Source organism: Peromyscus eremicus, chromosome 8b (genome assembly GCF_949786415.1).
Source record: "Peromyscus eremicus chromosome 8b, PerEre_H2_v1, whole genome shotgun sequence".
NCBI classification, from domain to species: Eukaryota; Metazoa; Chordata; class Mammalia; order Rodentia; family Cricetidae; genus Peromyscus; species Peromyscus eremicus.
The window spans coordinates 36196194-36340372 of record NC_081424.1 but is presented as its reverse complement, the minus strand read 5'-3'; the positions used below and the strand labels follow the sequence as shown (position 1 = coordinate 36340372).

The following is a 144179-nucleotide window of genomic DNA, read 5'->3' as shown; positions in this document are numbered from 1 at the left end:
TGCTTTTATTAAGAGTATTACAGTTTATTTTAATAGCATTCTTCCATTGGCTATCTTTTCTGAATTTTTGTAGGTAACCTTTGAAGTTTTTCTTAGTTACTGTTCTGTTGCTGTGAAGAGACATCATCACCAAAGCAGCTTATAAAAAAAAGAATTTAATTGGGGCCTTGCTTAGAGTTTCAGAGGGTGAGTCTACGGCCATCACGGTGCAAAGCATGGCAGCAGGTAGGCAGTGCTGAGTGCAGTATCTGAGAGTTCATAGCTGATCCACAAGTTACAGGCAGGGGGAGAGAGAGAAGAGAGAGAGAGAGAGAGAGAGAGAGAGAGAGAGAGAGAGAGAGAGAGAGAGAGAGAGAGAGAGGCTGGGCACGGGCTTTTGAAACCTCAAATTTCACCAACAGTGACACACCTCTCCTACAAGGCCACACTTGCTAATCCTTCCTAAACAGTCCACCAACTAGGAAGCAGACGTTCAAATATGTGAGACTATTAGGGCCAGTCTCATTCAAACCACCATCAAGTTGATCTTTACACTAGCGTTATTTCTAGAATTGGATGTGTCATGCCTTATTTCTCCTCACACAAATTCAATAATTTCCATATATACATTGCCTGATAAGTTAATAATAATATAATAATAAAATCACATTACAGGGTGGAGATTAAGCCCAATGGGGGAGCACTTGCCAAGCATGCATGAGGCCCTGGGCTCAATCTATAGCACTGAAAAAAAAAAAAAACAACGTGGTACAAGATTACACTAAACATCAAAATCTATATAGTTCACAAAAATATGCTTGCAATTTTTAAAATCAGTTTAAACTTAGCAATTTACATCTCTTCCAGAAATTTGGTATACTATGTTTTTAAAACATTTCTAAAGCCAGGTGATGGTGGCACATACCTTTAATCCCAGCACTCGGGAGGCAGAGGCAGGCAGATCTCTGAGTTCAAGGCCAGCCTGGGCTACAGAGTAAGTTCTAGGAAAGGCTCCAAAGCTACACAGAGAAATCCTGTCTCAAACAACAACAACAACAAAAAAAAAAACATTTCTAGATCATAAAGTGTAACAAAAATGTATACTTAAAGAAACTTTTAAAATAATTATTATTGGTCATTATATATATCTCTTTCATTTCTACATGACTTAAAATTCTTAAAAATTCCTTCATCTTTTATTTCAAGTAAACAGTGAAACAGGATTGGATCTGATGACATTCACATTCACCACATTCCCAGCCAACACCCATCACCAATCACGGATGTTTATCCCAAGCCCCACCCTACTTTCCTACATCTTCCCCTTCCCTGGATTCTTGCCTGTATCAATCGTTCAAGGTCCCTCAGGAGCTCCTTACATCATACTTCAAGCCATCCATGTTAGAAGTATTTTTTTTCTCTTGTTAATGTTACTAGTTCCTGCCTATAATCCATCTTGTATTTATGTGTTATATGACAACATTAATTATCTTTCATCTACGAGTTAATAACTTATATTAGTTTGAACAATTTTTTTGCTGTATTATACCCATTAGCCAATAAAAAATTAGATTAACTAATTCCACCTGTCCCTCCTAAATTTGTTCTTCCAAATCACCAGTTTTGGGGGATATGTGTGACGAGAACTCATGTTTTCGTACCCAGCATTTAAACACATCCTTACATAGGTCATTGTTAGTCCCTGTAACTATGCCTCCACCTACTAGACACCTACTGAACATCAGTACTCCTGAAATATTTTCCAGTGGGCTGAAATCAGAAAGAATGTACACATTTGCTTTGCTCTCCATCCTGCAACTCCCTGTTGCTTCATCCGTTTAATGATGTTGTTCCAGTCCACTGCGGGTGATCAGGGCTTTGGGGCTTCACTTTGGTTTTGCTTCATATTCAGCAGCAGGAGAGACCCGTGAGAAAATTCAAGTGAGAGAGGAGTCAATCGTCAAGATGAAGCTGAAGAATGGGGTGGAGATGTGCCTCTAGCCCGTCCACCCTCAGAGCGGCCTTGGAGTCTTGAAGCCCAGGGTAGTGCCTGAGAACACTCCCTGGACCAGTGAACTAGGTCAGGCTTACCCAAGCACCACACAATCACACGTCACCTTAGCATTTCCGCCAGAATTAGACTCTACCATGCACTTTTTATCCAGTTGTCCATTCAACAAAGACTTAAGGAGGACTTGTTGTATTCTGGGACCCAGGGACCCAAACCTCTTTGTCCAAGGTCTGATCAGATTCTAGAGTGGAATGTTCTATGATGGTTGGAAGTCTGGATATGCAATTCAAATTCTTCTGAATCTGTCTGGATTCAAGCAGATTTGCCTTCTCTATACACAAGAATTTGGGCAAAAGATTCAACTTTTTTCTTTGCTTCAATTCAGGTTTTCTTAAAAATAGAGTTCAATGAATTAAATATTACATGAAGAGCCGCATTCAGAGCATTGAATAATAGCTGCTATCTCTGATCTACATTTTTAACAAAGTCATTTCTTTAGCTTATCCTCAGCAAAGCTATATGATATGTTTGTTTCGATGTGTGGAGTACATTTTGAAAATATATGCACAATAATTTCATTTGAAAGTGGCCTACCTAAAGTCATTTTGGCATCTACAATGTATGTGACACATTTGAGAAGCAAAATCACCATCCTTCCTTCTAGTACTAGCAAGCAATCTGTGCTGCTATAGAATGGAGTGTGGGGCTTCATTTTTCCTTTATATGCTCTCCCCCCTCCACCTTATAATAACAGCCATTCAATGCTTGATTACTGCAGTGTTTTGTACCTAGGAAACCGCCTGTACCCATTTCTTACTATGCAGATCAAAGCTACACAGGACATGTGTCATCTGGGACATCAATCGAGACAATAAATCAGTGACTGGAAAGGTGACAACACGTTTAATCATATGAAAGTTGGCTATCCCCTCTCCAGAACATTTGAGAGTGTTTCAGCTTTTAGACCAGGGTGGAGGTGGGATATTTGCATATGCATGATGAAATATCTTGGGGATAGAACCCAAGTCAAGACATGAATTTGTTTATGCTTCCTATGCACTTTGTACACATAGCCCGAAGGCCATAAAATATTATGTCTTCAGTGCACCTGCGTTTTGGCGGTAACCAATCCTGTAAGATCTAGTGTGGAATTTTCCACTTGTGACATAATGTGGGAGCTGAAACATTTTGGATATTGGAGTATTTCAAATCTTGGATGCTCTGTCTGTATTGCTTAAGGACTTTGAAAATTGAAGACAAGAGCAAATCCTAGTGAAGCTGCCCATGGAAGCTCCATGTTCACACCCCCAAGACACAGGCTGTAAACCCTTGCACACTGGGGAGCCTGGGCCAGGGATTTTTTTTTTTTTTTTGACCCTTGGTGAACTTGAATAAAGGCCAGGGCTTTCCAAACACTCTTCCATCCGTGAGTACACACACATATTTTCTTTCACTGTGAGTTACTGTCTACCATTTAGAGTCAAATGGCAATCACACAAGTGTGTGTGGAATCTGTAGTGAATGGGTTTTCTAGTGGCTAGGCTGTGGCTGGCCCTCAGTGTGATTCAGAAATTCCCTGTACATGCAACTGCTGCTTCAACCCTCACTAGAGGCTGCCACCCTCCTTCCTCACCTCACCCATCCTTATAGCTCACAGCCTGAATGGTGAACGTATCTGGGTGTAGCCAAAAGACCTGTGTTGTGGACTCAGCTCTGTCAGCTACCAGCTAATCCTGTAACAATGAACAAGTGTCACTTTCTTGGCCTTTTTTTTTCTTCCTATAAAATGAAGAGTGTTTTATGGGATTTTTAAGATCCCTTCCAAAGCTAATATTCAAGCAAACGGATTCTAAACTCCTCTCAGTGACAGCAGCCCTTCAATATTTAAATGAAGCTGTCACATCATTTCTCCTCTGCAAATGTTCCCTTCCCTTCCGAGTATCCCTGTCACTTCTGGTTTCCAGATCCCTCTCTTCTCTGGCCATTCTCCTCTGGAAGTAGGCCAGTTCATAAGCTCGGTTCAGATAAGGGGCACAGTGGAGCCTGCCTGGGACTTCTTCCAGGGCACCTGACCACTGCCAGAAGCAAGACTGGCAGACTCAATTAGAACATCTGGTCACCTCCCTTGTCCCCACAACCCTGTGGCACAACCACCAGCTTCACAGATCTAATGAGTTAGATTTAAAATATGAGCTTTTAAGAAAAGGTGATAAAAGTACCTGAGATGATGTTTCCAAGACTTTATAACTTAGGTAAAGAGAAACAATAAGAAAATTCATTGAAATACATACTCTGGTGCCCCTCAGTTCCCAAAGAAGGACTTGTTCTGAAGGGATGAAGGGAAGAAAAGGAGAAGAAACTGAGCCATCACCCACCAGGCTAAACAGCCAGAGATGTTGCTGCCACCGTGTGGCAGTTGCTAAATTCTGTCTGTGCATGGACAGAAGGACGGCCCTCTAATGCCTGAGAATAAGATTTTCATTTTGGGGTCCCTTGCTCCCATGACTCCTTTCCTCCGAACCTCTATGATATTAGAAGGATACATTCTTTAGAGGAACCACTGACATTGGCTATCCATCCACATGGGAGCAAGGGCAAACCAGTGCTCAGCCATACCAGGGTGTGGGACAGTTGCGCCGCTCCCTCTAAATCCCCCTTCCCCCAACTCTTACCTTCAGCCAGCCTGAGTGTATCAAACTTTCTCATTCCTTTGCCCCTACCTGAAAGACAAAATAAATATTTAAGAGTGATCGTTACCCAAACTGGAGAGGATACAGCCTTCCAGAGACAATGGCAAAAATGAAAAGGAAGAGAAATACTGGAAAGATACTTCGGGGTGGAGACAGAAAAGAATAAAACCAGAGCTTGTGACACACCACCCTGTGCCCCTCACAACCCTCACACCGCCCTTCCTGCTTCTTTTCACCCTTAAGTCTCCAGAATGTTGTCACTGCACAAGAGGATGAAGCGTGAGGCAGGGAAAGAATGAGATAGAATGGCCTCGAGACAAAACAATCTCCAGCGATACTTTGTAAGTATGCACACAGTACGGGGGTGTTATGTAAAGGAAACTGCAATGCCCCTATCCTCTCGAAATAACCCCATCCTTATAATAACATGCCTCATTATAATAACCTGTTTCTGTCTCTTCCTTTGGGCTATTCTTCAAGAACATATTACTGTTTAAAGCATGAGGCATGGGTCTACATGCAGTGTACATACATGGTGCATCGATGCCATTACATTTTCAGAGAAGGCATCAGAAAAGAAATCCAAGTATGTTCTTTAGGAGCATGATAATGGGGGGGAGGGAGCCACCAAGGTTGAGAAGCCCTACCATAATAACAAGCACCTTAGAGTCAGGGACAGATTCACACACTATCCCACATGCCAAGCAGAGAGGCTGTATGTAATGGAGATTGACAACAGGACAGAAGAAGAGAAAGGAACAATTGCATCCATGTGTGCATGTAGGGCTGCAAACAAGGGCAGATGTGCAATGTGCTTAAACAATAAACAGCAATGGCTGACTTAGTTGGGGTGCCTCAGATAATGAAGTTCTAACCTGATCTCCCCCAGAAAGTCACCCCAAGATAGAAGACACCTTGTTGGAGTCCCCGTCACTCCCACCCCCTGGCTGCCACAGGCTCCTCTTCTCTCATGCGCCTGGCCTGAATACACACCTTTCCAAAGGGTAAATACATCTGACACTTGTGTGTTCAACTGGCCCAGAGGTAAGAAGGTAGGGTGACCCCTGAGCCACAGACACTGCCCAGGGCTGGGGAAGAGGGGTCGAGAGACAGAGTTCCAGCCAATCATAGAGGCCATTTAATTGCCAGCTCAGAGAGCAGTTTTATTAGGAGTAGCAGGCTTCTCCATGACTCCCATCGTATTTTGCTACAACTTGATAAAGCTTGATGTAACTTTTAAATGCATTGTCTTTCTCATACTAGCCATTAATTTAGACACATTAACTATGACTGTCTCATCATGCCATATGCACACGTATGTTCTAGTCCCTTGTTTAAACAATGTGAAAGAAGACAGATATGTAATATTGAGGCTCAGGAACCAATACTTCAAAGTCTGATGCATCAACGTGCTAAGAACTTTGAACAAAAATAACAGCCTCACAACTAAGGTCTCTCTGATCTTCTTCCACGCCCCGAATCCCTTTTTCCCTCAAATGTTGACACCAGCTATCTCCAGTGATCCCCTCTTTGGGCAGATCCTCCAAAGGGTTAAGTGGTCAGAAAAGCTAGAGGTAGACACCACATCAGGGCACAGGAAAACTTCATCACAGACTGAGGTCTGTTCTCGGGGTTCATTCATAGACCCTAAAAAAAAAATCTTCCCTTGTCCTCCAAGACTGTTTCCATCCTCCGCTTCTCCTCTAGAAAGAGGGCATTTCATCTTCCAGCTGTCACTAAGTTGTTGGACATACACTTACCTGTGAGGTGGCCATGTTTATAATTAACTGACGTACCTCTTCTCTGAATCTGTGTACTGCCTGCTCATTTCAGGGGACTCCATTTCCAAACTTTTGAGGGCCAGGGGGATAGAGGGAGTGTTTCCTTTATCCCTATGATAAATACATGAGTGCATAGATATGTAGACAGACAGACAGATAGACGAGGGAGAAGGGAGGAAGAGAGGGATGGATGGAGGGAGGGGGAGAGAGGGTTTTGGGGGGGGACATAAATAGGATATCAGAAAAGGAATATAGATGTGAGAACAGGGCTTCCACTTTAATTTTTCTGAGTTAAATGGGTGATGCTGGGTAAATACTTTCTTCTCTTCAAATCTTTATGTTCTCAGTTATGAAATAAAGAGTTTGTTAAAGTCCCATTCATCATATTCTGTGTCTTGGAGAGTCTTGCCATTTTTGGCGTAGTGCAGGGGGCGAGTATTTGAATATGTCTGGCAAATATTTTGTGTCTTCTTTGTAATTTTTCCTAAAGGTTTGAGCTGATCTGAGCTGTCGATTATAGTGCTGTTTTGATAGGAAGCTGCAATCCATTTAACCACGATCCATCATATCACAAATCCCCATGAGAGAGAATTTGTGCCAACAGCAGCAGCGTGTTACATCCAGTTGCAAATAATCACCCTGTCTTTGAGGTAGATAAGTGGGTGGATGGACAAACAGAAAGAAAGAGGGATGAACAAACATGATCTTTGCTGTCTAGTATTAGGTATAATTCACTGGGGGCACCACGGAAATTAAGCGGCAGGTGCATGTCTTTCAGCAATTATAGGATTGGACATTGTCCCAGTTCTAAGAACAGGTGCCTAGTGAGGTCTGTAGCTTGAGTCCACACAGGCAGGGCCTCTGTTTGCCATCTTTCCAGAGGGCTCAGCAGCATTTGTACTAGACTCTGCTCCCTTTCCGCTGACACATCGGAACCAGGATACTGCCCTTGCAAGAGAGCCAAGACCTTTAGAGCTACAATGACAAGAAAAATCCCTGGCGATAGATATGTTTCTCTGGTCCCTTTTCCCTCACAGATCTGGGAATTTACAGAGAGTTCCTAACAAGTCGGAGTCTATTTTCTTCTTTAAAGTATTTCATGTAAACACAATAAGTAAACAAATACTTGGGCACACCACCATGTATACTCCAGACCACTTTCAAAGTGGGTCAATTTTGAGAATCTTAAGAGCAGGGACGGATTATCAATGTTCCCACACAGACATTTTCATCTCGGGATTTTTATCAAAGCCACTTTCTGTTAATTCTATGAAATAGTTGTGCTGTTTGGTTATTCCTGGTTCATACAGGAAACCCCAACCACCAAAGCTCGTGTTAGGGTCCCAGGATAAGACACTCCAGGCACTAGCTTCTTGGTGGCCCCTCAGCTCAACCGAAGCCCTCAGCTGTCAACACCACCTTGTGACTGTCACTTTAGCAGCCACTTCCTGCGGCTGCCATCTGGCTGATTAGAAGGGCTAAAGGCCTCTGGAGACAGCCCTCAGGGCATCTCTCCAACCCTTTAGGAAGCAGAAGGAAACAAGGGATTCTAATTAGAGACCCAGAGACCACTAATAAATAGTTGGAGCAGCCTTCAAGAGAAGAGCACAAGGATCTGAGCGACTGGAGGTCCTCCTGTATCATTTCCCACGTCTCTACCAGCATCTCCATGCTGGCCTATTCTTGTCTACCTTTCTTCACTTCTTTGTTTTATTTAATTGTGAATTTGAGTGTCCAGCCAATGGTCCCATAACAAAGAATTAGAATTTCTGCTCTTATATCAGGCCTTTGTATCTATTACATTAGTATCTATCAGGCACCAGGCATGGAGCTAAATGCTGGGAATTCAAAGACGGCAGCAGTATAAAACCTTCTCTTAAAAGGACTTCCAGCGTAGATGATTCTGTGTCTTGTACCATCTCTACCCATTTCCCTCTCGTGTCCCTTCATCTCTGTTTACTTGTTTTTGCTCAGTGTAGCCATTGGTTAAGAATTTAGGCTCTGAGTCCAGAGCTAAACTTCATTTGATTCTAGCTTTACCTTCCACATTCTGCATTTCTTACCTTCATTCACATATCAAGGTACTTAATCAAAGTCCAACAACCTTTCCGATGTCTTAAAATGAGTAGATTCCATCCATCAGTCTGGCTGCATGCACTAAACCACTATGTTGTATTGCTTTCCCAAACTGCACAAGGCTTCTTCACTTAAAAATATAACACAGAGGTGGGCCATAGGTCCATGGTACAGCACATGACTAGAATGCTTGAGTTCAGTCCCCAGAACTGGAAAAAACAATGTTAAATACATAATTTTTTATGTACTCAATATATATCTATATAATTATTTAAATAATTTAATAACTCTAGTAGTATTCTATCAATATCTGTTCACATAAATGTAAGTGTATATATATATATACAAATAAATACAGTTCTCAATTATTGTCTTTATAGATTCAACCAACTCCCTGATTTACTTTGTTTTTTTTTTCCCTCTCTTACTGTTGTAAACAACACTGACCATCATTCTTACAAACATAGGAATATCTATGACCAGGATTTTCTCAGGGTTAATCTTTTTAAGGTGAACTCCAGATCAAAGTCCCTTCCCTCTTTAATACTCTAGTACAGTGCTTCTCAACCTGTGGGTTGCGACTCCTTTGGGGGTCAAATGACCCTTTCACAGGGATCGGCTAAGACCACCCCAAAACAGATGTTTATATTATGATTCATAACAGTAGCAAAATGACAGCTATGAAGTAGCAATGGAAATAATTATATGGTTGGAGGTCACTACAGCACGAGGAACTGTATTAAAGGGACGCAGCGTTAGGAAGGTTGAGGACCAGTGCTATAGTGGCTGACATTAAGGTGCCCAGGAGGCTTCCAGTCAGCACGCACCTCTGGTCCCTCGGACCTTTACCAACACTAATTTCTTCGTGTCAGTTTTGAGAAATGAAAACTTTTCAAATATATACTTATACTTATTACTATACGAACATTTCTTTATTAATTAACTCCCACTTGTAATTTAATTCTTTGGAAAATGGCTTTTCCCTGATGTTTAATGGTGCATTTGAATTTTTCTTGTCGACTGTAATGTCTTTCTTACGCATTAGCACTAACCTTTTGTCTGACACAGGTTGAAATATTTTCCTCAACTTTTAACAGTGAGGGGTTTGCCACCTTAAAATTCACATATGTGTCCACGTATAGATGAGCCATCAACTCCCAGAGAATGAACTGATTCACTCTCTTTGCTTCTGGTCCTTCTAAAAAGTCATTTTTAAAGCTAGGATTTCCACACAACTCTCATGCATGTGTAAGAAACAGCTGGCATGAATAAAGGAAATATTTTGTAAGCAAACTGTATAAGAATATTACTGTTGAAGGACCTCAACTTTTTGAACCATAATCTTATAGTAAGACTGAAGACGGGGGGGGGGGGGGGGGGGGGGGGGGGGGGGGGGGGGACGACAAACTGATGAATGATTCACAAATGAGCTAAGGTAGCACAGGGCAACTGAATGGTGTCCCGCAGTCCCACCATTATAACTGATCAAACAGAACCGAACCACAACCATCTGGCTTCCGTATGAACTCCACAGCAGGCAATTTCTCTGAAAACCAAGATTGTGGGTAACCTAACTGTGGAGGTCTGTGTCATTAATCTGAGCATGCTAGAGGTGGAGACCAGAAGATCAGAAATTCAAAGTCATCCTTGGCTAAAAACCAAGTTCCAGCCCCTCGTGGTAGATACATGAGACCCTGTCTAAAGAAACAAAAATTAGATCTCTCCAATCCCGCATCCCCAGGCTTATCACCGCTGTCTCAAATACCTAGTATGGCAGCTTTGGACACTTTGACGATGTTGTCAGGATGGTGGCATCTCACTTTTTTAGCTCAGGAGAGCTAATGTGCCCCTCCTACCGCAAAACGAAAATGCCTGGCTACCGGATCAAAATCGAGTGAGAAATGGGGGCTTTTTCTTTTCCCACAGTTTTTTTTCCCCCAACTCTTTCCCTCCTTCCTAGTGTTTTTTATTTGCTAGTTCATGTCACGATGCCAGGGGCATAGGAATACTTGCAGGGTGAGAGAAGTTGGCATGCTCCGGAGGTGGGTGGGAGGGTGGGGTGAGGACGGTGGGTGGGATCTCTGGAGGACCGGAAAATGAGAAGTGGCCGCCGAGGCTCCAAGCCCCCAGCTATCCCATTCCTACCTCACTTAAAGCACACAAGTTGAAAAATGGCTCAGAATTGCAAGGCAGCTTCTGACATTGGGCTGGGAGCCCCTTTGGGGGCACAGATCGTGGCAGGCAGGACCGGTCCTGGCCTCCCGGAACTCAAGTCTGCGCGCACTGTGCCATAATTAACGCCGCCCCGCAGGCCACCAGCCGCAACCCCCACCACCCGCGACCCCCACCACCCTCAGCCACCAAGCTGGTAGAGATAAACAGAGGCACAGGGAAGACAGAGCCCTGACGCCCTTCCGTATGAGGTCGGCTCTGGCCCAGAACACAGGCACTTAATTACCCGCCCTCTAGGGCTGCTTTTTGATACTATTCCTAGAACCAATTAGCCTGAACCTTTCATTTAAATGCAACTTGAAAATGCACAAACAAATGACTATGGCACTGTATTTTAACAGTTTAAACAGCTTCGTTTGTTCAGCTAAAGGCGGATGAATAGCTTTCCAGAAATACACAGAAGGGCACTTCGGGCCTGATGAACGCCTAACAATGACAGCTGCGAAGTCACAAAGGAAGTACCACTTAGGTGGCATTTGCTAATGAGTTGTCTTTGGGAGGAGAAAGAAACAAGTTGTTAGAATGATGAGAATGCCTAAGTAAAAATCTTCTCCCAACCACTTTATGAATTAAGGACTCCCTCTTAATTCCCCCTTCAGGATATGACCTGCTTGGGACCAACCAGGTGATTGCGCTGAATGAGAGCCCAGCCCCCCTCTTTTTTAAACAGCTACCGTCTACCCAGGAACATCCCATGGTTGTGTCATATCACACAATACATTATCGAGAGAGAGAGAGAGAGAGAGAGAGAGAGAGAGAGAGAGAGAGAGAGAGAGAGAGTTTGCTTAAAAGCTACAGTGAGCAGAATTTCAGCAAAAATCCAATAAACAGTTTATTTCAGCGAACACAGTTAAAGGTTATGCTAAAAACTGAGAAACTCATTTTCATTTTTTTTTTCTCCCAATTTTGACAACACGTATTCAGAATTAGTTAGCAATTCGGTTCCGTGAACTTCGAATCAAGCGAAGATTTTAAATTTTAATCTTGTTTCTCTTCCATTCTCATTTAGAGATGGTTTTTAAATATTAGCTTAATTGATTTTCCAGCTGGAGTCTAACCCTAACCAGGGTGATTTTTGAATTACATCCCTAACCTTGTCAATCCAAAAGCAAACATTTCCCTGAATTAATCCAGACCTGTCAATTTGCAAGTGAGTAGACGGATCAGAAACATAGCCTGCTTCTGCGTGACTCCGGAAACGATCATAAACATTGCCCTAGAAACCAGGTCCCACGCAAACGAAAGGCCAGAAGAAGTTTTAGTGAAGAAAGATCCTATTTCCAGTTGAGAGAGAACCGGGGCTGAATTATTGCAGCTCAAAGGACGTTTTAACTTAATTTGGGCTGCGGAAGCAACATCCGCATATAAATCTGTGCTAATGACAGAAACCAGGGACACAAAAGCCACCTGCACAGCCTCGATCATGAGTCCTCCTTCCAAACTGTCCCCTCTTTATCTTCTGATCCGGACTTCCTCGGTGAACGCCATTCTGGTCTTCATCTTGGTTCCTTTCTTCATTAAATCCAATGTTCTGCCTCTCAGTCAAACATGCATTGTTCTGTCGGGCTGGTTTTCTGCACGCAAGTCATTATCGTTGGGTTCTGAGTCTTACGCTGGTGGCATGTGCCAGTGGCCAGTGAATGACACCAACAGGCCAGACACAAAAGTGAATGAATTATTTGTGTCCTTCAGTTCTCGATTTTTCTACTTGACCCTGCTACCTTCTCCCTACTCACTGACCTCTCTACACCCTGTTCTCATCCTCCTCCACCCCAGCCTTCAGAGCAGTCTTACCCTCTTCTCATTAAAGTCCACCACTCCCTGCTCCAGGGCTCCTTGTATATCATTATGGAAATTGGTTCACAGATCCTTAAAGTCTATATAAGTTGCTTGTTTTGGTTTGGTTTTTTGGTAAAACCATTGAGCTGAAGAAGACCCTGTGACCCTGATAAGCCAGAGATTATCCAGAGAACACAGCAGCTCTCTATGCCCATCCCTTATTTTCTAAGATCCTTCACCACAAAGAAAAGGAAGCACTCACCTCACCTACTGTTACTGGGGAATTCTACCCTCTTTTCTGTGGGTTCTTGGTCTCCTTGATAAAGCAATCTAAAGACTGACTCAGAAGGGAGCTCAAGGGTCATTTTGTTAGACTTTGAAAGAAAAAACAACAGGGCAGATAAGTTCCAAATCCCCACACTACCAGGAAGAAGGAGCTAGAGAAGAGGAGAAGTCCTTGACTTTTAAGTAAGTAGAGATAGAAGGCCTGGAGAGGGGTTACCTTCAGAGAAACAGTGAGGACTCCCAGAATGTTGGGGGAAATATTGTCAGACTTTTGGCTGGTATCTGAAAAAGAGATAGAAAAAAGAAAGTTGTGGTTTTTAGTCAGGATTCAGAAAAGCAGATCGACTTGGCTGCACTGTTGAGAGGAAGTTCTGTAGGCAACTGCATGGGCGAGGGGCTTCTGGGAGGGGTAAGTATGTTATCTCATTAAGGGGGGATAATTATTCCTCCCTTTGCCGCACCATGTCTTCAGGTGAATCCGATTTTCTGTGGGGTGATCTTCCACCCAGGTGATTGTTAGGTCTACATGGATTAATTCTAAGAGAGGAGTGTGTATTATGAGATGTTCTTGCCTCAGTAGTTTATCAGAATGGTGTATCTCCACCAAGGGCCAGAAATGGAACTCAGATTCCATTCTTTTGACAGTTAACAGGGTTCAGCAGAGCCCTGATACCTTCACCTTTTCATCTGGTATTTTAATTCCTAAAGAGAGGTGATTGTGAAGTTGTTCTTTCAGATATTTTTGGAGAAACAGAGATGGGGTCCAAAGCTAACTACGAAGGAAGGTCCATCCTCAATGGTCTCCAAAGCTGCTAATTTTCATTTAGTGACTTTAGATTACCAGGTCCTAACATTTAAGCCTCAGGACTTAAAACCCTTAGAGCCATCCAGGATGATAGTAATTTAAAATCTTGGGTTTGCTACCAAATGGGGGTTAACCTTCATAGAGCAAAGGAACCTGAGTTTTCAAAAGGAAAGGTCTTTTTTTGTGTGTGCAGTCATCAAGCCAAGAGGCCAGGAAAGAAGAGGGAAGGAAGAGAAACTGAGGGAGAGAGACACAGACAGACAAACAGACACACACACACACACACACACACACACACACACACACATACACATGAGTGGGACACCGAAATTTGCCTTCCGTATCAGCTGGGAATGAAGTTTATTGGAAAGAAAGGGGGTAAAGTTGCTTGTTGGTGAGATGTTCAGAAACCAGAATTTTCTGGTTCTTTTGCCCAGGTGTAAACAGTCACACCTCTTTACAGGTCACCTGTTTCTTTGGGTGGATTTTGAGCTTGTAACGTCAAAACATCGTTGACCATTGAAATGATTTCTGCGCATTTCTGTCCTTGAAAAGCAGATTTCAAACAATCCGAGAATGGATTATCGTAGCTTTTCCCAAAGAAAACTTGAGAAGTTTGCTATTTAAGGAGGGTGTGTCTAGGTGTGTCCAGGCCTAACCTGACTTCAGAGTGTTGGTGTTGAGATGTTGAGTGGGTCACTACTTTTCAAACCAAGTGACATCCAATCCTTCATGTAGATCATATGACTCTGTTAGGATGTATACTTGTGGGTCACTTAATGGCAGGGATACATTCTGAAAAATGCAACGTTTGACAATTTTGTCTTTATGCTAACCATAGAGATGCTACAGGCACAGAGCTGAGTCCAGAGGGCATCCACTCAGATCTCTAGGTTCTTGTCCCATTCAAAGAACTGGACCAGGCACAAATGGATGGGGATAGATGTAGAAAGAGTTTGTTAAGGAAGAGAGAGGCACTCTAGAAAACGCAAGTGGACTAGAGAGCTGGAAAAGGCACAAGGGCCATGACTTGTAGCCTTTCATAGGCCATTTAAACAGTACTCACTTTCTCCTGTGATGGCATTCACTGGGTTTTTCTTGTGCATGCTCTGTTTTTATTTGTTTGAACATTTGGTTTTAGATTTACTTATTTTATTTTATTTATGTAAATGTTTTGCCTGCATCTATGTATGTGAATCACATGTGTGTCTGGTACCAGCAGAGGTCAGAAGAGCATGTCAGATCCCTTGGAACTGAAGTATCTTCAAAGATGTGGTTCTATGTGTTTGTGGACGCTATTCTCACAGGAAGCCTAGCACTTACCTCCCTAAACTTTGTTAAGAGCCTTACTTCATTTCTTCTTACTTACTACTGAGTTCTTCTTTTATTTAGTTTCTCTGAGCCTCAGGATCCCCATTCATAAAACAGGAAAAATAATACCACTTGACAGCATTTCAAGGGGAAGTTGAAGTAGAGAGATGGCGGGGGGGGGGGGAGCATTTGGCAAAGTGCTCGTCTATGGCCGCTGTTTAATACAGGTTGTGGATGTGTTCGGCCCAAGGAAAGTATCTCTAAACCTCCTAATGAGGACTCCTTGCCTCTCTCTCTCTCTCTCTCTCTCTCTCTCTCTCTCTCTCTCTCTCTCTCTCTCTCTCTCATACAAACACACACATACACACACACAGCCAGTTGACTGACTGTGAACACAGTCTACAGGGGAGAAAAAGCATTATCTTATCTTCACCCATGACAAGGTTCATAGCCGACACCCCTAGCACAAGACAGATTTATAAAAGGGGAGCATGCAAATCTGCTTAAGTGATGCTTTACGTGGCACTAAAGCCCTCAGAAATGAAGCCCAAAGACCCCAAGGCAAACTGTGGGTTGCTGTAGTTGGGTTTAATAAGTGATGAACAGTCATGGAGAAGTATGACTGGCCAGAAAGGAAGATGGCCCAATGGTGATAAATGGGGAGGGTAAGCAGCTCAGCTCCTTAGGGGCTTCTGTGTGTGGTCAGGACTCCTCTGGGATGGGGGTCCAGCAGTCTACTTTCAGGTGAGGAAAGTCAGAGGATTCCCTCATGGCCACTTTTCAAGAAAGGCAGGGGAAGGTGGGGGTAACCTTGCTTCCACAGCTTTCTCAATTGCAAGGTATCATAATGGGGCTGTCGTGCTCTGAAGGCCTCAACCTTGCTCCCTATCTCCTGCTGGCCTCTCTCTTCCACTTACACTGACTCATGCCCTCTTTCTGCTCAAGCCTGTTGCTCCATCTCAAAACAAATGCTAAAGGGCAAGCTCTGTCCTTTACTGTATTTGTACATATAAGGACTCATATATATGTATATATGAGTAAATGAATATATGTATATATAATATATATATATATATATATTCCCAAATAGATTCTTATTGGGGTTTGGTATTAATTATTTTTAGTAGTTGCACAGGTAGAGAGTTTCATGTGAAAACACATGCAGAAAGTATGCTCTGGTCATACCCCCTCTATTACCCTCTCCTTTCCTCCTTCTACATTCATGATAGTTCCCCTTTTATTTTCATGTCCTCTCCCCATCCCCCAGATTACACACATGGTAGAAAATGTGTGACGCTCATCCTGCTAAGTCTGGCTTATTAACTTACTATGATGATCTCTAGATCTACCTGTCTTTCTCAAATGGCATAATCCCATTCTTCATGGCTACATACAATTCCATTTTGCATAAAACTCCTGGTCAATTATTTCTGAGCCTCCAGATCCCCATTCATAAAATGGGGAGGATAATAAGACTCGACAGCATTTCAAGGGAATTTTTCCTTTTTCATGGATGGACTCTAGGGTGATTCCACAACTTGGCTATTGTGTTGCAATCAACGTTGGTGTGCTGGTTATACTCAGCTGACTTTGGTTTCTTCTCTTCTTTTCTTTTTCTTCTTCTTTTTTTTTTCTTTTTGAGGCAAATCTCAGAAATGTACAGCCGTTCTATTTTTAGCTTGGTGAGGAACCTCCACACAGAGTTCCCTAATGGCTATACTAATTTACATCCCCACCAACAGGGTAGAAATATAGACATTCTAACGGGGATGAGATGGAATCTCAATGTAGTTCTGCATTTTTAATTTGCATTTCCCTAAAGGCTAAAGATACTGAATAATTTTTCATGTATTTCTATGGCCATTTGCGTGTCTTCATTTGAAAATATACTACCACTTAAAGATGTAGCAATATAACCTAACAGCATGGCCTCCCAAAGAGTGTTATGAATGGAAATGCAAAATAATGCCTCGGAATGCTGGGATCAGACTTGAGTGAGATACTTAGATACATGTGTTTAGGGAAGATTTAATCATCTTCTCTTTCACTCTCCAGCTGACTGTTAGGATCCACCTGTAGGACCTGGGTCTACCCTCAAGTTTCCAGTCACCAAGTACTGGGTGAAGATGGCTGGAGACAACATGCCAGGAAGAAGAGAAAGACGAGAAGAGGAAATTCAAGGCCACACCCTTCCAATCCTAGCATTAACATTAAAAGGACATATTTGATTCCCCCCACCCCATCCCATCCCTGGCTGCTGTTGCTTTCTGGCTTCACAATACCAAATAGATTTGCCTTTGTTTTGTAGAGTCATGAGGTATTAAGTGTTCACTCAACTTGTAACTGTCCTGAAAGGAAGAAGACATTATAAGGACACATACTTGTGTCCCTAACATTGACCACCAGATTTTTGACACAGTGGTCCCCAAGGAATTAGAATTACCTCTAGAGTCTTTTTTTTTTTTTTTTTTTTTTGGTTTTTCGGGACAGGGTTTAGCTTTGCGCCTTTCCTGGAACTCACTCTGTAGCCCAGGCTGGCCTTGAACTCATAGAGATCCACCTGGTTCTGCCTCCCGAGTGCTGGGATTAAAGGCGTGCGCCACCGCCACCCGGCACCTCTAGAGTCTTATGCCAGAAGAAGGAAAAGGGCTTTAGCTAAAGCCTACCGACCAAGAAGAACTTGTCTCCCAAGAAGAGGTTTCACAGTGCTGACAACTTATCAGACTATGGAAGAGAGTCTGTAGCCAGGTTGCCAGTGATGGATGAGACCACACCTTGACCAGAACTGCCTAGTTATGCATACCTCTGGGCCTCTATTCAAACCTAAACCTTACATCAGGACCCTGAAGATAAACTTGGGGTCCTTGTTTGCTCCTCCCCCAACATGACCAGGTGTACAGAGAATGACAACTGCTTGTGCTCAGCTCACTCTCTTGTTTTTTTTCAGCCCAGGACACCCATCCAGGGGAAATGGTGACATCCACAGTTAAGGTGGATCTTTCTATCTCAAATAGCCTCATCTTGATGATCTTCAGAAAACATAAATAGGCTCTCACAGGTATGCCCAGAGACGTGTCTCCTAGGTGATCCTGGATCCCATCATGTTGACAGTCAATGCTAATCATCACATACAGCATTATAAAAAGCAATTTCACTGCCCTAAAAATCCTCTATGCTCCACTTATTTACTTCTGCTCTTTAGCCACTGATAATCACTTTTTATGTGTCTCCACAATTTTGCCTTTTCCAGAATATCATATGGTAGAAATCATATAGATGGACTTCTTTCAATCAGTAGCAGATACTTTAACTTCTTCCGCTTGTTTTTTGTGGCTTATATCTGGAAACTCCATAGCTTATTTATCAACTGACCTTCTGAAGGATTCCTTAGTTCAAGCTTGAGCAGTTATGAATAGATATGCTATATACATCCTGCACAGGCTTTTGTATGGACGTAAGTAATCAACTTGATTGAACGATGTATTAGTTAATTTTCTATCACCGTGGCAAAGCATCATGGCCAAGGCAACTTTCAGAAGGAAGGGTTTATGTGGTACTTAAGGTTCCAGAGGGATAAGAGTCCATGACCATCATGGTAGGGAGCCATGGCAGGCAGGAGGCAGGCATGGCAGCAGGAACAGCTGAGAGATTGCATCTTGAACCACAAACAGGAAACAGAGAAAGAGTCAACTTGGAATGGTATGCGACTTTTGAAACCTTAGAGCCCTCCCCCAGTGACATACCTTCTCTAACAAGGCCATACCTCCTAAATCTCCCCAAACGCTGCCCCAAACTGGGGACCAAGTGTCCAAATGCTTGGACTAGGGGGGCAGCTCATCCAGACCACCACAGGCAACTCCTAAGGGCTATTGGCTGCTGCTACTCATGGCAGGAGTATGTTTAATATTCTAAGAAACCACCGAACTGCCTTCCAAAATGGCTGTGCTATTCTGTGCGTTTGTTGATGCTGAAATGCTGCCAGGGCTGCAGATTCGGGCCATTCTGTTAGGTGTGGCTTCTCACTACTGTTCTATTTACATTCCCCTGGTAACGTGGAATGTGGAGACTTCTTCATAGGTTTGTTTTCCTTTTGTAAGTTTTCTTTACAGTAGTGTCTCTGAAGGCCTTTGGCCCATGTTTTTGAAAAGTGTTTGTTTGTTTGTTTGTTTGTTTGTTTTGTTTTTGTTTTTTAATCATTGAGTCTTGAGGGTCTTTTATGATTTGGAATGACCAGCCTTTAGGAGATATGAGGTATTTTCTTCAATATTTTCTTCAAGTCAGTGGCCTGTCTTTTCATTCTTAAATTTGTCCTTTGGAAAGGGGAAAAATTAATTTTAGTGATGTTCAGTTTATTATTTCTTTCACAAATTGTGTCTTTGATGTTTCATCTGAAAGGTCATTGTTAAATGCTTTAGATTTTCTTCTGTGTTATTATCTAGCATTTTTATGGGTTTACATTGTGTGTAGGTCTGTGATCCACTTTTGTTTATGCTTTTTGAAGTGGGTAAGGCTTATGTCAGATTCATTGTTTTGCAAGTCGATGTTAATATGTTGAAAAGTCTCTTTTCTCTGTTGTATTGCCTTTTCCCCTTTTTGAAAATCAATGGACTATGTTTTTCTTGGTCCATTTCTGAACTTGATACTCATTCCCATTGATATATTTATTGACTCAAATTTTTCAATCCCATTGTCTGATTACAATAGCTTTATATTAAAATTTTTGTTTGCTTGACTGTTTTTGAGGCATGGCCTCATACAAGCCAGGTTGGCCTTGAATTTGCTGTGTAGCCAAGGTTAACCTTGACCTTCTGATCTTCCTGCCTCTCACTCCTGAATGCTGGAATTGCAAGCGTGTTCTACCACACTCAGTTTTATGCAGCACTAGGGTCTAATCCAGAGCTCATGCACCCGAGGCAAGCACACTTTCAACTGCACTACACCCCAAATCCTCCACTGACCTCTTTGTTGACTCATTTACCAATATCAATTAACTAATTACTGACTTTACAGGAAGATACTTTTGTTTTGTTTGTTTGCTTATTTTATTCAAGTCAGGGCCTCATGTATTCTAGAATAGCCTTGATTTTGCTGTGTAGCCAAGAATCCTTCCGCCTCTATTGCCCACCTTGAGTACACTACAGACATATGCCACCCTGTCCAGTTTAACATGGTGAAATCCTCAGGCTTCATGCAAGCGAGGCGAGCGATCTACCAACTGAGCTCCAGCTCCAGCCCTTCAGTAAATTTTAAAGTAGTAACAGTTTTCTTTGCCTTCAATGTTGTGTTGACTCTCCTGCGTTCTGGGTTTTTTGACACCCATGAAGTAAATAACTTACTAGGTTTCCTGAAAATCTTTTTCTCCATGTCTTCCATGAATGTATAGTGCTGTAGTTATTTTTTTCCCCAATAAATGACTCAGTCAATGATCTCCCTTTCAGAAAAAGACCTTGTCCAGATCAACACAATGCAAGATTATCATGCTAAAACTCTGGATAAATAGAATAGTCCTAAAAAAAGGTCCTCTTCAGCCAGTAATAGGGAGTCAACCCCATCACCTCCCAATCTCAGAAACCCAGTCTACTAGAGAGTATTTTCATTTCACAGGACTCAAACTCACTGGTGAGCCCAATATGCAAAAGTCCCATTAATAGGTGCCATGTAAACATCGATGCCAAAGTAGGGTAAGAGGATATCAGAGGGAAGCCGAAGCTGGGCGGCCCCTTTGCAGAGAGGAAGGAGTGTAGAGGTGAGTTGGGAATTGACATGGAAGCCTGTGCCACTAAGGGACTCGACTGTGGCTTTGCAATTCCAGCTTCATTTCTTCTGTTTTCAATTGTCTCAGCAGCAACAGCAGCTCATAGCTGAGCGCTTGGTTACAGCTGAGGAATTAATGTCTGTGTTTACCAGTTCAAAAGATGTGTAGGGAAAAAAAAATAGACCTTGCTTATTAACTGTGAAAGGAAAGCTGCTCAAATAATTATCCTTGCATTCCCATTTTATTAGGAAAGCACTGAAAATGGAGGAAGTCTGACTAAATAGTACCTGCAAGAGATGTTCTCTCACCTAGGCAATGGGAGTCTTTATTATTGTGAGGTAGCTGCTTCAGAGACTGACTTCCACAAAAGGCACAAAATTGCCTCCCTGTTGCACGCTCCCCCCCTCCCGCCGCCCCGTACCATTTTTAACTCAGTGACTTCCCAGCCTCACATAGTCATGGAAGAGATATTCTTTTCCTTATAAATTAAGTGGGTCTAGACTTTGATGTAGAATAGCGATGAAGAGAGTTATTAATAAAGGTAAGATTAAGCTTAATCATTCACCTTTGAATTTTTAGCCTCTGGTTTATGTTAGTCCTTCTAAAGGGAAACAGATGGGGTCAAACACATCACAAGCAGCATTGACTTATGCCGCTTCAAAGGGAGAAACGTCTTTGTTGCAATGGGATTGTTGGAGCCCCATTTGGCTTCCATTTCCCGCTAATGGACACTCTGTTTTCCATTTTACAATTGGGATTCTTTTTTCCTGTTTTACAGTTGGGATTCAAATTCCATATTTCACTTTGATGCATTTACAAGAAAGATTCAAATTGTCGGTTGTCTCCTTTAAGGTCTCATTCTATGCCTTTCTTCGAGGTGCTTAATAAAGGATTTTTCAAATCAATAACTGTGTCCTATCCGCAGTGGTTTATTGGTGGTGGAGAGGGAGGTTGGAACAAGGTGAAGAGGATGAATTGTTCCTGAGATGAGAAAGCTCCCAGGCATATGTAATAAGTTTGAGACAAGTTAGGAAAAAGCGGGCTGGGAGGAGTCTGGAGCTGTGGGTGGCAGCCTCAAGAGGCTGCTCATAACCTGACATGTTTCAGATCTTCTGACACGGTCATGCAAGCAACAGAAACGTATATGGTTTTTAGTCTCCCAGGTAGCAGAGAAATGATGGATGTGGGAGGACTGGGGGAAAAGATGAGTTTCTCAGTTTTTTTATTTAAATTACTTTCGAGCTGGTTCTAGAATGTGGCACAGCTGATAAACTGCTCAGTTCACAGGCACTCACGTCTCCTGGCTCCTCCACAGCACAGCCCAAGTTTCCAAAGGACTTGTTCTAACCGAATCTCAGCTCAGCTCCCTCAGATTGTATGTGTGGAAGGACCGGTCTGTGTTGTCATGGTGTTCATGGCCTCAGAAGAACATAGTCCGTGCCTCTAGCAAGAAAGCCAGACAAATATGCACAAAAGGGGAGATACTCAGGAGGTCTACTGATGGACAAAACACAATGTGCCAGGCCCCTACCCTGGCTGGGACCGCATACAGAGGGTGACAGACGCCTTCTCAAAGGAGATGACAGCTCACATTCCATGGAAAGGTGGACAGAAGTAGTTCCGGGAAAGGGAAGACATGGCCAATAGTCTCAGCTGCCTGTTTCCCAGATGTAAGATTATGCTATAGCAAAGGGGGGTTTGGAAAAGAGAGGTCGTCACAGAGCTCCACCGAGGCTGTTCAAGAAAGAGTCTGGATTTCATTCTGGAATGGGTGGGATGTCATCGTTGGCACAGTAAAGGGGAATCATTCCGGGTTTGTACTAACAGAAGCACTGCTGTGAATAGCCTATGTTGCTACTTCCTCCCTGAGGGACTCCAGTCAGGGCTAGCTGGCTGGGACAAAAAGCACCATGGAACTCCTGTATACGGAGAACAAAAGAATGAACGCATAAGCCTCTGGAGATATTTATAAGAAAGGAGGAAGCCAGAGGAGCTGGTGAGCTGGATGGAGTCAATGAACGAAATCCAAGGCACTGACATTGATGGTACAATTTGGGGCTCAAAATAGGGGTGCCAAAGGAGGAGGGAAAAGTGGGGCCAGAGGCACGTGTGGGCACAGTTGGGTGGGATGCATTTCATCAGTGGAAATATCCCTTGGACAACCGATACAGAAAAGCAGAATTCAGTTAGAAAGCAGGGTAGAAAGATACATTTGGGTGCTACTGGGGGGTGTGGAAGTCATCAGTGAGGAGACATGGAGGCCCTCCCAGCATGTAAGGGGCTGTAGAAAAGAGATGAAAGAGAGCAGGCAGATGAGCAAAATGAAAACCCCAAGAGCCCTGTAGATCCTAGATTCTAGCCCTAGTGAAGAACCCCGGGGAGAATCCAGAGTTCAGAGACTAATGGGTCTGGGAACTCAGAAGGGCACAGGGAAGGAGACTCTGGTTAAGGGAGCCCAGCGCTGGAGACAACTCAAAGTGTGTGTGCGTGCGCGTGCGTGTGCGTGTGTGCATGCGTGCGTGCGTGCGTGCGGGCGTGTGTGTGTGTGTGTGTGTGTGTGTGTGTGTGTGTGTGTAAGAGAGAGACAGAGAGAGGGAGAAGTGAATTTTGAGTGTGCCATGCCATTTCTTGCCTAGAGAAAGGTTTTACCGAGCATTCACAAGTTAGAATCCCCAATTTTGAAAAAGAAAATTACTGCATAATACATACACATTCATCTGTACATATACACGTATTTTTAATGTTCTTTTACTTCCTGTTCAGTAGGAACTCTGGGTCTAATCTAATTCTCAGGTAAAATAGCGAATACTAGTGTACGTGGTCCAGGAGCTGATGTTCCTGGTGTCTGTGGTCTAGGAGCCGACACTCACAGTGGAGATGGTCTGGGGATCAATACTCCAGGCACACTTCCATGCATCAGAGTCTTCACTGGAGTTTGTTCCTTTGTTCTCCAGAAATCCCACCTCACGGACATTTTTGCACTGCCTCTATTCAAGCTTCAGGGAAACTGAGTCAGAAATGTCCTCTAGCCTGTCCAAAGCCTCCTGCTGGTATCTACACAGCTGGAATGTGGGTGTAGGAATTAGTGGCGGATACTGGGACTAGAACCAGGGCCTTGCGCATGATAGGCGTGTGTTCTACCATTGAGTCACACAAACCTATTCCTTCCAAGTTTGTCTGAGGCTAAAAGGACCGATGCCCCGGGGTGACCGAAGGCTTTGCTGTGATGACTTCTCTTTAGAGATCTGTTTCCCCATCAGTGGAATGTCAAGGCTGGGCTGGGAGGCCTCACTCTCAGATGCGTTTGGTATAATTTGCAGTTAAGACCCAAGTGGCCGACTGCAGAAGCCAGCCATTGACAGGCAGACCATGCAAAAATCCATCTATTTGAATTCCTGCCCTTCTAACTCCCATCTATACACATGAGCACACAATCCTATTCTTTCCAAACTCTATTTAAGTCTAGGAGGAAGTGGGTTGATTTTAGCGCCATAAGTGGCTGGCTCAGCATGTTGAAGTCTTTACGCTCAGCACAACACCTTCCCTTGGCGGTTTCAGAAGAGTTCACCCATTAGAGGGTTTTAGAAATTGTTTTCTTTGTATCAGGCTTCTTAGAATATTTAAATTTAAATTTGTCTGGGCATGGCATGGTGGCATACACTTGTAATTTCAGAGCTTGGGGTGCTAAGGCATAAGTTCAAGGGCACCTTGCGCTCCATAGTGAGTTATAGGAAAGCCTGGGCTACACGGTAAGAAGATGTTTTGGTGGTGGTGTTTAAAAATAAAAAAACCCTCTGGGTTTAATTCCCAGCACAGCATAAAACAAGCATAGTATCAGAAGTCTTAATTCCAAAGTGAGTTCGAGGACAGCCTGGGCTATATGAGACCCTGTCTCAAAAAGTAAACAAATGAATAATTTACCTTGTAACTTTCTTCTGCTCTGCAGTGTGTAATAGTGAACACATCTGAGCATGTTGCTGGTAAGTTGTCGTGAGATTAACACACCCAGGTTACCAGCACCTAAGTGACTGAATCCTTTGGAGGATTTTTTGTTCTTTGTTCTCACGGTTATAAAGCTTACTTGGTAATTCAACTCTCTACCTCAGAGTGAATTTAGAAGGGCTAGCTAATTATAGCTTTAAATGTAAAAACACTTTGACAAACTTGAAGTAGGTAGAGAGCTTCTTAAATTGATTATAATGTCACATGGTTCCTACTGAAATTATTTCACCTGGGAGAATGTCAAACTGTCCTTATTAGCAGATCACAGAAGAGATGTGTTTGAAATTCAACTTAACAGAGACTTGTGAATTTTTAAACTAGTGACAGCTTGTTACCTGAAATATTCCTGTTTAGATTCTCGGAGTCAACCCTCTTCCCCTTTCCATTGGGTTCTCTCGCTGTCCTTTCCTCCAGCAATACAAAGCTCTGTGTTGGAAATAACATTGGTTGCCTCGACACAACCTCCATGGACTGTGAGTTGGTTCTGTCCTCAGATGCCACAGGTCCCCAGCCTTAATTTCTAGTTTGCAGACATTCTTAACACTGCTCTGTAGAGAGCCATATTCAGGTTCGAACTCCATCCATCCGTGGGCTACCTGAGATTGCTGTTTGTAGCCTGGAAGGTCAAGGCTTTGAAACAGCTCAGGTGGGCTCAGCACATGAGTGATGCAAGAAAGCAACTGGTAGGGCTGGAGAGATAGCTCACCAGTTAAAAGCCCTGGCTGCTCTTCCAGAGGTCCTGAGTTCAATTCCCAGCAACCACGTGGTGGCTCCCAACCATCTCTACTGGGATTTGACACCCTCTTCTGGCCTAAAGGCATATATGCAGATAGAGCACTCAAATGAAAGAAAGAAAGAAAAAAAGAAAAAAAGAAAGAAAGAAAGAAAGAAAGAAAGAAAGAAAGAAAGAAAGAAAGGAAGGAAGGAAGGAAGGAAGGAAGAAAGAAAGAAAGAAAGAAAGAAAGAAAGAAAGAAAGAAAGAAAGAAAGAAAGAAAGAAAGAAAGAAAGAAAAGAAAGAAAGAAAGAAAGGAACTGGTGCTTCTCCTACCTCCCTGAGTAGGGGTGGGATAAAGAAAGGAGCCTCCTGGAACAGAACAGTGATGGAACAGAGTCCCTGTCATAAATTGCAAGAAGAAGACAAGATTCCCAAGCCCAAAGTCAATGATAGGCTGGGAAGTTGGCCCAATGAGTAAAGTGCTTGCCTTGCAAGCAGGAGAATGTAAATTTAACTTAACAGAACCCACATTAAAAAGCCAGGTAAGACTGCAGTCCCAAGCACTGGAAAGGCAGAGACTGGCAGATTCCCAGGGCTTGGTAGCCAGATAGGTAATGTTACATCAGGCATCATAGGATAAAGATAAACTAAAGAACAATGACGCTCCTTGAGGTACAGGAAGAAGGTCTCCTTTGCACTATCAATTTTGTTGTTTTTATCCATAACCTAACGGAGACTCTCTGGAGTGATTGCTTCTCTTTCTGCTGTGGTTTGAATGGGAATTATTCCCCACAGGCTCGTGTGTTTAAATGTTCAGTCCCCAGTTGATGGCACTATTTGAGGAGAAATTAAAAAATCTCTTGAAATAGTGACGTGGTTTGAAATAATAGTCAATATATGTTTGGGAGGTTTCAGGGATCGTTGGACATGGTCCCTGGTTGGCAGATACCAGGTCATAAGGGAAGGCCTTAAGACTTATAGGCCAGCTTGCTTTTTGCCCAACTTCTCTGCTTCCTAGTTTATGAATATGTAAAGAGTTCCAGCTCCATAGTCCTGCTTCCGTGAACACCGCCATGCTATCCTTGCCATGTGGATTGTACTATCTCAATCCATGAGCCAAAATAAACTCCTGCCCCCAACCTTCAACTTGCTTTTCATCAGCTATTCTGTCTCTCATTTTTAATTAAGACAGGGCGCGCTCACTGTGTAGACCAAGCTAGTCTTCAACTCACAGAAATCCACCTGCCTCTGTCTCTCAAGTACTGGGATTAAAGACAAGCACCACCATGCTCAGCACTAACACACCTTGTACTTCGTTCATTTCTTCTTTCTTTCTTTCCCTTGTTGTTGTTGTTTTGAGACAGGGTTTCTTTGTGTAGCCCTGGCTGTGCATAGATCAGGCTGGCCCTCAATTCAGAGATCTACCTGCCTCTGCCTCTCCCTCCCAAGTGCTGGGATTAAAGGCATGCGCCACCACTGCCTGGCTTGTTTGTTTCTTAAACAAATTCTGTTTGTGTAGCTCTGGCGCTAACACACTTTTCAAGTTATTTTGATCAGCCTAGTCATTTACATAACCTCAGGGAATTCATTTTTCTTTTGCTTCCCATCTGAAAAGATCCTGATACTTTGCTTTGAATTCTGTCTTTTTTGTTATCTTAGATTTGTAGATCACCTATCATGTGTTTCTTGTCTTTCTAAAACTATTAATTCTTTTAAAATCAGGAACAAAGGCTTTTTAAAAAAATAAAAATGTATTAGTTAAAATCTCTTAAAAACAGCAACATAGTTTGGAACAATAGTCAATAAATATCATTGTGGAAGGGTCCTAAAACAGTTTGACCACACAGCTGCCGTGACAGACTTAGGGGCCCAGGCACAGCTTCTGTGACAGGCTTACTGGCAGGCAACACTCAGACCCAAGAAAAGCCATAAGCTGACCCCACCCAGGGATCCACCCAGGGATGGGGAAGTACCTAATATCCCAAACATTCCAACCATTAGATAAGGTGGCCAGATGTCCCTGAGTCTAGCACACATCTGTTTTTGTTCTACAGATACCCCTAGACAATTATCAGCCAATCAAGATCCTGAACCCTAGAAATCCCTTCACCCCAACCTCTGCAATGATAAGAACCCCAACCCACCTGAGCTCAGGGCTCTCTGCTCTCACCACTGTGTGGGACAGACAGACCAAGCCCCTGAGCTTGAAATAAAGGCTCTTTGCTTTTACATGTGGGACTCAGTCTCCATGGTGGTCTTTTGGGGGTCCCCGAAATCTGGGCATAACAATCATAAACATTTATAATTTAATAACTGGAATAACCATCAGCTGTAAGGACACAGGTATATAGTTAGAACAGCTCCCACGGTCAGCCAAAGCCTATGACTGAGGGCTTATGCTATTGACTTCAATGCCATCTACCAGCCTATTTCTCTTGATTTTATCATCTCTAAGTTTGTCTCTCCTCATCTGCATTTCTCTATGCCATATGAAACCTGGTTTTGGCATTGATCTCAAGATCCAAAACAAGGGTGCTTTGGATAACAGGCCAGTCACCTACCTGACTCTTTCTGAGAGGAGATTCAACAACCAATAAGAAGACTGCCAGTATTTCTCCTTCTGTTGAACTCTTTATCTACTTAACCTATGTCAACTACCAACTAGCTACTTCTATCTTAGGTTGGCTAATTTTGATAAACTTGCCTAGGAAATAACTCTATCTCAAATAACTGTGTAACTCTTAACAATTTATTAATGTTCAATTTATTAATGTTCTCTCTATGAAAACACCTTCCCAGAAAGAACAAAGCCTTACACTTTCTGGGATGTCTAAGGTGCCATCCACAGCAGAGTGCTAATCGATATGTGTTAATTAGGTGATTGGTTATAAAAGTCACTTTTAAAGTCAGTCCACTGTCGCAGACAACAAGCAAAATAGCTACCTACCAAGGTTGAGCATCAGAGAGAGCAACCCCGGTCCTCTCGGGATCCTAACTGTAGCTTCTTCAGCTGACCCACAGTCTCTGTCGCTCTTTTTCAAAGACCTGTCCCCCAGGGTAACTAACAAAACCGTCACACACAAGTGGTTCCCTCCAAAACATCTTAGATTATATTCTTGTACTCAGCTTCAACCACTCTGTATCATCTCAAGAAAATATCCCCGACATGCTTGCAGTGACAATTATTCTCTTAGCGGAGTACAACACCCCTCCTTGGGCAATCCATGGGAGCCACATGAATAGCGGGAAATAAGGAAGCTACTTGAGGATGCATGTTAATGAGTGAGGTAGGGATTTCATTGACCTTCTCAGACAAAGGACTCTTTATGAATCTTGAATACTAGTATTACTGAGTATTTCAAATGCAAAATATGCACATATCTGTTTTGCTCATTAAGATGTCTGTTCAGCCAAGTGTGCAGCACCCCATTTAAATAATTACCTAATGGAGTATATCCCCTTCTATGCTGTGTCTTAAGGGTGTTCAACTAAGAGACTCTCTAACACGCTTAGGGATGTTTGTTAATTAAAAGATGTGGAGACTGAACTGGAATATGTCCAGCTTTGGGAGAGTGCTCAAAGTTAAGTCAATAAAAATGACCACAGTCACTATTCATCAGGAGCTAATAGTACACTCTAGCGGAAATTTGAACACGCCCTTGGATGCACAGAGGTACCTGTGTTGAAGAGGCCATTTTTAGAGGGCCGTCTTTGCTAGGCTTCCACAGTCAGGCTCTTCCTGTTTGTCTAGGCTTGCAAATATCCCTGAGGACCCTTTTCCATTACTGAATCTGAAAATAAAGCCAAACAACAAAACTCGTGTATCTCTAACTGTTTAACTTACATAACACCTTTCTCACCCAGGTTTAAGGAGAGCCTCATTTTTTCAGCAAGAGAATAATAACTCACTTTAATGAAAAGAGAAGGAGAAATTAGATGTTGTCTGGGCTGTAATTTGGTGCCGATATTTTCACAACAATCCCCAAACAGAAAATTCAGTGTGGATTTCAGCAAGTTGCCAATTTTCAAGGGTCCCTTTGTTGCCAGTATGTTGTTGTTCATTTTCATAATAAATGTGTTTGGGGAATTTAGGTTAGTTTAGAAAATAATTCTAATAAGTCTAAATACATGTTGGATGCACCAGATGAGGTTTGTGCATTGAGTAAGTAAGCACTTACTTAGTGCCAACCAGATTCAAAAACCCAAAGGCACAGGAAAACTAATAGAGACTGACCCCTGCCCTGCTCCGTGGCCACTTAGCCTAATGAGGACAGAAACATATATAAACATACAAACTGAAACATATATAAACACACAGGATGTGGTCTCATGTCAGGTTTAATAGACTCTTCTAGAAAAGCCAGAGGAGGTTGGCAAGACTTTTTAGATTGTGAAAATATCCTACTTAAAGAAACTGTGTTTAGACTATTTCTGCAAAGCAAATCAATTATTGCATCTTTAACTTCAGACGAGGAGCTGAGCACTGGGGATGCGGCTCAGACCATTTAGGGTGTGTGAGACCTTGGTTTAAATTCACAGTAAAAGAATATAAAATTAAAAAGCGGTTGGGATATACTCATTATTTTGTTTTAAGGATGTATTCCTGGAACTCTTGGAGCATCTTGGTTTTCAAAGAGGAAAATGAAGTGCCCCAAGGCAACAGGAGACTTTGCCACAAGGCACATGCTGGCTTCAGGGTCTCCACCCAACTCCTTACTCCCTCCTAATGCTAACAGCAGACTCGGTCCTTAGGTCTAGTACCTTGCTCAGCAGTTGGCTGGCTGCCTTCTAAAGGGAGCCACTTCCCTGACTTTCCTAATGGGAATACTAAACTTCAAATTCTCCTGGACCAACAACTTCTGCTGGATTCTAAAAGAGCATCTCTAACCATAACAACCTTTATGCTGTTGCATCTGAGTGAGTGACTGTAGCTGTACATTCTCATCAGGACCACCAGCCTGCAAATAATAACATGGAGACTTATTAACTATGAAAGTTTGGCCTGAGCTTAGGCTTGTCCCCAACTAGCTCTTATTACTCAAATTAACCTGCTTTTATTAATCTACATTTTGCCACATGGCTTTTACTTATCCTCAGTACAGACCATCCTACTTTCTCTATGTCTGCTGGCAAAATCTGAGGGCCTAGATTCCTCCTTCCTTTCCTGTCTCTCCCTGGAAGTCCCGCCTATCCTCTTCTGCCTAGCTATTGGCCATTCAACTCTTTATTACACCAACCACAACAGCGCATCTTCACAAAGTGTACAAATATCCCACACAGAAGTGACTGCATTTTCTTCTTCATTATCATTATTTTCTAGTCACAGATTCTCTTGGGTGTGACATAAATTGTGTTGGTACTAGGATAATATTCCATGACACTGGCACTCCTAAAATTATCTTAGCTATCATTAAGGTCATCCTCTTGATGTTCTTAAAGAAAGACTTCCTTAGATAAGCCTGGTAGCAAAGATCTCAGCAACAGGGGAAAATGAAGCCAGAGGATAGTAAATTCAAGTCTTGCTTGGTCTATACAGTGAATACAAGCACAGTCTGGGCAATTTAGTAAGACCCTGGCTCAATATTTAAAAGTAGGAAAAGGAATGAAGATATAGCTCAGTAGTAGAGTGTCTAGCATGTGTGAGCCCCCAGGTCTAATCTTCAGAATAATAATAATAATAATAGTAATAATAATAATAATAATAATAATAATAATAGGAGAAGTGGGGAGAAGGAGGAGGAATAGGGAAGAAGAGGAGAGAGAGAGAGTTAGCTAGTTTTATGTCAATTTGACACATGCTAAAGTCATCTGAGAGGAAGAAACCTCAATTAAGAAAATGCCTCTGTAAGATAAGGCTGTACACAAGCCTGTAGAACATTATCTTAATTAGTGATTGACAGGGGAGGACCCAGCCCATTATGGGAAGTGCCATCCCTGGGCTGGTGGTCCTGGGTTCTATAAGAAAGCAGGCTGAGCAAGCCATGATGAGCACACCAGTAAGCAGCACTCCTCCATGGCCTCTGTATCAGCTCCTGCCTCTTAGTTCCTGTTGCAACTGAATTCTTGTCCTCATTTCCTTCCATGATGAGCAGTGATGTGAATGTGTAAGTCAAACCCTTTGCTCCCCAAGTTACTTTGCTCATGCTATTTTATCACAGCAATAGTCACCCTAAGACAGGAATGGGGGAAGAGGAGGAGGAAGAAGGAAACAAAGATTCTCCTGCCTTGTTCCCATCCCATTCTTCCTCTTCTTTCTTCCTTCAGTTCATGTTCTTGCTAGCTCCTTTTTTTTTTTTTCTTTTTAGCATTGTCCTTATGTACTGCCTACCTTCATTAACACAAATCCTTCTTAACTTAGTGGCTGCTAGCTACCCCATTAAGGCCTGCATTTCTCCATTTGGGGCATGCTAGGCAGGGATTCCAGGATAGCTTCAAGTGGGGCCACATTAGGGAGGCTTCTAATATCATATACCCAGTCTAGTCATTTCGTTTTTATTAGTTATATCGATCACCATCCCCAGAGGAAAGACAGAAACTCTGGCACAGATATTTTGCAGAAAAACTTGCAGCTGCCAAGAGCTATTTCAAATACTGCTCAAAGATTAAAAGAAAGGCCAGGACAACGTCACCCTTTGTTTCTTGTCTGTCCTGTTTCTATCTCCCCTGTCTGGATCATTAACAATGTTCTGTTTTATTTTTCTAGACAAATATCCTAGCCACTCAAAAAAAAAGTTTCTTTGAGTGAAGGAAGGTCTAAAAGCTAGCTGAAGTGAGCCCCGGGGCACCAGGATGCTGGGCAGGGGCACTTCGGGTTGATTGGAAGTCCAGTCTCTGCACCAAGCCATCCTGCTTGGCTGCCTTTGATGCCGACACCACAAAGCCTGTTCCTGCATCAATTCAATTCACGGCGCTTCCTTTTCCAAGACTGGCACTATGGGCAAGCCAGACTTGGCTCTCGGACCATTTCGAAGGGAGATGATAACCCACAGTGGCTCCCTACTGAATGAGAAAACTAAAGTCGAGCTTTCATTTCATGACTTGGCTTTCTTTTGTCAGTCAGCCAACTAATATATTCATTGAGGGTTAGACCGTGGTCCGAGAGTGGCGGTAGGCACACAAAGGATGAATGCAGATAAGGAGGCTGGAATGCCGCCTTTTTGAGGTCTACTGTCTGGCCTCTGTCTCCCTTTCTACAATCATCTCTCCATATGGTTAGGAAATTAAAGAAGAGGCTCTCTACTTACAAAGCCATTCATCAACCGAGAAAGGCAATGCGGCAGTGCTCTGGAAGGCTAAGGTAATATTCAGCAAAGTGGATTTCCCTTTGTACCACTGCATTGACAGTAAGTGCCTACAGAAATGGCTGCTTACCAACTCAGTAATAATGTTTATGAAATATATTGCAGAGTTTGGAAGATGGCCACCAGGTGCACTGCAAAAATGTAAAACTTTTTTTGCTTGTCCAATTCATCAGAAAACTGATCATTATTCCTTAAGGAAGAACAGGAACTAGTCCTTCGAACTGAGTTGCTTATTATAGACCACTGTCAGGGACCTGGGCATAGCAATTATTGATGAGGAAGAATGGGAGTCCTCTGGAGAGCCCAGCAATCAGTGGGAAAGCACTCTGCATATAGCCAGGCTATTGGATTGCAGTCATGACCGTGAATCCAAGGTGGGGTGCTACAGAGCAAAGATTCATAGCTGGTAGTGTTATCATAAATCACACAATAGCACTCTAGCCATAACCGCATGAAAAGCCAGCCCCAGGATCAGCAGCACTTCCTATTGGTTACACAGTCTTAAATACCAGGAAACACACTGGTACAGTCTACATGAAGCCCAGTAGCAAAACAGAAGTCCCCAGATTTGATCATGTTACCCAAAACATCAAGATGAATATATTTTTATCCGGACATTTGGCATCAGATGATTTGAATCAAATTTCCTCTCTTCTATTCACCAAAAGGGGTTGACACAGAGAAAGGGATGCATCATGCATATTTGCCATCATAGCAGGGAGAGGGACCATGATGCCTGTCCCATTACTTAGCATGTCAGCAAAGGCAGGAAGCCAGGATCTTCCCCATGCTCCTGGAAGCTGCCTTCAGTGTGGTGCTCATCCTTGTGATTGTCCCCTCAGAGTGGCAAACTATCAGACATCACCTCCACCACCTGCCCCTAAAGGCAGAATCAAGGGAGTCTCTTCCTAGCATAAAAAAAAGGCCCCTCCCATGACCCTTCTCTCAAACACTTGTTCCTTCATCTCCTCTGCTAGAGCTTGGCCATGGGTGCTTTCCCTAAGCCAATCACTAGCCAAGAGACACCTATCTGCAGTGACTGATTTCAGCACAGCGTGACTGGTACCAAACAACTTTAGAGTTCCCGGTGCAAAGAAGCCTAGGGAAGGGGAGAGGGCAAATGGACAGACCAGAAACTCTGCAGGTGGTAAAATTCCCCATGATAACCCTTTATATGAGTTTGGTGTAGTGGGGTGATATTTTAACAAACTGTTGTATTGTTAGCTTTGCTGTGGCTGTGACGGAGTACTCACAGAACCTACTTCAAGAGAGAGCCAGCCATGTTGGCTCCTGGTTTCAGATTGTTTGGTCCGTGGTTGTTTGGGCCCTTGACTTGGGGAGAGCATCATGGCTGCTGAAGCCTGTATCAGAGGAGGGCAGGCCATACATAATTCACAACAGGAATCAGAGAGCACCAAGGAAGAGGTCCAGGGACAATACTTCCAAGAGCCTGTCTTCAGTGATCTACTTCCTCCCACTTGGTCTCTTCTTCTAGTGTCTATCATCTCTAAATTAGGACCACCAGGTAGAGTCCAGTGACTCAGAATGCCAGCCTATGGACATGATTTCCTATTTAAACCATAGCAACTGTCTTTGACATTCCAAAGAGTGGTTAAAAATTATATGAAGTAATTCTGCCCTTTCATTTTAGAAAACACTTTCTAACCCTTCTGGTTACTTCTTAAGAAAAACTATTAAGAAAATAGGAGCTTGAGTCCACAGTGAGGGTGACCATGAGGAAAGGCTCCCTCTGAATTAGAGGAAATAGCCATGTAGCAGCAAGAAGGGCCCAAGAAGAGACTGGAAAATCATGGAGCAGGGGCTATTGAGTCTAGACTTTGCCTTTCCTACATTGAAACACCCTTGTCTAAGGAGGCTTTGAATATTCAGTAAATTGTAAAACGTATCCCAAAGCTAGCTTTGTATTACCAGCATCTTCAGTAAAATAAGTGTCCAGGAATAGGTTGAGAAGAGTAATCTGAAAAGCAATTTCTAAAGAGCAAGAGCTCATCAGTCCAGACAGGCAAGCAAATCCAACTAGGTGAGAATCGCCCGGGGCTGGCCAAGATTGGTTAGAAAGAAAAACTTACAATGGATGGATGACTTCTTCTTAGGGTAATAAACATGTTCTAAAATCAGACAGTGGGTGTCCTAAGTAGGTTTCTCTGCCGCTATGATAAAACACTGAGCAAAAGCCACTTAGGGAGGAAAGGCTTTATCTCATCTTAGAGCTTATAGTCCATCACTGAGGGAAGACAGGGCAGGAACTGAAGCAGAGACAATGGAGGAACACTTGCCTTGATCCTCATGGCTGTCTCAGCCTGGTTTCTTATATACCCCAGGACCACTTGCCCAGGAGTGGTACCACCTGCAGTAGGCTGGACCTTCCCACATCCATCATTAATCAACAGAATGCTCCCAGAGGCTTGTGTATTCACGTCAGTCTGGTGAAGACAACCTCTCAGTTGAGGTTCCTTCTTTGCAGATGAAGCTAGCTGGTGTCAAGAGGACAAAAACTAACCAGCACTGTGGCAATGATTGTACAGTTCTATAAATATATTAATTAATTAATTTATATGCCTAGTAGTTGAGCACTTAAAATAAGCAATTTTGGGGGCACCTAACATATTTCAATTGTACTCTAAAGATTTTTTTTTTTTAATGATCAACACAGAAGCCATCAGCAGCATTGAGCAATGAAAGCAGGAGAGGGAGGATATGCCAGGAATCCTGAGAAACCCAGTGGAGGACTAACCTTTTGAAAGTTATAGAAGGTACAAAGGTGAAAGAGTTATTTTAACTTGAGTATTAGAGGAGCCATTGATCCAAACACTGGCTAGCCGGGTATATTGAGTTATAACAGCAACTGAGCCCTTTTCCTCTACTTGGCTTGTCAGAGTGCCTCAACTCTCTCTGGTCAATTACAGACAGAATTACACACACACACACACACACACACACACACACACACACACACACACACATTTTTCTTAAAAAATAAGTTGTCATTCACTCCCATCCTCACGGGGGGGGGGGGGCCGGGGTGATGAACAAACCAAAAATCAATGACTTCTCTTGGACCCATTTGAGAATTGGAGACAAGGAGCAAGTTGACACCCCTAACTCTGGAGGGCTAAGTGGATGGAGAAAGTTACAGCTAGGATCTTATATGAATCAGAAACCACTGGGGCTGTAACTTGTAGAAATGATTAAATGATGATTTTCATAATTCATGGATGAATGTGGCTGTCTATGACTATAATGAATAGCTAACCGGGGACCACAGTCTTGGGTGCACTCATCCATTCATGGGTTTGACATCCAGGAATCCCACAGTTGGAAAGGAGTTGAAAAGGGTTCCCTAGCCTTTGGGCAGAGGAAGATGAAGAGTGACTTTTGTGAGACATGCCCAGAGCATTTTCCCCAACAAAGACTCCCTCTCCAGGTACCAAGATGTAACAGAGCTTCTTGTACCTCAGGGAAGGGTCTTTATTCCTCTTACATTAAACCCCTCTGGCTTTCCTGTCTCATCTATGAGGAGGGGAGAAGCTAAGAAACACAAAGAGGGGAATACCTAAGATCATAGGTCCACTAAGACTGGGACTTATTAAAATGCATAGCCAGCTGGGTGGAGGTGGCACATGCCTTTAATCTCAACACATGGGAGGCAGAGGCAGGCAGATCTCTATGAGTTCAAGGCTAGCCTGGGCTACAGGAAAGGTGTCAAAGCTACACAGAGAAACCCTGTCTCCTGTCTCAAAAAAAAAAAAACAAAAACAAAAACAAAAACAGAATGCACAGCCAAGATAGGGAATCATCTAAGGTTTGGATGGATGAAGAAAGGATTGATAGATTGAAGATGGGTAGTGCGGGGCGTTTACCCACCAACCCCATAGCTCCCCAGAGTTTTCTTGAGTGCGAGCAGCAGGAAATATTAGATAGAAAGATTTAGATTGTGGAGATAAACAGATAGAAAATAAAGGATAGCCTTGAGAGGGCCTGGAACCTATTCCAACAAGCCTTGACTATCTCTGCCTCAGGGTATTTATAGAGATGCCAAGGGGTGGAGCAAAAGACCTCCCCCCAGCTCAGCCAAGTGCAGACCATCTCAGACACCTGCACTCAGGCCTGTGGTCCTAATCATCTTCTCTATGCGGACCTGCTGGGTAAAGCCACGAGGAACCTGAAAACGAGCTCCCACAGGGTAGATGGATAGATGGATGGATGGATGGATGGATGGATGGATGGATGGATGGATACATGAATTCATGCATCTGTGGATGATGGGTGAATAATGGATAAAATGACATTTATATAATATAATACTATTCAGTAATAAAAAAAATAAATTCCTTTACTTGGAGCACCGTGGATGGAACTGGAGGATACAAAGTTAAATAAGTCAAGCCCAGAAAGACAACTACCACATGCTCTCACTCAAATGTGCAAGCTAAAAATGTTGGCTTCACAGAACTAGTATTGGACAGTGATGAGTTAGACCCTAGAAAGAAGGGTGGGGGACTTATCACAAAGCACAATATAGTTAAATAGAGGATCCTAAGAGTCATCAGTCCAGGGTGACCGTGGCTCACAACACTTCATATGTTGTATAAACAACTAGATGAGAAGAGTTGGCAACTTCTCAACACAAAGAAATTATAAACATTTATAGAAAAATGTTTTATATTCTCTTCTATTGTTGGGATAAAATGCTCTTGCCAAAAGCAGCTTTGGAGGGGAAAGGGTTTATTTCATATTACATTTCCAGGTCACAGTCTATCATTGAAGGAATTCAAGACAGGAACTGAAAGGTAAGAACCTAAAGGTAAGAGCCATAGCGGTATGCTTACTGTTGGCTCATGTTTTATAGTTTCATTATGGAGCCTGGGACTACCTGCTTAAGGAATGGTGTCACCCACAGTGGGCTGATCCTTCCTACAATTAATAGTCAAGACAATCCCTTACACATATGCCCAAAGACCAATCTGATCTAGGCAATTCCTTATTTGAGGCTTTTTCCTCTCAGATGACTGTAGGCTGTGTCAAGTTGTCAAAGCTAACTAAGACCAGAGGAAAATGATATTTACCCCGAAGTGGTCCCTACACACTATTGTAGAGTATCTCTCTTACCCCCACACCATATAACCACACCAGCAGGGATCCATTAATAATGTCTGGATGGCAGCAGAAGGAGCTGAAGACATCAGAGAAAGAGAACAAGTACAGCAGAGGAGTTTGAAGTCTAGCACTATGGTTGCTGCAGACAGTACAAAGCCCAATTTCTAGCCCTATGAACACGACACCTCGCATGTAGAGGCCTCTTTGCCTCGGATCCTGTCCTCCGGCATTATCGATCATCTGGCTTTCCACAATAAGAAAATCATTAAGTACTGGTGTGGAGCTGTTTCCTCCAAAGTGAAACATCTCCCCCCGATAGTGAGGAGCCTCCCGAACTAAAATTCACAAGGAGGTTATAAGAGTCACGAGGCCCCCCCTTGAGCTTATGTAAGAAATAAATAGTAGCTGGAGGAGAGGAGACTCTTGAGAGCGCAGGATGCAAGTTAAGCAGAGAGCTCAAGGATGCGGCTTTTGTGAGTCATCGCTTGTGCTAGGTGGGCCTTGGGTGACGCCACTGTCTTTGAGTCATTCCTGCTCCCGTAACCCCTCACTCCTGCCCCTGCTCTGTGTAAGAAATCCTCCAAAACTCATTACTTCCCTAAACTCGACTTGGGTGGAGTCATTTCTTAGGCCTGTGGTTGGTACCTTATCTAAGATGAATAGCATCTGTTCATTGTCTCCTCAGGGAAAGTCATGGTAACGGGCGTGCCGAATGGCAAGAAGACCAAGCAGGTCTAAAGAGACGAAGCAAGCCTCTGCATTGGATTCGGATGTGAACACCGCAGGCTTTAGAATGATCTGAGAGGGAATGATGAGCAACCACGTTGAGGTCTCTCAGGCAAAATGCAGACAGCACGCCAGAACAGACAGATTCTGAGCATGGAGAATGAGCAGCGCAATGGAGAAAACTGAGGAAGGATCGAAAGGAAATGCTAGATGTTGATAACCAAAACACATAACAACAACAACAAAAAAAAGTGAAGATTTCTCTGACTGGCTGGCTCCTCAGTGGACTAAACTCAGCTAAGGAAAGAGTCAGTGAACTTACAGATGAGTCCATGAAAATAATTCCTAAGCTGAGAGCTGGGTGTGATGCCTGTAATCCTGGCATTTGAAAGCAGAGACAGGAAGATGAGAAGTTTAAGGCCAGTCTCAGCCTCATAAGAATGTGAGGCCAGCCTGGTCTATACAAAGCCTATCTCAGAAAAATAAAAATAAATAACCTCAAAATTAATTCATTATCCTCTTCCAAATAAGTAAATAATCCCCAAAACTATGCAAAAAGAAAACCCTCCTGCCAATTAGATTAGGATTTGTGAATTTCTCCTGTGGTTGTTTTTTGTTTTGTTTTGGTTTCTGAGCATTGCTATCAATGACCTAGAGAATCGGGCCCCGTGACAAGGGGTGACTGCTCTGTAAACTGACTGGTCTTATGGGAGTTTAGGTCACTGGTCAGCTGGACTTAGCTTTCTGCAGTGATAAGCACCCCACCTTCTCATCTGCACAGCTCTGCCGGTCCTTTCCCCACTGTTTCTGATTAACCTCTGCCTCAAGCATTAGCTGAGAGCTGGATAGCATTCAGGAGGCCCGCACAAGGATAACACTCTGACACCTTGTTGTCTTACAGAGAAGAGTTACAGAGAAGTCACAGGGCATGTGAGGCAGGCTCCTTCTGTGGTCTTGAGAGCTAAAGACAGTGGAGGGATCTGACCTGCCAGCGGCTAGTGACCAGGGAAGGAGTCCCACCACTGACTTGTGACCCTGGGATGTCCTCCCTCCCCGGGAATTCTTCATTGCTGTCTTGCTGGGTGCTTCTGCTTTCAAATTTTAGCATTTCTTTTTGATCCTTCCCTAGCTTCCACCCATCTGCTTATGGTACCTGTCTTCTCTTGTGTTCTGTCTGCTCTTGGCCTGAGAGACCTTAAGTAGAGACGCCCAAGTTTTGTCTAAATAGTATGACAGAACTTTCCTGATACGTCTTTCTGGGTTTTTCTTATCCTATCACCATAATCGCCTCCAACTGGGCTATATATTGTAGTGTCAGACCAATCTGATTAAATAGCCATCCAAGTGCCGATCTGGAGGCATCTTAAATATGTAATTAACATTTAAAACTAATAAGTAAACTTGGAGTAAACCAAATTATCCTCCATTAACATGGATAGGCCTCCTCCTATTAGTTTTGAGCCTTAGGGCCAACGCTAAGATTTCTGGGAGGAATTCTGCCTCAGGATGTCAACACAGGGGCCTTGCCTGTGTTTGCCATGGATTTCAGACTAGCCACCTCCACAATCATAAATCCTTGATGTCCCGACCTCTCCTGTTTCTCTAATAAACTCTAAAAGAATGTTTCAAGTTTGTTGGGGAGAAAGGGTTCATCTTTTTGCAATATGTGCAAACCCACACTTGTGACCAAAGGGGATTTGTGTTCAGTAAAAAAACAATTATTTGTTGATGGTATAAAATCCCAGGTGGGATTCGTTGACGGTATAAAAGAAATCCCAGGCTTCCTTCAACTTTGTTGCTTTTAATTACTTCTCAGCTTTATACTGGTGTACCAGGACATTGCCCTCTGGCATGCTGATGTCAAAATTGGTGATTTTTATTTTAATTTTTGAGAAGCCATTGTAATTCTGGCTTTTCTTATTTATCCACTTCTAACTTCTGACCTTTGTGGCACTCCTGGAAGCAGCTGGTATTGCCTGGAAGAAGCAGGCAAGCAGGAGCAATCACGGCCACAATTCCATTTGCTTACCAGGCTGCAGAGACCTGCTAATGGCCAAAATTTGACTTCTGCTCCTGCTTTTTTAGGTTGTTTTGATTTCTGTAAATGACAGAAAACTGTAAGACGACACTATCTGAGCCTCTCAGGAAGATGCTGGCTACCAAGAGTAGCCTCAGTGTCACGGTCCCTCTCCTGTATTCCCTATTGGTGGCTGCTGCCATTTATTCTGTCTCAACTTCCATTCATACTGCTGTCTAGTGTGGGTGGCTTTCTTTCTTCAGTCTGAGGTGGTATTTTACTTCTTTATGGTCTTCTTCACCGGAAACTCTTTGTTGTCGTTTGTTTTTATCATTTTAAATCCAACTGCTATGGGTAATTGCGAAAGCTCCCCATGGCAGCTGGGAGTGTAGCTCAGCTGGCAGAGAGCTTGCTGGGCACACAGGCAGCCCTGGTCTCCCTTCACAGCATCACAATCGCCTGGGCATTGCATGCTGGTAATCTCAACCCTGGGAAGGTAAAAGCAGGAGGGTCAGAAGTGAGATGTCACTGTTGAAAAAGGTCAGACGGAAGAAAGCTCCCCAAAGGGTTGGTACCTGCAAGCAACCACTGTGTTCCACACATGGAAACTGCCCAGCAGAACATAAACGTGTCTGAACCAAACTCTGACAATTCACCCCTTTACAGATAGACTCACGCTTTATTTTTGACAAATATAAGATAGAAAAATATCATAATGCGAATATAGCAGTTGCTCTTCTTTGTAACAGAGTTTGGGGGTGTGCAGCGTGATTGGGTTGCTTTCCAAGGTGGCCTGTCTCCCTTCGGCTGTTCTTCAGTCAACACTGACTTACGTTCCAGCCACTACATTTGCTTGAAAGAGGGTTACACGGAGGGAAAACAGGCTTTTAAAAAGGTTACAGCATTCAATAATAAATATTATAAAGCAAGGAACCCAAACAGCCTTTAAGATATATAATTACAAAGAGCAAACCTTAGACTTCGTCATTAAAGCCAAGAACACGTCTTCAAAATAGCTTCAACATCTCCTATTAATATAGAATAGAATAATAGAATACTCATTTAAAAAAACGAAGGAAGAAAAATTCGAGTAAACACGATATTGCAGATGACCCGAAGAGTAAACAATTCAGTGTATTTATAAATGTCATTTCAATAATATACTCTTTGCCTCACGGGCAATAAAAACTATAGTCCTGTCATCAGAAATATGCCCCTGAATGTGATCTTTGAATTTATTAAGTGATGTCATCATTGCTACAAGCCATCTTTGGAAGGGGTGGCTGAGGGACTCTTGGTACATGCAAATATTTGGTTATGATTATAAAGACAAAAAAAAACCCATGTCCAGGAGTCTGAAGCTGAAATCACTTTTGATTTTGTTAAGCACCTGCACGGGTGTCTTCCTTCTGTGGCACCCAAGTCCCACTAGGTAATTAACAGATAAGAAATAGGTGCTAATTCGTCTCTGTCGGTCCCTTTCAGCTTTTGTTTGCTTCCCTTTCCCTGCTCCTCAGAAGAAAACTGGAGGCCCCTCCTTAGACCTTATTTCTGCCATATAAAATAACAGTATGTACATATGTACATACGTGCATGTCTTTTTCAAGGACTAGGTAACGCCTCGTTTTCTATCAAATAATCTTTCTTCATGTACTTAGTGCCCCTGACTAACCTCCACACCTCCAAGTAAGCATCCTTGAAGGACCTCCTACCGCCTTCATCAGAATGCTCTTCTATTCTTGAGACCCCTCTGAGGCTGCCCCTTGCCCCTTGCCCACCTTGCTGTAGGGAGCCACCCGCCCCTTCTGCACCCTCTGACCCGCTACTTCCACCCTCGGCGGGCAGCTCCTCCATAGCGAACGGCAGCTGGTCCCCACTTGGCGCTGGTTCCTCTCCCACGGCCTGCGATTCCAGATCCTCATAGTTGCTCTGCCTTCTGGTCTCCACGAATTTGGCCACGCAGTAAATGATGGAGCCCAGGGTGTTCACCACGACTCCGGCAATAAACAGAGAGGTGGGCTCCACGTCGCTGAAGGCCACCATGCCCACCGTGATCGTGGCTATGCTCTTCACCACGCCCACGAAGCTGGTGGTCACCGCCGAGTTGATGTAGGTGCAATGCAGTGTGGTGAAGTTCATGGCACAGCCGATCAGGATACAGGCCACGAAGATGGAAACCATGATCGGGTCCTTCCAGCCCGGGTAGGTCCAGGCGTGGATCAAGTCCGTGCTGGCGAATGAGCAGATGACCAGCAGAGGGGTAGCGGAGACTGCGATGACATACTGGGCGGTGAGAGGCCCGTGCTCCGTGTCTGCGCTCGCCTTCTGGATCAGCACCAGGTAGGCAGCGTGCACCAACACCGCCAGCACGCCCGTGACGTACCCAATGGGGTCGCCTGTCAGGTCGCCAGCTCCTGAGTGCAGCAAGACGGGTCGAGCCAGCGCGGGAAAGAAAAAGAGAGGAGACACAGGGTTGGTGCGGGTGGGTATCCACTCCAGGTAGCATGTCGCTTTGGGGAAAAAAACACACTTCGCATCCCGCTTCTGAAGCCCACACATTTCCCGGGTACCCAACAGAAGACCTCCGTGCCTCCATCCATTACTGTATCAAAATGCTACAGTCAAGCCCAGTCAGTGCACCCCATCTTCCTTTGGCCGGGAGGAAGGCTCCCGGGAGCTCAGATGCTCTCAGGGGTGGGCGCCTGGGGTCTCTGAACCAGCACGGAGGTCACCTGGGTGCGTGGTTCCTCCACCCCGCCCCGTGGGGAGGGAGAGGGAACCCCAGCTTGTAGCCTCACCCGAGCGCCTGCCGAGCCCCGGGAAGAGAGTGCCCCCCCCCCCCGGCCCGCAGCTGGATCCCGCAGGGTCCTCCCCGCCCCTCCCGCACCTGAACCCCAGCCCGGTCCCTTCTGCCTAGCGCCCGGGTACTCCGAACGAGCCTGGGCCACCCAGGCTTCCCTCCCGTCTCTCTAGCTTCCCGACCCCCGCGTGATCCGAGGAAGTTCCGGGCCCCCTTCCTTCCGGCTCAGTCCGGGGCTGGACTCCAGCTCTCGGCTCAGGCGACTCTCCATCCCTCCCGCAGGAAAAGGGCTGAACAAGAAAGACCTGGGTGGGGGCGACGCGCTGAGAAAAGGGGCGGGGGGCGGAAACCGGGGCACCTGGGGGTGGGGAGCGCTGATGGAGGAGGCTGGAAGGCTGAGGAAGGCTGAGGCTGGGTCTCAGGAGCCAAGTCCCTTTTGTGAGCCCCAGGACCACTCAAAAGCTCTGCGCCTGCCTCACTCTGCCTCAGTCTCCCCATCTGGCACTGAGGGCGTTGCACCGAGTGGTCCCCGCGATCTCTCCCGGGTGGGGTGGGTGGGGTGGGTGGACCGGGGGTTGGCGCGGGTCCCGCTCACCTGCCAGGGCGGCGCCGCAGGTGGTGATGAGCACGGCCGCCAGCACCCCCGGCGAGGGCGCGCCGTTCTTGAGCACCAGCACGCCGATGAGCATGGTGACTAGGGGCAGGCAGCGCTTGAAGACTACGTACATGGGCAGGCTGAGGCCGCGCAGCGACCAGAGGGTGAGGCTGGACTGCAGCGTGGAGAGCACCGCGACCCCCGCGAAGGAGCGAGCCAGGCTCAGGCCGAAGGGGGGCACGGCGATGAGCCCCAGGCGCCGCAGCAGCTCCAGGCTCAGCGCCGCGGTGGAGCTGGTCAGGCACTGCACCAGGGTCAGGAAGGAGAACTGGTAGCGGCTGATGAGGAACTTGAGCAGGATGTTGAGCGAGCCGGAGAAGACCCCGTGCGCGATCGCCACCGAGATGCCCAGCACGCGGCCCCGGCACAGCTGCCGCATCGCGCCGGCCCCGCTGCGCGCACTCCGCGGTGGCGGAGCTCGGGACCGGCGGGAGGGTTAGCGGCGAGGCGCGGAGCGAGGGCGGCGGGGGTTCGGGCTCGGCGGCGGCGGCGGCGGCGGCGGGGCGAAGCGCAGGGCAGCGAGTGCGGGCTCGGCTCTACCGAGGGCAGCTCCTGCCGGGCGTCCTCGCAGCTCCGCGGCTCCGCGTGCGACTGCCCCGCAGCTCCCCCCCGGGAGGCGGGGGCGGGGGACTCCGAAAAGTGGCAAGGGTGGGGAGGATGGGTCTGAGAGGAGTGGCGGGAATCCTAGCGACCGCGACTTGGAAGTAGGTGAGCAGCCGCGATGAGCTGGGTCCCGCGCTGTTCCCGGGTCAAGCAGGATGCTCGGCGGAGTGCGGGGCTGGCGGCTGGACCACTGGGGCGGATGCCCCGGGGCGGGATGAATCTGCGCCCCCCGGGCATCCAGCGCCCACCTGGGTCGGCTGTCGGGGTGCGGCTCCTTCTCCCCTCCCACAGCGGCAGAGCAGTGGGGTGCTGGCTGGGGGGGGGGGATCCCCTGCACGGCTCAAGACGATATTAGAAACAACAACGCTCCAGCATTGCACACCGTTCATTGGTCGCAACAAGTGACGGCGCCCCCAGCCCGGTGGCCCGCGAGTTGCAGCGGATTTTCCACCCACGGTCTCTCCCAGCGCTGCACGGGAAACAGACACGTCGGTGCTGGAGGGCGGCGGGGGCCCTGACACTCAACATCCCAGTGCCTTGAAAGAACCCGCTGCCGCCTGGGAAGGCTTCGTAGCCCGAAGGCTGACCTTTTTCTGGTGCCAGGCGATGAGCTCGGAGTCTGCTTTCCTCCCAGGAAAGATCCTGGGATCGTGCATGGCCCTGCGGGAGCTTCCTCATGGAGGAGAATGGCAGTAGATCGTGGAGGGACACATTTAATTTAGGCAAAGAGATAAAATAGGCCAAACAGCATAAACCCAGCAGACAGGACTAGTAGTGGAGGAGCTTGGAAGGGAAGCAGCCCCGGAGAGAGAGGGGCAGCGCTAGATACGTGATAAAGAGGAGAAAATAGGTGGGCTCGGCAACGATGAACGTCAGACACGCCACCCTGTCGGGAGGCTCGGTAAAAAACGGTTTTTGGATCCCAGGAAACCGGCTGCAGCCTGCTAGACAGTCATGGGCAGCTTTGGGGAGTAGGATGCTGTGGGTACCACTTTCCCTGGCCAGAAAGTACACCTATGCCCCGCAGTACTTGTGAAAGGTGCGTGCGCTCCTCCCTGTGAAATCTACTTTTCTTTTTGTGACAACCCCTACCCCCCAAACCAGTGAGGCTTTGATCTGAATTCACTTGCCGGGAAGTTATGCTCTGACCTGCAGCGAACTCGGCAGGAACAGAGCCGCTAGTTCGGCTTCTCTAAGCGCCAGCCACAGTAGTTCTTATGCTATTTGAAATTTATAGCCAAGGCCAGGCTGTGGGTGACAAGTGGAGAGTTTGAGATCATTGCGGCCCTTTCAGTCACCGGGGACTCATCTCTTGGCTACTGGGATTTCAAACTCATAACTTTTAAACACCACACCTCCTTTGCCTGGACACATGGGATATACATTTCCTCAAAATTTAGTATCTTTTTTTCCCACTTCTATGCTGAACCCGATAGTAGAGAACAGATGTAGAAACTGATTGTTAGCTCATCCAAGAGAAAAAAAAAAGACCATTGGAGCAGGAATTCCCGGCTCACTGCAGTTCCTCCTTTGGGCCAGCTTTTGTGTTGTGGGCGCTTTGTGGGGAGAGCGCCGTCATCTCAGCCAGTCCTCAGGCTCAGGCTGGCTTGTGCCCAGCGCCTAGTACAGCCACCTGCCTGGCCCTGACAGGTGTGCACTCAGGAAAGTCTGGGCCCCAGGGAGCTGACTTTGCAGGAATAAGTCCCGGTGGCGTTGTGCTGAAGCTTCCTGTTCCCCTGGGAACTCTTCGGGTTTTATTACTGTAAGCTGTGGTTACACACTATTAGCTATTTAAGAGACTCTGGTTTTCAAGGGTTTAAGAAATAACAAAGGCTGAAGCAGTAGTACAAATTACATGTGTGGTTTAAAGGTATATTCAAAATATGTAAAGAACAGAGATCAAGATGGAATGTGAACTTTCTTTCTTTCTTTCTTTTTTAAAGATTTTCGATAGATTTTTCTCCTTATCACTCCAATTACAGGGCCGCTGCTGCAAGACATCCTATTATAAGCGAATATTATAAGGAAATGGTTATACAGACCTAGTTTTGGGATGATTCATTTCTGCCAGCAATTATAATTGCTTCCATTTGTGATACTAACATTAGGTGGAGGATTGGGGGCTGACTCAGCTACCTTACCCTTCTCATTTAGGCAAGACTGCTTAGCTTAATATTTCTGATCTATAGGGTATGAAGCAGCAGATTTTCTCTGCTGTGTTATATGTAGTTTTCTAGTAGGACCTAACAAATTAACCCCATCTCCAACAAAAGTAGTTACTAGATAAGTTCCTCAAGAAAAATCAAGAAAATGATAAATACCATAGTATATTGAGACCAGTTGAACCAGAATTTGGATCTGAGGTCACAAAGCCATTTGACCAATTGGCATCAAGTTACCAAAGGTCTAGACACAAGCTCTTTATCTTTGGAGCTACTCAATAAGTATTAGTGGCATAAAATCAATCTTTTAGTTCATTCATTCAACAAACATATTGGGCAACTATTCCGTGCTGGGTAGTCTGTTAGTCGGAGGATTCAAGGATGAGCACTCAGCTGGTCCTTGGGGAGTCGCAGGTGGGGGAGGAGCAGCATCAGGAAGATAATGCAGCAGGGAAGTCTTGCTTCAGCAAGAGACAGAGACCCAGGAAAACAATTACATCAGCTTGACAGGGAGCAGAGATGACTTTCGGGAGAAATAAGTATGGTTCTAAACAAATTTACTTTATCATTTTTAATTGTAAATGTGGCACATGCTCATTCATTGTAGTCCATATAAAGAAAACAAGCTATAAATAACAAGAGAATGCTGTCCTCGGCGTCCACCATCCTCCACCCTACCACTGCTCAAGGCTGGATGCCCTGCAATCTTTTGTTCATGTAGTTATAGACAAACTCTGCTTTAAAAAGTAACATTGGGAGATCATTCACTTGCACATACAGTTTGTTATTTTTAAAAGCACTTTGTCATAAACAACTTTCAAGGTAGTTCCATTCTCCAAGGGGTCCTGTTTCCTTCTTCACACCCCTGTTGACTTCTTCACTAGACTGTGGTTGGTCTTGATGACCAACAGAACACGGCAGGAATAAGTATGTCACTCCAGAGGTCAATCTTGGATTGCTCTTTGTCACTTCTGGGGGGGTCCAATGTCCTCTCATGTGGACACCTCACACAGCCTAGAAGGAGTCCACATGGTCCCTGGAGGCCAATTTCAGATTCTCATGGTAAGCAGTTTACGGACTGAGCTGTCATCACAGATACTCTTAAATGACTGTGGTGTAACAGGATCTTTTTACCTCCCCTTTCCTCCTCCTCTTCCTCCTCTTCTTCCCTACACTGGGAACTGAACTAGAGTCTCACACACACCAAGCAATTATTTACCACTGAGCTATATCCCAATAAATCTTTCTCTATAGTCAGGCATTTAGGTTTTACCAAATGCTGATATGATATGTACCCTGGTATTTCTTCCTGGACATTCTGAGAATACTTGGGAACAGCTGGGTCACAGGGGAACTTACCATATTGACTTGTTGCCAGATTGCTTGCCAGGATCAGTGCATAACCATCTTCTCAATTTAAGCAGCATTGGATTTTATCAGTATGTTAAAGGCTTGTCAAAGCAATATGTAAAAAAGGGGGAGCGATCTCACTTCAATTAATATTTTCTCATCATCAGTGAAGAATAGTCAAACATTTTAAAGCGTATCAAACATTTGCCTTCCTACTCATGTGAACTCTCCATTGATATTCTCTATCTACTTTTGTGTTTTGTTGCCTGACAATTTTTTTTAAAAAGATTCATTACTTTCATTCATGTGTAATTGTGTGTGTTAATGCCATGTGTGTCTGAGTGCCTGAGAGGCCAGAAAAAGTTGTTGGATCCCCTGGGATTGGACTTACAGGCAGTTGTCTCAAAGTGGGTGCTAAGAACCAAACATAGGTTCTCTGGAAGAGCGGGGGGGGGGGGGGGTATTAACTGCTGGACCATCCCCCCAGCCCCTGCCTAGTGATTTTTAACAGTTTCTTAAACATTCTGGATACTGGGGCTGGGGAGATGGCCCAGTCAGTGAGCCATAACCATGTGGACCTGAGTTTGGTCCCTAGAACCCATGTCCATAGAGACAGATGTGGTGGTGCACACTTGTAATCATAGCATTGGGGAGGTGGACACTCTCCCAGGTGATGCTCCAGCCTCACCAACCAACCAACCTAGCCTTATGATTGAGTTCAGTGCCAGTGAGAGACCCCATCAAATACCAAGGTGGAGGTTGTCCTTTGGCATGCACACACATGTGCACCTGCACACACATGAACATGCATTCATACACACACACACACACACACACACTCACACTCACTCACAATAATAAAGTCTGGCTATTAGCTAACGGGTTAATGCATCCTTGAAAGCACATCCTTTCTTTAGGTCCTCTCTCCATTAGCTCTGCTAACTGTGCATTTGCTATTTTAGAATTTGCTGTCAATCTTTTTCTCTAGTTGTTTCATGTAACTTTTAAAACGATGAGTAAGAACTTGCCAAGCCAAAGGCAGAACACCTAAGGTAGACAGACTAACTGGAGCAAAGATCGAATTGAAAACTTGCATGACTTCCATGAGCTTTTTGTGAACGTGCTGGTGTGGCTGGAGAGACCTTGCAACAGGCAGTGACTAGGACGGAGCTGTCTGGTTAGTGGCATTGAATTGTTTCTTGGAGGCAAGCCTATATGCAGAGAAAGGTTTTCCACTAAGATTGGGATATTCCAGGTGCATTTTAGATGAGTCTCGGGCAGCAGCACAAAGCAGGGTGGCTCTGGAGGTCCAGAGCTAGAAATAGAGTAGCTACACAGAGCCGGGTGGTGATTGTTCAGAGAAACTGGGGGATGGTGCTTGGGTTGAGGAGTAAAGGGCCAGGTGCTGTGGGATGTTCTGTATGGCAAATGTGTTGCTAATTAGTCAATAAACACTGATTGGCCATTGGCTAGGCAGGAAGTGTAGGCGGGACAAGGAGGAGAATAAAGCTGGGAAGTGGAAGAGAGACACTGCCAGCCACCACGATGACAAACAGCATGTGAAGATGCCGGTAAGCCACGAGCCACGTGGAAAGGTATAGATTTATGGAAATGGATTAATTTAAGCTGTAAGAACAGTTAGCAAGAAGCCTGCCACGGCCATACAGTTTGTAACCAATATAAGTCTCTGTGTTTACTTGGTCGGGTCTGAGCGGCTGTGGGACTGGCAGGTGAGAGAGATTTGTCCTGACTGTGGGCCAGGCAGGAAAACTCAAGCTACAGCCAGGACACAGAGCGATCTGTTCAGTGTGTGTGGAGAGGGCCTAGGGGTTGGCATGTAGGTCTTCAGCTGACACCAACGGATGTTTAACTTTACTCTTCCTTGGCAACTAATGAAAAAGCACACGCAGGAGGTAGCTGCTGGTTTAGTGGGCAAGATGGTTTTGGCTGGAAGAAAATGAGTTCACAGGCTTATGGGAGATCCCACAGGGGAACACAGGAAGCAACCAGTATTCAGTTCACATGTACAGAAGTTTCCAAAACACCTGAGGCACATCTAAGGAGAGATCAGTTAGTAAGAAATTACTAAGGATTCATCTTTGGAAAAACTCAAAATACTGCTAAGACATTGAGTGAAGAAGTGTGAAAGACAAAAATCAATGTGATCTAGAGTGAAGATGGGCTCCAGAGGGTCACCCAAGTCACGCTCAACTTCTTTGCCTTTTAGGCTGGAAAATGCAATTGTGTTAGTCCTCTCAAAAGGGTGAGAATCTAGTCACCGGAGCTCACATTTCGATTCTTTCTTAGCAAGTCAACTCAACGTATTAGAAAGGCGGTCATGTGGCAGGGCAAAGGTTTGGAGTCTTCTCTGCCAGATTTCAACTCAGCTTATTACTTGCTGTCTACTGTGACTCCTGACAGCCCCGGCTTCCTTGTCTAGAAAGCAGCACGGCACTGGGCAGATAAGTAATTAAGATTAAAAAAGAATGTCTTTAGTCCCAGCACTCAGAAGGCAGAGGCAGGGAGATCTCTCTGAGTTCAAGACTAGCCTGGTCACATAGTGAACCAGACAGCCAGAGCTACATAGTGAGACCACGTCTCAAAAAAAAAACAAAAACAAAATAACAACAAAAAGGACAGCTTACATGGAGCATGCCACACACTGCCCTGATTGCAGATGGGTCATGGGGTCCTTCACACTGTCCCGTCATAGTAAATGCAGGAGTCTGGAAGGCAGATGGATGCTAACAGCAGGTGGTCCAGACATCTGTGCTGATTTCTCCCAGGAAGGACTTTTCTTCCAAAAGCTACTGAGTTCATGAGGTACCAAGGTTTCAAAACGCATGCCCCTTCACTTTTAGAGCAGACTCCAGCTGGTCCCCTTTTCATCTTCCAACACTAGCTCCAGAACCAACTGGGTAACACTTACTCATAGACCAGACGCCAAGAACCTGAGGTATGTATCAGAGAGTCTGAGTATAAATATCCTTCCCATCCCTGAGTACAGGGAAAGCGGATCAAGAGAGATGCTGGGGAATTTTGTTGTTCTTGGGTTTTATTTTCTGAAACCAGGTCTCACTTGGTAGTCCAGGGTGCCTCAAACTCAGAGTAGCCCAGGCTGCCATCCTCTTAGGTGCTGGAATTACAGGCATGTACCAGCACACTTGGCAAAACTTTTAAAAGGGCTTTGGATTTTGTTATTTTGTCATTCCATATGTGAATAATGTGCATTCTGACTATTATAAATCCCTCCGATTTCTCTCCCACTTCTCTTACCCCTCCTCCCTACTGGACTCCTTCCTACATTCATGACGTTTGTTTCTGAGACCCACTGAGTTTGTGTGACCATGAATCTGGAAGCACCTGCTGCAGCCTGTTTGAATCTTCAGTGAGTACATAACTAAAGACAGTAATGACTGGCCCTCTCCTAGATCATATCAGTAGCTAGTAGTTCAGCAGAGAAAGAAAAATGTTAGTTTTTATTTTTATTTATTTATTATTATTATTATTATTGGTTTTTCGAGACAGAGTTTCATTGTGTAGTCCTGGCTGTCCTAGAACTCACTCTGTAGACCAGTCTGACTTCGAACTCACAGAGATCCACCTGCTTGTGCCTCTGCCTCCCGAGTGCTGGGATTAAAGGTGTGTGCCACCACCACCTGGCTAATGTTAGCTTTTAAATCTTAAGATCTTTGTTTCAAAAGAAGCATGGTATATTACTTGGTTACTATGATCTCATATTCAAAAAGGAAAATCATTTCATTTCATTGTAAATATGATCTAGGTTTACTACAGGTTCTACCGAGTATCCACTGTGGACCCATTGAGACACACCTTGGTGAGCTGCTCTTAGTTCCTGTGGAGAGCAAGAACAAGGAAAAGCTGTATGCAACTCCGAAGCCACCACCGTAAGGACGCATCCAGCACCCTGCTCACTACTGTCCACTAACTAAGCAATGTCCACTGCCAAAGAAACTAGCATTGCTGATCCAGGATCCAAGACAACAGGTGTCCTTGCCCTGGCATGAGTCACTCATTGAACAATCATGTTTTGCGTGTCTTCTACATGCCAGGCCTGGTGATAAGACAGTCTTGGGTCCTCAGACCATGGACACTGAGCTGTATAACTGATCATGTTTCTCATTTATGAAGCTGGAAACCTCAGAAGCCAATCTTCGGTCCAGTCCATAGCAATTTACAGAACTCTGTGGTATGCAATTTCCAGCCCTGTGCTGGCTCCATTTGTCTCATGTCCTACTTTTAAATTTATGCTGTTTTATATTGTGTCTTGTCTTCATCTTGTGTTTTCTGGACTAAGACATAAACATGTCTGGCACATACACTTGGATTCACTTTTTTTCCGAGTGTTACAAGTATATTTTGTTTCAAAAATTCTCAAAAATTGGGATATCCCGTTTTCCTAGGACCATTAATTAAACATGCTGTCTTTCCTCCAGTGTGTATTTTAGGGATATGTGTTAAATATCAGATGGCTGTGATTACAGGCACTCATGTTTAGGTGTTCTATTTGGTTCTATGGATCTACATGTCTGTTTTTGCACTGGTACCATACTGTTTTTATTACTATAGCTCTGTAATATAGCTTGGAACCTGGTATGGGAACCCCTCCAACACTGTTCTTTTTTCCTCAGCATTGCCTTGACTCTTCATAGTCTTTCCTGCTCACCTATAAATCGTAGGCTTGCTTTTGTTGTTGTTTTGTACTTTTTTTTTATTTCTGTGAAGAATGAAGATTTTGACTGGGATTGAATTCAGTCTGTAAACTGCTCTTGGTACGATGGTCGTCTTCACAATATTAATTCTCCCAATCCACGAGCGGGGGGTGGGGGGTGGGGGTGGGGTCTTTCTATCTTTTAATTTAAGGGCTGATGAGCTAGCTCAGAGAGTGAAGGTGCTGGCCACCCAGCCTGACAATGTGACTTCCATCAAGACCTACATGGTGAAAGGTAAGAACCTACTCCTGAGAGTTGTCTCTGACTGCCACACTCCTATGGCACCCGTATATACACATACACATATACACATACATTCACACTCAAAATAAACACTTAATTAACATCCTCAAAAGCTTACGAATCAGAATTGCTGCCATTTATAAAGCATACTTGACATATAACAAGTGCTTATGAAAATGCTTTGTTTTACTAACTGTTCCCTTTAACCTTTTCCATCAGTACTTATAATTGTCTCATTAAGAGAGGTAGCCAAGAGGGTTTAAAGTATAATTTAGAGACACTTTAAAGAGCAATAATTAAAAGCCTTAATAGGACCAGAGCATTTTTTTAAATTTATTTTTTGGGTAGGGGATGGACACTGTCTTATTAGCCCAAGCTGGCCTAAGACTTGCAATCCTCCTGCCTCTGCTCCCCAAGGCCTGGGATTATAGGTGTGTGCTGCCACACCAGGCTAAAAGTTTTGATGGTGGAGAAGTGGGAAGAGAAAAAATGTCATGGATACAGTACCTAAAAGGACTGGAATACAAATTCAAAAGTAAGCTGTTAACTCACAGGATTCCATAGCTTACAGCACAGCACCATCCCGAGAGAATTTCACTCAGTGTATATGTCAGCCAATGGTGGATGCTCAATAAATAACTACCAAATAATGTCAAGCCATATTAGAGCTCATCTATGAACATCAGCTATATCTACATTAAATACAAAAGTATATCTATATACACAATACATTTTTAAAAGGCAACCGCATTAGGATGTCACACAATGATGAACAATCAAGAAATGCAGTTTATTTTGATTTTTATCAATAGGAGTGGTTATATTTTACATTTAAAATGACAATTTAAAAATGAAATATATTACTGTCCATGTCATCTACTAACCTCCCATATTTTAGTTCATTTTACAATACAGAGATAACGCTTTAATAGACATTACAAGATACATCATACCAATAATTATTCTTTAGGATTACAGAAAATATGGCTTATGTACTAATCTTACAATACAATACAATGTCTTTAGCAGCTGCCTTAAATCTGATTTTGATGTAAGTTTGAAAATTCTGAAATCTGAGTACACAGAAAGGCCTAATTTTCATCCTTTCAGTAGTTAATGTTTTTATTTTAGTCGTTCCTCAGTCAACATCCCAGTGGCTGACCAGAGCAGCATCTCTTAACCAGGAACCGTGAGACAAACAGGGTCATAGATCTTTATGGTTTCGTCCCAGGAGCAGTCAGCTACCTACAAAACACAGGCAAAGTCAGAAAACATGCAGGTGAACCAATTCAAAGCTGGCAGCAGATGCAAACCCCATCCCTTAGCATGTGGGTCATTTACTAGGAAGCATAATTTCAAATAAAATACATAGGGATCTGTTCCTGATTGAAGAAATATTGTTTCTATTTCTCTTTTAAAGATGCATTTTGGGGACTGTTTCCAACTGAGTGAAGCTGCCTGTGCACTCCTGGAGAGCTACATAATCCCTTGCCTCCTGAGACAATGCTGAAGCCTGAGAAATGAGACTATTTGCTCAACTGACAGTTTAACGTTTTTCTGACAGTAAAGACATAGGGAGAGAGCACTAAGGCATCATGGGAACAATATTCAGAAAGATCTGAATACATGTCAGAACGTATAAGCTGGCGTGGACAGACGGACAAGGTAGAGTTCTTCTAGTGACAATATGTACACATACATGAAAGCAATCTAAATGAAACTGCCAAATAACAGGGAGAACACAGCCTCAACTGGACATCTCTCCTGACCAAATGAAGCTTCCAGTATCAGGAATGAGTAAAATCTAATTGAGTCCTTAGCCAAAGGCACCCCAGGAAACCCCCAAACAACCTAGACTATAGCCAAAGCTACTGGTAGCTCTCCACAAACGGACAGCCAAGCCCCATTGCTGAAGACAACACCGACACAACTCACTGAACATGGAGAAGTCAGGCTGGTGACTACACAGAGCCTTCACCCCTACATTCTAGCATCTTTGGTATAGGAAGGTACTCTGCACGCTCCCGAAAGAGAAACACCAACACCAACATAGCTACAAACCTTTCAGTCTGTAAGAGTGACCTGTCTGCAAGGTGTGTTGGTGCAACAGCAGCAGAAAGCTTGTGGGAGTAACCTACAACATCTGATTTCAGGCCCAGTCCGTAAGATGGACCCCCATACCCACTCTGCTTGGGTGGCCAAGAACCTGAGACTAGATAGGCCAGGGACCTGGGGGAAACAAAATGCTATTGTTCTGCTACAGGAACAGAGCAATAAAAAGACTCCTAATGATATTCTGCTATACTTATAGATCAATGTCTTGCTCAGCCATCATCAGAGAAACTTCTTCCTACAGCAAATGGGAACAAATGCAGAGATCCACAGCCAGACAGTATGCAGAGAGAAAGATTGTTGTTTTTTGGCTCTTTTTTGGGGGGCCGCCACCCAGCTCCCAAATAAATCACTCACGGAGGCTTATTCTTAATTATGAATGTCCAGCCTTAGCTTGGTTTAGTTTCTAGCCAGCTTTCCTTAACTTGACTTATTCTGTCTACCTTTTGCCTCAGGGTTTTTCCTCATTCTCTTACTTCTGTAAATCTTACTCTTACTCCATGGCAAAGCCATGTAGCTGGGTGGCTGGCCCCTGGAGTCCTCCTCCTTCTCTGGCTGCTAGATCTTTGATCTCTCCTCCAAGTTTTCTCTTTCTATATACACTCTCTGCCTGCCAGGTCTGCCTGTCCTTTCTCCGGCCTCGCTATTGACCATTCAGTTCATTAGATCATCAGGTGTTTTAGACAGGCAAAGTAACACAGCTTCACAGTTAAACAAATGCAACATAAACAAAAGTAACACATCTTAAAATATTCTACTACAAGAGATCTTAGAACACTCAGTCCTAAAAGGGATCAACTCAGGGAACTCTGCAGAAGGGAAGGAAAGAGTCTAATAACCAGAGGGGATGGAGGACACCACAGGAATCAAGGCCTTCTAGACACAACAGGGCTGGTGCACATATGAACTTATGGAGACGGAGGCAGTGTGCATAGGACCTGCACAGGTCTGCACAGATGGGGTCTTAGAGCTGGCCCCATTACCCCAGCCTTGTTCTCCAAGTGTGGTCCTGGGATCAGCGTCACTTAGGGCTGACCCACAGCTGAGAGTCTTCAAACCAAAGTCCTCAACAGGTTTCAAACATCAGAAGAAACATGGAGCAAGCACCTGAGGAGGCAGGGATCAGTGATTTCAAGATTCTCAACTCCTGACCTCGAAACTGCAAATGAAGACCATTCTCCAGCTGTGTGGTAAAGTCCTCTGCAGAACTGTCTAATATGAAGCTGGGACTGGAAATCTCAGACACAGGGCACAATGTATAACACTTTTCTTAACTGGGTTTTGGCACTTAAGTAAGACAGTTTTTTTGGGACAACTTTATTTGTAGAAACTTTTTGTTGTTGACTAAAAGAAACTCAAATTTTGGGACTAGGCATAGCAGCTCATGTCTATAATGACACCTCTCAGCACTCAGGAGGTAGAGGCAGGAGATCAGGAGTTCAAGGTCATCCTCAGCTACACACTGAGCTCAAGCCCAGTTCTCAGGCTACATAAGACCCTGTTTCATACAAAACAAAACAAATTGTTAAAGTATATAGCCTCTCCCCAACAACTTCAAATGCTGTCAGAATGATTTAATATATACTTAGGAAAGAATTCTCTTCCTTCCTTGATTAAAAGGTTAGCAATGGATGTCTCTGATGTAATGGAAAACAATGTATGCAATAATTTCATTTAAAATCTAAGTTTGATAAGGAAGAGAACTGTAACCCCAGAGACGGAAGGACTGTGAATCTGATGGTGTTCTGGTACAGTACAGCCAGACTCTGATTTAGAAAAAGGGGGGAAAAAAGATAAAGCATGAACTGTCTTTAAACAAACCCCCCAGTCCTCCCCGAAGCGCCCCTAAACCAAGGCCTATGTTTCTTCCTCTTAGTCTGCAGAAGCTAAACCCAGAATCAGTACTCAAGGACATGGGGAGGCGCTACCAACTAGTTAAGCTATCGTAACAACTGTTACTAACAATAATTTAAATTAAAACAAGTTACTGTTTTTATTTATCTTATTTGAGGTTTATTATATAATAATACTTGTACTCTGTTGGGTTCTAACTGGCCTGTGGTGATTTGTATATTAGCCCACAGTGCCAAATAAAATGTATAATGATTTAGCAAATTCCAAACTAACAAAAAGCAAAATCTGCTTTAGAGGAAATATTGGTTTCAGACAGAGGTGAGTATGAGTACATCATGAGACTTGCACAGCGTGCTCTGTGCCAGCCAAGAACACGGATGTACGCTAGAGGACAGCATTCATATATAGACGGAAACTATCTAAGTTGTACTTAACATGGAGGATTAGCCCGAAAGCATGTGCAGGTGTCTGCTGGGCCAGGGACAGAGGGAAAAGAGAAATGTCTGGGCAGGGGGTAAAGAAGATTAAAGGAAAAGCCTCCACCTCCGAGTCAGCAACTAATTTTCTGATGAAAATCTTAACTTTCGGACATGAGACCTTCTTCTTTTTCTTGACTATGCTGCAGGGTTTCTTGAGGGCTGGCTGCCAAGGCATGTCTCCATTTGCCCCACTTTCCTTCCAGGCTAAGTGTACATGTGCATGCTGAAAGGCAAGGGCCTCCAGGGCTCCACAGCCACCACCCAAGGGCTTCAAGTGGAAATGTATTCCTTAACACACCCCTTAGCGCTTTCGAACTTCTTTTAACCTGAGCCCCAAATACAGAAGAACTCAGAATTGATATTATCGCCATTAGAGGTAAAATGGTGATCTGTTAAAATGTTACACTTCTGCTACTCAATGTACTTAATGTAAAATTAAAGAGAATCAACCCATTTTCATTATTTTCAGAACCTGCAACCTTCCAAGGTAGTGAAATAATTTAAAGGATTTATGGTCTATGCCATGTAAGTTCCACTTTAATTATCTTACTTTTACTTTTATGCATTAAAATAGGTCTTTCTAATTTAAAAAATATGTTATGCTATAAAAGGAAGAAATATCCATTATTGTACTAAATGATCAATTTCCTTAGAACACACAATGAAGCATTATTTAAAAACTGAATAGAAATGAATTATTTATCAATACTAGCTAAGTATAGCTATGGCATATACATCAAAACATTACTACAGATAGAATGCTTGAAATCAATGATATTGATGACTATTTCATCACTTCCTGTGTGCCAACTACTAGGTAACATGCTACACAGACCCAAAGATCTGAATGAAACAAATGTGTTCAATAAAGAGTTTATGACAAACACTCATCTTTGGTATATCAAATAAGATATCAGAGACCAGGGGCTGGTGCAATAGCTCATCAGTTAACAGCTTGGCTATTCTTCCAGAGGATCCAGGTTCAGTCCCCAGCACCACGAAGCAGTTCACCCCCCAGTCTCAAGTGATCAGACACCCTCTTCTGGCTTCTGTGGGCACCATGCACACATGTGGTGCACAGACATACATGCAGGCAAAACATCCATACATATAGATAACAAAATCAATAAAACAGTAATTAAAACCAGAGTTCACATTTAATTCTAATGGTGCTATAGATTGATTCGGCTTGTAGAAAATGAAACTACATTGAAAAGAGCAGACTGCAAATGTGAACATTAGGAGGTGACCTATATCTCTGATTTTATTAATTACTAAAAATGTTTGCACATGCCACTGATACAGCAATTCATCTCAGATAAGCTGATGTGGTCATTCGTGTACTAAAGAATTACCAAGGATTCATAAAGAGATTTACTTTACTGACAAGCTTTCCATGTCCTATTTATCACTATACTATTTTCTCTCAATTTTGTGGGCAATTACTTTTGCCCTTGGGAAACTTGCTCAATCTACTGTAATTATCTGCATGACATATGGCCTTCTTAGCAAGAGTGAGGAGAACTAACAGGAAGATGTAGAGAAAGGGGTTTTGGAAAAAATCACTAATGGTCAACTTCACATTTTGCACAGGCAGTTCAGTCACTGTTCCCATGTGATGATCTTGGTGTCAATTTGATGGAGTCTGGAATCAATTAACACTCCTGTGAAGGATTTTTTGAAGAGGAAGACCCACCCTAAATGCGTGCACCACCTTCTAGTGGCAGCCCGGGTCAAAGGACAAGGAAAGCTGCTTCTGGCCTGCTTTTTTCTCACTCTGCTGGCAAGCTCATCCTGTTGTGCTGCATCCTTTGGCTGATAATAGAACCATCAGCTTCTTAGGGCTTCCAACACAGACAGAAGGAAGACCAGCAGCTCTCCAGGAATCCTCCAGGCTTTCCACACAAGATCGGGCCAGCTGAGACACTTAGCCTCGTGAGCCTCATGTTCATCATTATGGGATTTATGCAAATGTAAAGAGTTGACTAATATGCTTGGAAGAATCTGCTGGATTCATTCATTCACTCACTCACTCACTCATATAATACACACAGCACATAAATATCTAGTACTTTACATTGTTCTAGCATCTAGCTTCTAGCATCAAAACATTTAGCTGACACAATATATTTTAAACTTAAAACAATTATTTCTAAATTTAAAAAATGAAGGAGAAAAAAAAAAGGGGTTGGGGATTTAGCTCAGTGGTAGAGCGCTTGCCTAGCAAGCGCAAGGCCCTGGGTTCGGTCCTCAGCTCTGGGGGAAAAAAAAAAATGAAGGAGGGAAGAAATGGAGGAAAGAATAGTATCATCCTAGATGGCAAAAGGCAGAGTAGGTGGAGGACAGTGAGGGAATTTAGGAATAACAAACAAAATGCAACCGGTCTGCAAGAGGGCTGCATAAGAAAGTAAGAACCAAAAATAGAAAGGAACATGGTTTATAACAAATCTTGGAAACAAACATTAACAGTTCAGATGCTGCTCTGAAGACTACCACTGAAGGTTTCTAGGCAAGGATTATATAATGACAACTTTAACTTGTGGGTCTGCAGATTAAGACTGGTCTGTAGCACACCACTAGCACTGTACCACAGAGCTGACTAACACACTCTCAACAGTGTAGACAAGCACTAGCACTCAGCTGGTCAACCCTTCCGAGTCAAGTGATGGGATTTCCACGTTCTAGTACCTGCATGCTTCAGAGACACTGGTAAAGTAGAATCATAGAGGTGATGCCAAGCTGAGCTTATGGGATGCAGAGAAACAAGTGGATTCAGATGATGCCATAGGTTTCTACTTAGGCTTTTCAATCAAGTGACCTGGGTAGGAAAAGGCAGATTACACAGTGAAAGTGATTGGAGAAATGAGTCAGGAATAACTAAAACAGGATTAAATGATAGCCCCAAGATGAGTTATCCCTTAAGAGAAAATTATAACTTAGAAGTCTTAACTTACAAGAAAAATGGGAATATTGGAGAAGAGCTGTTACTGGAAGGATGGTAAGGAGGAAACTGGATACACATTTAAAGACATAAGGAAGAAGATTTGTCATGCAGTGGTGGCGCACGCCTTTAATCCCAGCACTTGGGAGGGAGAAGCAGGTGGATCTCTGAGTTTGAGGACAGCCTGATCTACAAAGAGAGATCCAGGACAGGCACCAACACTACACAGAGAAACCCTGTCTCAAAAACAGAACTAAGAAAGAAGACTCTGACTGGTAGCCTTTAAACAGCAGACGGGAAAGCCTGGCAGGGTATCTGCAGCTGATGGAAGGCAGATGGGGGGTGAGGTGGAGATTAGAAGCTGCCTCCCCGAGACACAGTGAGGGAGAAGAGGCAGGATAATGAAAACTAGACTATTCAAAAAGAACAAGAGCATCCGACATCACAAGAGGAGTGTCAGAAGAGCTGAAGGGGTGAGAGGCTGAAGGACACCAGCAAGAAGTAGTACAGGCTGCTGCTGCCCGGCTCCCTGTTGGGGAGAGGCCAAGATCAGCTGATGCATTGTCCTGCCTTCTATTACTGTACTAAAACACTGACTAAAAGTGACTCCAGGGAGGAAAGGGTTTATTTTAGCTTACGCTTGTAGTCCACTATGAAGGGAAGTAGGGCAGGAACCAAAGGCAGGAACCTGGAGGAAGGACCTGAAACAAAGGTCATAGACAAAGGCTACTTGCTAGCTGGCTCCCTGTGGCTTATTCAGCCTGCTTTCTTATATCCCCCAGAACCACCTGATAGGGATGGCACTGCCCACAGTGGGCTGGGCCCTGTCATATCAATCATTAATCCAAAAGATGCCCTACAGACAATCTGACTGAGGCATTTTCTCAACAGAGCTTCCTTCCAGATGAGTCTATCTTGTGTCAAGTTGACACAAACTAACCAGATGTTTAACAAACTCTGGGGCCACCTGTCCAACACATTTGTCACCACTATATAGACGGAGAACTTGTCAGCTCTGGCAGGCTACTTGACATCCACAGCCTCTTAGCTCCAGCCAGGTGTTTAATGCTTATTGGATTTTGAACTATGGAGACAGATTGAACAGGACAGATCTATGCTATTTGCTTCCTAGACTCTCAACTCACTCAGAACACAGCCACTGGCTAGAACATCAGCTACCTCAAGCTGTCCAAACTGGGAAATTCCAGGAAGATGATGGTAAAAGCTTGACTAGGTAACAGACTACAAAGCTAAGTATGGCCAGCAGAAGATCCTGGTAAGTGAAGAAAGAAGTGACAAGCTATGGGAGATATCTGACATTTGTCCAGTATAACTCAGAGGAAGACATCAAGTTCAAGGAACAACCCTTACCTTGGTATCCACACTCCAATCGTAGAGGATCTGGTAGTAACTCTGACACTTCATGTTTTTTCTTGGGTGAGCATGTTTTCCATTTTAGTAGTTCTTTGACTTTGAGATAGAGTCTAGTGATGTAATATGGACTGGTCTCATATTTGCAGCACACCTCCTGATTCTGTGCCTCTGGAGTGCTGATATTACAGACACCTAGGTCGTTTTTAATGTGTTTGCTTGTTGGTTTGGAGAACTGAATCCTGGACCTCATGCTTGTAAGGTACAAGTGAATTTTTCAAACTAGAATGCTTATACTCAAATTAAAAGCTTAAATTTCTTTTTTAATGACCAGAACACCAATATTTATTTAGCAGTTCTTTCTAAAGATCACACACAATCTTCCAAATGTAACTGCCTGAATTTCATCATGAGAAAATAGTTAATTTTTATTAAAATGAACTAATAATGCCCATGTTAAAATATCCTGATGAGAGAAAGAACTGTAGAAAGAATGTGTAAAGATACCTAAATCTACCTGGCCTACACTCTGTCAAAGTATCAATGAGCTTCCAAAAGATCAGGCCTGATGCCACAGAGCACAAAGTCAGGGGTTCTAAAGATAAATTAATATAGAAAAGGAATGTCAGTTATATAAGTGGGCATATTACAGGCCAAATATCACAAACCTAACAGCAGAAAAGGGTTCTCCCATTCAGACAGAATAAGGATAAAGGAAGAAAGGGGAAATGCAAGGACTGTGTGACTCATGATCAGACAGAAAACTATCAAAGGAAGACTGTCTTAAATGAAGGTAACTAAGCTGGTTAACAAGGGAAGACACAGAGTACGTCTCCACAATTGTCCTTAAAGAGCGACCCTAGACATTTATTTGTCAGGTTTTAGCCTTTAAAGAGAAGATCTTACACTCCGCTGAGAAGAAAGTGGTGTAAGAATGCCTTTGGAGCTGTTTTCAGATCTTCAAGAATGGAGACACTGAAAGGGACAAGGATTACAGATGTGACTCACACAGTCCTGAGAGCAGTCGGTGAGCTCCCGTCATTTCTCAGATCACACCACAGAGGGGTGAGTAGCTAGGGAAGGCTCTAAGAGGTGAGAGGCCTCTTCTAAGAGAATAAAATATGAACAAAGGATAAAACTGCACTGACTGGCAACCAAGGAATTTGGCCACGCATTATAAGGAGGACAATGAAGAGACATCAAAATTATCAACAATGGTGAACAAGGCAAACTCTATATAACTACAAATTCTTCCCAGCTCCTCAAAGCTCGAGTCATAGACAGTGGTATGTGATTTCCAAGACTAGTCCCAAGATGCCTTGCAGCTTTCGCCCTTGCTGTCTTGGAAGCACACTATGGCTAGATGAAGCTGGGCTTCTACAAAGGACTCATGGCCCAGATGGCAACCGGCATTACCAGACAGATAGATGTGAATAAGGTCGCCACAGGTCACCCTGCTCTACTTAAGCTGCCAGCTGTCAGGAACCATGGGAGGGCCCCAGGTGAGACCAGCACAAGAACTGATGGGCCCAAATTGCTGACTCACAAACCTGTGAGCAAATAGAACAATTTATTTTAAGCCATTAACTGTAGAATAGTTTAACCAGCAAGAGAACTGTTAAAATGAAAGAAGAGAAGACACACACACACACACACACACACACACACACACACACACACACAGAGAGAGAGAGAGAGAGAGAGAGAGAGAGAGAGAGAGAGAGAGAGAGAGAGAGAGAGAGAGAGAGGAGAGAGAGAGAGAGAGCGCGAGCAGGCACTCCTATGTCTCGGGTCTCGGGTCTGGCACATCTGAACTGTAGGTTACAAGTTAAAGATCTCTGCTTCTCCACTCCTCCTGGCTGCTCTCAAACAGCAACTATACTTTCTTAATATAAATGGAATTTGGTTAATCAAAGGTATTGACACACGTCAATTGCCAGGCTATAGACAAATAGATGGCTTTGCAATATAATCTCTTACTGTTGTGGTTGGTTAATAAACCTCTTGTCACTCCCTTTTAATAACCCGGTCTATGGGAGGTCCAGGAAACATTGGCTATTTTTCAGGCAGGTGGAAGGAACCACCACAATGAAGGACATAGGAACTGCAGGTGCCACCACAGTCCTGGTTGGGTCTGACAGAGAACAGGTAATAAAACTCTGTAACAATGGATACTCCATGTACATTTGTACCTGATCCTTTGGTATTGCTTTGTTTCAATGATACATTACAGCCTTTTCAAAATTAGAATAGCAAGTAACTGCAATTACCTTCTTTAAAAATAGCAATAATAAATGTTTCTCAGAAAAGGAGCTAGGTCACTTACAACATATTATATTTACACTAAAGACAATTCCATTTTCTTTTTTTTTGATAGGTTATTAAATCAGTTTAAAACAATTATTTTAGTGGTAACTTAAATGCTTAAAAGTTTATTGGGACTATTTTAAACTTAGAATCATGTCATTAAGTTCCTAAAATAAAATAAGGCTGTGTGCTTACTTCAAGGTGGGTATACAGTAGTGACAAGTGGGATTTTCTTTTTAACTTGAAAATTTAGCACAAAGGCAAACTCTTCCACCAGCCTTGAGCCCCACCCACACATCACCGTTTCTCGTTTACGTCCTTCCCAGCCTGTGCTATCAAGCTTTGTATTACTCATATGATGGCGTTCCTGGGTGATGGCGTTCCCAACTTGACTTTACAATTTCTCACATGAAAACAATATGATTTTTAATGAACTCTGAAAAAATACCTCAAGTTCTCAAGAGGACAGAAGAGGAAAAGTACCAAGTTTATTGACTAAAACAGAAATTCTCTTCTCCTTGGCTCTCCACCTGAAGCCTCCATTGGGCCTGGAGTGTGGAGATAAGGGTGACAGTCCAGGGAGAAACAATCTGCCAGTCACCTGACTGCTTAGTGCTGAGGCCAGGACTACAAGCTCCTGACTGCTGCCAAGCTCTGGGACAGAGCACTCCCCTTCTTCTTTCCCTTCTCCTCCTGCCTCAGGGAGAGGCACTTTAGACTCGGCATTTGGGGGGAAGGTTCCTTTTCCTGTCAAGGAAGTCGAACATTCCCTGCCCACATTTTATTATCTAAGGTCATCAATGACAAACAAGACGGACTACCTATGACAATTCAACGATGACAAAACACTCCAAAACAGCTTGACAAACGTTGAAGAGGAAGGCTTGGAGTCTCTTTTCTGCACACTCTATTCCTCACCCTTTCGGCACTCACTCACAGGCAAAGATCAGGTGAATTGAGTGAGGGCACCCTGAGGGCCACAAGTTCCACATGGAGCCACCCTGAGGGCCACATGTTCCACATGGAGACACCCTGAGGGCCACATGTTCCACATGGAGACACCCTGAGGGCCACATGTTCCACATGGAGACACCCTGAGGGCCACAAGTTCCACATGGAGCCACCCTGAGGGCCACATTTTCCACATGGAGCCACCCTGAGGGCCACATGTTCCACATGGAGCCACCCTGAGGGCCACATGTTCCACATGGAGACACCCTGAGGGCCACATGTTCCACATGGAGACACCCTGAGGGCCACATGTTCCACATGGAGACACCCTGAGGGCCACATGTTCCACATGGAGACACCCTGAGGGCCACATGTTCCACATGGAGACACCCTGAGGGCCACATGTTCCACATGGAGACACCCTGAGGGCCACATGTTCCACATGGAGACACCCTGAGGGCCACATGTTCCACATGGAGACACCCTGAGGGCCACATGTTCCACATGGAGCCACCCTGAGGGCTACATGTTCCACATGGAGCCACCCTGAGGGCCACATGTTCCACATGGAGCCACCCTGAGGGCCACCTGTTCCACATGGAGACACCCTGAGGGCTACATGTTCCACATGGAGACACCCTGAGGGCCACCTGTTCCACATGGAGACACCCTGAGGGCCACATGTTCCACATGGAGACACCCTGAGGGCCACCTGTTCCACATGGAGACACCCTGAGGGCCACATGTTCCACATGGAGACACCCTGAGGGCCACCTGTTCCACATGGAGACACCCTGAGGGCCACATGTTCCACATGGAGACACCCTGAGGGCCACCTGTTCCACATGGAGACACCCTGAGGGCTACATGTTCCACATGGAGACACCCTGAGGGCCACCTGTTCCACATGGAGACACCCTGAGGGCTACATGTTCCACATGGAGACACCCTGAGGGCCACATGTTCCACATGGAGACACCCTGAGGGCCACCTGTTCCACATGGAGACACCCTGAGGGCCACATGTTCCACATGGAGACACCCTGAGGGCCACCTGTTCCACATGGAGACACCCTGAGGGCCACGTTCCACATGGAGCCACCCTGAGGGCCACCTGTTCCACATGGAGACACCCTGAGGGCCACATGTTCCACATGGAGACACCCTGAGGGCCACCTGTTCCACATGGAGACACCCTGAGGGCTACATGTTCCACATGGAGCCACCCTGAGGGCCACCTGTTCCACATGGAGACACCCTGAGGGCTACATGTTCCACATGGAGCCACCCTGAGGGCCACATGTTCCACATGGAGACACCCTGAGGGCCACCTGTTCCATGTGAAGACACCTTGAGGGTCAAGTGTTCCACATGGAGACATCCTGAGGGCTACATGTTCCATGTGAAGACACCTTGAGGGCCACATGTTCCACATGGAGACACCCTGAGGGCCACATGTTCCACATGGAGACACCCTGAGGGCTACATGTTCCACATGGAGCCACCCTGAGGGCCACATGTTCCACATGGAGACACCCTGAGGGCCACATGTTCCACATGGAGACACCCTGAGGGCCACATGTTCCACATGGAGACACCCTGAGGGCCACATGTTCCACATGGAGACACCCTGAGGGCTACATGTTCCACACAGAAAGCTACTTGCTAATTGTGCAGATAGAAAAATCATGCAATTGCACCCATTACCTCAGTGGGGCTCTGGAGACTGAGATCTAGGCCACAGGTAAACTCTGTGTGGTGTTCCACTGTTTCCAGAAGCGGATCAGGCTTTGAAAAATTCCAGAATCTGTGACAATGAAAAGAGAGAGGAGAGAAAAAGAAAATGCAAGTCTAAAACACTTCTATTAGCAAGTAGATATATGACATAGAAAAGATTTTTATCACAACAGGCTCAACTAATTCATAAATGCAGGCCCCACTATTGATTTACATAAACTATCTAATAAGGAAAGCATGTATTGCATTCTATTAGACCAAAGAACAAAACAGATTACCAATCTGCCAAGTTTTTAAAACATTACTGTGTTCTCATTTTGATAGCTTGTGAAATGGAAGCTCAGAAAAAGGTTTTGTTTAGAAAATAAACTGTTAAACTCTACAAGGCCATTTGGAATGAGACACTGCTTTCTTTCATGGGGATTTCTAAAAGCAATCATGTCTGGAAAGCAAGAGTATTGGATCAGATGAACGCTTACCATTCATTCTGTGATTTTTAAATTCTATTTCATTTCCTAACAAGTAGCATGAAAAGCACTTAGGTTTAATTTACACTTCAACAGTAATTTGGTTTCTTTAAAATGAATCTGTTCTCTGTGAACACCACTGTAAATGCTGAAACTCTTTTCAGGCGTAGCCTTTCTTAGAGATTCCCCATCAATGCCATTTCCAGAGTCAAGCCAGTATTTTATATTCTACTTCTCCTTTATAAACTGAGAATGACAATATTTACCATAATACAGCTCTGATTTCTGTTGTTCAGAAAATCTGCTCTATTTTCAATACATAAAATAGTACTTAAGCTTTCCACAGCTTTCTCTGCTTAACATCTTTCTATTTATTCTAACCATGTTATAAAAACAGCACATTCAGAATCCTAGGAATCATCTCCTAATTCAGCCTGTCTAATGATGTACAACATGGAACACACTGAAGGTTGGGCTGGTCCCTCTGAAAGAGAGCAAACATACAGAACCAACAGTCACGGTTTGTTTAACCTGGTGGTATTATTTCCCTAATAAACACAGCGCTGCCACTATTAAGTTTTGAAAAGGACTGTTGCTATGGATAATCTCCTGTGTGCGGACCAGAGAGACACTGAACAAATAGCTCATTTATCTGATTACTGAGAGCTACAGGATATTTAGGGAGAAAATTTTACTTTTGAAAAGGTGCCTTTTTAAAATAAATTGAGGGTACAAGCCACAGACCTCAGAAATGCTAATGGTAGTTTTCTTGCTTCTGCATACTTGTTCCTAGACAGTGAACTGTACCAAGATCAAATTTTCTGAATCTTAATGATGTTTATATAAGCAAAAGTAAACTTGTAATTGTACAGTTTTGTTTTTAAAAACTAGTTATACATTGATTTGCATTATTTGAGACAATAATCAGATGATTTTGCATATATTCACAATGTTCCAAACACTCATAATGTTTTCTAAAATACGCATTTAGTATGACAAAAATGAGTTAAGGGAAAATTAAAGCTAGGAAAGTAAGTTGGAACTTTCAATGAGATTAATAAATAACAATCCATCCCATGAAGTCATATGTACTTGACAGGGAGATACTTCAGGAGGCTAAGTTTTCTAGCAGCCCCCAGGAAAGGAACATATCATCAGGCCCTGGACCTGCATCTACAAGCACATTGTTCATCGATCACTCAGGAAGAAACTCTCCTTTGGGAAATTATAGACCATATGTAAACTATGTTTACATAATGAAAAATATTATTAAGACCTCTTCAGTACATAGAGATGTGTCACCAGCTGCCTCTTGTCAGTCAATGGCATCACCCAAAGGATCTTGAGTGGCCAGCTCACATAATCTAGATACCCAGCTCTCTGAGCTGTGGATTTATGGTTATTTCAGTAGATTGGGTAAGCTAAATCATCTTTATATAAACTGCAACAATTGGCTTCCTATATTAGAAGTTTTCAAAGATAATAGAAAGAAACAGGTTCCCAGAATACAATTTCTGTTATTGCTGCTGTGAGCCAATTGAGGTAATGCTGCGGGACACCAAGAGTGGGCTTCGTGAAAATGAAAATGCCTAAGAAGGACGTGTGTGTGTGTGGAGCCATCAAAGTGGGCTACAAGTGTGAGGAGGCTTAGACTTGAACAAAGTCAATTCAGATGCGCTCAGCAAGGAAACATGCCTTAAAGGCCTCTGAGTTCTAAAGCTAGTCACAGCTACCGTAACTACAGGAATATCTATCAGGGTCTGTGTGAACTTATTAAAAAACAAAACAAAACAAAACCTCAAACAAAATACATGTTAGAAGTCCCCACAATTGTAAAAACAACTAAAAGCCCTAAATAAAACACCAAAACAAGCAAGCGACCACCAAAAACCATCTCAAGAGCATACCTGAGAAACCCTGGGTAAATTAAGTGAAGATTGTAATCCATTAAGTGGGATAGTGGCCAACTGGGAAGGGATTTACTAAACATGGAGAAGGATGGCTTCTAGTATCTTCCCTCTTCTACTGTTGTGTTTCCCTTCAGTTTTTTGAGACAAGGTTTCATGTAGCCCAGGATAGCCCTGAGCTGGCTCATGCATCCAAGGCTAGACTTAAATTCCTGATCCTCCTGCCTTAGCCTCCTATGCGCTGAGATGACCCCACTTCTGAAGCTTTAGTTTTCTCAACCTTGAGGGAAACAGGAGCTAGGAGAGTTAAAACACACACACACACACACACACACACACACACACACACACACACACACAAATAATATAATCTAAAAAATGTTTGTACACTAAAATGCATTTTAAAAATATCATTAAATGTGGTGAGTCTCACAAGCTAAATACACTGTGAAGACAAACGAGGCAGTATGCCATCAGACTATAATTTATCTTCAAATTGCAAATAGATCTTTAATAACAGAAGAAATACTTGTATTACTTCCCTTAGTCCTCTGCCACAGGAAAAGAAATACTTGTAATAGCAGCCATGTGGATATTTCAGTATGCACACTTCCAGAATGGCTACACTTATCTCCACTCAAGCTCCACCAGAAACAGTGAGTTATGAGAGGCAAAGTGTGTGTTTCTCCAGGTTTCCTCACTGTGCAATATTGTGAGAAGCCTGCTCCACCCTTGCATCCTTGTCCTGGACTCAAGGGTTCACCGCAGCAGAACAGGGGCTGCCCTGCCCTTTTCTGGTAGAAGCCGGCCCACAGACATTAGCTGGGCAGATAAAGCACATTGTTTTCAAGTGAAATGTTTGTTTTGGTGCAGCATATACACTACTTGGTGCCCTTTTGTCTCTAGGCTGATAAAATCACTGACTATTTAAGCTCTCTGATGGGAAGTAAATACTGGACAAGACTCCAATGATTAAAATATGACAGAACTGTAGAACATTTTTCATTTAAATTGGAGATCATATTACAAGTAGCTTTTTGCCTTCTGACTCCACAGTTCTGTAACAAAGCAAGTATAAAGCACTGTTAAATAGAACATCAAAACTATTTCAAGAATTAAGCAGAAGCTACTTTGTTTCCCTGAAATGTAATCTGAAATATCTATAGTAACACTGCTGAAGCTTAGGTAAGAGATGAAATCAGCAAAAACAAAATACTCTTAAAACCTCACCCTTCCCCTTGACCAACGACAGCCTATGAGTTAGCTGTCAATTCTTTATGACTCTGCCACCACACACACACAAAAAGGACAAGGACCTATTTTGGCTCTTTTCAGTGTACTGCCCATGTATCAGTTATAGCTGTATTTTCCCAACTTTAAACAGTACCACTGCAGTCTCCTCCATTTGCGTTGCTAGTGGCCAAGTAGTCTCGAGAACAATAAGCATAAAATGTCCTAGGTCTTTTCTATTCATTTAATAATTTATCAACAGTCTATAGGTCCCACGATATGGATGCTATGATGCTAAGCACCATAAGCCAAAGGAACATGGCTGGGCCTTCCTTCAGCTCACAAGTCAATGGAGTAGACTGATGGACTGCCTCTCCTTTTCTTTTTAATTGCCAAAGTAGGCAGTTAGTTCAGAAGTTGAGCATGCACTTAACATTCATGTGAGGTCTGGGTTCAATCTCCAGCGAAGAAAATAAAGAATAAATGTAAAAGCTATCAAAACACATATGGCAGCAAAAGTGACATGTGCCCCATCCTCCCTAAAGACAATGCAGTATATGTAAGAATGACAGCTGGAGTAAGGGAAAGTGAGCTTGGATCTGAAGGCTGAGGACCAGTCAGGTAGAAAGCAGAAAAGTAGAGGAGCAGCTCTGCCTGGGTCAGCAGGAGCCTGGCAGTAGGTAACAGGGGCAAGGGCAGAGAAAGGGGCCTAGAACAGCGAAAGGGGAGCTGTGGCTCAAGAAGCTAACAGGGTCAGGATGCCTCTTGTAGCCCAGGCTGACACTGAACTCGCTGTGCAGGTGAGAATGACCTTGAACTCCTAATGCTCTTGCCTCTATCTCCCAGCTCCCAAGATTACCGGCATATACCACCACATCCAACTAGGAAAAGTCTAAATCTACAAATCTAATATCATGAAGCTAGTAAAGAGGTCCCATAACTCAGACAGTCATTTACCAGTGACATCTTTATGTAGTATAGTTGGCTTTGCTTTAAAAGGTGTCTCTGGGGCCAGGCATTGTGGCACACAGATGTAATCCCAGTACTCAAGAGGCAGAGGCAGGTGGATCTCTGTGAGTTTGAGGCTAGCCTGGTCTACAGAGTGAGTTCCAGGACAGCCAGGGCTATGTAGAGAAATTCTGTCTCAAAAAAAGAAAGAGAAGGAGGGAGGGAGGGAGGGAGGGAGGGAGGGAGGGAGGGAGGGAGGGAGGGAGGGAGGGAGGAAGATGTCTCTGGCCACTAGGAGAAAACGGACTTCCTTGCAGAAAGTGAGTTTGGGGAGATCAGCAGTCTCAAGAGAGATGGTAGCATCAAGGGCTCGTTTCGGGACAGGAGCGAAGAAAACAACGTGATGGACTGCAGGGATATTTACATAGAATAAAGGGGTGATTCATGGGACAAAGAAATTCAGAATGATCCCCACGTTTCTGGGTTCTATGGATTAACTTACAGATCTGTCATTCTCTGGTGCCCTCTAAGCCCCCTGAATGGAGGGACAGAGTCTTATTCTTTCTATTTCTTGCATGCATAAAGTGTCTGACATGGGCTGGGCATGCAGCTCAGTGAGAGCACTAAACCAGCATGTGCAAGGCCCTGGGTTCAATTCCCAGCACGGAAAAACAAAGTGTGTGCTCCACAGACCCCCACACACCCAAAGAATACTCATGAATGGATGGAAAATAAATGTCTCCACTGCCAGATAACAGATTCCCAAATAACAGACCATGGATTCAATACTCCAATCACTCAGAAACAGAAAAATCCCTCCAATCTGTGCCTGAAAATTCCAACTGATGTCATCAAGGAAAAGCTTATCTTAGGGAATGCTGGGGCCCAGTGAACTAATTTTGGGAACCACCATTTAAAACAAGGCTTCTTGAATGTACTTCAACAGACATGATAAAGTCCCCCTTAGACCAACAGCAATTTCGGGCAGAAGGAAAAGCCACCAGTGCAGTGGTTCTTAACCTTGGCTACACTGAAATCAACTGAAAAGAGACATTAAAAAAAAAATCAGTGAGTAAGTCCCAGCTGTAGGCCTGTCGAGACTCTCCAGGTGAGTATAAGGTACAGCCTAAACTCTATGTTGGGTGGGGGCATTACCCAACAACTGAGTCACTGATTTTTAAACCAGGGGTTTTCAAATTTAAAACTCACATCAGAATCACTGGGAGAACTTATTACACACAAATTCAGAAGGTCTGGAATTGCTCAAGAATTTGTGCAAGAAAAAAGTCTCAAATGATGCCCAGGCTGCTCTCGCAGGCTGCCGTCCCAAGCTGGTACTATGGAAATCCCTGTCCCTCCCGAGGCTGCCACTGGTGAGAATTTATTCACACTCTTGCAACTCCAGCAAAATTCTAGGAAGGGACAAAGACCCTTTACCAGAGGCAAGGTAATACTGTTACTTAAAGTAAATTATTTTAGCAAACTATAGACAAGGCTGCTATTTTCTACATTATTACTAGAAAATAATGAAACACAATGTTAACTCTTCCTTCTCAGTAACAAAAAACTAAAATGATACAAGACTGAGTTTCCCACTTTACTCAGTCTATCTCCAGCAAGATTACTCATTTAGTGCAGTTTGGATGGTGCTTTTGTGTTGTTTTATAAACTTGCTTTTGAAGGTCTGAGGAAACAGCTTAATTGGTAAAGTATGTGCCATGCAAGAATAAGAACCTGAGTCCCATCCCCAGCACCCACATAAAAAGCCAGGCATGGTGGTGTATGCTTGTAATCCAGCCATCGAGGGGACAAAGACGGGACTCAATGGCAGCCAGCCTAGCCTAATTCAGAGACCCAGGTTCCACTGAGAGACCCTGTCTCAATAGACAAAGTTGATGGTTTCTATGGAAAGACACGTGAAGTTGTCCTCCGGCCTCCACCTGTGCACACACATGCACACAGACACATGCAAATCTGCTTTTGATCATCACCTAAATTTCAAGATACATACAGATATAAGTTCATTTCATGGCTAAGGGGAACAGGCCATGGAAAATCCTGTGATCCTTGACACCATACTTCATAAACAGCAGCCCCAAAGTACACATTCTACTAACATGCCCAATAGCTTTTCTAACCAATCAAGGGAGTTCAGGAGATCATATGTAGGCACCGTCTAGGATTCTAGAGATAGTTTTGATTAACATTCTAAAGGTTTCAATGGGCTTGCATCTTGCACCAACTCAGTTTCTTCCTACCTTCTCAAACTACATAGAAAATCCCACAAGCTAAAGCCCATGCCAGAACTCCATTAGCCAAAGAACTTGTGCTCAAAACATACACCCTAAAGAAGGATGAGCCAGCGTAAGTGTGAACTCCCAGGACAGAGTTCCCAAATGTCTTTCCTCTTCTAATATCTCTGCAAGTACTCACTCCATCCTCTCATCTACTGTGCTGCCTCCCCCTAACTTACATGAATTCAACTGGTCAGCTCCTTTGTCACACAAAGAATTCCCTTTTTTGCGGTGAATGTCAGAAAACTAGAAATCAAAAGAAGTTGATTGTTGAGTGGCACATAAAAGCCAACACCAAGACTCATGATGAAGTCATGGGCTCAGTATTTTAATAGTCTTATCACTTTTAAGGGAGCTTAAAAATAAAAACTGTAGCCTAGCAAAACAATTTGCAAAGAGGAAAAATTCATCCACTCAGAAATATTTATCAGTATCTAATGCTTACTGATTTGCATAAGTGGAAAGCTATTTAGCTTTTTCTTTTGTTTTGTTTCTGGAACTAATAACTGTAACAAAAATCAAGTTTAAAACTGAAAAGCTCTAATTGCCTTGTAATGTAAAATAAATTAATGATTAATTTTGGAAAACTACTCAATAGTTTTCAAAAATGACTTTTAAAAAGCCACAAATATCCAGAAGCTACACCATGTTTACAAATGTTCAAGGTGAAACAATGAAAATTCTAGACTTAGCTTCTCTATCAAAATGAATTAATTATAATATTTCAATTAAAACTTTAATCAGATCAATATTTTCAAGAGGCAGGCTCCAATTCATCACAGTAAGCATCAAGCCCAGGAACCACACAGCATGCAGCCTAGAGTACTTGACAAATTAAAGAAAACCATTAGGTTGATGGAAGGCTGGCTCTGGGAGTACTCATGGCTGTAAGCCACAGGCATGCGGGACGATACATAAAGAACACCACATCTCAACAAGAGGAAGGAAAAGGAAAAGCTCTCTTAGAGCTCATTGTTTATTAGTATAAAGAATCATGAAACCTTTTGTGAGACTCAATTTTAAATAAATATTTTAGTGAAGAGAAAACTGGAAAAACTTCTTATGAAATAATATCAATATCAGAATCTTGATCAATAATGTCATAAGAACAGCCTCTGCACATTTGGACTGTTAACTACTACGGGAAAGGAGGGACCAGGGCTACTGAGAATTCTGCAGAAAAACAGGCAGATGATGCTGTTGAACAAGTGTCTTGGAGCATCACACCTAAATAGTAGCACCTGTCCAGCTGTGCTCCGACCACTTCCTGGCTCTACCATATGAAATACTCAGTGTCCTCATTCTGTAGCTACATAGCTATGAATTCATCCAGCAGGGCTGTAAGGTGCAAACTGTCTGCACAGCTTACGGTCAGTCTCCTTTCTTGCCTTAACTCCCTACTCGGCAGACACTGGCACAGAGATCAGGAGGAGACAGACAGACATGGGGGGGAGGAGACAGACAGACAGACATGGGGAGGAGACAGGAGGAGACAGACAGACATGGGGGAGGAGACAGGAAGGGACAGAAACACAGAAAAAGCAGACCAGTAATGCTGTTTCTTTTCTTGTGACAGGTCATGAGAGGTGCTGCAAAGAAAGAAAATCAGTCCCAAAGGGGCTGAGAGCAGCAGCAGCAGCAGCAGCAGCAGCAGCAGCAGCAGCAGCAGCAGCAGGTATTCAGAGTAAAGCAGCCTCAGTTCCTTCCACAGACCCTGCTGTGCTCTGGTCTCGAGAAGCATTCCCCCTCCCACTAACTGTAAAGGGTTTCTGGTTTACACACATGTGTACATGCAGGCACACACATGCCTACATAATAGAAAGACAGAAACTGCTGAATGTCAGATGAAAACAGATAATAACTAGTGCACACAGTCTCTTTATAGTTCATCCCATTAAGTTGAATCCATACTCTAGACTGGGGTTTCAGTACAGACCTCAGTCAGGGTGAATTATTTAGCCCTGAGTTCTCAGAGCATATTAAACTATGACCAGCTGACGTGTAGAACCCAGCTGATCTGAGTAAACAGGCTCACTCCTGTGCAAATAGCGAGCAGGAGGAAAGACCAAGGCTGCCTGCTCAGCCACCTCCACACCTCTCAGGAACTGCAATGCACAGACGAGGTCCCCGGTGGGGCAGCAGTCTCCCGTGCAGCCCTTCCCCCCTCGCTTCAGAGGCAATCACTCTCAATTCTTCTCTTCCTTACTTCTGACTTTATCTTCCTAAATCATATACTCAACCTTTTCTTCATTTTCAGGTATGTCGTTTACTGCCTTCTATAGAATGAGACAAGGCGACATATCCTTAGAGAAAACATACCCAACCAAGTTTATTTCAGTGCCTTATTGAAACGACACAACAGAACTCTTAAAAATTAAATGCAAAGTAGCTGTCAAGATCCAAAAACTTTCCATTGGAACTAATCAGCACAATTCAGAGTTCAGAGCAGTGCCTCACACTGCTCCACGCCAGGGATAAACCCCTCCCTGCCTCCCCATCTATTCATGTGCTTACATTAGCTGTGGATTAGACATGCACTTGGGTGACTCTTAAAGAGAAGCATTTTATTAAAGAATTCGAAAAACGTTCTGTACTTAAAAAGCACGGTACTTAAAACCAAAAGTTTCACAAGTTTTTTTTGTTGTTGTTGTTTTTGTTTTGTTTTTTTCTGAGACAGGGTTTCTCTGTATAGTTTTGGTGCCTGTCCTGGATCTCGCTCTGTAGACCAGGCTGGCCTTGAACTCATAGAGATCCTCCTGCATCTGCCTCCCGAGTGCTGGGATTAAAGGAGTGCGCCACCACTGCCCAGCTTACAAATTCTTCTTAACTAAGGTATGTTCTCTCATTTTATAGGAAATTATTTTACTTAGCATTTAATTTACCAAGTTACAGTTCACCTCATGAAAAGAACTTTCCATGAAAAGAACTTTCCGATATGGCAATAACTGACACAGGATTTGTACATGTCATATGGGAAATAAATAGCAACTTAGCATATATCACATGTTACTTTGTAGTTAAAAAAATCCCTGCATTCGACTCCAATGTATTGATGGGGACACCAGTGTAACTACCCCAAGGGTTTGGGGCTGCTCTACCTCTCATCAAAGCAGCTCTAACTTGAACACGACAAAACAGCCCCATTTCTCCTTAAAAACATTTTCCCATTCAAACAGGATGCTGTGCATTAAATTCCATTTTTAATGACTACTTCAAACATAACTAAAGTGAAATCACGTTTGTGAGCTTTTATAATCAAAGTGACCAAATTTAAATTTTTCACCGAATTTAAATTCACTTACATTTGTAAACATTTATTTAGCATATCCCAATTGCTAGAGATAAACAATAAAATACACAGATCCTATCCTGGAATCAAACAATATGTTCTGTTAACACAAAATGCATTTAATACTAAAGTGCCCTTGCAAGAATTAAACAAATAGGAGACCAGGTATCCTTTTTAAAAAGAAAGCCAAAGACAAAAACTACCTTGAGATACCCTACTTCTATCAGAGAAGTCTATCAAACTGTGCTGCAACATGGGAAAACGTGCTTGGCTGACAGAGGTCTTTATGTTTAGCATATCTCGAAGGTGTAGCATTTAGACACATCTTTGATCATTTTATTAACTCAGTCACAGGCCTTGCAAAGGTTAACAATTAACATCATACCATTAGCCAGGTGAGGAAAACTGTAGAGGAATCAGAAACTGTCTTAAAAGACAGTCATCAGAAGCTGCAACTCAGCCCATTCCTTAGCTGTTTGCTTTCTCTGACCTTTTTTTGTGGGGAAGGGGCTAGGTAAGGCGGAAACGAACGCCTTGTGAGACAGAGTACATAGTCAGCTATACTGTCTGTTTACACTGGCTGACCTTTTTTTTTAGGGGAAGGGGGAACGAGAGAAGTATCTGCCTTGGAAATCTCTGCTAATAAACACAAGGATCAAGAAGGCCGTCAGCCACAGCAGCGCTGACACTCGTGAGAGACAGCAGACCCATGAGTGAATGTGACAACGATAAAGGGATTGGGTGGGTAATGCACTTTGTCCAGGTTCTAAGTTAGTACAATCCAATTAAAGATCATTTTCCTGCGATGCGGTAAAATAACCGATCCTTATCTTACTCCAAATTAAATATCATGTCATACTATTAAAAGGCACCAGTAAGAAACATTTTAGTACCATATTTAGCATGAGTAAATATTTTACTTTTCCTTCAGTGTTTTTGAGAATTACCAATCCACCCAAAAATGCCAAGACTGATATAATGAATGCCATATATCCATCCAGTTCACCAACTATTAAAACTTTATCCTATTTGCTTAGCGTCCTCTCTCTACATAGTGGGGTGTGTGTGTGTGTAATATTTTTGCTACATCATTTAAAAATTCAGGCATTGTGTCTTGAGTGTCTGTGATTTCATTAGCTTTTATAAATCTTATACATGTAATCATAAATATTAGAATATACATTTATAGTGAAATGGTACTACGTAAGTACAAAATTTAAAAAAGAAAACTCAGGTTTATTGGATGTCTAGTATGTGCCACATACAATGTGTACAGCTTCTATTTAAAGATACTTAAATGTCATAAAAACATTATGGAGGACATAAAGGCTGGGGGAGATGGAGCATAAAAGATATAACTCAATTAAATAAAGTTACACATTAAATAACTGAGTATATAGTTTAAGTATACCAAATAAATATTAACTATATAATAAATATTAGCAACTAAGTATAATTATATAACTAAGTATAGAGAATGTATACAGTTTATATATATATATATAAAATATATTTGGTGATAGAAAACTCCAGGATTTTAAACTGTCTATTTCTATTATATCATGTTGTCGCCATAGAGATTCTTTAACCAAACTGTACATAATATATAGTAATTTAGAGAACAAATTCAAACAGTATGAACCCAGAAGTGGCCCCTTAGCTGTGGATCTGAATAAAATGCTGTACCTACTCACTGTTGCATGACGACCCATTCTGGTTCCCGCTGCACGATACCGCTGGGTTCACTTCTACCCACCTTCACAGTGCAATAAAAGTCCTACTCACATGGCTCCTCAGTGGCTCTGAGCTATATAACTATCTTATTAACGCAATGCTAGGTAAAGCATGAACGATTAACACCTCTAGTCTGCCTGAGGTTCTTACATTTTAAAGTAGGAAACTTATTATTATTATTTGCATCTAATTTAGAACATCTGCTATTTTGTAGACACTAATGTGCCAAGAACGTTTTGGGTACTCCCTCATCCAGTCCTCCAAACACTCCTACAAAGGAGGTATCATTTCCTTTAATCCATGACTAGCAAATGGAGGAGGCAGCCTTTCACCTCAAGTCAACTGACTTGAAGGTCCAACAGCCACGCATTAGAGATGTCTAGCCCAGAGCGTGTTTGCTAATTTCTCCAAAGAGTAAGGGGGTGGAGGGACGGGACTGGCTCTCTGTGACTTCGTATCCCCTACCCCACCCCCCCCAACCCCCCACCCAGCTTTACTTCTCTCCCAGCTCCAAGAGGAGAGAGCATCAGCAGGCCAAGTGTGGACCGTTTTTCTTCTCTATAAGAAGTGACTACTTCACCCTTGAAGACAGAGTTGAGATGGACCTTAAGTTCAAAGATACAGGGGGCCCCGTGACCACCAGTTCCGCCAGTAAGGCTGATGACAGCAGGACACTTAGGTAGCACCTAGTGTGTCAGCATCTGTGTATGTCAGTCCCTGGGTCATCACAACAACCCCATGCTGTATGTTCCACCATCTCTATTTTATAGATGGGAATCTAGGCCATAAAGTGCTGTGGGATGTTCTGTATGGCAAATGTGTTGCTAATTAGTCAATAAATAAAACACTGATTGGCCATTGGCTAGGCAGGAAGTGTAGGCGGGACAAGGAGGAGAATAAAGCTGGGAAGTGGAAGGCTGAGTCAGAGAGACACTGCCAGCCGCCACCATGACAAGCTGCATGTGAAGATCCTGGTAAGCCACGAGCCATGTGGCAAGGGATAGATTTATGGAAATGAATTAATTTAAGCTGTAAGAACAGTTAGCAAGAAGCCTGCCACGGCCATACAGTTTGTAACCAATATAAGTCTCTGTGTTTACTTGGTTGGGTCTGAGCGGCTGTGGGACTGGCAGGTGAGAGAGATTTGCCCTGACTGTGGGCCAGGCAGGAAAACTCTAGCTACAATAAAGTTTCCTGTAACTTGCTCAAGTTTATATGGCTAGGAGACAGCCTGCCTCCATTATGAGGACACTCCAGTACATGCCATCCCTAATGATTCTACGAGGATGTCTTCAATTATTCTCCATCTGTATCTGTGACTACGTATCTCTTACTATACCAACAAAACTGGCAGGCTGAAGCCTGCTTCTCCTCTCCAACCCCCCCCCCCCTTTTTTTAATCATTCTCTGCCATAGCTTGAATGTAAACTGTCCTCTATAGGTTCATGTCTCCGAACACTTGGACCCCAGCTGGGATGGGCCTTGAAATGGGACCTTGCTAGAGCAGCTGGAACAAGTGGGGTGCTAAGGCAGGCCTTAAGGTTTCTTAGCTCCAGGAACTTCCTGTCCGTCCTCAGCTTCCCGACTGTCGGCAGACACAATGTGAACAGTTGCCCCACTTTGCTGCTGCTATACTGACTGTACTTCCTCCAACTGTAAAGCAAAAGACACCTTTCTTCCCTGAGGTTGTATCTTGTCAGGTATTTCACCACAGCAACGAGAAAAGTTAAAAACAAAATAAAAGTTGTAAATAACTATACATTTCCTTGGCACATACTTCAGTCTGTCGATTACAATGCCTGATAGATAATAGCAGACACATAAATACCTGTGACTTTTGAGGTTACGTACATCTGTCTTAGTTACTTTTCTATTGCTGGGCTAACTTAACCAAGGCAACTTATAAAAGCAAGCATTCAGTTGGGGGCCTACAATTCCAGAGGGCTGGAGGACATGACCATCCTGGCCAGAAGCATGGCATTAGGCAGGTAGGCCTGGTGCTAGAGCAGGAGCCGAGCGCTAACCTCCTGATCCACAAACAGAAAACAATGAGCTAACTGGAAATGGTGCAGGTTTTTGGAGCCCCAAAGCCTGTCCCCAATGACATATCTCCTCCAATAAGGCCACACCTCTTAGTTCTTGCCAAACAGTTCCACCAACTGGGGACCAAGTATTTAAACATACTTGCCTGTGGGGAGTTGTTTTCATTCACACCATCACAACATCTATACAATTGAGTCCTGTAAAGGACTCAAACATTGATACTGCTAGGTTAAGAGAGATATCATGTGGAACATGAGTACACACAGTTTGATATTAACAGCATTAAATTCTTACTGTATTTTTCTTGCCAAAATATATATCTTAAAAAAATTAAGTTTTGGTTTATTACTACTGAAGGCCACATAAAGAAATATTTTAAAGGTTGGAATATCTATGAAAATATCAAGAATCTAAAGTGTTAACTCTGAGGCTAGAATGATCATTTTAGCTTAACTATGAAAATGTATCTGTAACTACTTGACACACATTTGCTACAACACAGAAGCCAGCATGTTGATCTTTCTAATAAAAAAATCATCACTGGATGGCTTTTTTTAGGTTGTCTCATGCCTTCAATCCCAGCATTAGGGAGGCAGGAGTAAGAGGATTAGGAGTGCAATGTCATCCTCAGCTGCACATGGAGTTCACAGGTAGACCGGGTACATGGGGCAAGACCAATAAACAACACTCGCCCCCAACCTGGCTATAATGTGATTCTATTCCCCGGTTTGTCCACATTCTTTTTTAAAATATATGTAATTTATTTTTATTTTATGTTCATGGTGTTTCTCTTGCGTGTGTGTGTGTGTGTGTGTGTGTGTGTGTGTGTGTGTGTGTGCATCAGAAGACCTGGAACTGGAGTTACAGACAGGTGTGCATTGTCATGTAGATGCTGGGAATTGAACCTGAGTCCTCTGGAAGAGCAGCCAGTGCTCTAAACTGCTGAACCACCTCTCCAGCCCGTTTGCATTCTTATGCGGACTCCATCTAGACAAGCAAGTTAGAGGTGTGTACTTTCTCTCCCAGCACCGCCTCAATCTGTTCTATCGGAAGGACGCACTACACGAAGACTGTCATAGAAATCCTGCCAGATCAAACACCGACTGAGAAGGAAGGGAGAGGAGCTCTGGGGGGTTAACACAACAAGGCCAGTGTAAGCTCAATGCTCAGATCCTCACACAGACCAAGACTGACTTTAGAGCACACAGGAAGAGAGGACGTGGTACAGAGTGACCAGTCAGGAGGAAAAGGCAGGAAAGGCACACGAGGTTTGCACAGACACAAATGCTACTTGATGTTGCACACAGAATTTATTTAAAGTCTCAGTACCTTACAGTGAAGTCATAGGAACAGGAGGCCAGCACTGTCGCATGGAATGGCGAAAACTGCAGGAGAAAACAGTCAGGTGTGGTCACAGGCTGCTGCAGCAACAGACATGCCATAAGCACAACCTTATGTAACGTGTACTCCTAAGTGCTGTTATTTTGAAAAAAAAAAATTAATACAAATTCTTACTAGCTACCTAAACATGACTCTATCAATATAGGGAATTGAAGTGTATGGTAGTATATAGATAGACAACTCCAGAATTTGCCCATTATATTGAATACACTTGATGTTCATACACTCTCAGCAAAATAATCACTTAAATGTTAAATATAAATTTTAAAATAATTCAATGTTATTTTTATCTCATAGCTCATGAAAAATGATACCAAGGATAAAAATGTTAATTTTAAGTCCAGTGTCGCAGTTTAAATGGGAAAAGTCCCTGACAGGCTCCTGCATTTGAAGAGCTGGTGCCTAGTTGGTGGGACTTTTGGAGAGGTTGCGTGATCTTTTGGACATGGGGACTCACTGTCTAATTTTGAGCAAAAAGCATAGATGTGGAGACTATGAGCTGGTTCACCTGTCACCAGGCAATATGAGCAAGCTGCTTTGCAGGCTCCCATAACCCCAGACCAACCCCAGGTAGTTCAAGCCACCTGCCTTGCCACCATGAAACTGTGGGTTACATCCATTTCCCTAAGTAACTCCTGTCCTGAAATGACACCGGTGTATAAAGTGGCATCATCAGCATAGATGATAAACAACCAACTGACTGTCATTGCAATTGTATCGGGTGGGTGTTTGCTTTGACTCATGTATATGTAGTGTGTGTGCTCCTAGGGATTGAAGGGCCTCACGCATTCTGAGGAAGTACTCTGCCACGGAGCTTAACCACAGGCTTTAACTGATTTTAACCGATGCACACATTTACACAGCTGCATTGGTGGAGGAGAGCTCAGGCAGCCTGGGCCAAGCCTCCAGCTTGTTAAGAAGTAGAGGATCATCTTAACTCATGATCCTCCTGCTTCTCCCTCCCAAGGGCTGGGACACGTACCTTCATGCCCAGGTTTATGTGGTAATGGAGATTGATCCCCGGGCTCTATACTAAGCAAGCACTCTACCAACTGAGTCCCAGTCCAACCCCCATAACTACACCTGGACAGTATTTTACACAGTTGGCATCACCTTAATTCAGTCTCAGAAAAAAATTGAAACACAGAAAAAAAATCTTTCTACTAGTAAAACTTGTCCATATAAGAGCATTATTAAAAACATAAAAAAAGCTTCCTTTTATTTTTGCAGTAGATGGTGGTTATCACAGAAACTGACAACCCAAGTGCAGAGAACACGTGACTATGCATTGCTCAGCCCAAACAGGAGGAGCTCTGTCTTCTCAGCCCCTTCTACCACAGTTCAGAGAACACAGAAGAAAGATGGTAAGACTGTCGGAGCCGGGGCTGGGGAAGCCCGCTGTCAAACGACGTCCTCTTCTCACCACGACAGCTGTGGTTCTCACCACGACAGCATCAAATGGCAGGGGCTTCATGAGGCCCATCTCTAACTGAGAGCTAGTGTCAGTTAATGGCTGGGGGGGGGGGGGGGGGTGTCAGTTTTCTCTGGTAGGATGCCCAGGCTCCACTGGATGGCCTATACCCGTGTACAAGAGGCAGCTCCAACTGGGCTCAGTGGGTTATTAAGAAAGAAAGAAAAAGGGGAAAGGACATGAAGTTGGAAAGGGGATGTGCCAGGTGTCTTGGTAAAGTTGGAGGAAGAGTAGATATGATCAAAATACTTTGAATGCATGAATGAAATTCTCAGAGAATAGATAAAAAAATTTAAAAACTAACAAAAGTAAAATGTTACCATGTACTATATTGGCTAATATAATTTAAAATATTAACTTGATAATTTGGAATATTTAAAACAGGGATAATGCACAACTATCATATTGAAAAAATGTCAAGTACTTTTTGTAGCTCTTGATGTAAAAATTTGATAATCAGGAGATGCCAGTAACACAGCAGAATCACCTGACCGGAAGCTACGTCACTGAGTTACGTTCCCTTACAATGGAGGACATACCTACTGGGGTGGCAGCAAAGAGTTAGCTTGTCTTCTGTACACAGACTGGAAAGTTTCTACACCCCACATTTGTGAGCTTTTATATACATCATCATGTTAGAGAAAAAATTAGCATCTCTCTTATCATCAAACACATACTCTCAATGAATAGGCAATTATGAACATATAAACCCTAAATATAAACTACTACAGCTAAAAATAATGTTAAAAGAAATAGTCAATTGGATAATACAACATTATGAGAAATTACATCATCCCAGCTTACTCAAATGTATAACCTGATTTTAGCTTCTAATATCATCATTAATTGGCTAATAAAAGCACACATAAGAAAAAAATCAATAATACCAGCACTTTGGAGGCTGAGGCAGGAGGACTATGATTAGGAAGTCACTCGGCCTACACACTGAGACCTTGTCTGTCTCAGAACACGGCTGTAGCTCAGTAGTAGAGCACCTGCCCCAGGCTTGATCGTCAGCACTATAAACTTCACCCAAAGTACTTTATACAGCTTCACCGATTATACTGAGGCTTATGTTTCAGTCTGTGGTAACAAATAAAGACTTACTTTCACCCTCCTAATAGCATACGTGTGACCAAGAAGTTCAAACACAGGTTGTCGCACGTTCCTTAAGTCCCAGCCTCTCAAGCTACAGTCGACTGCTCCTGTCACCACCAAGTTCTGAAAACAATTCAGAAACAAAACACAACTATGACATCTTTGCAATTAAACAGTACTGAGGCATTCCCATTCGAAACAGTAACACAATTTTGTAGTTAAATATAGACCCAGAATCTATTTTTTAAAGTTAAATAACAAGCATAGAAAGGAACCAAAATAGTCATTTCAGAGCAAAAGCAAAAATATGTAACTCGAGAGGAAAGACTGTGGTGGTATTGTGTTCCCCAAAATATTGTGTACCTTAATAAACTTATCTGGGGTCAGAGAACAGACAGCCACTAGATACAGAGGCTAGAAAATGGTGGCACCCACGCCTTTAATCCTAGCATTCCAGAGACAGAAATCTCTCTGGATCTCTGTGAGTTCAAGGCCACATTGGAAAGAGCCAGGCATGGTGACTCACGCCTTTAATCCCAGGGAGTGAGTCTTTAATCCCAGGGAGTGGTGGTAGAAGGCAGAAAGATATATAAGGCATGAGGACCAGGAACTAGAAGCATTTGGCCTGGTTAAGCATTTGGTCTGGTTAAGCATTTGGCCTGGTTAAGATTTCAGGCTTATAGCAGCACAGTTCAGCTGAGACCCATTCTGGATGAGGACTTAGAGGCCTCCACTCTGAGGAAACAAGACCAGCTGAGGATCTGTCAAGGTGAGGTAGCTGTGGCTTGTTCTGTCTCTCTGATCTACCAGCATTAACCCCAATAACTGGCCTCGGGTTTGATTTTATTAATAACTCTTTAAGATTCATGCTACAAAAGACACTAAGTACGTTTAATGTATAAGACAGAACACCACACACAAGAGAAAGAGGCAAAGTTTCAAAGAGTGGTGTAAATTTTCTAACTTATCTTTTCAAGCAGTAATAGATACACGAGGAATTAAAACATTTGTGACAAATCAGTCTTTCTCTTTAAGAGGTTTAAACATGCGCTGAGGTCTTACCAGGCATTAAAAGGCAAGACGCTGGGCTGGCAATGTGGCTCAGTGATAGAACGTTTGTCTAGCAAGCATGAGCAGACCCTGAGTCCAGTCCTCAGTAAATACACACACACACACACACACACACACACACACACACACACACACACACACACACCACGCATGTGTACCCACAAACAAACACATGGGGGGGAGACGACTCAGAGTTGTTTGAAAAAATCAAAGTGTTTAAGTTTTGTTTGTTTTCTTAGGCCTAAATACTTCTATTGAATATACATATTTTCTTTCTTTTTATTTAAAGAATTCTGCCAGTGTGGCATTCTTTTAACTTTTACAAGTTAATTCAAAGCTAGGGAAGAGAAAACAAGGTAGGTATTTTTAGTTTTCAACCAAAAAGCCTCTTGAGGCATATAGATAGTATACTAACACATTTAATCCATTCCTATATTCCTACTTTTAATTCTTACACTCAGATATTTTAACTGAAGCTTTACAAAAAGTTTCACATGGGCATCATCATCTTACAGAAGCATGAAAACCGTCTGGCTTAAAAAGGAAGAAAAAACAAAATCCTAAAAACTGGTGGACTGTCAAATTGAAAATTGTATTATAAGCAGTTCAGCAGCCTGACCAGACATGTGAAGAAAAAAAGTCAAGGCAAACCATGGAGTAGCAGGGTTAAGAGCAATCACACACATACACATCACATCAAATGGAAAGCAGTTTTCCAAAACACACAAGAAAGGCTGCACTGTTGAACTTTTAAGAATATCTATTCCTTATTTTGCCTGTTTTAGGAGCACTTACGTCCAATTAATGCTAATGCAGGCCAGTCACTCATTCACTACAAGTGACAGGGCCTGAATTTAACTTAATGGTCCAGAAACATCACCAACACCCACATCAACAAGACAGATGAAGGGGCATGTTAACATTCAGAGGAGCGCTCTGTGGGGAGCCACGCTGTACCTCATTGTATTTACACCAGTCACAGCTCAGGATCTCTGTCTGATGTGCTGGTATCACAATTCGGACTCCTGCGGTCTTCACATCCCAAATTCTCAGAGTCTGATCACCTGATAGAAAGGGAAGACTTGGTCAGTCTCCGCACCCCACCTGGGTGCTCAGCACAAGAGCTGAGCTCATGGCAAGTCAAGTGGAAATATGCCACTGTCAGGATCCTGCACCTGGACATGTTTGAAAACCATCAACTACAGTGTAGAGCAATAAATATAGAGTATTTAGAGTAATACCATGGTAGTGCTTTTACATCAAAGAGGAAAATCTGACTCTCACAATAAGATGCCGAAATGGAGAAGATTTTACCTTAGGAGTATCTGTTTGTGTCTATGTCGTACTAGAGAGTGAGCTCAGGGCCTCAAGCATGAGAAGTACACAATGTACTGAACCATGCCACCAGCTCCTTCAGGTTTTTATATGTGCTACATTTTAATGGAGCAGCTAGAGGAAAAATTTTCTCCTTGGAAAAACAAGCCCCCAAATTATTATATTTTGCATTATTAAAATAAGGTTGGCACTGTTTAAATGCATAGTCACTTTGGTGGATGAAAATAAGTAATATTTTGGGATCTAAGAATGGCAGGGATGAAAGAATGAATGAATGTACCAAATGGGAATAGTTCTGGTACATGTGAGAGCCTCAAATATCTTCAATGGGCCTAAAAATAATCACTCTCTCCAGTTTAACCACCAGCCAGTAGAATTTGTTTCAGGATTCCAAAGAGCCAGATTCAACGATCTCTTGGGTCTCTCCCAGCCCTCAGTGCCCACAGCACTGACATGGCTGTCAGTGTCTGGTCTTCAGCCACACCTTCCAAGGACAGTACATGACCTCCACACCAGGGACACGGAAACAACCTATGGCTCCAGAAGGACCCGGACCTTAGTTGGCAGCCAAAGGTGAGTGTTTAGTTGTTTTGCTTTTTTTAAAAAAAACTATGGGAGAAAAAAATATCAGCTCACCCTGCCCCTGCCCTCTTTGGTCTGACCACAAACATGCAATTTTATTTTACGAGTTTTTCAAAATCTCCTCTCTTAAAACAGAATTGACCAAGCACATCGTCTGGAAGCTTCTCACTACATGGAGAAAGGTGGGCTATGGAGTCATCACGAAGCAGAGATATAAAGTGGGTGGTCTGAGCATCACTCCCATACTGAGCTACGCTTTCAGCACATCTCAAAGACCTGGGACAGATCTAGTTCTATCACTTGTAGGTGAAGAGACACAGCACTATGGAGAGAGGAAATAGTATTCTCCCTAAATTTCTGCCTCTAGAAAAGTCCTGTCCCAGAGGAAAACATTTGATTCAGCCTGAGGCTTGTACTGAATGCCAAGTGATGCTCACTAACTTCTCCAAACTTTCTAACTCTGGGTTGGAAACCATAAAGTCGCTTTAGCGTGAATAAACTACCATCTGAAGTCCAATGGGCTTGTATTCCCTGAGAGTGTGAGTTAATTTCAAGCACCAGCACATGACCATGAGTGCAGAGTAGGATGTGAAGAAGTGACTTCAGCACAGGGAAAGTGGACATGAGTGTGTACATTCAGTAATACCTGTCATTAGAAGGCAAATATGGCCAGGCCTGTGCACACCTTTAATCCCAACACTGGGGAGGCAGAGGCAGGCAGATCTCTGTGAGTTCGAGGTCAGCCTGGTCTACAAGGCAAGTTCTAGGACAGCCAGAGGTACACAAAGAAACCGTACCTCAAAGGAAAAAAAAGAAAAAGAAAAAAGGTAAATATGGTCATCCTGGGGGCAGCAGAAAGTAAGGGTCCTCTGGTATAATTCTCTCTCTTTATATCGGTGCTGCTTACAAAGGTGTGCTATGAAAACTCAAACTGCAGACGTAAGGTTACACAGCGCCCTCTATGTGTGTAAGACTGAACACCACCAAGGCTTGTGTAAACGGCTCCTCTACTTCTCTGACACAGTATCTGCTTGGCCACCACAGTCCGGTAGCATTTCCTGTTAAAGGCCCTGGTTTTAGGTCACCCTCTCTGCAGTTAAGGAGACTGACCGCCCTTACTGTAGATGTCAGGGTCCTACTTCCTTGACAGCTGTCTATAGTTGGCACTCTGTCCTCGTCACTGTGTTTCTGGGTAAGAAAGGGACCTTCTAGCCGAACGGTGCAATGACATGCCCAGCTCTTCCAGCCACAAGGACATACACTGGTTTTCTGATTGTTTGGCTTTTTAAGACGGTATCTCCAGGCTGTTGGCCGTTCGCTGTCATCCAGGCATTTATGAGGAAGTTAGGGTGGGGCCAGAGGCTCACCTGAACACCCAGAGTCTCACAAACTGCAGGCCTGCACTGACAGCAGACGCAGCGGAAGAGGAAGTGCCATCTGTACCAAAGCGAAGCCCAAACAGCAGGAAGTGTGGGGAGGCTGTGAGAGGCTGCAATGTGTGGCACGAGGTGAACTGAACACCAAAAGAGCATTTTGGGCCCCAAATAAATGAATTTAATTGAAACACCAGATGCCTGTCAGATGTAATATGACTTTTTCTTAAAGTAAAATGAGGCTTATCTAACAACCAGCTGGAACCCACACTCAGGCCTGGCTATGACTTATGCAATTATACGGAGTCTGTAATAACAATAATTTAGTTTTCATGGTTCAAAAGAAAGTTTACTTCACATGAATCCTCTTTATAGAAATAGCACAAATATTCTTCCTCTCAGTCCCACAGTTTATAAACATGGATTTTGTGTTAATATAACTATCAGGAATCACACAACAACATATTGTCCTGAGAGAGCTCTGCTATGGGAGACAAGCCTAGATCTGGTGCTCCCCAAATTCTTCCCTTTGGGTATTAATAGCTAATGACAACAAATTTCTATTTTTACAAATACTCTACAACTTTGAAGGTAACGAACCCCTCCCCACACCTGCCATGTGGGGTGTGTGTGTGTGTGTGTGTGTGTGTGTGTGTGTGTGTGTGTGTATAGTGCATGCACATTAGTTTGCAGGTGCACAGCCCAGTACACACCCATGTGGAGAACAGAGCAGGATAGCAGGTGTCTTCCTCCATCCCTCTGTGACTGAATTCTGAACCAGATGCTTGCTATTTATGCTAGGTTGGCTGACATGAACTCTCAGGGTCCCCTTGTCTCCCCAAGGCTGGGGTCATGGCCACACTCAACCACTCCTGGTTTTTGACATGAGTGCTAGGGATTTGAACTCATGTCCTCATGCTCTTACCCACTAAGCCATCTCCCAAACCCCAAGATGACTAAATTCTTGGAATACCCTAAATGCTATAATTTTATGTTCTATCTTAAAATATGTTACTTTAGACACTTGAATGATCTATTTGTGTGCCACAGAATTAGATATAAAAATAAATCATGATTGTTTATCATGTAAGCCAGTGGTTCTCAACCTTCCTAGGGCTAAGACCCTTTAATACAGTTCCTTATCTTGTGGTGACCCCCAACCATAAAATGATTTCATTGCTACTTTATAACTGTAACTTTGCTCTTATAAACTGTAATATAAATATATGATATACAGGATATCTGATATGCAAGCCCCAAAAAGGTCACAATCTACAGGTTGAGAACTGCTGATGTAAGCATTCCCTCTCTCACTAAAAAATAGTATTTTAAGCTGGGCAGTGGTGGCTCAAGCCTTTAATCCCAGCACTTGGGAGACAGAGGCAGGTGGATCTCTATGAGTTTGAGGCCAGCCTGGTCTACAGAGTGAGTTTCAGGACATCTGGACAGCCAGGCCTCTACAAAGAAACCTTGTCTCAGAAGAAAAAAAAAAAGGAAAGAAAAAATTCACTTGGGTTTCGCTGTCATAAGCTTTGTGATAGAGATGATTTTTATGAGAGATTTTGCTTTGTTTTATGAGCAGGGCTTTATCGTGAGCCAGATGACAAAGCAAACTGTTTAAGACCATAGCACAACTCACAGACAAAAAAGGAAAGTAAGTAAGGGTCTCAGAGCAAAGATGTTCTCTCTCAACTCAGCACTGAAGCTACTTTGTAGGCTTTTAAAATGCAGATGGAGATGTGTCCATGAACCCCAGTGTGGCAGCTCCCGTTACATCAACAGAAATACACCATTAATCCAGCAGGTCCAACAGAGCTGTTCCAAGCCTAGGAAGCACTTCCCAAATCAACCTAATCACTGGATTCTGCTACAGAACACCCCAAACTCACTCCTCCCCAAGGGCATTCTGATTCAGCTGGACTAGGAAGGCTCAGTACTCGGCTGCTGTTGAAGCTGCCCAGATGACTGTGGTGACAGGTGTGGAATCACTAGGCTAGTGTGTGTTGTTACATAACTGCACACTCAAAAATCTAGTGTGTGTTGTTACATAACCGCACACTCAAAAATCTAGAGCCAGCCACTGTAGAGACCGTTCTCAGATGGGCACTGGCTGTTCATTCAGTGGCAGCATGTATGCAACAAAGGCTAATCGGATACTCTTCAGGCAACCCTGTCACCACACATTCCATGCCTCTGTCCCCTCACTCTCACTTGTTCATGAGGGAGGGGCTCAGACACTATTTCCTCAGGGAAGCATCCCTCACCAGGCCTGCCAACCTCGGGAGTCAGTCACTCTAGTTCCAGAAGCTGAGTACTCACTCACATCATCAAATGAGGTCTCATTCCCAGGGTCCTTCCCCTGCATCCAGACAGTGTCTCTAAGCCTGATGCACACTAGCTTAGTCATTATAACGACCTCCTGATATATTCACTATCACCATCATTGTTTTAGAAGTAATAGAGAGACACAGGTTAAAGAGCATGGCCAAAGACAGCCACATGACGGGGAAGAAGAGGAGAAGAGGAACTGGATGCCAAGCAGCCAGGCTCCAGAGTCCTTGTTACTAACTCCTTCAAAGGAATGTCACAGCATTCTTCTTCTTCTCCTTCTCCTTCTCCTTCTCCTTCTTCTTCTTCTTCTTCCTCTTCTCCTTTTTCTTCTTCTTCTCCTCTTCTTTTCTTCTTCTTCCCTTTTTTTCAGAGCTGTTTTCTTACTAAGGTGGGCTCCAGTTGGGCAGAAGACCTCCATCTTCGTCACTGATTCTCCAGTGCCCAGCAGCAGTGGGCATTCAGTGAACTAGCAGCTGACAATGTCTCAGAAATCAGAATGAACCCGCAAATGTTTTTTAAATTCTAGTAAATAAGACTCACTCATCTTGCATAATAATCATCAAGAATTTTAGTGTTCAGCCACAAAAGGCATTTAGTTATAAGAGAACGCATGGATGCTGCAGGAAATATATAAAAACAAGACAAGTAGTCACATGTGGTGGCACACCCATATAGTCCCAACACTAAGGAGGCTGAGGAGGCAGAGTGCAAGCTGAAGGCCAGTCTGGGCTAAATAGTGAGACTTTGATAACCCAAAAATCTCTCTCTCTCTCTCTCTCTCTCTCTCTCTCTCTCTCTCTCTCACACACACACACACACGCACACGCACACGCACACGCACACGCACACAAAGAAAATCTGTTTAGCACTTGGCCTGACTGCTCTGGCTAGGGTACAATCAAGAGTTTTATTACCATGCCTGTTTCTCATACCATAAAGCCTTTTGATAATTTTAAGTCTTCTCAAAAATTTTTGTTGTTGTTGTTGTTGTTTTGGTTTTTTTTGTTGTTGTTTTTGTTTTTTCAAGACAGAGTTTCTCTGTGTTGTTTTGATGCCTGTCCTGGATCTCGCTCTGTAGCCCAGGCTGGCCTCAAACTCACAGAGATCCACCTGCCTCTGCCTCCAGAGTGCTGAGATGTCTTCTCAACTTTATTTAGCAGGCTAATGACTGAAAATTAGCATGAAGGAATAATTTACAAGAATGGCAAATGTTTTTGGTAAATCAACTTTCAAATGTGTTCTACAATAGCTTTACAGTATCCAACTTCACAGGAAAGGTTTTAAAAGATTCTTTGGCCGGGCAGTGGTGGCGCACGCCTTTAATCCCAGCACTCGGGAGGCAGAGCCAGGCGGATCTCTGTGAGTTCGAGGCCAGCCTGGGCTACCAAGTGAGTTCCAGGAGAGGCGCAAAGCTACACAGAGAAACCCTGTCTCAAAAAACCAAAAAAAAAAAAAAAAAAGATTCTTTGTTTTAAGGAACATATTTTACAGCTTACAAGTCCAAGTACTTACTTTAATTCATCAAATCCCACTGATTTATGTTAAGCCTCAAGTGTATAGTCATCTGAATGAATACTAGCTCCTATAATAGATCTACCTACTCTCACCTAGCCAAGACTCGCTCCACCCTCCTCACACGGACTCTGGCCATCACCTTCTATTTCCTACTCTCAACTACAAGAACTGAGGCTGGCTCTAGATGAATCCAAACATCACATCCCCTTTCCCCAGGTACAGTGACTCACTAGGGAACATCTACACAGACCCATTAGCACCCATGACAGAAAGTAAAACCTTCTTACGTGTCTAAGAGGAATCGCATGGGTGGAAGTCAGAATTAATGCAGTGGCTGAAGCTACTGTCTTCCATCACCTGATGCTGGAGCCAACTCTAGAACAGAAGAAAGAGCCCTAAATCCAGCTCTGCCTACAAAGCCAGATCTAGTCCCAGACATTGCACCCATGGCAGCAAATACATTATCATCTGCCTTTCAAGAAAGAGTTTCTCTGTGTAATCCTGACCATCCTAGCGCTCACTCTGTAGACCAGTTGGTCTAGGACTCGGAGATCTGCCTGCCTCTGCCTCCTGAGTGCTGGTTTTAAAGGTATGCACCACCACTGCCTGGCTGCTTGGACCCTTTTAAAACAAAAAACTTAAACCAAAAGAAATCTTGGCCTGTATGATCACTACTTCTATTTCTAACATAACAGAGGAGGGTAGTTAATTATATAGATAGTCAAATGGTCAGTCTGTTGATTTAAAATGCTTTTTATATACTACTCATTTACAATGTATGGTTAGCTGTGATTAGACATTTTTTTTGACTCTTCAGTATCAAACACTGACTATTCTACCCACAATACCCACAGTCAGTATTACATATACCAGACTACACAAAGGCCAATGAAAAGGAAGAGGTAAAGGTGACTCAGCTCAAATAAAGGGCTAATCCACATAATTGTGATACAGATATTTAATAAATGCACCTGTATCCATTCAATCCCCAATACCACAAAAAGTAGAAAGGGGATGAACTCATTTAAAAGAATGGGCTGAAGGTACAACTCAGTGGTAGAGTGGGCTTAAGTCTAGTGTGTGAGCGCGAAGGGGAAAAATAAAGGCAGTTTTAGAACTTTAAATAATAACAATAAACAAATTTACATAAATAGTAAGGTAAAAGGAATCTTTAAAAACTTACCACTAATTCAGAATTTTTACTTAACATTTTCCACATATAAAAAATTACGATTGTTAGATTTAATTTATATTTTAAACATTACAAATTAGAATTCCCAGTTTCAATGGTAGGGAGGCATCCTTCAGTTCGTTTTGAGGTAGGTATAGTCAGTATCCCTAATTCATTCAGGGTTTGAAACGATCTCTCAGAAACCAGAGGACATAAAGCCAAGGTGGTCCTTTAGTGGGAGCTATACCAATTTCAATTCAATGTACATCCTTACAAGAGTTTTAACTCCCTCTATGTTAGGACTTCTCAGCAATGGTAAAAATACAAAATGGAAAAACTCTAACCATTAGAATGAACTGTTAGAATTGAACCATTAGAATGAGCTTACAGATTTGTTTCACAGCAAGCATGAAACCTACAACATTTACATTAAATTAAAAGCATTAAATAAATCAAGCTATATACATGGCTTTATATTTTAATTTCAAATTAAGTGCACTACTACTGCTACCATTTACTCAGTATATACGCCACGCCTCACGAGCAGCTGTGACACAGGGAGATGAAAAACCACACTTAGCTCTAGAGAAAACTGAAGAGCTGAGTGCATTGCTCTATTGAAACAGTGCTCGTCTGCATACAGGAAACCCTGGGTTTGATCCTCAGCACCACACAGAACCTGGCATTGGAAGGAGAAGAAGCAGGAGTTCAGGGTCCAGCTAGGCTTACATGAACCCTGTATTAAAAAAAAAAAATAGCTGGGGCTCTAGCCTAATGGCAGACTGCTTGCCTAGTAAGTGTGATGCCCTGGTCAATCTCTAGATTGTTGTGGGATATGTGTACACTGTGTGAAGATCTATTGGGATTGGTTAAAGAGCTGAACGTCCAATAGCTTCTGGGCAGAAAGAGAGGAGAAAGGCGGAGACGTGGAGACATGGGAAGGAAACAAGAGGTACAAGATGGAAGAGAGGTAACACCATGTGATAGAACATACATTAATACAAATGGGTTAATTTAAGTTATAAGAGATAGTGGGACAAGTCTAAGCTAATGGCCAAAATTTCATAATCAATAAGAAATCTCTGTGTCATTATTTGGGAGCTGGCTGGAGGCCCAAAGAAAAATCGGGTTACAAATGGCATTTAATGTGGAGGCTTGAATATCCAAATATAGGTCCTGAGAAAGCTAAGAAAAGTTCTAGACAAGGAGCGAGACACAGCTTCCTAGTCCTGCAGTCTCTCAGGTGGGCAAGTGCTCGGCATACAGATGTGTAACTACTGGCTGCTGCCTGCGGGCTGGAGCTAGCAGCTAGCACCACGTACCAGCACCATGCACTAAGCTGAGTCACACGCTGACATGGCAGTTAAGATTTATCTCATGTGGTCAGAGAACACTGTAGGCGCTTAGTAAAGCCAAGTCCAGACACAGAAAATCTCTAACAGGGTACAGTATTTTTTAAAATGTGTTTAGACGCTAAAGAAAGAAAAAAATGAGTATAGACAGTCATAGAAAAAAAATAGTTTAAAAATAATAAAATCTTTAAAGAATAAAGTAATATAAAAAAAATAAGCCGCAGAAAGATGAAAAATACATAGAGTGGCTGGATCCTGTATGGCGTTTTGTTGACTTTGAATTTTTTAAATGCTAATATGCAAAAATCAATAGCCAGGTTGGAGAGATGGCTCGGAGGTTAAGAACACTGGATGCTCTTTCAGAGGTCCTGAGTTCAATAACCAGCAACCACATGGTAGCTCACAATCATCTATAATGAGATCTAGTGCCCTCTTCTGGTGTGTAGACATACATGCAGGCAGAACACTGCGTACATAATAAATAAATCTTTTTTAAAAAGAGCTGCTTAAAAAAAAATCAATAGCTGCTGAGAAACACTGGATTATGGAAATTGCTGAATTAAACCAACCTATACATTTTAAGAATGTCTTAACTTCAAATTGGAAATCAAAAAATATGTTGCATTGGGGGAGAGGTTATGTCTTTGTTTCCACAGGAAACAAAAAGTTATGTTCTCTTCAAAATTAATAAAGACCAGATTTGACTGGAGGAGACCTTCTGAAAATCTTGACTACAGACATGAAAAAAGAAACCAAAAAAGACTGGTGACATATGTACTGATCCTACTATGGGAACAGCTCTGAGACTAGATGAGACATGTCTTGTTGGTACAGAATCCTCATGACTTATTATTACATGCTATCCCTTCATATGGCATGGAGAGAGGTTTGGTTATACAGTCCAAACAAACAGAAAGTTAACAGATGCCTTTTACCTGCTCAAACAGAAAACAGAAAATCATTTTTAAGTGACTTGTGCACACTGCACATTCCATAATTGTGTTAATGCAGACATATAGGTTCCCTTTAAAAATTTATGTGTTTTCAGAAAAAAAAGTACCAGACACTGATAAAGACAAGTAGCCCAGGTGATTCAGCCTCTCAGAAGGCCTCTGTTGTGTCCAGAACAACTTCAAAGCTGCTAGCTGAAATGGTCCAGCCTCACAGACTACTCTACGCAAGACTTCAGATAACCTCTACACTTTCCCATCACACAAAGACTAAACAAAAAATAATACAGCTAGTTCTCTCAGGACTTGACCATTATCCCAATTTTCTCAAGGTCCCTTAAAGATGCTGCCATTCCCAGGCAACAGGAAGTAGTCTAGAGAACATGATGACCATATTCCCAAGAGGTGGGGTGGATTGTTTTGATCATTGGGTGGGTTATGGATGTTTGTCACGGTTTAGGGGGTTGGTTATAAGTTGTTATTGGTCATGATCAGGAAAAAGGCTGAACAAAGGAGATTAGATTCAGGGATCTCTTTCTGAAGGGAAAAAGGTGGAATATAGTATAGAAACGGGATAAAAAGGGTTGATTGTTGCATGTACTTTGAAACTAAAAAGCAACTACTAGTCTCAAATATTTAACATTAATATGGATTTTTATATATTGATACAAATTTAAGGTCATTTTTGTTACACTGTATATATGTTTCTACTCTTGTTTAAGGTATTGTACCTATGCTCCTCATTTAACAGTGTACTGTAAATTTCTAGTCATTAAAAGCTATTTAGAATAATAAAGAAATACAGGTTAGTAGTTAGTCATCTATAACAATCAAACTTACAGTCATGTTAAGTATGTTTTCAAGGTCAAACATATATATTTTAAATAGGTAGATGGTCTTCACATACTTCAAAGACCTACAGAATATGGCATTTAAAATGCTGTAATAACATAAAGCTTTTTTATGACAGTGAGACACATTTGCATCTGGTAGCACCAATTTACTTCAAAAAAGAATAATGAGCATCAAAGAACCTCCATAAAGAAGTTTGCTTGCATTTGTGGCAAAGTTAGCCAGTGGGCAAAGAAACTGCCCTTGCCTCAACTGCTGACAGAATGCTGTCAAACTGGACAAGCAAAACACACAAAAAAGGGCAACTGCCAAACTTTGCCAAGACAAGGTAGAATAGTCCTTCAAAATTTCTGCTTCACAGAAAAGTCTGTCAGATATTCTAGGCCTGTAGGCCAAAGATGGATGCCCCAACATTGCAGAGGAACCTTGGGTGACTGTCCAGGCAGCTAGCTGTCTCTGCCATTTCTTAGTTTTGGAGGTTGTTTGCTCTGCACTTCCTGTTAAATCAGGTAATATTATATCCTTCTCAGGTCTCTGATGGGGTTGAAGATTAGGTAGTTATAGTTAAAGTTTTCAGCAGTTTTGATAGAAAGTAAATCAGGCACAGAACTTTGAACTCACCATGATAGTATAGATAATGGAGAGTTTTCTTTGAACTTGCCAAATACTAATGAACTGGGCATTGTGAAGGTATTTCTTACTTGATAATTGTTCTTATTGTATATAGTTTTACTATGTTGAAGTTAAAACCTTTCCTTTTTATTTAGACAAAAAGGCGTAAATGTTGTGGGATATCCATACACTGTGTGGCCAATAGCTAGGCAGGAGGTATAGGTGGGACTTCTGGGCAGAGAAAGGGGAGGTAGGAGACACCATGGAGAAGTGGAACAAGTCAGACACACAAAATGGGAGAGAGGGAAAAGCCATTACATTACCTAATGTAATAGAACTACATTAATAAAAATATGGGTTAATTTAAGTTATAAGAGCTAGTAGTACAAGCCTAAGCTAAGACTGAGCTTTCATAACTAATATGTCTCCGTATCATTATTTGTGAGATGGAGGCCCAAAGGAAAGTCAGATTACACTAGATCTTCAAAGGAGAAAAGAAAATGGAACTAGAAAAAGTGTATCACTAGACACATTCCAAAAAACTTGATATTTTGGAAAACATTTCATTTCAATAACAGACTTTCAAGAAAGCTAGAATTTAAGCTCAGAAATTTTAGAGAAAATAGTACTCATTCTATAAGCTGCTCTTTGCTTCAGAAAAGAATACCGATAATTTTTATCAAGGAATAAAACATTTCTTAAATTAATGATACTTTCACACATAGATATCATTTCAGCTGGGTGATGGTGGTGCACGCCTTTAATCCCAGTACTCACTCAGGAGGCAGAGGCAGGTAGGCTGACCTCTGACTTTGAGGTCAGTCTGGTCTACAAAGTGAGTTCCAGGACAGCCAAGGCTACACAGAGAAACCCTGTCTTGAAAACAACAAAAAAAAAAGGTATTACGATTACTTACTATTAGAATCTCAAAAATTACATAATCTAAATGGACAAAATTACCTAAAGGTTTTTAATTGTCTTCAATTGAACAACAATCCAAGAATTTAGGCAATGTGGGTATTTCTTAATTTTTAGAATTACAATGTAAGAAATGAACAAAGGACCTCTGTGGATTTTACTTCTATGAAGCCACATCATAACTCGGCAGCTCAGGACACTGATACAATGTACTGGCACGAAAGGGACACTAGCTGTACCAGTTGCTGCCTGTCTCTGGCTGGGTTATAGACAACACTGGAAGCTCATCACCTCCTTCTCTAGCTACTGCTTTCTCTCCTCTAAACAACTCACTGTGCAGAAGAGCTTCTAACTCTCTCTCTCCCCAAGGCTCCAGGGGTCAACACATATTTCCTATAAAAGGCCAGAAGCAAATATTTTGGCTTTGGGAGCTATTAGGTCTTTGTAACAACTACTTTACTTCCTATAACTGTATGGAAGCAGCCACAGATGATACACAAACGAATTGGTGTGGCCATGTTCCAATAAAACTTTATTTACAAAACCTGCCTGAGTCATTTGGCCCTGAGGGCTGTAGCGTGCCCACCTGTCTCTCTTCTATCTTCCCTGGGTGCTCTGGTTAACTGAAATGGCTTTAGTTAACCAACTGTGAGCCAAGGACACAATTTCATTCACCAAGCCATGTATCTCAGCTCCAAACTCGACCTACCTGTTAAAAAGCCTGGTAATTAACCTGCATCTCATAGGTTAATAGTGTTCTGAAACAAACAAAAACAAAAGCAAACCTCCTCTTTCAAATGTATTTTAAAATCTGTTGTGACATTATAAACCACAAATCTGTCCATACCAAAAGAACCTGAACATTTATTGTAAAAGGGCTATATTCATTGAAATACAAGCTGGGACTCAGCTCTCTGCTAATTTTTGCCAAAGGAAGGAAGGAAAAAAGGAAGGAAGGAAGAAGACAGACAGACAGAAGAAAGGTCCTAAGGGCTGTGGATGTAGCTCAGTACATGCTCAGCATGTCCAAACTCTGGAAGAAAAAAAAAAAATCAAATATCCTAAGAATACCAAACGGGTCCATGCTCTCATTTTCTCTGAATCTAGAGGACACAGCGCCACCTAATGGTAAAACAGTAGCCCGGCCATAAGGCTTCTGGGAAATCAGAATTACTTACCTGAGGCTGAAGCAAAGCAGCCGGGGATGTGGGGAGACCAGATTGTGCTGTAAATGACACTCTCGTGCCCCGTAAAGGTACACAGGGAATTTCCAACAGTTGGGTCCCACTGAGAATAAACAAGCAAACCGTTACTCAAGAAAGGTAAATACGAATGTACACTCTTATATAGACTATACAGCACTATATGTATAAGTATGACATAAATAACATACACATTGATATATACATGTATGATACATATGTTTCAAAGATTTTTAGGATTTATTTTTCCATAAAATAAGATTGTCTCTAAGGGACTAAAATAATCACTACTAAGCTAATTATTAAGTTGTAGCCAAGACGACATTTTTTTAAATTTTGACAAACATTTTAATATATACTTTTGAAAATAAAATCAATTGATCACATTTAAAGCTGCAGAATATTTTAGAAAATAAAATATTTCAGTGGGAGCTTGGAAGGAAACTAATTGTTTTTAAATGCAGTATTGGTGACATACCACTTTGACAGTTTGATCCCATGAGCCAGACACCACAAGCTGTTCACCTCTGGTTTGGCTCCAATCAACACTATACACCTAAAAAAACAAAAATTCCTAATGTTTAGAAAGCAAAACAGCATCAAGTTAAATGTTGTATTTTAGCACTTTATAACAGTGTCAACCTGCAACTCACTGTATTAAAATATTAAGTGCTTCCCATTTCTACATGGTATCTGAAAAACAGAAAGGTGATTCCGTCCAGTCTCCCATGCTCACTCCTTAGAGATTCCACTCTGCATTAATAGAAGTCTACAGTTTCCAAACCTTCTTCACCAAGACAAGTTGTACACACTTTAAATCCACCAACTGATCATTACAAAGAAATGTCAAAGCAGATAAGAAAGCCATCTTAAAGCCAGGCTTTAATCCCAGCACTCAGAGGCAGAGGCAGGTGGATCTCTGTGAGTTCATGGCCAGCCTGGTCTACAAAGTAAGTTCCAGGACAGCTAGGGTCACACAGAGAAACCCTGTCTTGAAAAAAAAAAAAAAAAAAAAGGAAAAGGAAAAGAAACGAAAGTCAGCTTGTTTCCCCGGTGTTCATCAGAAAGCATTAATTCAACTACTCTCCCCACCTGGCCTTCCGCAGAACAAACGTTCATAGGAGCCAGGAGGCCTTTCGACCCCCTGGCAGGCAGCTTCGGTGATTCAGCAGTGTTACTCCAATGCACACTCCTGCATCTCAGTGAACTAGTTCATAAGGCATCTGAAAGCTTACAGTTTTCATTCTATCACTTTCTACAATAAATTATATACACATCGCTACTGTAACTTGCATTCAATGATATATGTGCCTAATTATCCTTTATGAGAGTAGTCCAGACATACACCTGAGCTTATCATTATTACTAGCCAGCAGGCTATTTTGAGTCTTAAAACTCTACCTCCTACATATGAGTTGCAAATATCAGCGTTTGGGGTTTATTGTGAAGTGGCTGCAGGGGAAACATCAGTAATACTGATCTGGACTTTATTTTAAATGTTGATGTTTTGTCCTTTAAGACATTGTGGTGGTCTGAATAAGAACGGCCCCCATAGGCTCATATATTTTAACACTTATTTGCCAGGCAGTGGAACTGTTTGACAGGATTAGAGGATTAGAAGTGTGGCCTTGTTGGAAGAAGAGTGTCACTAGGGGTGGGTTTTGAGGTTTCAAAGGCCCACACTAGGCCCAATCTCTCCCTCCCAAGGACCACGATGTAGCTCTCAGCTACTGCTCCAGTGCCTGTCTGCATGCCACCATGCTCCCTGCCATGATGACCATGGACTAAACCTCGGAAACCATAAGCATGTCCCCAATTAAAAGCTTTCTTTTGTAAGGGTTGTCTTGGTCACAGTGTTTCTTCACAGTAATAGAACAGTGGCTAAGACATGGAATCCGAATAAGTCAAACTTAGAATAGTGGGAGCTAGAGGCTAGGGGGCGTAGAGGTAGAAGTGACTTTGGCCAAAAGGTAAACTTTCAGTTACAAAATCAATACATTCTAGCAATACAAGGCACAGCATATTAACAATTAATCATAACATATGCCTAAGAGATGCTAAGGAAATTGATCTTAAATGTTCTCTCCATACACACATAAAATGGTCACTGTTAAGCGATGATTAATTTAATTAACTTTATTGTGGGAATCATAATTCAGGGCATACCAGTGTTTAGGTAAATATGCCTTACCTAAAAACATTGCTGTTTGCATTAAATATAAATTATATGTATTTGTTAACTATACTTCAATAAAGTTGGTGGGGGTAAATGAGTGGATATAGTAAGTTCAAGGTCAGCCAAGGCTACATAGTGAGACCATGTCTCAAATACTAAACAAAGTACTTCGTTTCATTTTTTGGGGTTTTTGTTTTGTTTTGTTTGTTTTTTGAGATAGGGTTTCTCCATGTAGCTGGCTATCCTGGAACTCACCCTGTACACCAGGTTGGCCTGGAACTTAGAGATCAGCCTGCCTCTGCCTCCCGAGCGCTGGGATTAAAGGCATTCACAACCACAGGCCAGCTTTGGTTTTTTTTTTTTTTTCAAACAAACAAATTGCATTAACAGAACATCCTGAGTGCCTCACACTCATCCTAGTCCACCCCTCCCATTGCCAATGTCCACACAAGAGGAGAAAACAAACAACCCCAAAGTAAGGCAGACAGTGACACCAGAGATCGTCCACTGGCCTCTAAGTGCACGTGCACCAACTCTGACATGAACTCATACACAGATGCACACCCACATCCGCAAAAAATCCAATGAAATTTAAATTTAAAACAGACCTAAGTACAAAAGGAGTACTGTGGTGGTTTGAAAGAACATGACCCCCAAAGAGAGTGGCCTTGTAGGAGTAGATGTGGTCTTGTCGGAGGAAGTGTGTCACTGTGGAGGCGGGCTTTAAGGTCTCATATATGCTCAAGCCACACCCAGTGAGTCAGTCTACTTCCTGTTGCCTGCACAGGCAGCTCCTTCTCCAGCACCATGTCTGCCTGTACACCACCATGCTCCCTGCCATGATGATAATAGATTAAACCTCTGAAACTGTGAGCTACTCCAATGAAATGTTTTCCTTTGTAAGAGTTGCTGTGGTCATGTGTCTCTTCACAGCAATAGACACCCTAACTAAGACAAGTACTGTGGTGGAAAATTTGGCTTGATACTCAGAAAAGCAGGCTCCAGTAGAACATGGGGTTGGCTAAAATGTTCCCAGGCTTAAAAAGCAGAGGTGAATCAGTGACTTCGGCAGAGATACTGCCAAAGACATAAAGAGGCTGGGTATGGTAGCACAGGCCTATGAACCCAGTACTCAAGAGGTATAGGCAGTACTCATGAGTTTAAAGCCAGCCTGGGCTGCATAGTAAGACCCTATCTCAAGAGAGAAAAAAAATATATAAATAGGAAGATTCAGTACCCAGGGATTAGAACGATGAAACACTAAAGATAACACCAAGGTTTCAGGCAACTGTGAGTGAGCATGGTATTTATAAAGTAGAAGATTGGAGGAAGGACGATAATATGAAACTACATGTTCTGAGTGTCTAGGACAAATGGGCCATGACCTCAAGTTCTAAAAACAATTCACAGCCTGAGAGATACTTGGAGATACAGCTGCAAAGAGAGATCTGGGCTCCACTGAACTAGCCTCAAGTCAATTCACTCATCCTGTCAACAGACACTAATACCTAGAAGTAAGGGCATGAAGCTGAGATGGATGGAATGCCAGACGAGAGTAGCCCTGGTGACCTTACACCTCAGTAAGAGAAGATACCTATAAATACATAAACATAAAATTGTGTTATTTTCTATAAACTATGAAGAAAAGTAGAGCAGAATACCAAGACTTAACAAGAGCAGCCAGTTACTTCTCAATACAGTGAGCAGGGAAGAACCTGCCCAGCAGAGACCTGAGCATTATAAAATATTAGCCTTTGGGGAGAGGGAGCAGAGAAAGACTTGAAGCAAGGGACAAGCCTGCCCTCCCTCCAGGGACAGAGAGCCAAGCACTAAGAGGGAACGTCTTAGCGGCCATGCCTAAATTTGCGACTCCTTGACACGGCTGTCATCAACCATTAGCTACCACTCGAGAGAACAGCAGCTCTCTGACTGCCCTCCCCATCCACTCCTGCTTGTTTTTATGCAGTCCAGCCTTTATCCAGCCCGCATGGAAACATATTTCTAAGTACAGATTAATGTCACTGCCCTGTCCAAAGCCTTTCAACATTATGTGGCCTCTGCAGCTTTTCAGTTTCACTCAGCATTCTGTAAGATTCATCCATGATGATCTGTACTGCCCAAAGGTCAAAATCATGCAAAACTATGCATGGCTTTGGACCGCATACATATGTAAGCAAAGAAAGTGTAAACAGAAACTGAACAAAGTGGTTGCTTCTGGGAAAAAGGAAAGACAAAGACAAAAGGGAGAATCAAAGATTATGAAGAGGTAATCAGGGGACTCCCCAAAAATAAGTAATGCTTTGTTTATTAAGCTACATGGTAAATATTTAAGTGTCCAAAGCACCATTTCTGCATCTTCCATATATTTTACACATATGAAATATTTCTTAACAACACAAGAAATCAGCGATGTCTTCCCATTTACCTTCACTCAATGGCCAAATGCTGTGTCCCAAGCCCATGCCTCCATCCTCTCTGCCTCCATCCTCTCAGCCTCCATCCTCTCTGCCTCCATCCTCTCAGCCTCCATCCTCTCGGCCTCCATCATCTCTGCCTCCATCCTCTCGGCCTCCATCCTCTCGGCCTCCATCCTCTCGGCCTCCATCACCTCGGCCTCCATCACCTCTGCCTCCATCACCTCTGCCTCCATCCTCTCGGCCTCCATCCTCTCGGCCTCCATCCTCTCGGCCTCCATCACCTCTGCCTCCATCCTCTCGGCCTCCATCCTCTCGGCCTCCATCCTCTCTGTCTCCATCACCTCTGCCTCCATCCTCTCGGCCTCCATCCTCTCGGCCTCCATCCTCTCGGCCTCCATCACCTCTGCCTCCATCACCTCTGCCTCCATCCTCTCGGCCTCCATCCTCTCGGCCTCCATCCTCTCGGCCTCCATCCTCTCGGCCTCCATCACCTCTGCCTCCATCCTCTCGGCCTCCATCACCTCTGCCTCCATCACCTCTGCCTCCATCACCTCTGCCTCCATCCTCTCTGCCTCCATCCTCTCTGCCTCCATCCTCTCTGCCTCCATCCTCTCTGCCTCCATCACCTCGGCCTCCATCCTCTCTGCCTCCATCCTCTCTGCCTCCATCCTCTCGGCCTCCATCATCTCGGCCTCCATCCTCTCGGCCTCCATCCTCTCGGCCTCCATCATCTCTGCTTTGCCTTTTACTCTGCTGCTCTCCCTTTTTTGCCTAATTCTGCATTCCTATTCTCCTCAGATTCAGGAATGCTCTTCCTGCCCCTTCCCAGACAAGTCTCCTCACATGCAGCACTGTGTCCACTTTTAGCCCTGTCACAGTCAATTCATGGGGCAAGAAAGAACCCCAGAGGACAAGGTCGTGGCAGACCTGCTCACTTTCCCAGCTGGGCCAAGCCGGTACCTCACACTCAGCAGAGCTAAGAGGAGCTCTTGGAATGCATACCAACCCTGATTGGAAGCACATCTTGGTCTTTGTGTGCTCGTCTGTTTCTTCTCTGTCCCCAGTTCCCCCCTCCACCACCACCAGAAGCATGGGCATAGCAAACAGTCAAATTAAATATAAATAAAGAAAAGATGTGCAGTATCTGAGTTTGAGTTTTAAAAGCAGGGCACTATAAAGGCCTATCTTAAGAAATCACTCTTGGCACTGAATAAATTAACTGGCAAAACAGGAGAGAAAAACAAACCAAAAGTCACTGGCAGTATTTTGTGCCACTTTACCAAAGCTGCACTTCATCAAAACCAGTATGAAAGGATGTATTTTATGACTGACTCCAACTCCCAAGAGCTCATGGTAATCTGCCCTAAAGCAGTGCCCTTTTGTAAGTTGGTCTACTTAATTAAAATAGTCAAAGGGAACTTGCCCAGAATTTTCACTTACCCACATGAATGCAAAGGAAGGAACAGTGATTTTTAATTACTGAGTGATTAAAGGGGGCTCTATATTTCTTTTGCTGTAGGACACATTTTGAATCTTTTTCATTATGGAAATTTGGAAGTGTATATAAAGCTACAGAGTATTTCCCAGCTGTCAATATTTTGTCCATCATTTTGTTCATCTTCTTCACTGTTTCCATTACAGACTGACTGGTGGCCAGAATATTTTACAATCAGATCAATTCACTCCTAAGTACTTCAGCAGATAAGGACTTGCTTTCAACTTTAGCACAAGGTCTTATGTATCCCTAACAAGATTAACAGTGGCTCCCTGACAGCGTCTAGTAGTATATATCTGTAATTCTCTGACTGTCAGAAAAATATCATGTACAGGCTGAGCTGTGGCTGTTGAGTCCCTTCTAGGCTAAGATGGCATGCCCCTTCCCATTCTGCTTTCTCTCCCACCTTCCCACGACCTCTATCTGCTGAAGGAATGAAGTTGTTCACCTGCACAAGGCCCCACACGCTGGATGTGACCATTTCCTCATGGCAATCCATCACACTTCCTATTTCCTTGAAATTGGAAGTTAGATCTGGAGACTTAATCAGATTCAGCTCAATTGTTTCAGCTTCCTATTGAATCAGGAGGCATATAACTTCTGATTGGCCCACTTTCCGTGATTCTAGATTGTTCAGAGAATGTTTCAATCTTGTGTTGATGGTTTAGGCATCTGCAGATGACCCTCTCTCAGAGTCACTATTTCATTAGAGGCCACTAAGTGCCAATTTGCTGCTATTCCTTCTGCATATGTTTCACAGGATTCTACTATAAGGAATTTTCTAATCAACTTCTTGTTTGTTCCACAACCAATTCCTACAGAGAAGGCAAGACCTGTCATGATTCCTCATTAATGGTAAGAAAAAATGAGTTGGCAATCCTATTAATCTTTAACAGTGGTGACTTGCTTCTGATTATCACCATTTCATGAATGAAAACAACACACGATTGTGTGATTGTGTGTGTGTGTGCGTGTTCAATGTTTTCATTTGTTCTTGCCAATGTTCAGACTGTATGATCTTTGGCCACAGAGAGTCCCTTTAAATCATCTCTTCTCAACGTTGGGCAGGGCTCCAAAGTCTTCTCATAGCTTTCTTGTTTTCTGACACAAGAAAAGATGTCTTAGATTCCTCGTGTCTACTCCTATCCAGCCCTAGAATTAGTGACTTCTCCAAAGCCCACTCACTGCATGTGCTGGAAGACTAGTTAGAAGCTGCTCTCCAGGCACTAAGGATGCTCACTGCTGAAGAGGAGGGAGTGCTTCTCTTTACAGGGTTTCTCTTTACAAGACCCAGAAAATACACATTTTGAACAGAGGAAAAATAAGTCACAAGTTTACGCAGCTAGTTCACCCCCAATTTTAAGATAAATGTCCTATATATCTTCTTTATTCCCAAACCTCTTTTCTCTCACAGTAAAATGTTGATTTCAATGGCATGACTATTGTTATGCATCATCTTATGATACACAGATGAGACTTTCAGAGTAACAACACTGACTTTTCTGAATGAGGTTTAAAATTTCTTTTTAGTATCTTTCCATTCATGAGACATACCACACCAGAGATGGCAATCACACCACCATATTTTTAAAGTCACTGGAAAGAATGATTTCCAATACCTGACTATGGAGTCGGCTACCAGGCCCTAGGTCATTTCTTTAGTATTGCCTTTTTTTGTCCTGCTTTAAATTGTGATTTTGAATTTTGTCAAACATTTTCTAATTTTGTAAAATTATAATATGAGTTATAATTAGAGAAATCTCACTTCCATTTCTTTATCAGTGCCCTTTTTCTCCCACTCACTCTACATGCAACTGATATTGTTAGTTTTAGAACTGCATTTCCATCGGTTCTTTTGAAATTAATATATAGCATATATTTGTAACAAATAACGTAAATAATTTAAACCACATGGCTGTATCTATTAAACTATATTCTTCTTATATAAAATCTAAGTATTATATCTTAAAATAATTCTTCCATGAGATAAACTTTATATGAGATTATAACAAAACTAAAAATAATTTCCAGTTTCATATATCGTTATAAAATAAGACTGAATAAAGGCAGTCTTGGTGACACATTCCTATAATCACAACATTTGGGAGGCTGAGACAGAAGGGTCCTGGGTTCAAAGTCATTCTTGGCTACATAGCAACTTCAAGACCAGCCTATGCTACACAGCCATCGTGGTAGTTTGAATGTAATTTGGCCACCATAATCTCATAGGAAGTGGCACTATTAGGAGATGTGGCTTTGTTGGACTGGGAATGGCCTTGTTGAAAGAAGAGTGTCACTGTGGGGCGGGCTTTGAGGTTTCCTATGCTCAGGATACTACCCAGTGTCTCAGTTGACTTCCTGTTGCCTGCAAGATGTAGGACTCACAGCTACTATTCCAGTGCCATATCTGCCCGCATGCTGCCATGCTCCCTGTCATGATGATAATGAACCGAACCTCTTAAACTGTAAGTGAGCCATCCCAATTAAATGTTTCCTTTATAAGAGTTGCTGAGGTCATGGTGTCTTTTCACAGCAATAGAAACCCCAAAAAAAAAATTGTAAAGACTGAATAGTTCTCCTACATATGTCTCCAAACGGATTCTACAACAGGAGATGGAGTTCTAGTTCTTACCTATGATTCCTTGCTAACCCACTCTAGTGTTGACACCCACACTGAGTACATGAGAAAGATGACAGATAGAGTAGCAATGATCATGCATGAAAATCCTTTTCTACTCAAACATTTTGTTACAGTTTCTATCTAGTTAAAATCACCATTTTCTCTTCTTTGACGTTTTAAAGTAAGTTTTGAGTTTGGATAAATGCAATATGAATAAAAACGAGGTTCTGGTATCATTTCTGTGGCTGTGAAAAACACACTGACAAAAAACATCGGGGAGGGAAGGGTTTGTCCTGCTTACAGTTCCAGGGTACAGTCCATCGTTTCAAGGCGTCAAGGCAGGAAGGAACTCAAACAGCTGGTCACATCACAGTCACAGTCGGGAGTGAAGAGAGACCAAGCGTTTGATGCTCGCTTGCTGCTCTCCTCTGACACTGCTCAGGACCCCTTGCCTGGGGAACAGTGCTGCCCACCAGGGGCTGGAAGCTCTATAACCCTCTGCAGGCCACTCTGATCTCGATAACTCCTCATTAAGATGCTTGCTCTTCCAGGGTGACTGTAGGCTGTGTCGAGTTCATAGTTAACACTAACCCACACGGCTATTAAAGGTCCTTTGAGTTGGCATTCTATTATAATCTCTAAAACACTGGGCAGCAAACACATCAAGATCATCAGAATCGCATGCCTATGGAGTTAAAGCAGTGATTTCCTAACAGCGCTGCACACTGGAGTCATCTGGGACTCTAACCCTGACAACTTGCTCCACAGCCCAGACAGTGTAACCTGAGCATGAAAACATTTTAATGCATCCTAGGCAATGCCTAACGTTCAGCAAAGTTTGAGAACAACTAAGTTAAGTATTTTGCATATCTTTTTCATATTAAATTTGGACATTTCAAATGTCGGAATTGTAGTAGAGTCCTATCTAAGAGCTGGCAGCCGAAGCAGATTAAGTGGGGGATTATATCTGCTTCTTCAGCAGTAGCCACTAGATAGGACCATACTATACTTGGGCTGCACTGGGAAATGACCCATTCTCACTTTCCCAACTCCTCTCCCACCAATGTACCACATGCACTGCTTGCTCCGTCAAACCAAGCGAGTCAGTTTGCTCGCATGACCCCAAGCTACTGCAGATTATCATACAAGTCTCAGACATTACTGGGACAGGCATGCTGGCACTCTGAATACAGTGCAGATCTTAAAATACTACATGCTGCTCCTCTAACAGTGATGGCAGCCGTTACATCCTACTGGCTGTAAAATCCAAACAAAGAAAACTGATTAGCACCTCTCTAACTGGAAGCTAGTTTTCTCTTCAGTCTCTAAATTTTAAACTGCCATTTTAAAGTCTACTAAAATCCACCTGTAGCAATCTACTCTGAAATAAATGGCCGACTGTGACTAAATATGCAAAGGGAAATATATCATGCTGATTTTTCCCTATAGTTATTCCAATCTTTTAAAAGAGAATGAGGGAAACGGACGAAAAGGGAAAAAAAATCTCTTTTGTGGAGAAATCTTTTGTGCAGTTTTAAGTATAAACATGTCTAAAGGGACCACACTAGTGTTAAATACATGACTGATTATTGTTCTATATTAATATTTTATTTGTATCCATCATTTTTTATATATATATACATATATATATATACACCTTAGCTTCTGTCATTATCAAAGGATAGATGTTATTAATTCACCTTTTAAAGACTTAAATTACGTAGCACATTATTACTATAAATAAATAAATGCCATTTCTCTGTGACAGAGTACTAACAGTGGCACACTCAGCTCAAAGATCAGTTTTTATAAGCACCTGAAAACTACACATCTTGTAAAAATTAAAAATCAAAGCTGGGATGTAGCTCGACTGGTAGAGCGTCTGCCTAGCACACATGAGGCCCTGGGACCTGAGTTCCATTTCCAGTGCCACATCCCCTGGCCATGGCCAGACAGACGGCAATCCCAGCATTCAGGAGGCAGAGGCAGGAGGATGAGAGGTTCATGGTCACCCTGGGCTCCAGTGGGAATTGCAGGCTAGCCTGGACCAAACTGTCAAGAAAGAGAGAGGGGGAGAGAAGCGGGGAGGCTGAGTCGGCAAACAGATAAGCCTCGCTATTCAGCGAGGAGAACTACTTTTCAGTGTTTTAGGACTGTACTAGCAAACTGAGAGTGAGGAACTGGAGTAAGTATTTCTGCACCCACCCAGAAAGCCACTTTCAGACTCATGTGTTGAAATCATAGCCACCAATCTGATGTGAAGAGGTGGGTCCTTTAGGAGGTAGCTAGATAGGAAGGGTAGAGTCCTCATGAATGGGGTGAGTGTCCTTATAAAAGGGATTCCCACCAGGCATGGTGGCTCAGGACTATAATCCTAACACTTGGGAAACAGGGCCAACAGAGCCACAAAGACTGCCAGCCTGTGCTTCCTAGTGAGTCCCAGGCCAGCCTGGTCTACAGGGCTAAGAATAAGACTCTACCTCTGTTGGGCTGGAACCCTGACTCTCCCTTGTACAATCTGGGAAACCTCATCTGCCCTATTTCTCCTCACCCCACCCATGATGAGAAAACTCTGAACAAAGGAATGACACCCAAGTGCCTGCCTAGGACCTAGCTTTTGCCCATACTTGGGCACAGTCCCAGCTCCTGGCTGGTACATCATCATCACCCCTAGCCTAAGGTCTATAAAATCTCCCTGTCTTAGCCTAGGTATGACTTATCTGGCCCCATTCTTTAGGACCAGTGAATCCACCCAGGAGCCATGCCCAATAAACCTGCATTTATCTATTTTTAAGTTGGTCTGCCCTGGCCTTTTGTGTAGGCAGAAACATATCAACCTCAAACAATCAAACAAGCAAAACTAGGGATTCTTCACCGTCTTCCATCATGTGACTGAGACAACAGGATCACATGTCTGCAGCGGGAAGAAGGCGGAAGCTGATCTTGTGGCACTCTGACCTTGGACTTCAGTTCTAGAACTGTGACAGATTTCTGTTGTCTACAAGCTTCTCTGCCTAGAGTACTTGGTGCAGGTGACTAGTGAGTTTTCTTGGCTTACTGCATATTCTAGTACTAATCATAGAAACCCTGCTCCTCAACAGCGGCCCACACTAAGACACAAGTCAGTATCAACACATGAGTGTGCACTGAAACAAACATCTAAAAAGGCTGTTGGTTCACATAAACAAGCAAATCAGTGAAAGTAATAATATAATAGTAGTAATCAAACAATAAATTTGTAAGAGCCACTTTTAGTTAACAACCAACGTGCTCTGATACAAATGTTTATCAAAAGTTACCTTGAGGGGTCTAGAGAGATGGCTCAGTGGGTGCTTGCTGCACAAACATGAGAACATGAGTTCTAATCCCCAGGACACCATAAAAGGTGAGGTGTGGCTGTGTACCTGTAACCCCAGCTCTGTGGGGCGCAGAGACAGGAGGATCACTGGAGCCTCCTGGCTGCTAGGCTAGCTCTGAGTTCAGTGAGACACTCTGTCTCAAAGAAATAAGGAAGACAGTGATAGAAAAGAACAACCAGAATCCTCCCTCTGGCCTCTGCACACACACTCAAACACAACATACATGCTGCCCACACACGCACACTTGAACACATAACATACATGTTGCACACATACATATGCACACACACTCAAACAAATAATATATGTGCCACTCCCACACGCTTGAACACACACATGCACATATATAATACACATGCCCCCCAATAAAATCCATACCTAAATAAAACTTAACATTTAAAAATTATGAGAGGAAAACAATCCAGAATAGTACACACATACACACAGCACAAAACAAAGTATGTCTTCAACTCAAAACAAAACAATTCATAATTAGAGAATAAAGTAAACAGATTCAACACCAGCTCACATACCAAAGATCTAGGTGCTTTCTCTGTGATCCCAAAGTAACCCCACACTGAGACACGACATGGTTAGGGAAGCTTCATGACCACTTCAGAAATGTCACCAGAACTAAAGGCTCAAGACTGTGGAGTACCGATCACGACATTTCAGAATCTATTAAATGCGGACATTAAAAAGGCAGAGGAGTATCAAAGGAGAATTCTAGAAGGGCACAAGTAGTGTCAGCTGAGGACAAGATGAAGAAATGCCAAGTTTCCTAAAGGGGAAAACCAAAGGGACATGATGGCTATTTCCAAAGTTTCTCTCCAGGAGAAGAAGGTGTGGGCTGAGGTTCACCTCTTCAGAGAAGGGTATGAAGCAAGAATTGGCGGCTATAGGAAGTAGATTTGAGCACAAGAGAAGCACTTTTTCTGACCATTATTAAGACAATTTAAAAGTCAAATACATTAGCTCCTGAAATAGAAAAATTCATAAAGATTGGGTGATCAGCCATCAGGGACATTCTATACAGAATTTCTTAGAGAATATACAGAGACCACTGGTTATATGAAAATGGTCTATACATTCATTACATATTTGCTTTAACATACGTTAAAAACAAATGAATATATATAGCTGTGAACCCAATGGCTCATGACTATTACTTTTGGAGCAGACAAAATAGTAATTAAAGATAAAGGTGGTGGCGCACGGCTTTAATCCCAGCACTTGGGAGGCAGAGCCAGGAGCATCTCTGTGAGTTCGAGGCCAGCCTGGTCTACAGAGCAAGATCCAGGACAGGCACCAAAACTACACAGAGAAACCCTGTCTCAAAAAACCAAAAGATAAAGAAAAACATTAAAGCAGGCACACCATTTCCTGTAACTAGAGCTTACCTCATGATCTACTCCTTCATCCTATCATTTACATAAATAATCAATAAAAGGCAACAAACTGTGGGAAAAAAAATCCTGAGAGGAAAGGATAGTTCTAAAGAAAGAAAGTTAAATCATTGAGTTATTTGTAACACAAGTTGTATAAGAAAAAGCAAAATAAGCCAGGCAGGTTAGTTCACAGCTGTGATGCCAGCCCTTGGGACACGGACGCAGGAAGACCACCAGCTCAAGGTCATTTTCAGTGACACAGTGACCCCAAGCCAGTCTGGGCTATAAGAGCCCCTATCCAAGAAATAACAACAAGACTGTCGGCAAACTGATGGAACTTGACAATGTCTGAGTTTGGGACCTGCTGCTCTGAGGGAGTCTTTCCTTGAACACCCTGAATCCCGAGTTCCTCTTTCACCAAAGCTGCCATTACCCAGGGAATTTTCTAAAACCACGGTCATTTACCAGCACAATACTCAAGGAAACATCCCAACTCAAGAAAGTAAGAGAAAGCACTCGTTATTTTTAGAACTAATTGTAGAAATACCGATTTTTTAAAATAGCTATAACTGTAGAGTACTGATTTTTTAAAATAGCTGTAACCATACATACAATGTTATCTAGGATGCTCACATAGCTCAGTTTTTATCACAAAACACTAATGTTCTTCCATCTAATTAGTAAACACTTACTGAAGGCCCACAATGAGACAAGCATAAGCGTAGGTAAAAACTTGAGAGCACATTTTCAAGTCTGCATTTGAAGGCTCCGTTGCTACTTTGAGGTTAAAACACCTAAGGTCAAACACCAAGAGAGAATGTCTTCATCACATTCCTTAAAATTTCCACATGCAGTTTGGTTCTTCTAAAGTCTAAACTATTTCCTAGGCCCATATTACACAGACACACACACAGACACACAGACACACACACACACACACACACACACAAACTAAAAACAATGAATCTTAAATTTCCTTTAGTAAACTCAGCCTCCTGGTTGGTATTTGATGCTGCCCTTGAATGTATTCTGAGTCTCTGTGAGGCGTAAGGACAGTCATGACATAGCCTGTGAACAGCCCGCCCACCCTCTCTTAAGGCACTGCATGGGAGGCATGTTCACAGGGCATAAGGAACACCATGGCGCTCTGTGGAGGAAACGATGCCACAGTACGCTGCTGGAGGCACTGGTATTGCCTAGTGAGGAGCCTGACCTTGTCTTGTCTTGTCTTAGGCCAAGAACTACTTAATGTTTGAATAATAAAATAGTAAGTGACATCTACTATGAACAAGACACATTAAAGCTTACCCTTGTCCTCTGAAAACATTTCCCCATGTTCACTCCCAACGAGATTTCAAGCAGAGTCTAAGAAAGGAAAGCAGTCATCCCAGAGATTCCCCTCCTACCTCCTGAGTGTGTTCTCTGTAGACCTGGAGGGGCCCTGTGGGTTTGGCGGTGTCCCAGAGCTGTAGTGAGCCATCACCGCTACAGGTGACAAGGACGTGCTCATTGTTTTCACTCCAGGTAACATCAAACAATCCATCATTCCAGTCAAAGCTTCACCAGAATAAAAAAAAAAAAAAAAAAAAAAATACATGAACTGCCGATCAGAATTCGATTAACAATCTCAAGTTTATTGTTAGTTTTTTTTCCTTAGTTTTCCACGTATATTAACACACATTATCTCATCTGATCTTCAAAACCACAAGAGATAAATAAAGCAGGTGTTTCCCAGAAACAGGTTCAGAAAGGCAGGAAGAACGGCCGAGGAAGTGCACGTAGATAACTAGAAAGCTAAACTAACAGGAGGTTTGCAGCCACTAATGCGATGCTAACTACCGAGGGCATGCTGTCACACCTGCTGCTTGCGGTAGCCTGGGACTCCCAGCATGCACCAGCAAGTACTTCAAAATACTGAGACCAATAATTTTAAATACTCCCATAAATCTTTCCTCTGACCTGTATGATACTTATTGCATAAATCTTTCACCCGGGCTGTGAACAGGACGTCACCTTCTAACAGAACCTCTTTTCTCTGCCTTTGACTAACCCTGATGAAGTATTATGAGTCCATCAATCAACATGGAAGACAGGTACAGAGAGAAGAGAAACACTGGGTAATCCACAAGATGGGCATTAGCTCTGGCTTGAGTAAAGCTAAATGATATTAAGACAGCAAAGATGGGTGGACCACACACTACACTGATTAGCTCACTGTTTAAATTTAAAATATGCAATTTCTGGGTTTTTTTGTTTTGTTTTTTTGTTTGGTTTTTTTTTTTTGGTTTTTTTTTTTTTTTTGGTTTTTCAAGACAGGGTTTCTCTGTGTAGTTTTGGTGCCTGTCCTGGATCTCGCTCTGTAGACCAGGCTGGCCTTGAACTCACAGAGATCCGCCTGGCTCTGCCTCCTGAGTGCTGGAATTGAAGGCATGCACCACCACCACCACCGCCCCGCAAAATATGCAATTTCTAAATGGACACTAATAAGCTTGAGAACGTGGCATAAGCCAAGTAGAAAAAAAATCATTTCTATATACGCCAATGCAAAAGTTTCTTTCATATCACAAATCAAAACCTATTAGTAGCAAATATTCAAAGGGGAATAGTATTAAGTCTTTGACAGTGATTGAGAATATATGTAAGCTTAATAATAATTAGAGCCACCATAGAGGTTTGTAGGAGAATGGCCCCCACAGGTCATACGTTTGAATACTCAGTCCCCAGCTGATAGAACTGTTTGGGAAGGTTTAGGAGGTGTGGTATTGTTGGAAGAAGTGTGTCATTGGGTGCAGGCTCTGAGACTTCAAAGACTTGCCCCATTCCCAGCATGCATCTCTCTGCCTCCTAGTTGTGAACCAAGACGTGAGCTCTCAGCTGATCCTGTAGCCTTGCCCTTGCTCTGCCATTACAGACTCTAACCTTCTGAGACCTAAAACCCAAATTAAACACTTTCTTTTATAAGTTGCCTCGATCATGGTGTCTTATCACAGCAATAGAAAAGACAGACACTTTACCTTCTAAAAATCTGTAGCCCAGATTCATTTTGATCCAACACTAATAGGGTTCCACAGCCTAAAGAGAAAAAACAAAAAATAAGGTCATGCTGTTGAAGCTTCCAGGACACATCTAAGATAGAGTATGAAGCAGTATGGACCTGCTTTAACTATCACAAATGTCCCTTAAAATAACTGTGACCACATAAACAAAAGGACTACAAGTTACGTAGTATGCTTCAATCATTAAATATGCAATTTACCTAATCTGGCCTGACTGGAATCCAGACAACAGCATAGGGGAAAATACCCAAGTGCCAACTCAAAACAGGCCAGGTGCTAGGCACACAAACCTTTCAAGTTAGTGCTAACATCTCTACTAACAGAAGAGAAACCTCATGCTTATAGACTCCCAAGACTGTGCTCCTGCCTTGTCCATACATGTAAAACACATCTAACGTGGCATTTTGAGACAAAGTATTGTGGAAATACCATATATTCTTTGGCCAAATGTTTAAAACAGTGTTAATTTCAGTTATCTACCAGCAATTAATTCTTTCTGATAAAAAAACTAATGTCTCTTTCTCTCCCCTAATGACCGCCCACCCCACCCCACCCTGGACTCTACGAATATCTGATCAAAGTGAATTAAGTTTACATGCACACCCATGTGTTACTAGAGTCTTGAAAGAATTAACTTTTGAGTTCTTATGATCAGTAAGATGTGTTTCATCTTCAAGGTGTTAAAGTTCTTCCACTTAAACATGACTGATGAAAAAATACCAATTCTAGGGCTGGAGAGATGCCTCATCCCTTACGAGCACTGGCTGCTTGCAAAGGACCCTGTTTCTGGTCCCAGCACCCACTTGGTGACTAACAACCATCAGGAACTCCAGTTCCAGGGGATCCAACACCCTCCTCGAAACTCCTCTTCTGACCTTAGGAGGCATGGCTGTGGTTCACAGACATACATACAAGCAAAACACACACACACACCTCTAAAAAAATCCTAAATAGGGGCTGGAGAGCTGGCTCAGAGGTTAAGAGCACTGACTGCTCTTCCAGAGGTCCTGAGTTCAATTCCCAGCACCCACATGGTGGCTCACTACCATCTGAATGAGATCTGGCACCCTCTCCTGTATACATAATAAATAAATAAATCTTTAAAAAATCCTAAATATACCAACTCCCTATAAGAAACCTTTATAAGAGACTTAAAAGTATTCATCCTAACCGGAGGCCAAGGACTGTAAACCTGACCGCAAGCTCTAAGAGCTAATGGTCAAAACTATAAGAAAATACGTTATTTATCACTGATTTTCAGAAACCATATTTTTTCCCCCTACAGTAGACAAAACAAGTACTACGGATCACTGACATTATGCAATGATTTGCCACACATTGTGTAAACAACAGATGGGGTACGAGTTAAAAGAAGGCTAAATATAATGGCTCGGGCGTCTGGACAGCTCTGCAAATTTCTCCATTCTCCATGAGATAACAAAAGGCGAGCACAGTACTTTTCTAGTCTTTTTTAAAGACAGGGTCAGAGTCCCCCTACGTAGAAGCTGAAGGTGGCTTTGAACGCGTGACTCTGTTGCCTCCACCTTCCAAGCGCTGAGAAGTGCATCCTTCCTTCTTAAGGAAGGGGAAAGACAAGCTGGAGATTTCCCCTGGGCTCAAACGCCCACTGTGGGGAGAAGGGGACCGAGGAGGACGGGCCGGCCCTCTGTCTCCCCCTGGCGGTGACGGGCGGCACCGCGCGCGCCCGGAAGCGCGTTCCCGCGCCCGCCCCGGCGGCGGCGGCGGCTGCGGCGGCGGCGCGGCCCCGGGCTCACCCGCGATGCCGTAGTTCTGCGCCGCGGCGCAGGCCAGGCGGCCCGGCAGGTACGGGGAGAACTCGGCGGCGTAGCCGTGACGGCCCGGCACCCGCAGCGCCCGCACCGCGCTCATCCTGCCCGCCCGCAGCCACTCGGCCTCCCCGCCCAGGCTGCGGAGACAGTCCCGAAGAAGAAGCACACCGCGGCGACTCTCGGAGAGGACTTAGGAGTCCAGGAAGGCCAGGCGGAAGTGAGGACGCCGACGCCCGGGATCCTAGGTTTTGATTGGGCCACATAAAAAAGGAAGCTGACGCCCAGGAGGCCATTTTTCTTTTGGGCAAAATTCCACCGATTAGCACTCGCTGAAATTAGCTGGCCCTCTAGACTTTATTCTAGACCTAAGGGGATAATTCCTTGAACCTTTTAAAAATTGCTATTCTGACATTTTCCTGATAATTACAAAATAAAAGCCACGCGGAGCGGCAGTGGCGCACGCCTTTAATCCCAACACCCCGGAGGCTGAGCCAGGCAGATCTCTGAGTTCGAGGCCAACCTGATCTACAGAACGAGATCCAGGACAGGCACCAAAACTACACCGAGAAACCCTGTCTCGAAAAAAAAGAAAAAGGAAAAAAAAAAAACAGAAACAAAAAACAAAAAAAATTTAAAATAAACAAAAGCCACAACAAACTCTGAAATCAGTAAGTCCAAAGACAACGAATAGAGTGCTATGTTGCCCAGGGTAATTTGAAGCTAAGGGAAAGAACTATTATCATGTGCAATTATCTGTCTATAGGTTTATGTAGTTGCACAGTGCTCATATCTTTGGGCAATTAAGGAAAACTTGGGCTCATTAATTCATTCATTCAAACGCTTGCCAAGCATGTGCAGTGTGGAACATGAATATGTAATTTGCCAAACCAAACACTGAAGGGTGAAAGAGATGGTTGTTAATATTAAACCAGGCAATCTGCACAGACCAAGTCACACACCAAGCACAGTGCTAGGCTTTTAGCGTTCCAAAGCACTTGGGGTTCATGGTTGAACTCAAGAGATCACAAGACATGAAAACTATTAACTGTAATTAAAATGCTATTGATACTATGATAAATATATACAGGTGTTTTGGGGGGGCAGGAAAAGCTTTGAAAGGAGGTCATCTGTGGTGAATGCATACAGATGTGTTTTCTTTAAGTAAAAAATTGGAGGCCGTTGTGGGATCAGGAGAAATGTGAAAAATCCAGGAGACCTAAATCCATCAGGAATGGGAGCTATCAGGACTCAGAGTGCAGAGAGGGGGCATGGTGAATGACACTTTATGTAGCCAAAGAGGTCAAACACTGGTTCTGTGCTCCAACATGAAGTCTTGTCCACTGTGCCCAAGAAATGAGGCTTTCGCTGCAGTTTAAATAACGGAGAACTGTGCAAGTTTTCAGATGTGGGCCATTAAGTGAGTTTTCATTCACTAGCAACACTAAGTGAAGACTAGAGATTGGTGAGGGAGTGCCATTTAGAGACCTTAGCAATAATTCAAGAGAAGATGGTAAGCCAAGATTGAGTGGTGGTGTTTGGTTGAGAATTATGGTAAGAGGTATAGAGAGTGAGATTAAGAGTCAAATGAAAACAAACCGTTGAAATGGTTCCCAACTTTCCTACTGTAGTGCCTATATTGATCCAGGAATTGTTTATTGAAATAAGTACAATGGGGGGAGGAGCATGTTTGGGAAGACAACAAACTCTAGTTAACATGTTGAGCGCAGATTGTGTGTGGTGCTTGAATGGAGCCCTGGCAATGCATGTGGATAATATTTAAGCTGTGGAGATTGTTGTTTTCACTTAGGAAGAAAGTGGTATAAAAAGGGAAGAGGCCTATAGACAGAATGTGGGGAAACCCTGCCACACGACAAGCTTGGTAGTGGAGAAGCTGTAGAAGGTTAAAGAGATCCACAAGATGGATAAGATGGATACTATCAACTCATTTCTTACTTGGCTTAAGAATACTGCTCAAGCCAGACATGGTGGTGCATGCTTTTAAGACTAGTATTTGGGAAACAGAGGCAGGTGGATCTCTGAGTTTGAAGCCAGCCTGGTCTACAGAGTGAGTTCCAGGACAGCCAGGGCTATAGAGAGAAGCCATAGCCCAACTCCCTCCCCGCCCTCCAAAACAATACTGCTCAAGCTGGGAGGATTTGCACACTATCTTCTTATGTCGATTTGGATGCTTAATGAGTGGATCTTTATTAGGCAATGACACACCAGGCTTCTTTTTTTTTTTTTTTTTTTTTTTTTTTTTTGGTTTTTCGAGACAGGGTTTCTCTGTGTAGCTTTGCGCCTCTCCTGGAACTCACTTGGTAGCCCAGGCTGGCCTCGAACTCACAGAGATCCGCCTGGCTCTGCCTCCCAAGTGCTGGGATTAAAGGCGTGCGCCACCACCACCCGACACACCAGGCTTCTTAAAGCTATGTAAACACCTAGCTGAGTGCTGAGTGCCTGTTATCTCTATCCATAGCAGTACTGAGTGCATAGTAGACCAAAAAAAAAAAAAAAAGGCAATTATGATCACAGCAGGTAAGGATTTACTATCAGAAACTCAGATGCTTAAGGAAAAAAAAAGAGTATTTCTATATTTTCTTCAAGGAATTTAAATATCCATCCCTGTGGAGAAGCCTTGAGTAAATGTGTAAAGAACAGATGAAGTCCTGAGTGAATGTGTGTTGTTTGACATGGGCACGGCCATGTCAAGAACGCCAATGCCTCGTACTCGTGGGAGGTGACACAGCCTTACCCAAGTGGGACTAAGAGGGATGGCACAGACTTCCTCTGGCCTGAGTGTGAACATTGACAGTGTTTACAAGTGGTTAACCAGTGCTTGTAAAACCAAGCAAAACTGTCGCTTCAGTCTCCCGGATGTTTACAGCCTGAGACTGCTCTCCAATGAGAGTCTTGTCTTACCTTCCTACAGGGACCATCTAACTCCTCCTCCTGTACGTACAAAATAAACATGTTGAGGTTCTAGGCTGTTGTTGAGTAGCCCCAGCAGAGCAATCACCACCGCCCTGATTCCAGCTTTACTGTAATTCATTCTCTCACTGCCCCAGTCAGGTTTCTGGGACCAAGTCATGCTGGAGGTGGCATATCCCTTTAAATTGTTAGAAAATTCTGTCTTCCCTTGTTTAAGGCTTCTTGGCATTCAAAGGGGGCCACATTAGAATCTGGACCTAGATTATAAAGTTTATAAAGGCAGGATGAGAATGTTGTTCACTCTCCAGTAATTAAAACAGGACCTGGCAAATGGGGAAGTGTCTTGTCTTCAGACAGCTCCCCCAACTGAGCCTGAGTGCAGGTGTGAATGTGCACGTGTATGTCTTGCTGGGTACAGGCAGCCAATGTGCTGTTAAGAAGATGGGCTCCCACGAACCTGAGATTGCCATGAATCCCTGTCACTGTCACTTCCCACTTTGGGCTGCCTCCTTTCAACCTCTTCGCCGTCCCTGCCGTCACATAGTCATCTCTTAAGCTCTCCCTCCCCAAGAACACCTCAGTGCGCTTGTTCAGTGAGTACAGATTTTCACCATAAGCTCTGGTCGGCTTCTGTGCCCATCCTCCAAGTACCTGGAGGCAGGGACCACATAAGCTCTGGCCACCTAACTGAGTGAAGGAAAAAAATAGTGAACCTATAGGAAAACACAATATGCTAATTGTCCGGTGGTTCTGTTAATGGTAAATGGTAATGGTTCTGTATAATGGTAAAGGATGTTGATTAATTATTAATCCATAACAGCAGGATAATAAACATGTAGAGGCAGACTGGTTGGGACCTGTGCCTCAGAATCTTGTGGGATGACTTTCATAAAGCAGATTCTTAGGACACACCAGGGGCATATTCATTCATAGTCTCGGGATGAAATCAGACACCGGTTTTGTTTGGTTGGTTGGTGCTGGGGATCAACCCAGACCTTCTCAAGATATGCAAATGCTCTAACATACAACCAGTTATACACCCAGCCCAGAAATCTGCTCTTAAAAAAAAAAAAAAAAATCTGTGGGCCGGGCAGTGGTGGCGTATGCCTTTAATCCCAGCACTCGGGAGGCAGAGCCAGGAGGATCTCTCAGTTCGAGGCCAGCCTGGTCTACAAAGTGAGATCCAGGACAGGCACCAAAACTACACAGAGAAACCATGTCTCAAAAAAAAAAAAACTGTGAAGCTTTATGGAAGGTGGAGACAGGAGGATCACTGGGACTTACTAGTCACCAGTCTAGTTCCAGGTTCCATAAGAGATAAGGTGGAGAGGGACAGAGAAGGATATCTGATCTCATTCTCTGGCCTCCCTGTGTCTATCAGTATGGCTACCTGCACACATGTGTGCACACACATACACTTGCACACACACACACACACACACACACACACACACACACACTAAAATAAAATGCTCCTCTGAGTGACTCTCATATGCTGATTCCAGCACTGAGAAGAAAAGTACTTTAAGAGAGAAGTGCTCAGCTCTGGCAGGAACTTAGAAAAACGGAAGTTGACACTGGACCTGCTAAAGGGACTAAATGCTCCAAAGCAAGCTGGAATTCTGTTTGGGGAAGGCAGCAGGAGCGTGGCCTCATACACACTCAGCACACTACCTAGAGCAACACCCCAAGGCTCAGGCTGCCACTCTAAGGTAGTCTGTGCAGGGCATCACTTGTGCCATGGAAGGCCTGGGCATTATGTGGTATCTTCCGGCTAAAACCAGAGGAACCAACCAGACCTGAATTCCTCACCTGGCAATTTGGGTATGAGTACAGGCTCCAGAGCCAGCAGGCTTACTTTCAGTTATTAATTATCAGCTTTCTTAGTTAAGGTTGAAATTTGATTAGACAAGGAGTACACTACATCTAATACTTGAGTCATCTTGGAAGTTTATGTTCAAGGGAGGTATGTATATGTCTGTCTGTTCGAGGACTTCTGTGATCAGAGAAACCTAAGGTCCAGTGGATGCGGTATCACTTCACTTATATTCCCTACGTGCTGTTTTTGAGGATGACACAGGTGGCTTACATAATCCTGAATCAGTGTCAACACGAAGACTGTTGCCACTCATGTTTACAGACACTGGCACGTTCAGTCCCAAATTAAACTGTTATTCTGATCACATAAAGGGATCTCTGAACTCACAGGTAAAAGAGCAAAGTAACTGGCCTGTCCTTTTCAAAAATAAATGACATGTCAATTAAGAGTCTAGCTGGACTCAGTGGCACACACCTGGAATACCAGCATGTTGCAGGCTGGGAGAAGAGGATGGAGTTTGAGGCCTTCCTGGGCTGTAGAGAAAGTTCAGGACCAGCTTGTTCTACATAGCTATATCCTGTTTCAAACACAAAAAGAACAGGCTGGAGAGATGACTCAGAGGTTAAGGATGCTTACTGCATCCTGGTTCAGTATTCAGCTCCATTCGGGCAGTTGACAGCTACCTATAACTTCAGCTCCATAGGATCTGACACTCTCTCCTAGCCCTTCATGGGCACTGGACTCACATACACATACTCACACACAGATACACATGTATACACTTAATTAAAAAAAAGTAAAATCTTTAAAAACACAAACAAAAAAGTAAAGAACTGTTATTAATTAAAGCCTTCTGCAAAGATACGGCAACTCATGCCAGACAAGCTTCTCAGAGAGGTCCTGAACCAGGAAGGCACACTCCGTCCACAGTCATGGGCACAAGGAACAACAGTATTCAGGGTAGTTTCACATCTATGTTAACTTCCTGTCTGTGTTCATTGAGTTTTATTTTTGTAGGCATGTTTTTTAGTACATATATGTGTGTACATATACATGCATACATATATACACACATATATCTTGCAACTTTACCTTAAGCATTTAAAATGCTTGGTAGATAATATAAGGGTAGCTAGAAAGATAAAACAAATCCAATAAAATATTAACATTTGTAAATCTGTACTAAAAGGAATGTAGGGCTTCCCTATACTTTTCTTTTGAAGTTTTTCTGTCTGCAGGTATTTAAGATGAAGAATGATCTTGTGAAAAGTCAGATGCATTAAGAAGAACCTCTGATGACAATGTTAAGTCAACTAAGAAGTTTTAGAATTATGCAAATATCTATTGTTTACCAACTTCTCTGGAAATTGCCTGTTCTTCTCGGTTACCTTTCAGGGGGAAAACATTAAAGAAGCTTCAAAACAAAATGAACTCCCCTTTCTGCGCCTCCCTCACACAATTTGCCCACGGATTTCTTCTGAAAGATCCTTCTGTTCTTTGCACCCACAGCATTACTGTTGTGTTGGTTTGTTTTTTAAGCAGCCGCCTACGCAGGCACGGTCTTGCTTTCCTATCCTACAAGAAAACTCTGCCTTCTTTAGCTGCTCCCTCAAGGCCGAATACTTCCAGAAATCCCAACCAGCTCTAAAATTGAATTTCTAAATATGAAAAAAAAGCATTTGTCGTAAGTCTATGAGAATTACAATTGCATTTCTTATTTTTCCCTTTTTCCTCAAGTCATAGACCATCTCCCCTTTGTAGCAAACTGGATGCGTAAGACTGTTTATAATACAACCATTATATTAAGACAGCTTTATAGTGGAGGAGGCTTGACTGAGTAGCAGAAGAGCTTATATTTTAACAAAAGACCCTTTGCCACTGGGGGTTGTATTTTCCTATCTATAAAATAAGGATGGTGGATTCTAATCTTTTAAAAAGTGTTTTTTATTATAACTTTAAGGCTTGCTATAAAGAAAGTTCACCATACTGAAAGGATATTTGTATTCAAACTAGGCCCACCAAAGGGTAGCCAAGCTTTATCCTGTGCCTCAATGATAACAGGGTACCATTTCCTTTCAGTGGGGAAGTCATGGTAGGCGACATCCCCAACTTCAAGCTTAATTAACAAAGCAAATACTGTTGAAAATTATCCTCCTTAAAAACAATAAAACATTGCCAAAAAATTAAAAGAAAGTATGTTGATTCATTTTCTTTAAAATCCTAGTATCTGTTTTTGAGATAGTCATCCAAATATCAAAGATGTACAGAAGTTTATTTTAAGAAAACAATGCATGTGTATGGTAAATAAATATTTGGGAAGCAAACAATGAGAAGTGAGTCTTCTCACTCCAGATCCTTTAATTGAGTCCCAATTTTCAAAAAAGGAAATGTAACTAGTGCCCTACATCCATGTCTTCTGAACCTGAAGATTTAACCACTCTATAGAAAACATTTAAGGGACAAAATGATGCCAGTACCAACCACGTAGAGAGATTTTCCTTCTTGTCGTCTGTCCCTAGACACTGCAATGTGTGAAATGACGTCTCTGAAGAAGTCGTATCTATCATTCAGAGCCTGAAGGCTGACATTGGCTGTCTAGAACATCATGATTTGCAGAGCAATGGAATAGTCTAGAAAAGAGCCAAAGTCATCTCTAGCTAACTTTTGTTCCTTTAAATCACACTTTACTATCAGCCTCTGTTAGCTGACCTAACATCAGCTTGACTACCAGATAAAACTCTTGGAAAATATAGCTAAGCAGACAGACTTGGAGCCTCTACCAACCCTAAAGCTAAGAATTCTATAACACATAATATATATGTATATATATATGAGAACCTCCTCTTGACTGTAGCCCGCCTAGGTGACTGTTTCCTCCACTACATAGGAGTTCAGGGCCAGACTGGGTTATATGAGACTTAGTCTCAATTTTTTTTTTATTTCGCTTTCCAAGGGAAAAAGTGGTGTGTGTGTGTGTGTGTGTGTGTTTGTGTGTGTGTGTGTGTACATGGTCTGCTTGTAAGTTCATAGAATATTCGAGAGGAAAATATGTCATAGTTTCTCTAGGAAGAAGAACAGATGCCAGGCAGTGGTGGCGCACGCCTTTAATCCCAGCACTCAGAAGGCAGAGGCAGGCAGATCTCTGAGTTCAAGGCCAGCCTGGTCTACAGAGTGAGTTCCAGGACAGCAAGGGCTACACACAGAAACCTTGTCTTGGAAGAAAAAAAAAGGATGGAGCCACTGAAAGTCAAAATTGAACAAGACTTACTAGTCTCTGTATTCTTTTATTACTTTTTAAGTGTATACCACAAGCAAATATCAATTGAAACTCCTATAATAAATTTTGGATATTATTCCATTTCAACCCATATATTCTAATCATATATATTTTTAGCAACACAGAAGGTTCCAAATTTACTGGAAATGATTGGTGCATATTTTTTACCCCAAATAATATTACTAAGAACAAGCTTTTGAGGTAAGCAAATTTGGGTTTAAAAGCAGGCTCCACCACTAACCATCAGGACAACATGGTCAGTTACTCCCCTTCAGCTTCCTCCCCTGTAAATGGATTTAATAATTAGTCTCTAAGGCAAAGGTGTAAAGGACCTAGGATTATGCCAGGCACAGAGCAGGTGCCCGGTGAAGTTGAGATCGCTTTCTCTCCTGAAGTTTTAGTAATTTGAGGAAGTTAATTACCTAAAATAGAAAGAGGCTGGAAAGGTAGCTCAGCATTTAGAGAGCTTGCTGCTCTTACAGAGGATCCACGTCCCATTCCCAGCACCCACTGTAGGCCTACTCATAACAACCTGTAACTCCAACTCTGTGGGGTCCTGTGCCCTCTGGCCTCTGTACCCACATACACATGGCATTCTCTCTCTCTCTCTCTCTCTCTCTCTCTCTCTCTCTCTCTCTTTCTCTCTCTCTCTTACACACACACACGCACACACACACACACACACACACACACACACATACACACACACTTTTAGAATTCTTTTAAAATATAAGAAAAAGTATTCTTACTGCTGTCAATTACTATGGCTACAGTTATTTGTAGTTTTTTTTCCTTAAAAATACTGAATAGTGGGTATTAAGTTATATGTTCTAAGATCATATACCTTTTGAAAGAAAACACCGCCCCTCCCCCCCCCCGCCCCCCTGCCCCCAGCCAGGCACCTAACCCTAATAGCCCGAAGTGTAAAAACAGGAAAGTGAGAAGCATTAAGAGAAATGATTAAAACAAGAAAGCATGGAGCAATTGATCTGGTTTTACTATAAACAAACTACCCAATTTGAATAGTCTAGGTTAAAAATGTGGCTGTTTGGCATGAAATTGACACACAGTGTGTAGAGCTTTTCTGCTACGTTGTCACAGCGACCATTACTTGTTATGGACTAGACACTGCCCCCTTCCCTACATCAGATTCATGCATTAAAGCTCCAACTTCTCCATGTGGTTGTACTTAGAGACAGGGCCTACGTGGCACTAAGTGAAGTTAGGTGACATCATAAGAGTGTGGGTCATATGCCGGTGTCCATATCAGAAGAGAATGTTCACACACTCATTCTTACTTTTCTTTATGTGGAAAGACCGGTGAGGGTTCACAAAAAGGGAACCCCAGTGCCAAAGAATGCTCTCTGTCATACCCACTCTACCATTCCTTTCTAATAAGACCCCTAAACTGTTCATTTCATACATGTGCCAGGTTTAAAACTATAGTTCCCAGACCGCCCAACAAACATCCCTTTTGTAAGTAGACAGGGGTGGATAAGGGTTCTGGGATACCTGGTTCTGGGATACCCGCCATATAAGGAGCTGATGCAGCATGCAGGGATACCTCTTGCTGATACTCCCTCCAGTCATGGGGACAGAGACACAGCTCCACACTGCCACCTTCAGCAGCCTGAAGAGCTAGCCTAGACTTTTAGGGACTTCCACTCAGGCTATCCAAGGCTTGTGGTTTCAGTGCTGAAATGCATTTCAGTACTAGCCAGTTTATAAAGCAGAATTGATAGTTTTAAGAAATATATTTTACATATTTTTGAGCCTATGTTAAGAGTTAAGAGAAAGAGACACTTAGAAAAAAACTAAGACATATTCAAGTGGGAGTATGTGCTTCCCAAGGGAGACTATGAGAAAGTGAGACCCACCTGAGTGTCTTAGTTAAGGTTTCTACTGCAGTGACAAAACACATGACTGAAAAACAAGTTGGGGAGGGAAGGGCTTATTTGGCTTATGAACATCACTGTTCATCACTGAAGGAAATCAGGACAAGAACTCAAACAGGGCAGGATCCTGGAGGCAGGAGCTGATGCAGAGGCCATGGAGGAGTGCTGCTTCTAGCTTGCTTCCCCTGGCCCACTCAGCCTCCTTTATTACAGAACCCAGGACCACCAGCCCAGGGATGGACCCACCCACAATGAGCCCCCATTTGACCACTAATTGAGAAAATGTCTTACAGATGGATCTCATGGGGGCATTTCCTCAACTGAGGCTCCTTCCTCTTTGATGATCTAGCTTGTGTCAAGTTGACCTAAAATCAACCAGTACCCCAAGTGTGGGGATAGAGTAACCAACTATTCTAACATTAGCCTTCAATGACTCAAGTTATGTCTCAAAATGTTGGTGGGAAAATTTCTTTGCCTCCTCTTTATTTTTTGATACATGGTAGGGAGGGTGTTCAGAGATGCCGTGTATGGAATTATGATAGGATAAGGCAAAATCAGAAACCACTAGTTGCATAAGGAGTTTAGTGCATGTCCTTTTGCCATAAATGTGGTTTCTGGTAAGATTCCCCAAAAACTAGATTTATGGCTAGGAAGGGAAAAGGGCCCCCACCTGTTGTTGATTGTGCTGGGATCCTTGCTTGGCTGCTGACAAAGGTGTCAGATTCCAGAGTGAAGGGGCTCATTTTCCTCCTCGTGTCCCCCAAATTTTCTGTCTTTTTCTTCTGCCTCACTTCCCAGTGCCTAGTGATGTTGCTTGAATGTAAACTCAACTCCATCAATCCATCTGTTTCAACACTTGATCTTCAACTGTGGGTGCTGTTTGGGAAGGCTGTAGAAGCTTCAGGAGCTTTGCTGGAGTAAGTAGATCACTGGAGTCAGGACTTGAGGTTTGGTTGACCAGCCCAACTTCATGTTTCTTCGTTCAGGTGCAGTGTGCACAGCTGGTCCCCCGTTCCTGATGCCATGCCTTTCCTGCCCCCTGTTATGTCTTCCTGCCACAAGAAAATGAGCCCCTAGAATTGTGAGCCAAAATAAACACTTCCTCCCTTAATATGCTTCTTATCAGGTCACCGCAAGGAGAGAAGAAAGGAAGCTTCCAGAATGTGGACACAGAAACTAGATACATGAGTCATTTTTTCAATCATGAGGTGAATCTGTGGAAGTACACTACAAAATAGGACTGAGAAAAGAGGAACAGAGGAGTCAAGAGCCTTGGTGAGCTAGGAAGATGAGTGGAGGCCAGGACTAACCAAATCTTGACCCGTTTTTCACGAGAAGAAAATGTACATATCTTTTGAGCCTCCATTATATTTGGATTTCTGTTACATGTAGTCTGTTGCAGAACATTATTTTAAGATGTGTTACATTTTTCTATGCTATGGAAGATTTGTTTAATGATGCAAAGATATGTTGCATTCTTTTATGTTGCATTTGTTTAACTCTGTGAAGCTGTGAACCTGTCTAAAGCACCTGATTGGTCTAATAAGGAGCTGAACGGCCGATAGCAAGGCAGGAGAAAGTATAGGCAGAGAGAATAAATAGGAGAAATCTGGGGAGAGGGAGATCTAGGAGTGAGAGAAGGAGGAGGACTCCAGGGGCCAGCCACCCAGCTACACAGCAAGTCATGGAGTAAGAAGTAAAGAAAGGTATATAGGATAAAGATAAAAGCCCAGAGACAAAAGGTAGATGGGATAATCTAAGTTAAGAAAAGCTGGCGGTGGATCTCTGTGAGTTTGAGGCCAGCCTGGGCTATGGAGTGAGTTCCAGGAAAGGCGCAAAGCTACACAGAGAAACCCTGTTTCGAAAAACCAAAAAAAAAAAAAGAAAAAGAAAAAAAGAAAAAAAGAAAGAAAGAAAGAAAGAAAGAAAGGAAGGAAGGAAGAAAGAAAGAAAGAAAGAAAGAAAGAAAGAAAGAAAGAAAGAAAGAAAGAAAGAAAGAAAGAAAGAAAATGAAAAGCTGGCTAGGAATGAGCCAAGCTAAGGCTGGGCATTTATAAGTAAGAATAAGTCTCCATGTGTAATTTATTTGGGAGCTGGATGGAAGCCCCCCACCTAAAAGAGTAAAGAGTAAACAACAACAACAACAACTACATTTTGGTGTCCAACATGGGGCTCAAATTTCCATAGGGCCTGAGAAAGCTAAAAAACCAAAAACAAAAACAGAAGTCAGTGGATGCAACATGTTTCTATGTTTCTTGAAGGCAGATAGCTTTACCAGGCACTAGTATGTGAAAGACTTGGCCTTATGCATTCAGGTAATGCTGCCATGGGATGGCGATAGCCCGGTACAATGCCTAAAGATTCTACTGTAGTTTTATAGAATAAACTGGGGAAATTCTAGAACTTTGAATTTGCTATATAGGGGTTAATAAAATATTGAAGTAAGCAACCATCAAACAGCTGGAACATTGGCAAAGGGTGATATGGGAAGGTTTATCCAGTCTAAGCTAAAAATAGTGTGGCCTGCCTGGGAAGGACAGAGGCTGGGCCAGCTGGGGTAAACTGTTTACAGTAATTCTGGGCCATGAAGCAGTCAGGTTGAGTGGGGTGGGGTGGGGTTGGTGCTACGAGATATTGTTTGCCCCTTGCTGTGGGATACATGATTATAGTATTGTGAAATATTCCGTCTCACCTGAGAGATTTTCTGAAGTGTAAATGATTAAACACATAGTTATTAAAACCCTACTCCCACACTGGATTTCAGGCACCTTGAAGCCAAGTTCTGTGTTTCTAATTTGTGTCTCTGACGCCTCGAAGAATATTCCCTATGTAGTAAACATACCATAAATTTGGACAACTGGAAATGATTAGAAAATTAAGAAATAAAGTTCTTGTCTTCCTCAGTCTCTCCATTCTCTTGCTTCACACTTTCTGCTCTCTGTACTTTCTGAGGGGAGTTCTGGGATGCTAAGGGTTTCTGTGGAAGTAAAGGACTACTTGAAATCCAACACTAGAAATATGTTCCCTATTTGTTTATAAACGGATCACCAAAGGATTGCTCTTATTATGCATGTTTACAATGTGATCACTTAGGAATCTCAGGCAGGAGACTGGGACTTGGGATCTGGGAGCCAGCTTAGACTATGTAGTGTGTTAGGGGACAGCTTGAGCTACGTAATGATACCCTGTTTCAATAAATAAAATAATAAATAAATAAATAAATGAACCATGTGTGGTGGTGCATGCCTTCAATCTAAATAAATAAAAATAAATGAATAAATAAGCAAACAAACCATGTGTGGTGGTGCATGCCTTTAATCTAAATAAATAAAAATAAATGAATAAAAAAGCCAACAAACCATGTGTGGTGGTACATGCCTTTAATCTAAATAAATAAATGAATGAATAAACAAGCAAACAAAGCATGTGTGGTGGTGCATGCCTTCAATCTAAATAAATAAAAATAAATGAATAAACAAGCCAACAAACCATGTGTGGTGGTGCATGCCTTTAATCTTGGAACTCAGGAGGGAGAGGCAAGTAGATCTCTGAGTCTGAGGCCACCCTGGTCTATCAAGCAAGTTGCAGGACAGCCAGGGCCACACAGAGAAACCTTACCTCAAAAAATCAAATAAATGAATAAATAAATAATAAAGAACAAAAGAACGATCCCTCTTACTTCACTTATAATAGCCCTGAATATCAGATGTGTGAAATGATTTTCCAGTATTATCTTAAGTATCTCCCTGTATAGTCTATCATCTATGTCTATCTATCTATCTATCTATCTATCTATCTATCTATCTATCTATCTATCTATCATCTATCTGTCTATCTATCTATCATCTATCTGTCTATCTATCTATCTATCCGTCATCTATCTATCATCTATCATTTATCTATCTATCTATCTATCTATCTATCATCTATCTGTCTATTTATATGTCTGTCTATCTATCTATCTATGGAGGCACACAAATGCTCGCACATCAGGTTGAAGACTAAGATCCCCTTGATCAAGACAGTTGCCAGTGCTGTAACAGCCTACAGGACAAAGAATACTGAGGCTCAGTCTCAACATGCTCCTCATTTCTCAATTCTGTCTTTACTTCCACATTTTTAGACTTTGGTCTCTTCCTTTGTAAAATGGAAAGGGGAGGCTACAGCAACCATTTCCAGCTAGGGAGTCTTGAAATTTAAACAGCGTTAGACAAACTACACTACGTATTTAGAAAGCCTAATAGAAATTACACATCCCCAATGCTGCAGTGTGGGCCAGCCCAAAATGTACTTATCTATTTTTGTTTCTAGGAAGAAACAACATGGATGTGGAATGATTGGTTGAAGTGGCTTCTGGTGGTAGGATAACTTCTGACTCTGAGGCCTGGAGAAAAGGACAATTGGGTCATTTATTCTTATCAGAGCAACCAAATACCTCAAGGAAGCAGAAAGGTTCACTCTGACTCTTGGCTTCAGAAAGCACCACCCATCATGGCAGGGAAGACAAGGTCTCAGGGCTTGGGAATGTGAAGGGTCTTTTGTGGGCAGCTCAACCCAAAAGCAGAGTGCTCGGGCCAGAACCAGAATTCCATATAATTTTGAAAGGCCAGCTTCCAGTGACAGTTTTGTTAACAACACCCCATGGGCCAAAGGTTCCAAAGTCTGTCCAAATAGCAGTATCGGCTGGGGACCAAGTATTACAAAACACAAGCCCACAAGAGAGATCTCAGAATCAAACCCTAACACTTTGAAATGGTTTTTAGGCACAATGTCGCTTGATCTGTAAGGTTCTGCAGAGCCAAGACAACTAACATGTGAACCTGCTGTCTATCACTGGGACTCTCACTAGAAATCATACCGAAAAGGGGAGGCACCAAGGTACTCAAGCCTATCAGAGAGACCCTTTATTCCATCCGTTATAACCTAGACTCCAATCAAACCTCTCTGCTTCACTGAGAAAAACTTCCTTCGTGGCTAGAATATGCCCATATATTATCTAGCCTCATTACCACTTAGGGGTTCTCGGCATTGTTGACCTGAAGTAGAAACCATTTTTGTATAAACATCCATTGCCCCTTAGAGAGTATCTTCCAAAATTGACCAACACCATGGAAAACAATTAACTAACAATGCAGGTGGGCATGGCTACATGTCAGGTTTCTGTAAACGATATGCAATTATATTTAAGTTGTTCTGTTTTTATAGCTGCCATGGCGACCTCATGAGTATTCTAATTGCAAACATTTACCAAGCCACCTAGTTTTATAAAACTAGTTTATCCCTCCTATAAAGACTGACTGGAAGTAAAACAATTGAAATACGTCGTGTTTCCAGGCAGGTGAGTCATGAGCATGAGTAAATTGACAGGTTGTCATGTTTAAGGCTGCATGTGGTAGTTATGGGTTAAAAACTTAAAAAAAAAAAAAAGTATGGATGATTTCCTTCGTCCTCTGAGCCCTGGACAACATTGTCCTGGGTATGCAGTAAACCTTTAATAGATGTTTGATAGAGAGGATTCCAACCATCCTCTTAAACCATCCAGCATTATCTTCAAATACACGATGAGCACTTATGCTGATGGGCTTTAGAGGCCCTTCAAGCTTTAAGAGTCCACAATTAGGAGACAATTGTCTACAGCGCTCATTTGTATGTCACCCGTCACTTGTTTGTCCATTACACTTCCTTGTTCGAGGATTTTGAACATGTGGAGTGGAAGATGGTACAGCCACTATAAAAAAAATATAGCAGTTCCTCAAAAAAAAAAATTAAATAGATTTGGGCATGGGAATACACTTCTGTCATCTCAGCACCTAGAGGCTGAGGCAGGAGGATCACAAGCTGGAGACCAGCCTGGGATACATAGTGAGACACTGTCTTTAAAAGAAAAAAAAAATTACCACATAATCCTAAAAGTCCACTTTGGGGTATATATTCAAAATCAGTATTAGGAATTCAGAGACTTTCAAGTCTAGCACTGTGTTGCTCACAATAGTAGAAAGGTAGAAACAATCCAAGTGACAACTGGCAGACGACGTGGTCTGAATGATTTTGTTACACCCCAAATTCATATACTGAGTCTAGCCATCGATATGATGGAGGATACCAGTAGATAGGATCATTGTAAGATTAGTGGCCTTGAAAACAATGAAGAGGGGGAGAGGGGGAGGAGGGAGAGATGGAAGGATGGAGGGGGGCGAGAAAGAGAGAGAGAGAGAGAGAGAGAGAGAGAGAGAGAGAGAGAGAGAACTTGCCATGCAGTCATGATGACCTAAATTCCATCCTCAGAACCCATACAAAGGTCAAAGGAGAGAACCAAGATTGACCTGTGATCTCCATGTGTTCTGTGCCATGTGCTCTCCTCCCAACATACATATACATTAATTGATAGGGGGGGAGGGAGTGAAGGAGAGAGAGAGAGAGAGAGAGAGAGAGAGAGAGAGAGAGAGAGAGAGAGAGAGAGAGCTCATTCTATCATGAGAACCCAGTAAGCTGGTTCACCCGTTTGTGAACCAAAAAGTGAGCCTTTACCACCGGCCAGATCTGCTGGATCTTGATCACGGACTCCAGAAGAATGAGAAGTAATAATGTTGTTTATGAACTACCCTGTTATAAAGTTTTTGCTATGGTAGACTGTGACAGGCAGTGACCAGATAAATGAATGTAATAAGTATGTAATAGTGGGATGCTATTTAGACTTAAGGTAAAGGATATTTTTCAATGGATGAACTTTGAAGTTGTTATACTAAGTTAAATAAAACAGCCAGGAAAGAATAAATACTGCGTGTGTGTTCACTCATATGAAGTACCTAGGGTCACTGGGGACTGGAACAACTGGGAGGAAGTGGGAATGGGGAGTTAGATTGCTTAATGGGTGTGAAGTTTCTGTTTGATAAGATGCAAAAGTACTGGAAACATTTGAACAGTGGTGGTGGTACAACAGGGCAAATGTACATGTCACAAAACTGTACACTTAAAAAGGGTTAAATGGCAAATTTTATAGAATGTATGATTTATTGCAGTAAGAAATTGGATTCTTAATGAGATTGTTGGTATAGGAAATATATTTATTTCATTCATAGGTACAAAGAAAAAAACCCATGCAAACTAAAACTTCGGGTAGCTGATATAATGTAAATATAGGAGAATATACATTCCTGCCCCCCTTTGCTTTATGGAAAGGCAACACTAAGAGAACAAGGCTTAAGTTGGAGACCTGAGATCGAACCTAAGTCCTGTGCTTGTGTGATGGAGAGAATCTGACATCTCCAGGTCGACTCTCAGCTATTGATCATATGTCATGATGGCCCTTGCCTTGTCTAAGTGGCTGGGGAGATGCTGGATAGACACCTCCTCTGCAGGCTCACACAGGTCATAATCAGTTGGCTCCTTTACAGCTCCGTCTTGACAATCTCATCTCGAAAGGCTATGTGGTTACCTAAATGGCAGGTGTAGTTAACTGTGAGTCCTCAGTCGGTAGAGGCTGTGTGCTTCCTAGGTTGGCTTAATCACTAGCCTCAGTTCACGTAGAAAAGAGAAACTTCTAGGTCCCATTCTCTCTTAGCCTCCTTCACAATCACTCAGAAATGAGGATTCTCCTTTGCTCAGTTTTACTTATAGTAAGAAATTATTACCCCAACTCATATCATTGCCCCTTAAAATATTTCCTTGGGAATTTCAATAGCTGCAAAATGGCAAAAGCTCAAGATTATTGGAAATTAATGTCAATTAAAAGGAAATAAAAACTGTGTATTGCTCTTAAATGCACCCAGTAGATTCTAAAAGCAATAGCCATTGGATACTATTATTGTATTAGTTAACTATTGCCGTGTGACACATTTTTCCTTAATCTTAACAGTTGGAAACAATCATGTACTGTCTCACTGTGTCTCTGGATTAAAAACCCACTCTGTCACAAGGGGGCCTCAAGAGGCAGGGCTCTGTTCTCATCTGCAGGCTTGACAAGACTGCCTCAGCTCACACACGCCATTGTTGGCTGGATTCAGTTCCTTGCTGGCTAAATGGCCAGAGACATCCCTCAGTTGCTCACCACATAAGGCTTTGCACATGGCAACTCACAACATGGCAAATGGCTTTTCCTGGAGGGAGGGAGAGAAGGAGGGAGGGAGAGAGGGAGGGAGGGAGGGAAGGAGAGAGAATGAGCAGAAGGACATTAAAGGATTTCTATAACCTCATTGTGGAAGCCTTGTCCATTCTTTGCTGTATCCTCTATAAGCAAGCGATTATGTCAACCCAACCCACACTCTTCATGGGGGTGATGGGATTTATGCAAATAAAAATCCCTGGAAGGAGAGATCATTGCACTGTCTCTGAGCAGCTGCACATCAAAGGCTTAGAGATACCTACTTAACAGTTTGTATAAGTATTTGAATTTAACTTTTAGAAAATAGTATCATTTCTTGTTCTCTTTAGACTCATAATTCCATTCTTTTATTCTCAGACTTTTTTTTGCTAATACTTAAACTTTTCTATATCTATACTCAAAAGTATTTTACTAACTTCCTTATGCTATACCATTATGCATATATTATGTATGTAAACTGAAATTTCAATTATGTGGGAGCCCACAACTGACTCAGTCTCCCAGTTTGAATCTGAAGTCTATTCTGAGTCAATAGAGTTCAGGCTTATTTGCTCCAAGGCTATGAGAAAGTTCTGATTAGCCCGTAGAGCCTCCTTGAAGGGCTGTGAGAAAGTCCTGATTAGCCCACAAGAAGAAACACAATATCTAGCTAGATGCAGGCTGCTGATGCCAACCAGAGGTACATTGAGATAGAAAATGAAACTGTCTGCTCCTTGACGCAAGGCAGGATAGATAGTAGTTGAATGCCTGTGCTGTGCATTGTTCTACCTCTGTCCTTCAAGACTGTATATAAGCTGGCTGTGAAATAAACTTGGGGCTGTCCAGCATTGACCGGCAGACCTCTCGACTCTTTTCTATCTTCTTCATTGTCTCTTCAATCCGCACGCCTCTACCCAGCAACCCAGCTGACTGTCGACAGGCTCCGACACAATTAAAACATTTTTCTCTGACCTATGGCTTTTGTGAGTATTTTCTAAATTTAATTATCATTTATTTATTGTTAGCACCAGTAAAAAGTAATAATATTATGACCATATAGTATTATATTAATCAAATCTACACAGAAATTAAATAAAATCCAATAAATAATTATTAAATACAAAAAGCAACATGCCATTTCACTTAAGCAAAGGGGATGCTTGTTTTTCTTTTTATCTTTTCTTAAGGCCACAAGTTATAAACAGAAAATGAAGAATTTGCTAATGCCATTTGTTAAGTGTCTTGTTTTCAAGGGAATGTGCAGCGTATTCCCGTTAAACCAATCCAAACTTAAAAGGCATGTGGAAGGAATTATAAACAAGCAGAGAAATAATTGATGAATGATAAAGGACCCAACTAAAAATTAATGTGGATTTAGAATATTCAATAAACATCTGGGGGAAAATAATGAAAGTATTTCCTTTGCAAAGTTTGAATAATTGTTCATTAAAATAGAATACACCGACTTAGCCCCTTAAAGAGCTCTTAAAGTCTTCCTTCCATGCTAGCCGCAGCACACAGAGCACAAATGAGAAGATTGGCCGTGAGACAAACATCCCAGAGTTCTTTCTCAAAAGTGTTTGTCAGGAAGCATGGGAATGACCATGACAATAGGAACCACATTATTTTCAAGGCCCTTCTCTACTACTGCATGGGCTGGCTCAAGGCAGAAGGGACTCCAATTGAGAAGTGCAAACACTTAAGAGATGAGGCAGGCAGAATTGTACTCACACACATGATAAAAATATAATTACTGTATTTGGTTACAAATAGCCGTAATGGTGTGATAAGGCTGTCAAAACTCATTGGTGGGGGCTCGAGAGATAGCTCAGCACTTAAGAGCATGTACTTCTCTTGCAGAGGACCTAGATAGGTACCCAGCATCCATAATGGGCAACTCACATCTGCCTGTAACTTGAGCTCCATGGGATCTGATGCCCTCTTCTGGCCTCCACAGGCATCTACACTTACATTCACATACCCAGACACAGAAAGGCATGTATACATATTTAGAAAATAAAACATAAATCTTTTAAAAAGTCATTTGCGTGCTCGCTTCTGCAGCATATACTAAAATTGGAACAATACAGAGAAGACTAGCATGGCCCGTGCACAAGGAGGACACACAAATTCATGTAGTGTTCCATATTTAAGAAAAAAAAAGTCATTTGCAGCGTAAACATGAAGTGCTGTTGTCGTTCAAGTGTTCCGCTGACTCTCCTCCAATCCTGTTCATGCTGGGTAGTAGGCCTAGAGACCACAGCAGTCTCTCCTGTGTGCTTTAAGACTTGAGAACTTAGGAAATGTTGATAGTGTCACAAAGGCTAAAGGAAAAGTGGGCGGGAGTAATGTTATGGGAATTCATCTCGAAACGTTAGGGCTGGCAGTTGCCTCCAAGCTACAAGGAGCAGCCACGAGCCTCTGCAGTGGCCATCTATTTCTTCTGCTCACACCTCTGACTTTTCTCTTGGGGTTGCCACCTACTCTGTGGACCCATAAGTACACAAGCCTGGGCTTAAGACCAAGGCTCAGTTTCATGTAGCGGATATGGTTCCCCCATCTATGCATGGCCATGCAACACTAGTTAGGGTCACCCCTTTTGCGGGGGGAGGCAGCTCTTACTGTTGTCCACTTTGAAGAGGAGCTGGCCACAGAAAATGTTCTTGAGATAGTGGGCTTAGAATGACCAGAATATGTGCCTTATAAAAATGCTGCACTACATTAGAGGTTATCCAGTCCCTTTTTGTTTCTGCTTTTCTTTTTTTGGTTTTGGTTTTTTTGAGACAGAGTCTCTTTGCATAGCCTTGGCTGTCCTGGAATTCACCATGTAAATGAGGCTGTCTTTGAACTAACAGAGAGCCACCTGCCTCTACCTCCCAAGTGCTGGAACTAAAGGGATGTGCCACCACACCCAGCTTGCCCTGACCTTAAATGAATAGAAAACACCTGGTCTGGAGAGGCCAGGTTTCCTGAAATCCACTTCTGCATAGTCTCGGTATCTTACAATTAGAAGTCAGAATAAGCCTAGAATGTACAGGATAATAGAACTGCCTGTATTTGAACAGAAGAATTCCAGGGAAGCAGCAGGCAGAGTTGACGATAGATTTTAAATATTTATAAATGTTAAGGCTTGGGTTTAAAGTATAAGGTCATTTGTTTTACAGGTAAAAGTTCCAATTCTTTCTAAAAAGAGGCGAGGAATGTTGTGAATCACACTAACTCTCGAAGTCTATTGAATTGGAAATGACAGGGAGTACGGGTGATTATCTAAAACTTGTGCACTCCAGGCATGCTTTCACAGAAAGATGGTGAGGGGCATGATTATCTCACCTGAAACTGTTTTCATTCAGAAAGGGTGGCTGTGAATGCATTTGTATGGAATTAAAAGGTGAAGTTTGTTGTAAGCTCAAAGAAACAGAAGGAAATTTAATAGTGCGTGGGAGAAGAATAGAGACTTCAAAGACAGGAAAACAAGCAAGGAACTTCAAAGAAAGAGGGGGATGCAGTTCTGAATCTCTTCTAATAGTGAAGTCTTGGATTTTACAAAGATGCAGATCGACCCTGTTACTCAACTCTGCCCTATCATTGGCAGAAGAGTGATTTAAGAAATCTGAGAATTTTTTACTCTAATATTTCCTTCTTTCCTCCCTCCATTACACTGTCTCTTCATTTTTTTTAAGGATTTGTTGTTGTTGCTTGTTTTGTTTTTTGAGACAGGGTTTCTCTGTGTAGTCTTGGCTGGCCTCAAACTCATAGAGATCTGGCTGCCTCTGAGTGCCAGGATTAAAGGTGTGTGCCACCACTGCCTTGATTTTTTAAAAAATTACATTTATTTATCATTATTTATTTTGTGGAGAAAGGACATGTGTCATGGCTCACCTGTGCAGGTCAGAGGGCAAACTTGTGGGAGTTGGTTCTCTCCTACCACGTAGATTGCAGGGATTGAACTCAGGATATCAGGATTGGTAGCAAGCGTCTTTATCTGTGATAAGACATTGAACATTAAAAAAGAGAACTGTGCCTATAAGAGAGTCGAAAATGGTGGAAATGCTGAGAATAAATGACTACAAGTGTTCAGCCTTAGGATGGGTCATCCATAGCAAACTCTCCTCCCCAAGGATCAGGGGTGGGGGTGGGGGAGGTGGCGGGCAGGGGGTGGAGATATCATGGAAGAGCTATGGAAAGAACGTAAGACCCAAAGCATGAGTAGAGTGCAGGGAGATGCTCTTCTGGACTTGACATTGGCTGTAGCACACATGAATTCACAGGAGCCATGGTTACCTGTACAAGACCGCCATAACATCAAGCCATTGAAATATCCAGCATGGATGGGGGAGGGGCTTCAGAAGCCTCACTCCTAGCTCAGGAGCTCCTGGCAGTTGATAACAGCTAAGAGTAGAACTGTTATTTTATTGGCAGTGTAGACACTAATAGGTTGTCCATTCTCCAGTGGACAGCACGCTGATGAACACATGGGAAGCACTGATTTGATTCAGTGGGCTATAAAAACAAACAAAGGAGGACATGAAGTTGGGAGGGCAATGTTTTGGTAGGACTCTAGCAGGAGTTGAAGGTGGGGTATAGGGTAGATATGCTCATGATACATCATATTCATGTATGAAATTTTCAAAGAATAACTAAAAATACTACTTAAAAATAGAGAGTGATGCCTCTGGTTGTTTCAGTGAGATAAAATCTGTGAAAACCCAGAATGGTTTAAAGAGAAGGCCAAATTCTCAAGAAGAGTAAATGAAGGAAAATGCAGCGTTGTTAATGCTAAGTTATACTGGCCTCATTTATGTTGTCGATCAAGTATATAGAACATAGTAAATGTCAGCTGTCAGGTAAGTGACATCTCTCTACATAAGAGCGTGCCAGGAGGAGAGAAGTTGATTATCTGTCTCTCTATTTCTTCCTTGGAAGAAAATGTATTTTCTAACTACTCTGAATTCTTTTTCTCCATGTTTTTCCCTTTAGCATTATTCATTTCTACTCAAGTAATACTGTTTTTTAAAACATACACTTGTCTTATTGTAACTTACTGTTTTTGATGTTTATTTAAATATGTCTCCTCTCTATGTATATATACATATATGTATACATTTATATGTATCTAACACACACACACACACACACACACACACACACACACACACACACACACAGAGCATCCTGTTTTCAGATAGAATAAGTCTGCCCTTTTCACTTTTCTTTATTATAGTGGTTAGTTTTAATTATTGACTATCATGTAAAGTTTAGGGTCTGTTTGTCAAAAGCTGAAGTTAGTTGAGTTTGAAATTCATTGACTTTACAAATTAAAGTCAATATAAATTAATCTGTCTTAGTCATTCAGTTTCCCATGCATGTTTATGATAAAACTCTCTATTATTTAAAAGTGTTTAAAAAATCTTTCCAGAGTATTTTTGTTTCTTAGAGTGGAATAATTTAAACACAAATAAAAGTAGACAGAGTAGTGTGTTAACCTCTCCCTGCCATATATCCATATTCAGCAAAGAATTTCTCTATGTGTGGCCATCTTTTCTTTAACTTTTTCTTTATTTTTGAGAATTTCTTACTTGTATACAATGAAATATGATATACAATCATATCTACCCCATCCCCCTCCAACTGCCTCAAAATACCCTCCTTTCAACTTCTTTCCCTTCTTGCCCGTTCACCCACATTATCCACGTTTAACCAATTAGTTTTTGTAGCTTCATTATTAATTCATTAATTTAAATGTGCACAGCGTGTTTTAATTAGTTGGACTTATTGTCCTTGTCTCTGTTCAAATTCTCCCATGTTTGACCCATCAATGAGACATATCCTAGGCTAGTTAGTATTTTTATTTTTATTTTTAGAGCTTGCTTTTCTAACCTTTATTGTTATAATTGCGTAAAACAGTATCACAATTTCAAAGTCAAAATCTACAAAATAAGAAATGTTTTATTCATGTCTTCTCTACCTATTCCCTCCCTTTCCACTGTTTTGAGTTTTTTTCCATACTATGAAATAAACAAACTTTCATTAGTTAATTTTGAGACCAGTTCTCACCACTGCCTGGGACTCACTGTGTAGCATGGGCTGGCCATGAGCGCGTGATTCTACACCCCTGCTTTCAATGCTGGGATTACAGACCTACCATCATGCCCAATTAACTGTATACTCCAATGAATAGGCAAAAATGTATAATCTTATGTAACTACTTCAATGAAGTTATTCGACAGTTTTGTACATTCATTATCCATTATACAAATCCATTATACACATCCTGGGCTGCCCCCTCTGGAGAACTACTGACCCATTTTCTGTCTCTGTGAGATGTATTTGTCTTTTCTACGCTCCATACTACTGATATGTACATATCTGTTATCCTTATCTTTTGTGCAGCATGTTTTGATGATCCGGTTATTGCTTTTATTTTTATTCATACAGTTTTTATTAAGGAAAACAGCTTTATTAAATCATAAGTGACTCCAGTAAACTACACATATCCATGGTGAACAGCTTGGAAAAATTCAGAGAAGAGTCAATGTAGCAAACTTGAGACCTACTATTCTTAGAAAGGTCAGTGTTCAAGGTTGGATTTCTGAGCATTTCCTTCATCCCCTGCTAAAAATAGCTTGCTGTGCCTAAACTGTGCAAAGGGCATGGTTCATGCTGGGCACCTGCTTTCCTTATGGAGTCTGGAATCTTTGTGAATTCCTGGGTACCCAGTTTCTGAGCTTTGCTGGTAGGTAACATTTCAGGTGCATTGTTACCACGTACTGCATGTGGGAATTGTGTCCTGGGTAACTTTGCTGGGAAAACTCCTAGCTAGAATCTTGGGCCTGATTCTTCTGGATGTAAGTCCGAACCACATGCTGAGCTGTGTAAGACCTTCCACTTAGAGGAGATCTTGAGGTAAAATTTTACATAGAATAAGTATGAGTACTTATGCATTGCTTCTACTACTCAAGTTCACGGATTGGGTCTTCCATAGTGTCTAATCTGTTGCTAATTGCATCTTATTAAAACTAAATTTTAATCTGGGCATGGTGGCATACGCCTTGGATCCAACATTTAGGAGGCAGGTAGATTTCTGAGTTTGGGCTAGCCTGGTCTATAGAGAGGGCTCCAGGACTGCCAGGGCTACATACACAGAGAAATCCTTTCTCTAAAAACTCAAACTGAGACTAAAGAAGGAAACAAACAAATTTTAGAAACTGTTCCCACACCATTCCATGTGGTTCTGTGTTGTTTTTCTCATCAGTATGCTTATGCCCTCATTTGCATCCTGTATTTTCAATAACCAATAACCGTATTGATGTCTCTGGTACCTCATCTAGTCCTTTCTGTGATTGTATTTTGCTGATTTTTCTCTTTATTAAGAGTCATGATTTTTTCGTTCTTGTTTGAGGAGCTTTGGCACAAGTCATATGTATTTTACCCATTGCATACTCTTGTTATAGCTCTTCCAAAACCTAGATTTTTCTGATTAGATTTTTCTGATAAGCAATTAGTTATTTCGGGGTGAACTTTCTGGTTTTGAAGCTAATCTACGCCACACCTAAAATGCCCTTTAGAATGCTCCGCTCTCTTTTAAGTTGTGGTATTTGGGGATCTTTTTCGAATGTTCCATGTCTTCTGTGAGGTCCTCTACCCTGGCTAAGGGAGGGTAGGGTAGCACATTAGTTATCCCTGGATCTGTGTCAGCTGAGGGATTTGTTCATTTTAGATCCCCCTGATACTTAGGCTGGGCTCAGAGGTGGCTCTTGCCTGAACTGAAGCATTTTATCCTATACACGTGCTGAGTAGCAGTCACCAAAAGACTTAGAGAGTCCTGTACACACATTCCTGAAATTCTTCCCGG

General features: G+C 42.8%; 2 protein-coding genes, 1 long non-coding RNA gene and 1 other non-coding gene across 4 annotated transcripts; 1 reads left to right on the top strand and 3 right to left on the bottom strand.

Moving 5' to 3' along the window:
- Positions 1-3510: 3510 nt before the first annotated feature.
- Positions 3511-10810, bottom strand: LOC131918889 (uncharacterized). Its single transcript, XR_009381120.1, has 3 exons — positions 10683-10810; positions 8525-8746; positions 3511-4710 (listed from the first exon to the last, which is right to left on the bottom strand). It is a non-coding gene; the product is annotated as an uncharacterized LOC131918889 (long non-coding RNA).
- Positions 10811-42186: 31376 nt separating this feature from the next.
- Slc35d3 (solute carrier family 35 member D3) lies at positions 42187-44418 on the bottom strand. The gene is made up of 2 exons (XM_059272420.1): positions 43980-44418; positions 42187-42998 (listed from the first exon to the last, which is right to left on the bottom strand). The coding sequence occupies exons 1-2, from the start codon at positions 44416-44418 to the stop codon at positions 42187-42189; spliced, it is 1251 nt and encodes a 416-aa protein (XP_059128403.1).
- A 9483-nt stretch (positions 44419-53901) lies between these two features.
- Pex7 (peroxisomal biogenesis factor 7) lies at positions 53902-118547 on the bottom strand. The gene is made up of 10 exons (XM_059272687.1): positions 118314-118547; positions 116497-116554; positions 114889-115039; positions 100506-100583; positions 100004-100112; positions 86792-86898; positions 84773-84886; positions 82123-82178; positions 66852-66951; positions 53902-54375 (listed from the first exon to the last, which is right to left on the bottom strand). The coding sequence occupies exons 1-10, from the start codon at positions 118426-118428 to the stop codon at positions 54307-54309; spliced, it is 957 nt and encodes a 318-aa protein (XP_059128670.1). The 5' UTR covers positions 118429-118547; the 3' UTR covers positions 53902-54306.
- Positions 118548-138377: 19830 nt separating this feature from the next.
- On the top strand, positions 138378-138480 carry LOC131918918 (U6 spliceosomal RNA). The gene has a single exon (XR_009381137.1). It is a non-coding gene; the product is annotated as a U6 spliceosomal RNA (small nuclear RNA).
- Positions 138481-144179: the final 5699 nt, after the last annotated feature.

What these genes read in the sequence shown, in the direction of transcription:
- Slc35d3 (XM_059272420.1), bottom strand. Translation starts at nt 44,418, where the DNA reads ATGCGGCAGCTGTGCCGGGGCCGCGTGCTGGGCATCTCGGTGGCGATC. An exon ending in CTGCGGCGCCGCCCTGGCAG is followed by an intron (nt 42,999 to 43,979) that starts GTGAGCGGGACC and finishes TGCTGCACTCAG; the next exon opens with GAGCTGGCGACCTGACAGGC.
- Pex7 (XM_059272687.1), bottom strand. Translation starts at nt 118,428, where the DNA reads ATGAGCGCGGTGCGGGCGCTGCGGGTGCCGGGCCGTCACGGCTACGCC. An exon ending in ACTGGTGTAAATACAATGAG is followed by an intron (nt 84,887 to 86,791) that starts GTACAGCGTGGC and finishes AATTGTTTTCAG; the next exon opens with AACTTGGTGGTGACAGGAGC. An exon ending in GTCTCCAGAGCCCCACTGAG is followed by an intron (nt 54,376 to 66,851) that starts GTAATGGGTGCA and finishes TGTGTTTTGTAG; the next exon opens with GTAGCTGACTGCTCCTGGGA.